Raw genomic sequence first — 144,179 nt, 5'->3', positions numbered from 1 at the left:
TCTCCGTCCCTTTTGACTTAAAGAATCTAAACGCCTTCCTCTTCTTGTCCATTTCATCCCCTACCTGTTTATTTAGCCACATTGGTTTTTACTTATTTCGTTTATACTTATTACCCAAGGGTATACATTGATAAGTGTGCTTTTCTAACAATGTATTAACGATTGCCCATTTATCTTCTACATTTTTCCCTGCAAAAAGATCATCCCATTGTATTACTACTAGATTAGACATCAGTTTATTAAAATCTGCCTTACTAAAGTTTAAGGTCTTTGTTGAACCCAAGAAATCTATTTTTTGATAATTTATTTTAAATGAGACCATGTTATGATCACTGTTACCCAAATGTTCCAGGACTTGAATATTTGTTATTACTTCTATATTGTTTGATATGACCAAATCCAGTATTGCCCCTCTCCTGGTTGGTTCCTCAATAATTTGGGTCATATAATTGTCTTTTAGCACCCCCAAAAACCTGTTTCCTTTTGTTGTAACGCTAATCTCATTGCCCCAGTCTATGTCTGGATAATTAAAATCCCCCATTATGCAAACATGACCCAGTTTTGATGCCTTTTCCATTTGCAAAAGTATTTTGGCTTCCTCAATCTCACAGATATTTGGTGGTTTATAGCATATTCCTTCAAACATTTTCTTAATACTTTTACCTCCACTGCTAATTTCTATCCACAAAGGCTCTACATTTTCATCATTCCCTTCTTAAACATCATCCCTTATAATAGGTTTTAGATCCGGTTTAACATATAAACATACAGTACTCCACCTCCCCTTCTATTTGTTTGATCCTTCCGAAAAAGGGAATAACCCTCTAAATTAACTGCCCAGTCATGAGTTTCATCCCACCATGTTTCAGTAATGCCTATGATATCATACTGCTCCCTTGCAGCTATTAATTCAAGCATGCATTTATGTTTTTTTTCCGCCTGTACTATTATCTTATCTGCTCCTTCCTTTCTGCGCCCACCTGGTTTAGTCTTTAGAAGTTTTCTAGTATTATCTGTATTTACTACTGCTGCGGCCAAGTTTATTCGAGCATTTGCCCGTTCTTGGCCGCAGCAGTAGCCTGGCGCGCGCCCGAGGGTGACGGGCGCGCGCCGAAGCAGCAGAAGAGCGCCCTCCGATCGGGGCGCTCTCCCTACCGCTGCCGGGTCCGCCGGGTCCCCCGGAACCCCCTGCCGCCGTCCCCCACATCGCGGGACACCAGGGCTCCCTAGGGCTCCGAGGGGTGGCCACTAGCAAGCCGGGAAATCTCCCGGCTTGCGGATCTGGCCGATGCGCAATAAAGCGTGTCGGTAGTGTATGGGTGTCTCACTGCTTGTCAAACTCGCACTTGCCCTCCTTCTACCTCCATACCATCATGTATCCTCCTCTATTCCATTTAGTTCATTATCTGTTTCATTCCCCTCCCCCCTCCATCCTAGTTTAAAATTGCCTCCATCCTTTTTAGCATTCTCCCCCCTAGCACAGAAGATCCCTCTTCATTGAGTGCAATCCGTCCCTAGAATATAGATGGCACCTCTCAGAAAAAGAGTCCCAGTGCTCTAAAAGCCCCAAACCCTCTTTCCTACACCACTTTCTTATCCATACATTAACCTCCCTGATCTCTGACTGTCTCCCTGCGGTAGTGCATGGCATTGGTAGTATTTCAGAAAATACTAACTTCGAGGTCCTTGCCTTAAGCTTTTGGCCTAGATCCCTGTAATCATTTTTTAGGACCCTCCATCTTTCTCTAACTTTGTCATTGGTGCCAACGTGTACCAGGAGGGCTGGGTCAATCCCACCCCCCCCCCCAACAATCTGTCTACCCGATCCGCTATGTGCTTCTACAGTATGAGACACTGAATCTTCCTACATGAATATGAAATTATATTTTAGAAGACGTGGCCCTGGATCAATAATTGAATAGAATATTTATATTTTGAAAAATGTTAGAATGGCTGCCACATTACCCTTTTAATGTGCAGACTATCTCTTTATATATAAAACTGAAATGTTTGTCTGTGGTGTTTGTCTGTGGGTTTGTGCGTTTTGTGATTGGTTGGCCCTCTCGCTGGCAAGCTCTCCCATTGGCTGAGGGGCGGGGTTTGCAGGGTGGGGTGATATCAAACACTGGGGCTCACAGGCATTCTTCAATACTCCTCATTCGGCTGCTTCTCCTGCAAGTAAGCTCCCCCGGCACTTTTCCTCCTCACCCCGCACCTAGCCACACTGTAACCTTCCCCTGGCGCTTCTCCTCCTCACCCCGGCGCTTCTCCTCCTCACCCCATGGCTAGCCACACTCAGCGAGGACCGGGAGGAGAGGGGGGGGGGAGGAGTGCCGGGAACCGGGGGGGGGGGGAATGAGCACCAGGGACAGGGGGAACAAGCGGTGGGGACAGGGGGGAATGATCGGCGGCAACAGGGGGGGGGTAACACGTCACCTCGCCCGGCACTTCTCCTCCTCACCACCCGCGCAGGCCCAGCACTATCTCCCCTCAGCGGGGGCCACCGGGAGTGCCTGGGAGGGGGGAGGGACTGGAAGGAGCGCCAGGGACAGGGTTAACCAGCGCCGGAGAGGGGGTGAAACAGGCATTGGGGACCAGGGGGGAAACAACCGCCAGGGACAGGGGAGGGGTGAGGGGAACAAGCGCCGGGGACAGGGGGAACGAGCACCGGGGACGGGGGAGGAGGGTGGGGGGAACGAGCGCTTGGGACAGGGGGGGGATGCAGGGGGGAGAGTGATGTGAGGTGCAGGGGGGGAGAGTCATGAGGGCTGCAGGGGGGGAGAGTGATGAGGGGTATAAGGGTGGGCAGAGTGATGTGGGGTGCAGGGGGGACACTGATGTGGGGTGCGGGGGGGACACTGATGTGGGATGCAGGGGGGAAGAGTGATGTGAGGTGTAGGGGGGAGAGTGATGTGAGGTACAGGGGGGGTAGAGTGATGTGAGGTGCAAGGGGGGGGACAGTGATGTGAGGTGCAGGGGGCGGAGAGTGATGTGTGGTGCTGTCAAGGGGGGGGAATGGAGCTGTGAACGGGGGAGGGGAGCAGAGACAGAGGGGGAGTGGAAAAATTAAATCCCGGGCAACCCCGGGTATATCAGCTAGTGAAACATATTTTTAAAAGGACTCAGCATAACAGGCAAAACATTTTTTACAAATTATTAATTTAATTGACTTCAGTAGAAAGATTCAATCAGGTTTAGTGGTAAATATGTATATCATCTGTTTTTAATATTTATTATACAGTAGTTATATTAAATATTTGCATCAGATAACTATTAAAACTCATGCTATTGTTTCAAACTGATCTCCTCACTTCAGCTTTACAGCAGACACTACACCTTTACCTGCTCCAGAAATGAGTCGGGAGCCTATTACCCTGTATCTAAAATATCCTCTGATAAAAGTAATAGTGCAAGAACACCAGATGTCCACTCATACCCTTCTCGAAAAAGAAGACCTCCACATATTTAGACCAACCCACATTACTGTATGTGACATTCTATCTTCATTCCCTAGTTCAGAAAATGTTTTGTTTAATCAACATTTCAAATAATAAGGCAGGAATATGTTTTGTATTGTATGTCCTTTGAATTTAGCTGTACTTTGCAAGTTACAATATCATGGGATGGCAGACTCCATTATGTGTCATTGTTATTATTGTCAGTAGCACTGTTGTTGACACAAATAGATGCTGTGAGGGTGGTTTTGAGGTTCTGGAGCTTTATGGGGTTATGCAGCTGTTGTTGCTTGGAGGTGTGGCCCTCCTCACCATGGTTTAAAGCGCGCCCCGCCCCACTTTCCAATTAGCAGTTTTTATCATGATCCTGTGAATCACAGACCCAGTATGGTCTTTCTCTATCCAGCAGAAAAGAGAGGTGCATGATAATTGTGCCAGGTAGTGTTAGGACCTGCAGATTGGTCATGCCGTGAAGTGGCTGCAGGCTTATAACCATTTGGCCAAAGGGTTTAATTAAATGACCCTTACTCATGATCAGATAAGAACTGAAGTATTGTACTATATGTTGTGTCATTTTGTATGTTGCATTGGCCTTTTTGTTTTTGATAGTTATTATTGTTGTTCACTGCTGCTGAATCAAGTAAAGAAGCTGCATGTTAACTTTTCTCTAAGCCTAATGTCTACTTATTTCTCTATACAAGCACTGTCTACGAAAATATAACAAATAGGGATAAAACATTTCAAAGCAAGTGAAACATCCATGTTGTCAAACTGATTGCTCTTCGTTGTAGGTACTGTACTTAACATAGAGCATGGCATAGAAAATTCTTATCCAAGAAGGGCTCCAACAACCCTCTATCCCACCACCATAAAATGGCTTACCAGATTTTTTTTTTCCCCACAAATGTCTTTATTATTGATACATTAATCTTGCATACATTAACTTTTTGGGTATAGTAGAAAAGCATTGTTCATACACTTACATTGTTGTACAATCTACATTTTCCATTTATCTTGGAGCAAGTGCGTGAGTGGAATTGTCCCATCTCCGTCTTTTATAGTTTCTGTGTTGGTATCTACTTATCGAATTGGGTTCAGGATTATTTTGTATATATGTGGTTTTAGTTATTCCCCTTTTCTGGGTTTAGTCTGGGGTCTTAAATTGGCTGGTTTTGCGGTCTGACGGAGCTGCGTCCTCCAGTTATAATATTTACTTTCTTCTCTTATTTTCTTTCTTAATCAAACTTAGTTACATATCCTTCTGTCTACAGTATGTGGTGTTCTCAATCATATTGCCGATAATATCTTATTTTCTTTGTACTTAATCTATCTTAACTATTAACTTCTGACATAACTAAACGTGTTGGTGCATTGTTAATCATCTGATTCAGACGTAGATGTCTTCCCAGACATAGGACTAAATTGTTTAGCCATATATGTCGAGCCTCCTGTACCGCCTCCTCTTCATGTTGTCATAGAGTTTCCCAATAATCTTGGTTTATTTTGTTGTTTCATCCATCGTTGTTTTCTATGTTTCTCATCCTATGGCTTCTTTCGTGTCCCTATTTATCCCTTCCAGTACAAGTCCCACCTCGTATGGAAGTCCCCCAGTGACCTATTTCTGTCAAGACCAGTCTCAAATCTGTCAATTGTCATTAGTTTGTACAGTGTGCTGTGTAGGTTTTCCAATGAGGGTTGGTGTGGATTGCCAATTTACCATAATTGTCTTTCTTGCTGCTAAGAGTATGACCTCTGTGGGTCTTGTCACTGTCTTGCTATTTGTCTGCTATGTATCCAATTCTCTATGTTAGCGAAGATCAGAGGAATTGGGTCTTTTACCCATGATATTTTTAATTTTGTGTTTATGTAACATACTGTAGCACCCGGTCCCAGTATCTGGATATCTATTTACATGTCCAAAGGCAGTGATTGAGGTCAGCATTTGGTTCCTTATACTTTGGGCATTTCGTGGTGTCTTCTGTTCTCGTTTAAATTTGTCTCATGAATGAGATGTATGCCATATGAGTGATTTTGAACTGCATTTCCCTCTAGACATGAGTCCTTTATTACTAAGGGTTCTTTTCAATGCGGAGCTTGCATCACTTGCAGATATATATGACCTTCTACATTCTTTCTCCCAAGTTTACATCAGATTGGTAATAACAATAATAATACAAAATATCAAATTAATAGTTTTATAAATTGTAATAGCCATTATGTAGTGTATTTGATAACTTGTGGATGTCATAAAAGGTATGTAGGGAGAACGACTAGGGCACTCAAGATTACAATTCAGGAGCACCTTAGACTTATCAGAAAAAAAGATTTAAATCACCCAGTGTCTAAACACGTCACAGAATGTGGCAAAGGTGGAGCTAGGAATTTTTCTTTCTTGTGAATTGAATTAGTACATCAACATGAAAGAGGAGGTGATCATGTGAATCTGCTGGACCGGAAGGAAGCGTATTGGATCTTTATGCTCCAAACGCGCTTACCTCTAGGTATTAATGTAGATTGGAGCTTGAGTCACTTTTTGAAATAGAAATATGTATATAGACATTGAATGAAATATCTTTCTTTCTCTTTTGTATTTTATATTTGATTCCCTTACAGATATTCCTATACAGTTTTTCATGATATTTTTCACAGCTTTTCATGATTTCCTTGAAGTCTCCTTTCATTATTGTTTTGGAGCTGAGGGAACTTTATACTGTATGTAATGGTGTTAGGTTCTGTTTGTCTTTAGTATTTTGATAGATCTGTAATGTTTCTGGATCTTCTGGTGAATTTACTCACCCAAGAGTCTTCTCAAGTTGCTTTTGAATGACATTGGTAATTTTTTTGTTTATGTATAATTATTATTATTTTTGTTTACTCATTTATATTTATAATTATCATGATTTTTATGTATTTTTATTATGAAAGTGAATCACCAATATCAGCATACGGTTTTCTTTTAACTACACATTTTCTATGATATTATTTCCTTCATTGTAATGTTTGTGCATATTTTGTTTTTAATCACATCTCATTCATTACCCTTATGGGTTAATGTGTTATTTGCGGATACACTCTTTTTGTCTCTTTATTACGATTGACTAATGTTTAGTCAGTTTTTTTATTTTTTATTTTTTACTTGGGAAAAGTTATTTTGAGCACTAGACTTGTTGATCACAGGTGATGCCTCATCCATTTCCTACAGTATGCATATTTTGCAGGTGGGGGTGTTTCAGTACATTATCGGGGACTATGCAAGGTGTGTGTCTCTTTTAACTTTTTGTCCCATATAGCGATCCGTAGCCGCTTCGCCCAGGGATCTTCAGTGACTCACAGTATACCTCTACATGATGCGCTTGCGCCAGGAGGTTGCGCGATGACTTCACGACATAATCTGGCGAGAAATGGAGGCGGATCAGCTTGGTATTTAAAGGAGTGTATCTGCATTAGTTTTTGACTCCTTGATAAAGAACAACACGTTTGAAACGAGTAGGAGGTTTTTCCCTGTGCTGTTTTACTCCGATAAAGATTTTTTTTGGTTACTTGGATCTCCCTCCTGACTCCAGTTTCTGACGGTGCTCTACTCTTCTCACATCTACTTTGGACTTACCAGCAGAAGCACGTGATCCATACAAGGAGTTGTCCGTGAGTCTATTGCTCCTATGCTTTATTATTGCCCCCAATGAAATTGATTGTGGTGAGTTTTCTCATACACTTTCGGTTTTCAAGGATCTATGGCTTTATTTTGCTTCATGGATTAACTCACATTTATGCTATACACCTACCTGTGTTTTGGGACTGATTATTCAATCTACAGCTGGGTTTTTGAGCATTCTGACAACTCTCTCTATTTCCCTCTAGGTCTCTGATGGTATTAGCCTGTGAATTCTCTGGTTATCTTTTACCAGCTGTTCCATTTTTTGTATCTGTGAAATCTCGTTTCCATGCTATATGTGTGTTAGCGTGTGTGCTCTCAATATCCTGGTCTCTTATAATGTTATACAGTTCTGATAGTATGGGTTTTTTGTGTGTATTGAGATTAAGGTAATTATTAATTTTGTTGTTTTGGAGTATGTGTTTTGTAGTTGGTTACCTTTTTACAGTAGCTGATTATCTGTGTGTGAGAAGGCGTGGAGCAGATTTTGGGGATGTCCCATTTTTCTGCGAAATCTTGGAATTTCATAACTTCCTGCTTGTTGATTAGGTGGTCTAGACATGTGATGCCTTCCTCTTTACATAATTGGAATGAGGTTTGAGTGGACCCAGGTTTGAATCTAGAATTAACTTGAATTGGTTTATACCTTGAGGTTGTGAAATATAGTTTATATTTTTTTCTGACAGTTTTCCAGGTGACTATTGTGTCCTTAAATAAAATGTTTCTCTGGATTAGTGGGATTTCTGCTCACCTTTTATGGATTAGTTCTCTCATGGTATGTTCAGGAGAGAATGCTTTTTCTAGCTCTGGGGTGGAATAATAACTTGTGTCTTGCAACCAGACCCCTACGTGTCTCATCATGCATGCTACTGTATATTATAGTTCCTAATGTTTGGTGTGATGGTTCAGGGGATTCCTTCCCCTTCTTTCTCTCCCTCTGTCCAATCTCCTTCCAATCCCTCTACCCTTTCCCACTCCTGTCCCGTTCCGTCTACCTCTCTCTCTATCCCACTGCCTCAGCGCATGCCCCGCAGGTCTCGCGCGCCCACGCGGTCCTGAGCCCCTGCAGTGACGCTCCCCACTCCCAGACACCCGCTATGCCTGCGGCCAGTGCCTCACCTTCCCTGGCGGCTCCGTCCACTCCTCTGCCATCCTCCATCGGGGTACCCGCAGCGCGGCGCGGCGCTACACGCGCCTTGTGGCGTGGCCTGTGTGCGCGCTCCCTCAGCTTGCGGAGGGCGCATGCACACGCTCCTCGTCTGGGTCCTGTCACCCTTCTGGTTCCTCCTCCCGGTGCTTGCATGCTATCTCCCTGTCGCAGTCTGTGGGTGCGCGCACACGCTCCTCTTATCAGGCCTGCCATGTTCCTGACTCCTCCTCCCAGTCCCTACAAGCCATTCCCCTGACTGCCCCTTCTGTCTCCTCCTCTTCTCTCCCTGACCTATCCCTGTTGTCTCCCACTTCTCTCTCTGCTCCTCCCCTCTCTCCTATTGGTCCCTGGACTCTCTCCCTTTATAATCCCTGTCTGTCCTCTCTATCGTCGCTCTGCATAGTTCCTGTTTCCCTGTGTGTGCTGACCTATGCTGTGCAGCCCCTCTGTGTCCCTGCTGTATCCTGCTCCTGTGTTTACTTTGGATTTCCCTGGCTTTGACCCCTGCTTGTCCTGGACTACCCTGCTCTCTGTACCCCTTGAACCTTGCTAAGAACTCTACCTTGCTGACCTCTGGAATCCTTGGACCTGGCTTTGTACCCTGACGACTCTACTCTCTGGACCCCTGGACATTGGCACACGGATATGACCATTCTTACACTTACACCAACAGACGTTGCAAGTATCGTTAACCACTCTCTCTACAGGCCCAGCAACACTATACCACACTCCGGGCTTGCTCCTACTGTTGTGGGTGTGTGGTGTAATACCATTGCCACCTCAGTACTGGGGTCTTGCCAGGTCTGCGGGCATACAGGCGTGACATTATTCAGAGCCCAGCAAACGTAGACCCCCCTGAGGTGGGTACAAGTATTTCCATAGAGGCCTTACAATTTGTCAGTAACCAGCTGTCTACGGTCTCCCAGCAATTGGCCAAGTGCTCCCTTCAGGAGAGTCCCATGGCTCCTACGCCACCGGTGGCTACAACCTACGCCAACCCTGGGCCACGGATTCCCTCTTCGAATCGCTACGATGGGGACCCCCTCGCCTGCCGCGGTTTCTTAAACCAATGTGAGGTGCAGTTTGAGATGTCCTCCTCCCTGTTTTCCACTGGTCGAGCTAAAGTAGCATATGTATATGCCTTGCTCACCGGAGACGCTCTCGCCTGGGCCTCCCTCCTATGGGAGCGCAAAGACGAAGTAACGCAAGATTACTCTCTCTTCAGACGCGAATTTCACTTGTATTTGATACTCCTGCATGGCGCGAAACAGCCGCCTTCTTTCTGTTTCACACTTCACAGGCCCGAAGATTGGCTGCCAAATACGCCATCGAATTCCGTAGGCTGGCCGCTGAAGTCCAATAGAATGATGAGGCACTCACCGCCGTGTACTGGCACAGACTCTCAGATACGTTGAAAGACGACCTAGCTACTCATTCCCGGCCTTCTTTCCTGGAGGAGTTGATCACCCTGAGCGTACGCATGGATCAGCGTACTCAGGAGCGACGGCACGAAAGGCACTGTTCTCGCTCTTCTTCTTCTGTTGTTTCTCACAGGTTGCCTACAACACCTCTCCTGTCACTGGAGTCGCCGGAACCGATGCAGGTCGGCTGTCAGCAACTTCGGGCAATGGAGAGAGCGCTGCGTCACAGGAATAGACTTTGCTTCTACTGTGCTTCTCCGGAACATCGTCTCCAGAATTGTCCCCTGAAGCCGGGAAACGGGCACACCCAGTAAAGGTAGAGGGGCTTCTACTGGGTACTGTCTCTCCTTGCCCTTCTCCTCCTGAAGCTCTCCCAAAGAAGTTTCTGCTTCCAGCCAAGTTGGAGGGTCCGAACTTTTTTCTGAAGGTTGAAGCTTTTGTCGATTCGGGATAGGGTGGTAATTTCCTGGACCAGAAGTTCGCGTCGGAGAATCAAATCCCCATGGTCAGAAGGAAGACCCCCATTTCTCTCGAGGCCATCGACGGCCGACCACTCCAGCTGGCATTTATCATTTGTGAGTCTTTTCCTCTTACATTGACCTTGGCTGATGGTCATAAGGAGGTAATCATCTTCGATATTTTTCAATCTCCCACAGTGCAAATTATTTTAGGATTGCCTTGGCTTCAACTCCACAATCCGCGCATTGACTGGTCCAGTACTCTGCCTCTCCAGTGGCCCTCGTCCGCAGATGCCGTTCCTGCGGAGTCTCCTGTTGCGGTGCTTGCCGGCCTGGATTCCGTTTCTTCCAATCGATTGACCCTGCCTACCGTGTATCATGAGTATCTGGATGTCTTCAACAAGGTACAAGCGGAGATTCTTCCTCCCCATTGTCCGTACGATTGTCCTATTGATCTCATTCCTGGGATCATCCTGCCGAAGTCTAAATCATATCCACCCTCCGTCCCGGAGACCGAGGCCATGACGTCCTACATTCAGGAAAATTTGGAGAAGGGATTCATCCGCAACTCTACCTCCCCTGCCGGGGCTGGCTTCTTCTTTGTGAAGAAGGATGGATCACTTAAGCCGTGCATTGACTTCCGCGGACTCAATAAGATCACAGTGAAGAACCAGTATCCTCTTTCGCTTATCTCATAACTGTTCGATAATCTCCTGGGGGCCTCTATCTTCTCAAAGCTCGATTTAAGAGGTGCCTATAATCTCATTCGCATAAGGGAGGGGGACGAGTGGAAAACAGCATTTAACACACGTTCTGGACATTATGAATATCTTGTTATGCCCTTTGGGTTATGTAACGCTCCTGCCGTTTTTCAAGAGTTCATGAACGACATCTTCAGCGTTGTATTGGGAACATTTGTCATAGTCTACCTAGACGACATTCTTATTTTTTCTAAAAATCTGGAGGAACACATTCAACATACCAAACTTGTGCTTTCCATACTCCGCTCTAATCGCCTTTATGCCAAGATGGAGAAGTGTTTGTTCCACCAGGCCTGTACTGCCTTCTTAGGCTATATCATCTCCAGCCAAGGCTTCTCCATGGATCCAGAGAAACTGAAAGCTGTTCTCGATTGGCCGCTGCCTAATTTACTCAAGGCTGTGCAGTGTTTTCTCAGCTTTGCCAACTATTACATGAAATTCATCAAAAAAAATTCTTCTATTGCTCTTCCCATCACCGCATTGACCAAGAAGGAAGTCGATATCTCTTCCTGGTCTCCAGAGTCTATTCTTGCTTTTGAGGTTCTCAAGAAGGCTTTCGTTTCTGCACGCCTTCATCATCCGGATATCTCCTTCCCCTTTACTTTGGAGGTCGACGCCTCGGACGTAGGAGCCAGCGCAGTCCTTTCCCAGAGGACTTCTCCCCAAGAGAAACTTCATCCCTGTGGTTTTTTTTCACGGAAATTTTCATCTGCCGAAAGGAATTATGATGTTGGTAATCGTGAACTTTAAGCCATCAAACTGGCTCTTCAAGAATGGAGACACCTTTTGGAGGGTTCCAAAGAACAGTTGCTATTCTCACTGACTACAAAAATGTGTTATATATTGAGGGGGCTCATCGTCTGGGATCCCGCCAAGCTCGCTGGTCACTCTTCTTTTCCCGCTTTAACTACACCATCTCATATATTCCTGGTACCAAAAATGTCAAAGCGGACGCTCTCTCTCATCAGTTCGCCACCGAAACCGAAGCTAATGAAACCACGAAGCCTATTCTTCCTGCCAAATGTATAATTTCTGCTAACAACTTCGATGTGTTGGACGAAATCAACAAAGCTCAAGCTCACATTCCCAGCAGGGTCAGGGTACCAGAAGGTCGCCAATACGCAGCTCCACGCTTTCGCCATAAAGTTTTACTTTAGGGTCATTCTTCTAGAGCAGTCGGTCATCCAGGCTTCAAAAGGATGGCAGATCTCATTAAACGGACATTTTGGTGGCCCAAGATGAACCAAGACATTCTTGACTTTACCACCACCTGTCCTGTATGTGCCCAGAGTAAGACACTCCATCAAAAACCTTCTGGACTTCTCTTGCCTCTCCCCATTCCGGAACAACCCTGGAAACATATTTCGATGGATATCATTGTTGAACTGCCCATTTCCAAAGGGATGAACACCATTCTGGTCGTAGTAGACAGGTTCTCTAAAAAAGCGCACTTTATCCCCTCAAGGGTCTCCCTAACTCTGCCACTTTGGCTGATGTCTTCTCCAACGAAATTTTCAGGTTATATGGCGTTCCCATTTCTATTGTCTCTGACCGTGGATCACAGTTCATCTCGAAATTCTGGCAGGCATTTTCCAAAATACTCGGTATCTCTCACTTGTTTTCCTCTGGATACCATCCTCAAACCAATGGCCAAACAGAAAGGATGAATCAAACTCTTGAACAATATTTAAAATGCTTCATATCGGACTCACAAGATAACTGGGTGGACCTTTGCCATGGGCCGAATTTGCTATAAATTCTCTTAAAACGAGTCTACTCTGGAGTCTCCCTTTTTTATTAACTTCGGTTTCCACCCCAGTAGCCTTCCGCTCTCGCCTTCTCGTTCGGGCATTCCTGCGGCCGACTCTCATGTTGCCAATCTACAAGAATCTTGGAAAAGGATCCTCAAGACTTTACAATCTGCGGTTGCCAAACAAAAGACCAAGGCAGATCGTCATCGTCAACCTGGGCCTTCTTTCAAACCTGGCGACTGGGTATGGTTATCCTCAAAAAATATAAGGCTTAAAACACCATCACCCAAACTGTCTCCTAGATTCCTAGGTCCATTCAAAATATTGGAGAAAATTAATCCTGTGGTTTACCGTCTCGACCTGCCTCCCACTATGAAGATTCCTTCCGTGTTCCACGCTTCCCTTCTTAAACCCTTTATACCTAGTCCTCATTTTCCTGTCCCCTCTCGGAAACCCAATCCGGTCTCCACCCTAGGACAACAGGAGTATGAAGTCCAATCACTCATCGATTCCCGCTGGTCCAAAACCAAACTCCAGTTCCTGGTCCACTGTAAGGGCTTTGGTCCGGAAGAACTTTCGTGGGTACCAGCACGTCACATCCATGCCCCGAGACTACTAATTCAATTCCACCAAAAGTTCCCGCTCAATCCTTGGTTGAATCGCTCGGAGATCGATCCTCAAAGGGGGGATACTGTGACAGTTCAGGGGATTCCTTCCCCTTCTTTCTCTCCCTCTGTCCCATCTCCTTCCAATCCCTCTACCCTTTCCCACTCCTGTCCTGTTCCGTCTACCTCTCTCTCTACCCCACTGCCTCAGCGCATGCCCCGCAGGTCTTGCGCGCCCACTCGGTCCCTGAGCCCCTGCAGTGACGCTCCCCACTCCCAGACACCCGCTATGCCCACGGCCAGTGCCTCACCTTCCCTGACGGCTCCGTCCGCTCCTCTGCCATCCTCCATCGGGGTACCCGCGGCGCTCCGTGCGCCTGGTGGCAAGGCCTGTGCGCGCGCTCCCTCAGCTTGCGGAGTGCGCGCGCACACGCTCCTCATCTGGGTCCTGTCGCCTTTCTGATTCCTCCTCCCGGTGCTTGCGTGCTATCTCCCTGTCGCAGCCTGTGCGCGCGCACCCTCAGCTTACAGAGGGCGCGCGCACACGCTCCTCTTATCAGGCCTGCCACGTTCCTGACTCCTCCTCCCAGTCCCTATGGGCCATTTCCCTGACTGCCCCTTCTGTCTCCTCCTCTTCTCTCTCTAACCTATCCCTGTTGTCTCCCACTTCTCTCTCTGCTCCTCCCCTCTCTCCTATTGGTTTATCCCCCTTTATAATCCCTGTCTGTACTCTCTATCGTCGCTCTGCATAGTTCCTGTTTCCCTGTGTATGCTGACCTATGCTGTGCTCCCTCTGTATCCTGCTCCTGTGTTTACTTTGGATTTCCATGGCTTTGACCCCTGCTTGTCCTGGACTACCCTGCTCTCTGTACCCCTTGAACCTTGCTACGAACTCTACCTTGCTGACCTCTGGAATCCTTGGACCTGGCTTTGCACCCTGACGACTCTAATCTCTGGACCCCTGGACATTGGCACACGGATACGACCATACTTACGCTTACACCAACAGACATTGCAAGTATCGTTAACCACTCTCTCGACAGGCCCAACAATGCTATACCACACTCCGGGCTTGCTCCCACTGCTGTGGGTGTGTGGTGTAATACCGTTCCCACCTCAGTACTGGGGTCTTGCCAGGTCTGCGGGCATACAGGCGTGACATTTGGTAGGTTAATACCTCCCATTTCTCTTGGAAGCTGTAATTTTTTGTAAGCTATTCTGCTTCTTTTGGATCCCCACAGAAATGTTGTCATTGCTCTGCGCATTTCATTAATATCTGTGTGTTTCAGTAGCAAGGGGAGTGTCTGCATGGGGTATAGGAGTCTAGCAAATGATATAATTTTGATCACATTTGCTCTACCGAATAGTGACAGTGATAGGGTCATCCGGCTCTTTAGTTTTTCTATTACTTTATTCACTATTATCTTGAAGTTATTGTTGTCTTGAAGTCTGGAGAGGTCTGTTTCCAGCATTATCCCTAGATATCTTATTGTTTTTTTTTGTGATTTTCACTGGTATAATATTTGTCTCTTTTGTGTAGGGTGGTTCCATTATGTATATCAATTCTGTCTTAGATACAGTATGTTGATTTTGAATCCCGTGAAGGATGCAAAAATTTCTATTTGTTGTAATATATGTTTTATTGATTCGTTGGGGTTGGTTAGTAACATTAGTATGTCGCCAGCGAACATTGATGTTTTTAATTCTATTTTCTTTTTCATAATCCCCTTAAATTTCTACATTTGCCTCAGATATATTGCTAGGGGTTCTATTGCTACGTTGAACAATAGGGCAATAGAGAGCACCCCCTGGTGATTTCCTCTATGCAGCTGGAATGGTCTGAGAGGTGTCCTCTGCTTTGATTCTGGCCATTGGTTTATTATACATAGCTTTTATCATATTATTGAAGTTTCCACTAAAGCTGAATTTGTTTAGGGTAAAGAATATGTGTTTCTACAATATGTTATCAAATGCCTTTTCAGCATCAATGGCTACTAAGGCTATGGGGGCTATACACTAAGCTGTAATAAGTCGTTTTAAGAGCGCAAAGTGCTCTTAGAACGTAATGTTCCGCCGAGCGCGATCCACAGAGCCGCAGTAACAGGCACTTTGTGCTCTAAAACTGACTTTACTAATACGATCAGCTGTTTGCGCTGAATCCTGCCCTTCTGCGGGATTCACTAAGCTACGCAAACTTATCGAACTTGAAAGTTGCGCTGAATACAGCTCACCAGTTAAAGGCAGATGTTAAAAAAAGCTGGACTTTGAGAAATGTCTTTGTTTACATTTTTGCAGGCGCAACACCCATACAACAAGCCGGCGGGTGTCCCCCATGGGGGTCCCCGGCTGATCCCGCGGGGGTTCGGGGTCCCGCGGATGTCCCCGGCTGACCAAGAGTCCGGGGGTCCCCGCGGTAGTCCCAGGGTCCCCACGGGCCTGCGGTACCAATTTTGTGCCTCCAAAAAAATAAACAATATTACTAACTAAATACACCCCCCTCCCCCGCCCCCTAACCCATACAATACAGTAATGGGCAAAATTACTATTATCCACATATGGATAATAATGCATTTGCCCATTTAAAATACATATAAATCACAATAAATACAGTAACTACATATTACACTTACCTTTTCAAGGCACCCACGATGAAGGCCATCCTCATCTTCATCCTGCCCATGTCCCTCCAGTGCTGCAAAACATACAAACAAATCAAAATAGCTTATGTAATGTCCCCTAACCCCTTAATCATTTTAGCGGTCATTAACTGCTATAGTCATTAAGGGTTAACCCACCCTCACCCACCACTCGGGAGGCATAAACACCCTCCCCCACTACCCACCCCATGAGGCCTAACCACCCACTACCCACATGGAGGCCTACCCAGCCTGGCTTGTGGACAATACCCACTTTCCCCTCCCCCGTTAACCACAATAAACATCACTATATTAAATAAACACTACATAACCCACCCCCTGTGCCCCCCATAAATATCTGATTTATTCTTTTACATACAGTGTTAATACCCCAGGCCCACAGGAGTCCCTGGTGGGCCTGATGGGTGTCCATAGACCTCACAGTGGCCCAGCAAAAGGTTTCAAACAGGGTCTGGAGGCCTACGGGTGGTCTCTGCCAGGCGTCATGGTCTCCGCGGATCACCATGGGCCACAATGGGGTCTCCATGGGTAGGCTCGCAGGTGTCTGGGGGGCCCCTAGTCAGACCCACAGGTGTCTAAGGGGCCTTGGGTGGTTCCCACGAAGGTCTGGTGGCCCTCGGGTGGTCCCTATGGGTCCGTGGTGCCCCCACAGATGTGGAGCCACCGTTTCTTTCCCGCAGGTGTCCCTTGTGAGTTCGGCAGCCTGGTACCCGTGGGCATCCGAGGAGACCTTAGGTGGTCTCCAGAGGTCCCTGCAGACCTAAGGAACCAATCCTGTATGTAAAATAAATAAGACAGAAAAAGGGGATGGGGGAGCACAGGTGGAGTGGTATATAATCTGAATTCAGGTGTGTAAGACTCTGAACTGCTGGTGTGGGTGATGTGAATCTATGAAAAGTCTATAAAAAGTCTCAAACACTCACACGGCCTTGTGCGAATGCGTGCGCATCAAGGTATCTTTACGTCCTATGTTCTTTTCTTTAAGGATCTCGTCTGTGCTTTTCTTTCTTCGTTGGTGTGGATTCGCCTGTTTTGTTCTGTAGTACTCCACCTCTCGTCCGGGCTGGTTCTTCTATTTCTTGTACTTGTTGTTACCCTCGGAATCAAAGAACACAGGTTGAGCAAAAATGAGACAACATGCAATGGGAACAGTCTAACCAGGGGTGATCTATAAGGTGGATGATAGATATTCAAACACTCACACGGACATGTGTGGGTGCACTCTAGGGCTATGGTATCTTTTGGCTTCCAGGGTTGATCCCACTGCTCCAAGTTTCAAAACCTGGCTCAGTGGCAAGTGGATGGTAATTATAAAGTATTGTTACTCACACGGCCAAGTGTGAGTGCACACTTGGAATGGTATCTTGAGTTGTTCCTGGTGTCCTGTGCTGGAGAGTTTCTAGCCGCTCCTGTCCTGGATTCCTTGCTCCCAGGTAGGTAAATGAGGATATAAGCCCAAGGTACCAGGCAGAAACTTTATTAAAGTGATGAACAAATAAACAAATAAAACAATAAAAACAGGGGTATGTAACAAACCCCCTCGCTTGCTCAACTCGTGAGCTGTGGTATGGGAAGGGGTGGGAGGCAAGTGGGGGGATTTTGAGCAACGCGTTTCACCCTATGGGCTTCCTCAGGCTCTGTAGTTAGGAAGGGTATGGTACGCCGCTCCACTTTTATATGCTGTGGCCATCCTAACTACTACGCCCCCCTCAGTCTAAAAACAGCTTGACTTCATTGAATAATTGAACATTATTCATGTGTGATGGGTAGATTAGCCTAATTGGAACTTGCTTAGCTCAGTTCTCATGTCGTATGGAGTTTGTTTTGAGAATACTTTTAAGCAGCCCCCTCATTAGAGTATAGTGATCTCTAGTTGCGTGCCTTCAATTTTACAGTACAGTGACATAAATCAATTTCAAGCGGATAGCATACATCATTATTCCTTAATTCAGCGAAAAGGGGAGTAATAGGGTTAAAAAATAAATGAAAGTTTAAAAACTAATGTCCAAGTCCAAATGTACATCCTGCATAATTGTATATATACGTATTAAAATACCTCCTATGTATTAATAGTTTATTATATATAAAAAGTGGTTTTTAGGAACATGAGAAGTAAGTCCTTAGCCTGTAAAATAGTTCGTTAGGTTATCCAGATCTGCAAGATGAATCAAAAACATAATTAGTGCCCTATAGTTAGGGGTGCATGACTCGTCTGAAATTAATATATATTTCCGATATAAGTTGAATGGGGGGGGGGAAGAGTGGGGGGAGGGAGGGATAGGGGGGATGGGGACGGGATAGCGTAGGACTGAGGGCAGGGGTCGGACATCCCTGCTGTGCATCTAAAATATGACTGGGGAATTTCCAAAGCAACATCGTGGGGTGGGGTGGAGAACTTTATAAATTGATAAAATCAATAAAATGCCCCTAGGTCTATGTCAATGTTGAGGCCTTTGGGTATCAGGGTCTGGAGTCTGTATATCCAGAAGGTCTCACGTTGTGCTAGTTTATTGAGCTGGTCTCCACCTCTCCAATGCGCCTCGACTTTCTCTATACCTTGATATACTAGCCCTTCTGGATTCCCTCCATGTGACAGACTGAAATGCCTGGAGACGCTATGGGTCATAACCTGCCTACGTATATTGCCCATGTGTTCCAACACGCGGACCCTCAGGGGCCTAGATGTCCGGCCCACGTATTGGAGCCCACATGGACATGCCAGCAGGTATACCACATACTCCGTCCGGCATGTAATTAAATTTTTAATATTAAATTTTTCTTTAGTGACGTTTGATACGAAACTGGTTTTGTCTTTTACTGCCTGTTTGCAGGCCTTGCAGCTGAAACAACTATGGAAACCCACTGGGGGGGGTAGCCAATGTTGTGTGGGTTTTTTTATGTCCCTCTTAAAGACACTCGGGGCTAACTTAGCTTTAATCGTGGGTGCCCGTCTAAAAATGACCCTTGGTAAAGGCGGAATGTGGTCTTTTAAAATGGGGTCTTTTTGCACTATGTGCCTGTGTTTCTTTAAAACTGCAGTTATTTTGCCAGAGTCAGTGCTAAAATCTGTAATAAATGGTAAAGGGAAACTTGTATCATTAGATTTAATGTGTGGTTTTAAAAGGTTTTCTCTTGGGATTAATTCCGTTCTTTGAAGTGCATCATCGAGTATTTTAGCTTCATAACCTCTTTCTAAGAATTTCTCTTTTAAAATTAAGGCCTGTTCCTGGTTAAAAGAACATAGGACGTAAAGATAACTTGATGCGCACGCATTCGCACAAGGCCGTGTGAGTGTTTGAGACTTTTTATAGACTTTTCATAGATTCACATCACCCACACCAGCAGTTCAGAGTCTAACACACCTGAATTCAGATTATATACCACTCCACCTGTGCTCCCCCATCCCCTTTTTCTGTCTCCTCTATCTTTGAAGGATCCTGGGTAGATCCTCCTTTGGGGTTTGAGTCGCAGGAGGAACAGCAACAGAGGGACACTTTGCCCACTCCCAAGGTGGTTAGTATACTCCAATCCAACTCCTATTTAGTTCCAGGTAGCGCCCGGGTTTCTCTGTTCTGTAAAATAAATAAACCTGTCCTATACATTTAAATACATAAATACCCCCCCCCCACCCCAACACATACAGTACAGTAATGTGCAAAATAACTATTATCCAGATATGGATAAAGATTATTTGCCCATTATTAAACACATAAATCAGCATAAATAAATTGAGTTCTACTTACCCCTTGGCAATGATGGGCATCCGGTCATCAAACGGCCTCCTTTGGAAAAAAAAAAACATTGCAAATATTTTCAAATGCCATTTAACCCCTTAATCACCTTAGCGGATAATAACCGTGACAGTAATTGAGGGGTTAACCCACCCTGCCCCCATTCATTTGTACAGTGTGATATATATATATATATATATATATATATATATATATATGTCATTTAGGTTATGATGGGTAAAAAAAGTGACAAAAACCCTCCACAGTAAAGCATAAAGCAACTGTAAATATTACTGTATGTTCATCCGCATGTCTTAGACAGGTCTGCAACCCTGTCTTTCCCTATTGTCACCCAGCTTACAGCGCTTCCACTGCAGCAAGGGATTCTGGGAAATTACATGCAAATGAGCACTCAGTGCCACCTTTTGTCTCAAGCTCGTATTAGACAAGCCAATCCTCAAGCCAATGCATGCTGTTTTAAACACAGCTTTTAGACAGAGGCTGGGATGAGATGCAAAGCCATTAGACCCACTCACATACATGTTTCAACCTTGATGGGCATCATCAGTGTGAGGCTGGTCTTAATGGCTAGCAGGTTTGAGACTAGACTAGGTAATCACCACTGTCATTTAGGTTATGGTGGGTAAAAAAAGTGACAAAAACCCTCCACAGTAAAGCATAAAGCAACTGTAAATATTACTGTATGTTCATCCGCATGTCTTAGACAGGTCTGCAACCCTGTCTTTCCCCATTGTCACCCAGCTTACAGCGCTTCCACTGCAGCAAGGGATTCTGGGAAATGACATGCAAATGAGCACTCAGTGCCACCTTTTGTCTCAAGCTCGTATTACACAAGCCAATCCTCAAGCCAATGCATGCTGTTTTAAACACAGCTTTTAGACAGAGGCTGGGATGAGATGCAAAGCCATTAGACCCACTCACATACATGTTTCAACCTTGATGGGCATCATCAGTGTGAGGCTGGTCTTAATGGCTAGCAGGTTTGAGACTAGACTAGGTAATCACCACTGTCATTTAGGTTATGGTGGGTAAAAAAAGTGACAAAAACCCTCCACAGTAAAGCATAAAGCAACTGTAAATATTACTGTATGTTCATCCGCATGTCTTAGACAGGTCTGCAACCCTGTCTTTCCCCATTGTCACCCAGCTTACAGCGCTTCCACTGCAGCAAGGGATTCTGGGAAATGACATGCAAATGAGCACTCAGTGCCACCTTTTGTCTCAAGCTCGTATTACACAAGCCAATCCTCAAGCCAATGCATGCTGTTTTAAACACAGCTTTTAGACAGAGGCTGGGATGAGATGCCAAGCCATTAGACCCACTCACATACATGTTTCAACCTTGATGGGCATCATCAGTGTGAGGCTGGTCTTAATGGCTAGCAGGTTTGAGACTGAGAGCTTGAGACAAAAGGTGGCACTGAGTGCTCATTTGCATGTCATTTCCCAGAATCCCTTGCTGCAGTGGCCAATGATGCCGTCCGACTCAGCAATGGTGTCCTCTCCTGTAAACTAACCGCATGGTCTCCTTCAAACCGGAAGTGACGTCCACCCGGTCGGGTGCCCCGCAAAAGGAAACCCCTCCGGGAACCAGGACCTTCAGCTGCCTGCTTCTGGTTGCTGCACCACCGGGGGAAACGGAGGATCCGGACTTCTGTTCTGCTTTGCCTCTCACAGCCTGCGTTTTTCTCAGCCCGTAGCGAAGGTCTCCGTGGGAAAAATGTCTCCTCTGCCTTAGCCACTTTAGAGGCGCTCCTTTGATTTTTTGTTTTGTTTTGTTATATAGTCTGCACTTCTATTGCATCTCAGTTGTTTCATTTCAAATCCATTGTGGTGGCATACAGAGCCAAATTTTTGCAGAATCTCCATGCAAATGTTACAGGCGGCTTATTTTTTCTATCAGCTATTGTACGGGAAGTTTCAGTGCGATAGTAGAGAGAAAAAACATTGCACGCACGATAAGCCAGTTTTTGGCATGTCCGATAGAAAATGGGCTCAGGGCCTTAGTGAAATTAGCTTCATTTTTTATCGGACGTGCAATTTTTTTTCAGGCCTGCGTGAAAGCTCGGAGCTTAGTGCATAGCCCCCTATGTCTTTTATTTTGTGCAACTGGAACATTCCATAGTGGCTAGCACTTTTCTAATATTTTTGACTGCTGACCTTCCCTTGACAAAGCCTGACTGATCCTAGTGTATCAGGGAGGGGAGAATATTTGCTAATCTGTCTGCCATAATTTTGGTGAACAATTTTGCGTCCTGGTTTATCAGGGAGATCTGTCTGTAAGATTCGGGTCGCAGAGGATCCTTGCCTTGTTTGTGTAGTATCGTTAGATGTGCCATCTTACTTGTTTTCATGAAGGTTCCCCCTTCTAGTTCCCTATTATATACTTGCTGTAAGGGGTCAGTTAGTGCCTCTTTCAATATTTTATAATATTCCCCTGATAGCCAGTCCGGACATGGGGCTTTAAAGTTTTTAAGATTTTGAGTTGTATTGTTTATCTCGTTTTCAGTAATTGGGGAGTTCAGGCAATCCATGTCTTTCTGACTGATTTTGAGTATCTGTAAGTTTTTGAAAAAGGTGTCTCTCGCCATTGTATCTGCATTTCCTATTTTATATAGTTCGCTATAGTAATCCTTGAATACATAATTTATTTTCTTTGAGTCAGTGGCTATTTCTGATTTATCGTATAATCTGTTTATGGGTTTTGATGTTTTAAAGTTTTTCATAAGATTCCCTAGTAGTCTTCCTGTTTTGTTTCCATATCTAAACAATTGGACCTCTCTCTGATCTTTTTCCTAGCTCTTTTTTTTCCAGCCATATCTCGCAGGCGACTTTTTTCTGGAGATATATTTCCGTATTATAGGGTGTTATGTTTTTTTTAACTCCTTGAATGACTTGCTTAGCCCTTTACTAGCTGAGCAAAATTCCTGCATAGCCTGATTTTTTTCCTTGAGATGTACGCCATGACATTTCCCCTCATCACTGCTTTTGATGTTTCACAGAAAAGTATGGGGTTTGATCTATGTTCCTTATTTGTCTCCTCATATTCCTTCCAGATAGTTTACAAACTCTTCACTGTTACTCATATCGTTTGGGAATCTCCAGATGTTGGGGCTCGATTTATCTAGTCCCATATCTAAGTCCAGTCGGACCATTGCAAGGTCAGAAATAATTATCTCCCCTATTTCTATGTTGGCTACCTTATTTAGTAGGTTTGGAGTGATTAGGAATGTGTCAATTCTAGAAAACGAGTGGTGTACACTGGAGTAATAGGAGAAGACCCTCTCCAGTGGGTTGAGTGTCCTCCAGTAGTCCACTACCCCCAATGCATCTTTGATCAATTTTATGTTTTTTATTTGGTAATTGGTTTTTGGTGTGTTACTGGTGGAGCTCGATCTGTCCAGGAACATGTCCTGTACAGCATTCCAGTCTAACCCCACTATAATATTCCTGATTGTATGTTTTAGTATCCTGTTCGTTATCTCTTGGAAACATTTTGTTTTGTGGTCATTTGGGCCATAGACGTTTCCCAAGAGTTAATCCAACCCTCCAATTTTTACTTTCAGCAGCTACATATCTACCCTCATCTACCCTCTCTGTTTTGGTTACGTTTATAGGGATTTTTTTATTTATGAGGATGGCTACCCTGGCTTTTTTCTCTAGGGCTGGTGAAAAGATACTGTGGCCCACCCAGTCTCTTTGTAGTTTATTACTTTCATTTGCATCTAAATGTGTTTCTTTTAGGTATGCTATATCTGCTTTTTGTTTTTTTTTAGGAAATTTAGTATCTTTCTGCGTTCGATGGGATTATTGAGCCCTTTGACATTCCATGTTATTATTCGTGTACGCATTTTATATGTTCATTGATTCTTTCCTGGCTTCTGTTCCTTTTCAACTGTTGATTTGGCCACTCCTAATGTTCCTGCTATCTCTCTGATGGATTTTCTTTTTTTCTGCAGCCTAAGGAGGCCCTGTTTCACTTGCATTGAGAGCTCCTTTGACCGCGTGTTGTGGGTTCCCAGCAACAGCTTCCAAATGTGAATGCCACACCTGGAATCAACTCCAGACCTTCTACCTACTTAATTGATGAAGAAATAACAAAGGAATAGCCCACACCTGTCCATGAAACAGCTTTTGAGTCAATTGTCCAATTACTTTTGGTCCCTTGAAAAAGGGGGGGCTACATAATAAAGAGATGTAATTCCTAAACCCTTCCTCCAATTTGGATGTGAAGACCCTCAAATTAAAGGTGATAGGCTGCACTTTAAGCCCATATTCATTATTTAACTGTAACTTGAATTTATTGTGGTGGCTTCTTTTCCTTTTCATTATCTGGGAATCCTGTCTTTTTTTGCTTGTTTCCAACACTCAGTTTTTTCCAACCAACTTTAACATAATTTAAACTGTTAACTTTAAACTATTAACTTCTAATTTCTGCAAAACTCTGCAAAACTCTTTCTCCCCCTCTCATTTTGCCACCCCGTTTTTTTCCCCCTCTTCCCTTTCCCTTTGGTGTGTCTAATGTATCCTGTTTGGTTTGTCTTATTTACCTGTGTGTCTTGAGCGTGTTGTTTGTGTATTTGTTTACCTTTGTACCTCTTGGCATAGGTTTGTGTTCTCGTCGGTGTCCCCCTTTGGGGCCTGTCCTGTTCTCGGTACTTTGTCAGTGCATGGTCATTCTTCTGGTCAAGGAGAAGCTTTATTTGGCTCAGCTCGTATTGCTAGCGCTGCTTCATTGTGGATCCCAGGAGAAGAGCACATAAAGATATATTAGTAAATGCAAGGCATCAACATGAAAATACATTTGTGCATTATCCCCTCAAGCCTCCACCTCCCTCCCTCGCACCATTTCCATCAAGCCCCTGGGGGCCTCTTTCAGGAAAGACCACAATTTATTGGGGGTACAGATAGGGAAAATAGTACACAAATTATCGTTATTTGCTGACGATATCTTGATGATCATATAAAATCCACTTACCACCCTACCCAAACTTTTCCGGGCATTAACACAATTTGGAGGTTTGTTTGGGTTAAAAATCAACCAAACAAAATCCCTTGCTCTAAGCATAAATTTACCACAACATAAGACCAAGCTTCTCTCTATACATTTTGATTTCACATGGTGTATAGAAACTATCCCATATTTAAGAATAAACCTTACTAAAACTATAGAAAGCCTTTATAAACACAACTACCCACAACAAATTGATAAATGTAAGAGGGATCTGGAAGAATGGGATAGGTACTGCATCTCTTGGGTGGGTAGGATAGCTGCAGTTAAAATGATGGTACTATATGTTATAACAAACAAGGAAAGACAATTCCTGGCATGTGAGTCTCCCATTGTACCTGTGTTTCACCATCTCCCAAAGATCCATAAATCACTGGAGAACCCCCCGGGGCGTCCAATTGTGGCCAGTATTGGATCTTTGGGAGATGGTGTGTCACGCTACGTGGACAAATTTCTCCAACCAATTGTTAAAAATTTACCATCATTCATTGAAGATACTTCAGCATTGTTACTTTCATTGGGGGACATTGTTTGGAAAACAGGCTATCGTTGGGTCACCATGGACGTCACATCATTGTATACTATTATCGAACACCAACACGGACTTCGTGCCATTTATTATTACCTTCAGCTTTCATCACTTTCCACTGCACAAATCACTTTTATTAATGACGCTATTCTCTTTTTATTGACTCACAATTATTTTTTATTTGACTCACAGTTTTTCTTACAAACACAAGGCACAGCTATGGGGACCTCTTTTGCACCCTCATATGCGAATCTTTTTATGGGTTTATGGGAGTCTCAGCACATTTATGGTAGCACTAATAAGTTTCGTTCAAATATCATTTATTATAAACGCTATATAGATGATTTAATTTTCATATGGGATGGTGATCTTGATAGTATTCACTCTTTTATTCACGATATTAATTGCAATGATCTTCATCTTCATCTCACTTTTGAAACACATACTGAAAAAATAAATTATCTTGATGTGACAATCCATGGTGATCCTACAACAGGTATACAGACAGATATTTTTACTAAGCCCCACGCTAGGAATTCATACTTGCATGCCAGTAGCAGTCACCCCAATGCATTGATCCAAGGTATACCTAAAGGACAATTTATGAGATATAAGCGCCTATGCTCTAACCAGGAAACATTTTTGGAACACTCCAAAACTTTGGGTTTAAAATTTCTCTCTAGAGGTTATAAACAAGAGGTTGTTGATAGGGCATTTTTGAATGCTGATCTGATGAAGCGAGAAGAACTGTTAATCCATAAAAAGAATAATAAAGGTAAACGAACAGTTACTATGGATAGTCCTCTATTCATCACAAAATACAGCAAACAAGCGTTCCAGATAAAACAAATCATTCAGAAGCATTGGAATGTACTTAAAATGGACACAGACCTTGAACAATATACGAATTCGGGTCCCAGATTTGCCTTTAAAAAAGCCAACACACTTGCTACATCTGTATCCAAAAGTATGTTTCAATCAAGAGATTCCAAACTTGGGAATATACCAAAAGGGTTTTTTAAATGTGGCTTTTGCAATTATTGCAAGTATGCTTCTCCCACTAAAAGAATCCGTACACTATTCCCTAATTGTAAATATCGGATAAATACATTCATTAATTGCCAAACCACACATGTAGTTTACGTCATTACTTGTGGTTGTAAACAAAGATATGTGGGAAGAACAATAAGATCTCTATATGTCAGGATCTCTGAACATGTTAGACTTATTCACAAACGTGATCTTTCACATCCAGTCTCTAAACACTTTACATTATGTCCACTTGGGGGACTAAAGAATTTTTCTTACTGTGGTGTTGAACATATCCCCATCCACCCAAGAGGTGGAGATAGACTTAACCGCTTAAATAAAAAAGAGATGTCATGGGTTTTCTCCCTCAACAGTTTGCAACCTTGTGGCCTTAATGTAGAATGGGAACTAAAACATTTTCTTTATGATTAACATTTTCTTTATGATTGATTTTTTATATACATACCTTTATTGTTAAATAATTTCCCCTTCTTGTTATATTATTTCCATTCCTATCCCCCTTTTTCCCTCCCCCCTCCCTCACCCCTTCCTACACCCCCCCCTCTTCCTTTCCCTGTTCCTTCCCCCCCCTCCCTTTCCCCCCCCCTCCCTTTCCTTCCCCAAAACCCCCTCCGCCCCCTCCTCCCTCCCCTCCTCCCCCCCCCCTTTTCCTTTTCCCTATTCCCTTACCTTTTGCTTATTACCTATATTATTTTAGGTATTTTAGATATTTTCAACATTACCTATATTACATAAGTGATTATTTTTGAGTTATTTATATATTCCAATCTACTTTTGGTTCAAATTGTATCTTTCATTAACTTCCACATTATTATGATAATATGAAAGTGTTGCAAATGTACATTAATGCTTAAAATGTCGATTATAACCTTTGATTCTCCTATCCTATATCTCTGGGTTTGTGATTAAATTTAAATTTAGATTCACATTATTTGTGCTTTATTTAAGCTCAAGGTGCATAGAATTCATATTTTATTGACCTGTCATTAACACATTGACCTGAGACATTTAGACTTATGTTTATGTCCTTAGTCATAATGATTGGTCTCTTTTTTATGTGTATATTTTTTGTTTTAACATGTTCTTCTGACATCTATGTTTATTATGCGGGCATTAAGTCTGACACTGAAGTTGCTAATGATTATAATGTTGGACACCTGAAATTCATTACATTGAACAACATGTACAGCTGTCCTAAGTTTACTGATGTATAACTAGATGTCTGATGATGCAAGCGAATCACTCTTTTGACAAAGGCCTGCCAGGCCGAAACGCGTCAAGAGGTTTCGCTTGCACCTTGTGCAAATAAAGCTCCTTTTATTTTCTCACATCAGCCTTCACCTTCCTTTTTTGTGCTGTGCGGCGCTTTTTCTCTTTTTGAGAGGTTTTCTATGCAGTTAAAATTATGCTATTACCGAGAATAATGTATCTCTTTAGAACTCTTCCTATCCCAGTACCAAATAAAAAACTGAAAGGGCTACAAATGTGCATTTCCAGATTTATATGGAAAGGCAAAAAGTCTTGAATTACATATACAGTGCAATAAAAATCCTCATAACTGGGAGGCTTGGCAGTACCTAATCTACAGAAGAACCTCCAAGAATCACAGTTAAGGCAGCTGCTCCTATGGAATTCGGCAGCAGACACAAGGGGCTAGGTCGTTATTGAAAATCATGCTTGTTTCCCAGTAAAATTTAACTCAATACCTTGGCTAACCAAAGACGATAGACCACTAGCAGCTTTTACCTATCCAACAAAAAACACTCCCTAGCCCTTTGGGATCACTTAACATTTAAACACAAATTATCCAGCAAACATTCTGACATGATCCCGATGTTTCACAACCCCCAGTTCAGTCCAGGGCTGGATGAGTTCAGCTTTGCAGCTTTGATTAGAATCAAAGCTATGGTGTCAGACAAATCTATTAAAAGCTTCTCAGTACTACAGGAAAATAAAGATCTGCAGCCAAAATAAATACATTAAAATATCTCCAATTAAAACACTTTACAATGTCAATCAACTCAGCGACTAGTTCGGCTACCACCACATATTTTGTGGAACTATTTGATTTTGAGATATCTTCATAAAGGACTATTTATATGCCTACCTTATCTATTGTCTATCAAGTGCTACAAAATATATACTATAGTCAAAAAACATATATATGTTGAAATGAGAGGCTGAGCAGGATATTGAGGAGTGGCCAGATATCGGTGAAGAGGTAGCAGCCAGCTCTATACTGTATGTACAAATATTTAAAAGAACTAATTCAAGCAGCTTTTCCGATGGTATCTCATGCAAGTGAGGTTTCATGCGATGAACCTTTCTCACTAAAACCTTTCTCACTCACTGCCCCACACCTCTGGAATGCCCTTTCCCTCAGCATTCTACCAGCACCCTGTCTATCCACCTTTAAGATCCATCTTAAAAGGCACCTTTCTAACGGACCATTTGGGTAGCTCTGTGGCTGATACTATACACCTCATACATCGACTCCACCCCCTTGGAAGATGCACTTACTAAAATATCCCCCTAATGTCACTGTACATTCTTCCTACATAAAATTTATAATGTGAGCTCTTCAGGGCAGGGACATTTTTTTTACTAATGTTACTTTTATGTCTGAAGCACTTATTCCCATTATGTGTTATATTATTATGTCATGTGTATTACTGCTGTGAAGTGCTACAGATGCAGCTACCAGTATTAGATCACTTGCCTTGGAAAATCTGAGGCAATCTCCCATTAAACTGCAACATTTCTGTGAGATTTCTGCAGCCAGACTAATGGCCCATTCGAGTCAAACTGAATGAGACTGCAGGGACCCCTGTTGTGTTAATCCAATGGGCCATTAGTCTGGCAGCAGAATCTCACAGAAATGTTGAGGCATGTTGAGGCATTTACTGTGAGATGCCTTCGTTTTTACCCAGGCAAGTGATCAGATTCTGGTGGCTGCATCTGTATGTACATAGATGACACTATATAAATAAAGATATACATACATACATGCCAATATCTTTCACTTGTGTTTCCGAGGCTGTGGAAATAGAGGGTCTCTTTCCCACATTTGGTGGTTTTCCCCTAGAGTAGCTCCCTTGTGCAACAAGTATTAAAACGGATTAAATATGAGGGGAAAAACTGGCCCTGAATCCATGATTAGCCTTACTGGGCAGGCCTACTCACATCACTCTTACAAATTAATGATACATATACTCCTACAGTAGCTACCAGATGCTGCATTGCTGTAAGCTGGAAAAAACAGACATGCCCAGAGCTATTACTGTAGTTATCAAATTCCGGGTCTGTCACATTCTAACATTGGAGAGGATCACTACATTATTAAAAACACACAAATTATCCTAGATATGGAACCCTGTCTGGAACAGGAAGGTGAAGTTGGTTTAAACCCAGAGTTAGCATTGTTTAAATGGGACTTGAGAAGTGCTGATGGGTGGACTAAGATTTAATAGTGAAAGAACTATACACCTAGAACAGATCCTGGGCAGCCCCAAAAGTGTAATGAGATAACTCACTGTCTACGGACCTCTCCTACCCTGCCCTCCCTCCACCCAGAATAAGATTCTCAATTGATACAGGCCACTTGAGCATCACTGTACCCTTCCTGGACATTCAATGACTTTCCTATTGTGCTGGCAATAGTGACAACACGCCCCTTCCCCCACTTCCCCCACTCCCCCCCTTCTTTTTGTATTATTTGGATTTGGATTTTGGGATTAAAGTTACTACATATGGCAGGTATATATGAGTGTGTTAAAGATACCATAACATCTGTTAACATTACTAATTAATGTAATCCCGACCTGTTCCTGTTTTTTATTTGTACCCCATTTTAAATTATCAGTAAAAAAATCTGTTGGAGAAAAAAAAGAAAACAGTGCACAGGTATCTCCAAATTAGAAGCGGGAACTTGGCCTTGTGTTCTGGTTTTGGTTGTACTGTAAATAATTTTGGGCTTTTGGCATTAAAAAGTTTGGGTTTTGTTTTGGGTTTGGAATGTAACATTCTGATATGTTCTCCCTTCACTCCATTTTTTTACTACAGTAATGTTGTTCTCTTAAGTGAAGCTAGCACATAACTACTGATTGAGAAACAAAAAGGGCTCTGGAAGCTTTCCCGTCTTTGGTGATGGTTATCATAATGTGAGTACAAAATAAAATGAGGATTTTTTTTGCACAGTGTTAAAGGAAGGACAAAGGTAGGATGTTTTAGAACAAACATACTGTAATCCACATTTTTGACTGAAACCTCTACATGGATCACTTGTATTTCAGATGTGTTTTGGTATCTAATTAGTTAAAGTCCAGGTTGAGCCAGCTGTAACAATAGTACACTACCAGCAAAGGTTTCAGAGATATTACAACAGATTCTATAGTTTGTGATCATACAATAGAACAATGTCCACTTTAGTTTTATACATACATGTCATATTAGACTCTGGGAAAGCAGACCTCAGTGAATTGACCATTTTATTTTTACTTTATATGAAAAATAATTATATACAGGTTGGTAAACTACAGGCAACAGCTACAGCAGGAGCAGTAATCTGAGTAAGTATAAATAGGAAGTTTGAAGATGGCATGTCTGGAGTTGCTTTGTAACCAATCGCTGTAGTTTCCATAATAAATCAAGACAATATGCTGATTCAATTTATCTTGCAGACTGCATGGTTAGTAAATTAGACTTATGCTAGCTATTTCTCTTGGGTGAATTCGGCTAAGGTGTTTGGTTGTAGCCCTAGCAGACCTGTGCTCTGGCTGCAGGCCAGTGTACTGTAAGTGTATCTTGGAGAAGACCTAGGAGATTTTATCCATGTGGGAAACCTCTGATGAAGGACATTGTTCGTTTAAAAATTGTATGCAATCATAACTTAACTCCTGCCTCTGCAATTAACATCTTCTGTGCTTTAAATATTAGCAATACCAACAGCTATCATAGGTACACGACAGTATGTATATAAACTGTTAGATTACAATAACATAACATCATACCCTCCAACTGCACCCATTTAGCAGATATTGTATATATTTTTGGCTCTTCTAAGACCAGCTGTCTGTACACAATAGAAATTTTTTGTGTGTGGTAAGCAGCACACTTTATGGAACTCCATAGGGATTGCTTGGAAGTACCTTGGTCTAGCACAAGTAGATGAACAACCCTGGTACCTATTATAATGTTGGAATGTCTGATAACATTTGTCTTCTGTGTCTGTCGTGTTAATTGACCTGTGAGGTGTAGATCCGGTGTGTGTGTGTGTGTATATGTGTATATGTAAATGTAAATCTATAACACTCAGACAAACACATCTCCTATAAGGAGCAATAATAATAATAAAGACCTCCTATAGTATTCCTATTACCTGTATATGTATATAGCAGGGAAAGTAGTGCCTAGTGTCTCCCGTAGGTAAAGCACACAAAGCCAAGGCTGGCACATCAATATTCCCCCCCTACTTAAAGCAGCATTTCAAGCAATATCCTACATACATGTGTGTTTTTATTTAATAAATCAGTGCTGTACTATGAGAAAATACTTGAAGCATTTAAATTTAATGTTTCTAATGTAGGAAGCATTTCCAAAGTGACAGCCCCTTCCCCTTCTGATAGACTCAGACTTCTGAAGAACTCTTCCAGGTCACTGCACAACTGAATCTTGTCCATAGGTTTGGTAGGGCAGAATGTGAGACCCCTTGATAATACCGAGGACTCTGCTTGATTTGCTGTAAAGTCTGAGATGTTAACAGTACAGTCCTCCTGTTGGTGATTGTCAATGTTTGTATTATTTGTGGTTGTGCTGGCTGCTGTAGAGAATCTAATTCTTAGTCTCAGTCTGTGGAGTTTCTTTTCCTTGTTGCTAATTAGGCCCTTCAGGAATTTTTCATGTAATGTTTGGAGTCCTCTTCATGTGTCTGTGTGTATTTATTGTGTGTCCAGGATGCTGTGTATTGTCGCCTTTATCTTTCTCCTGTTCTTGTAACATATGCTAATCAGATGGTTACACAATCTTTCAGAGGTCCTGGTGCACAGTTGTTGGGAGAATTTTGTTTTGTATGTGTTGTACACAAAGGTAATCTTAGAACACCAAAAGAGAGATGGTTGCATGAATACAAATGCATGCAACTGTTCGAGACACTTAGAGGTGGCTTAAACCGAGACCGAGGTTTCATGATTCACTACTGACATAAGAGAACTCTTTTCCCATGAATGCTAAAGGCCATTTCTATACATACTGCACTATATGAATGCACACACAGCTGTCTCTTACAAATACAAATACACAATGTAATTCCACACTTATAGTATTGCAACACCCTCTTACATTTCTACACCTACCCACACCATTGGTATACACCCCTACTCCACACACACCTTTTGTAAAGCGCTGTATACACTGTGGCCACTTTATACATTAACATTCACATATAGTTAGGTCCGGAAATTATTGGACACTGACACAATTTTCATAATTTTGGCTCTGTACGCCACCACAATGTATTTGAAATGAAACAACCGAGATGCAATAGAAGTGCAGACTTTCAGCTTTAATTCAAGGGGTTGAACAAAAATATTGTATGAAATGTTTAGGAATTGCAAATATTTTCATACACAGTCCCCTTATTTCAAGGGCTGAAATGTAATTGGACAAATCAACAATAAAATGTTTATTTTTAGTACTTTGTCAAGAATCCTGAGCTGAACCACATTAATTTCAGCCTCAAGGACCTTCTGCTTCCCAAGTTATATGCCCCGGTATGGGGTGCCAGTATTCCCGCAATGTTTAAATCTCCCGGTCTCGTGACAGATTTAAATGCACAGGAGATACCGGCACCCCATACTGGGGCCTTTAACTCGGGAAGCAAAGGGTCCCCTAGGCTGAAATGAATGCGGTTCAGTTCAAGAGACCCCCTGCTCCCATACACTACTAGTAAAAATCACAATAAAGCAGCTTCATTACCTTAGCGACTAGCTACTATGGTAATGATTTTTTTAATACTAGTGTGCGGGAGCAGTGAGTCTCCGGAGCTGAATCGCATTGTTTTTAGCCTCTGGGTCCCCCTGCTTCCTGAGTTACAGGCCCCGGTATGGGGTGACGTTATCTCCTGCAGTATTTAAATCCCCCAGTCCCTTGATGTGGAGGATTTAAAAATGTCCTGGGGATACCGGCACCCCATATCGGGCCTGTAACTAGGGAAGAAGGGGGTCCTCGAGGCTGAAATCAATATGGTTCAGCTCAGGAGACACCGTGCTCCCATACAAAAGTATTACAATTAATATTTAAACTGCATGATCGCCTGTAAGAGCTGTGCATGGAGACACAGCGTCTCTGTGCAGCTCTTCCAGGCTGCAGTTTAAACAAACACTTAGGGGCCTATTGTATGTTAGTAGCCTTCATTTAAAAAAAGTGCCCAGCCGTTAAATTCGCTAGTTTTGTCTTTAATTCCATTGGCTGTAATGCCGTATGATATAGCCATGTGGTATTAAGGATGTGACATACCTCCCTTGGAGATGATGTCACATCCTTAAAAAAAAAAATGAGACGTGCACATGATACAGCGTCTAATCGGTTTGGAGCTGTATCATCTGACCCAAAAAGTAATGTCATAGGCCCTATTTAAGGCCTGTATGTCTCATTTTAGCAGAAGTCGACATGGCAACATCCGTTTGGATTTACCATGGGGAAATTTGGATTGACAGATGAAGATAAAAGATAGAAAAAAGAATAATGACAGATGAAGATAGAAGAAGGTAAAAAAAGATTAAAGAAAGAAGATTTTTGTTACCTGTTCCTGGTCTTCAAGGTGGATTGCGTTGGATTGCCAGTAATGACGTCTACGTTTGAGAGCTTGCAGATTCGCCGGGTTTCGGAGGGTGAAGTCTTCTAAAGGTAAGAGAAATATTGAATGTATGTAGTTGTTTTTTTCAGGTTTTTTGATTGTATTTATTTATTTTTTATGTATTTGCTTGCCCATACACTGAAACTGTATTAAACTGTGCCGCTTTAGGGTACAGATAAAAACAGTGACAGCCAATGCATTTTTTGGCAAATGCATGCTTTCTATTGATTGTTATTTTTTCAATTTCTGTTTATTGTTTGGATTCAATTGTTGTGACTTTGGATGGCTTGTTTTTAGTACATTTTAGGATTGGTTAGAATTTTAAATGTATTATGTGTTTTGTTTGCTACTGGTTTTAACTAATTAATTAATTGATTTTATTGACTACTGGTTTTATTTTTTTAATTGATTGGTTAGCTACTGGTTTAAATGTATTAATTTTTGTGTTGCCTTGTGGTTTAAATTAATTAATTGTTTTGTTGGCTAGTGGTTTTATTTCTTTAATTTATTGGTTGGTTTGTTCTTTTATTTCTTGAATTGTGGTGTCTAGGTGCTTGTGTATTTATTTTATTATTATGTATTTTTATTATATGTATTTTTATTATATGTATTATGTATTTTTGACCTAAATGATTTTTTATTAGGTTTACCATTGACTGCTATAGTGGCTTATCCTGCCCATATTATATTGGTATGATATACCACTGTGCCTATCAATGGGTACAGGGTGGGTATAGTGGACCCGGGGTGGGTGGTTAGGCCGCCCGGGTGGGTAGCGGGGGAGGGTTGGTTAACCCCTAATTACTATAGTGGTTATTAAGCGCTATGGTGATTAAGGGGTTAGGGGCCATTAGATTGTATTTTTCTTGTATTCTTACTGGCATCGGAGTACATGGACCTGGAGTTACTTTATTTATGGTGGCTGGCTAATGTTTGAATTTATAATGGGTAAATACACTATTATCCATATGTAGATAATAGTAATTTTGCCCATTACTGTACTGTGTGTGTGTGGGGGGGAAGGAGGTTGTTGGGTGTAGAGGAGGTAGGTAGCCGGGTTGCTGCGTGTTTTTTTGTTTATTGTGAGTAGATGGATTGGGTGAAGCGGGCCTAAGGATGGATGTTTAGGCCTACAGGGTGGTAGTGGTAATGAAGTGCTTAACTCCACCAGCAACCCCCCTGCAAGGCCTAAACACCCTCGAAGGGCCAAATACCACCTTCACCCACCCCCGCAAACAGTGTGTGGCGCAGTGATTGTGAATATATATATGTAGCCGGGACCCCCTTTGCCCGGCATTTGTTGTTGTGGGGTGGGAGAGTGCCGCAGTAGGGAACGCTCCGATATCGGATGTTCCGCGATAGAGGGAGCTGCCATGTTGAAGGAGGTTGCGCATGCGCAGGCATAATGGCAAAGCCCATGAAGGAGGAGAGCTCTGATAGGAGGGAGGCCAGGGAACTACGGGTCCCAGCAGCCCCACGGACCCTCGTGATGCGAAAGGACCAATGAGATGCTAGGATGGGAGGAAAATGGTTGGTGGGGTGCGCACGTGAGTCAGAGCGAGCGGTAGGAGGAAGGAGATGGATCTCCGGTATAGGGAGGCATTCCAACCTTACCTAGGCCTCATACCACAGGCCCAGTTAGACCCTGAGCCCCAGTAGTGTGAAGCTGAGCTAGGGACCGGCCATAGATAGGTTCCGGTTCCCTTAGTGTGAGTGTGATCGCTACCAGGACATTTCCAAGTCAGCGGGAGGTCTGGGCTCAGACCCCACTGCCGTGTTGCTGCACGTCTGGGTGGGATCGCCCCTGACACTTACGGGCGACGTCATCTAGGCCCATGCCGATCCTTTGTGAAGACTGTTGCAGGACCGGGTACTGGAGTGCCCGACAGGTAAACGACAAGTGCACCAACGGTATCACCATTTATTCAGGACACAGTGGCTGCGCATTCCACACATATAGATTCACTGTCTCACTTGAGGGGGGGGTGGGGCTTATTGGACACTGGTACTGGACACGGGGTGGGATCACCCGGTGAAGGAGGGTAGTGAGCGTCCTGCGAGACGCAGAGTATAGTGTCTGCCTCAAAGAGGGACACCGGTTGATGATAAAGAAGGAGTAAGGTTATGCCATATTATTCATGCTAAGTAAAGTTAACTGATTGGTTATTGCTGTGTGTGTGTGTGTTGATGTACATAAGGTCCTGCGAAGAACCACTTCCACTCTGGCGGAAGCTATCGCAGGTGGAGGCGCTGCAACAAGTATCAAGTATTGAGCGTGCCCCAGGCTCTCCATGGCATAGGCTTAGGCCCTGTGAGCCTACAGGTTATACAGCATACAGTAGTGGTCTGTGTTCACTAGAAACCAGGGCTACATTTGGAGGTGCTGCTGAGAGCTTAGACCTGGGATGCCCCATGGAAAAAAAAAATACCGCCACTATGGCCCTTCCCTCGCATCAGAAAGTACGCGACTGGGCGCGGCAAATGCGAACGCCCGCCCACCGCGCCGTGGCTATGACCCAAGTACCCATGGCCCTACCTCTAGAGACATTGCAAACGGCCCTACGACAACTACCGGGTTTTTACAAAACCCGGCTTGTAGATGTCCTCATCGACCAAGATGCTAAGTGGAACACCTTGCTAGTAGATTGCCGGCGAGATCTAGTAGTCCTCGAACCTGCAGTTCCTCAATATCTGACGCTTCCCAACTCTCCACCCGGTGGCAGCCCCTTTGTCTATCCACTCCGGGACCCCCCTGTGGGGGAACTGGGTGACGACGACCCTACGCTCCACTTTGCTCACTACCCCACGAGCGAAGCGGGCAGCTGTCGGTCGGAATCTAGCTATCCCGGGTCTAGCGTATCTGAAGAAGCGGGGGTGCGTAGTGACATGCTGCAAAAACTAAATGATAAGATAGACCGGTTAACCACCCCAGCGAGTTTACCTCCGTTACTGGAAGCACTCACCCTGGCCACGCATTCCCAAAGCTACAGGAAATTGAAGGCCTTCTCTGGGACTCTACCTGTACCCACGGGGGAAGATGGGATAGACCCCTGGAAGGAGCACACGCGGGGGGTAATGGAAGAATGGTCCTGTACAGACGTCGTGAAAGACAACGGCTCATGGAGTGCCTGAGACCCCCGGCGTCCACCCTGATCAGCATTCACCGAGAACAATATCCCGACCTGACCTCTCGGATGATGATCGAGTTCCTCGTCGAGGCCTATAGCGCGACCGAGGATGATGGGGCCTTGTGGGCCAAATACTATGCCATCAACCAAAAAGATGGAGAAGATTTGTCCGCCTACATCCACCGGGTGCAAATTTCATTAGGGCCCCTGCTGCACCACAAGTGCGGGAAGAAGGGACATATCTCCTACGATTGCCGGATGGGGGAGTCCCGTTCCCAGAGCCCGTCACCCAAGAAGTTCTCGCCCCATGCCCCATTTAAAAACTTTAACCCACAACAGTTTCTGGATGACCTTACCAACTGCCCATGGCACAGAATCGATTTAATTCCCGACCCTGATTCTGCACTCGACTATTTCCAATCCGAGTTCTTAAAACTTTGCGATACCCATGCTCCACTACGCAAAATAAGGGGACAGGGGGCCCACTTTCCATGGGTTACACCTGACCTTATAACACTCTACCAGTTCAGGGATACCTTGTGGAAAAACGACAAAGTAACTGGCACTACCAAGGATCTCAATCACTACAGATGCATGCGGAACATGTGCACAAGGCAAACAAGGCATGCAAAAGCACAATATTACTCTGAAAATCTCCACCAAAATACAACAAACCCAGCTAACTTCTGGAAAGTTATCAACAATATATTCCAGCCTCCTAACCATCAACAACCAAGTAATATCACTAAGGGGGATATTACTCTGACAAACTCCACTGACATTGCAAATGCATTCAATGATTACTTTGTGGGGTGTGCCACTAACTTATTAGCGAAACGCAGCCCAAACCACAAACCTGAATCTCATCCTGGGAGTACCCCTATAGTCCCACCCCCTCCCTACACTGCCCACAATTTTCAATTTGGCCCAGTATCTGAAGACGAGATTATACAAGTGCTCCTCAAACTAAAACTAAGCAGCCAATGTGGACCTGACTTACTACAATCTAGGTTCCTACGACTTGGTGCCCCAGCCATTGCCAAACCAATTGCGTCCATTGTCAACTCTATTCTGTCTGCAGGCCATATCCCTAAGACCTGGAAAACTGCCAGAGTTGTCCCAATCTTCAAAAGTGGAGACAAAAACACTGTCTCAAACTACAGGCCAATCTCACTTCTCCCAATTCTATCCAAAGTCATGGAAAAATGTGTCCACTCCCAATTAAGCGATTTCTATACCAAGACAAATTTCCCTAGCCAATTCCAATCTGGGTTTCGTCCCAAACACCCCACCGTAACTACCCTGCTAAAAGTTTGCAATGAAATCCAGTGTGGAATGGAATGGGGACAACTCACTGGTGCAGTATTCCTAGATTTTGCAAAGGCTTTTAACACAGTTGATCATGCATCCTGCTTAACGAACTCCAGAGCTCTGGAATAGGGAAGCATGCTTTAAACTGGTTTCAGTCCTACCTATCAGGAAGATCCCAACATGTGTCCATCTCAGGCTCTAACTCCAACCCCCTGGATATCACTTGTGGTGACCCGCAAGGCTCTGTTCTGGGGCCCCTACTCTTCTCAGTGTTCATTAATGATCTTCCCACAACTTGTAAGGAAGTCTCAATACACATGTATGCAGACGACACAATCCTATATGCACACAGCCATAGCCTCTCTGACCTTCAACACATACTTCAGTCTGACTTTTTGAGACTCGAAAACTGGATTTCCCAAAACAAACTGTTTTTAAACACTGACAAGACTGTAACAATGATATTTAGGACCAAGACTAAATTTTTTTTTTTTTTAAACTTTGTCTTTATTAGTTTTATTGTGCATACATACAGGTGATAAAATAATGTCGACAACTGTTCCAAGTATACAACAAACTGACTGGGACTTACCACATATAACAGACACTTGATGGGGAGACGACAGGACAAGACAACCACATAACCGAGACAACACCGGGGAGTGGGGAAGGGGAAAAAGAAAGGGGGGGAGGGGGGATGGGGAAGGTCAGGTGATGAGTTTCCATCTTAGTACTCTTGAACTTTGTCTATCGAACGCAATGCACTTCCTCAAAACTGTTAATCGGTATCTGCACGAGCGACACTGCACCCATTCTCTTAACTGTACCTATGGAGTTCCTCCCTAACGTCAACCTGTCCCGTCTGGCACCCATTCACCCATCAGAGGAGAACTCATTTACCTCAATCATAGCCATATTGTGGTATCGTTCACCCCTTGAATATCAGTCTGGGCCAACCAAGGCAACCAGACCTTTTGGAATTTATCGCCCGAATCGTTAACTAAGCTTCTTAACTTTTCCATTCGGCATTTAAACCAGATTCGGTTCCTGATCTTTGCTAATGATGGAATTGCGTTCTGATTCCACAATGCTGCGGTCTCTCACCTCATAGCTGTTGCAAAGTGTGCAATTAATTTGTTCCCAGAGCGCGAAACCTCATTTGTGGGTTTGACTAACAGGAATAGCCACGGGTCAAGCTGAATTCGGAGGCCCAAAAAGATCCTCTGTAGCCAATCTCGGATCTGGACCCACAAGGGTACTCTTTTCGGGCACGACCACAGCATGTGTATCAAGTCCCCCCGTTCCCCGCACCACCTAGGGCAGAACGGGGAAGAGCCCAGGACAAATTTCGCTAATCTGATTGGGGTGAGATACCATCGTAACATTACTTTATATGAGTTCTCCTTTAATGTCGTACATATGGAGCTGCTGGCTGCGACCTTAAAAATTGCTGACCAGTCCTCGTCCTCTAGTGTGCTCTGTAAGTCTTCTTCCCACTGAACCATGAATCTGGGTTTGACAGTCTCGTTTTTATCGGCACTGACCACCTCCTTATATAAAGCAGAAGTCAGTCCCCGCGTGTCTGTACCTCTCACGCAGAGCTTCTCAAACTTTGTTAGTGGTGGTCTTACCGGATATGCGTTATAAAATGCCCGAACCTGGAGGTACCTAATAAATTCCGTGTTGGGTATGTCCGTTTCTGACTTTAATTGTTCAAATGATTTAATCGTGTTACTACCCTCCAGGTCCTTCAGCCGTCGAATCCCCAATTTGTGCCACAACGGGAAACTCTTGCCTGCTAGGCCCGGAGCAAAATCTGGGTTGCTGTATAAGGGAGCCATCAGTGTATGTTTGGAGGTTAGCGAGCGACTACTTTTAGACGCCTCCCAAACCGAGAGCGAGTTGAGCACAGAGGATAGTGATCTGTGTACATCCTTTACCCGTGTCCTCGGGTACCAGATTAGGTCCCTGAGCTCAAGCGGGGCGCACACCTCCTTCTCCAAAGCCACCCACCGCCTGAGCTCCTGGTCCCCATGCCATTTTGAGATTTGGCACAATTGCGCCGCCTTATAGTAGGATATAATGTTCGGGACAGCTAGACCGCCCGCCTCCTTAGGTTTCTGCATCATTTTGGCTCTAATCCGTGTTTTTTTACCGTTCCAAATAAACTTCGAGATTGATTTTTGAAGCCCTGCAATGTCCGCGCGTACCACGGTATCGGGAGAGTTTGGAACAGGTATAGAATCCGGGGAAGGATGTTCATCTTGACTCTACAAATCCTACCCATCCAAGAGATACCATATGGCGCCCAGTCTTGTAATTCTTTTTTTAGGGTCTTCAATAGACTGGGGTAATTTGCTTGGTATAAGGAGCCTATCTTTTTTGTGATATGCACCCCTAGGTACCTAATGGATGTTGGACGCCGCTTAAACTCAAAGTTGAGTTCAATCAGCTTCTCCGTTTCTCGTGGGATGTTAAGGCTTAGTGCCTCTGATTTTGTCTGGTTTATTTTAAACCCAGAGATCCGGGCAAAACTCTCTAGAAGCTCGAACAGGTTGGGTAGCGAGATGAGCGGCTTAGTAAGGGTCAGAATAATGTCATCTGCGTACAGAGCCACTTTGTGTTCTTGTGAGTGGATCTGTACTCCAGAGACATCAGCGTTGCGTCGGATTTGTGCTGCCAGTGGTTCGATGCATAAGGCGAACAGCAAGGGCGAAAGTGGGCATCCCTGCCTCGTACCACTTTTAATTTGAAACAGCTCTGAGGGGAACCCCTGGTGAACTACCCTCGCTGTCGGCGCATTGTATAATGCCTTTGTTGCCATTAGAAATTTGCTTCCAAACCCAAATGACCCAAGCGTGGACTCCAAGTATGGCCAGTCAATTCTGTCAAAGGCTTTTTCAGCATCTAAGCTTAAAACTACGCTCGGGACCCCGTTGGCTTCTACAAAATCTATTATATCTACAATCCGTCTGGTATTGTCGGCCGCTTGTCTATTTCTAATAAAGCCAACTTGATCCGGATGAATTAGCCTCGGCAGAATGACACTTAAACGATTAGCCAGCAATTTAGAATAGATTTTAACATCTGTATTAATCAATGAGATCGGCCTATAACTTTGGCAATTCATGGGATCTTTGTCCCCTTTATGAATCACGGATATCGATGCCTGGAGCATCTTCTCAGCGAATGGTTCTCCTGCGAGTACTCCATTGAACATCCGGAGTATATGTGGTGCTAACACCCCTATGAATTTTTTATAGTATAAATTAGAGAACCCATCCGGGCCTGGGGCCTTAGATGGCTTTAAATTATTGACCACTGCTGCCAGTTCTTCCCCCGAGAAGTCGCATTGAATTGCCTCTCGCTCCAAGCTGTTCAGTTGTGGCAAACCCGCGTCTGCTAAGAATTTCCGCAGATTACTGCTTGTCTTAGTGTTATGTGTCACCTTCTCCCCATTGTATAACTGTGCATAAAACTTCTCAAACTCTCTCACTATAACTTTGGGGTTAGAGGAGACTCGCTCCTCTGCTGTCCTGATGGAATGTATATTAAAATTTGGCTTCCTATTGCGGAGTCTGGTGGCTAGCATCGTGTCCGGCTTATTAGCCTTCTGAAAGAACTTCCTCTGTGTCCAACTCAGGTCCTTCTCAGCCCTGGAGGTGAGGAGGAGGTTAAGTCAATCCTGACATCCTTCAACTCTTGGAATGTGTCCTCTTTACCTGAACGGCTATGTAGTGTAGAGAGCTCGTGCAACCTCTGGTAAAGCTGAGTCAATTTGGCCTCCCTTTGCTTTTTCCTACCGGCTGCAATACCTATCAGCACTCCTCTCATCGTGGCCTTGTGAGCCTCCCACAGCGTAATGTGGGATTCCACACTGCCTAGGTTAGCCTGAAAATATCTTGAGATTTCCTCTTTAACTTGCTTCCCAATATCTGGTATTTTAATCAGTGATTCATTTATCTTCCAATTTGCTCCTGTCCTAACAGACCCAATTTGCGTGCATCGTAACTCCACCGATGCATGATCCGACCATGTAATGTCATGTATGTTGGTGTCGGAAATCTGTGGGACCATTCTGCTAGAGATAAAGATGTGGTCAATCCTACTGTAACTGTCGTGGGGATGAGAATAGAAAGTGTAACCCCGGTCTCCCTGGTGTTGTTCTCTCCATATATCTATGAGACCCATTTGCCTCAGGCCTTTCAACAAGGGGCCGTTCCCTTCCCTTCTTGGGGTCTGCTGGCATGTGGAGCGATCCACCCTAGGGTCCATTACTTTATTTAAGTCTCCAGCTAAGATTACCTGTCCGTCCGCCCAACGCTGGAGCGTCTGAAAAAATGTGTCAAAGAACTGGGGTTCTCCCTTGCTGGGTGTGTATACCGAAGCCAGTGTCATTTTACTTTGCTTGAGGAGGCCTACTAAAATAAGAAATCTCCCCTTTGGATCTCTCTTCACCTTCTCGACTTGAAAGGGGGATTTGTTATGGAATAATATGGCTACCCCTTTTTTTTTCCCCCTGCCGAGGATAGGTATATTTGTCTAAAGTGCTTGTCTAGAAATGTTGGGCTCTTACGGGAGCTGAATTGGGTCTCTTGTAGGAAGACCACGTCTGCCTTCCTGCGTTTAAACTCCGAAAAGGCAACTTTCCTCTTGTTTGGGCTATTGAACCCCTTGACATTCTGGGATAAAAAAGTTACTGCCATTTCTTAGTGTATACTGGGTGTGCGTGTCTGTAGTAGAGCTCGTGCTCACCTGCAGGTAGAACAGACCGGGGGTCTCTGAGGCTGTGATGATGGTTCCTGACGGTCTTCTCTCTCTCGCCCTGGGTGGCTGGGAATGGGTAAGGGCAGAACATAAGGGAAAAACACATATAAAGAAAACATACATGAACAATTAGAACCGTGGTGGTCCCTCCGGACCTCGGGTTCAACGCCCGGGCATAACTCTCCCTAGATGGACCCCCCTCCCTCTCTGTCCAGCTCCATGACCCACGTTTCCGATCATGGGTACCCGGGGTTTTGGTGGGAATGTGGGCTAAGCCCCCCTCCCTGCCTCTGAAGCGCATGCCTACGGGTCGAGTGGTGACACTTCTCCCCCCCCCCCCCGCTGGCATCTACATATCCTGTAAACCAAACAACTCATAACTGTTTAAATGTATAAATGTTTATAACTACCCCCTCCCTCCCCTCCCCCCTTTTATAACTACTACTACTGGACTATAGCACTAATCCCCCTAACCCCACAAACACCCTTCTAACAGGCAAATAACCCATCAACATCAAACCAGCTTCTCTTCTGGTCCCAACTCCCTGGACCCCTGTTTGCCCTATGACTACTACTGTTATTATTTAGCCTGGCCCTTTTCCATTGTATCTTGAGCCTCTGCCATCTATCTCTCTCCCTCCCCCGCCGCCGCCTCTATCTGTGGCTTCCACCAGGGTTCCGGTGAAATTAGTCCCGCAGCGATGGTCCAGCTCTGCTCCGGTAAATGTCCCCCCCCTCCCCATCCCCCTCCCTCTCCCTATCCTCCTCACGCGTCTCCCCAGCGGCGGAGCTCGCGTACCCCCACCAGGGAGTACCGCGTCACTTCCGGTGCGCCTCTTCTTGCGTGCCTTCCTCCTGGATCCCGATGTGCCTCTCGTCCTCGCGAGGTCTGGTCCGGTGATGTCTTCCTGCTGGGCGGATGCAGTTGAAGGCAGACCCTCAGAAGGAGAGGGTAGGTCCACAGGTTGTGCTGAGGGCGGACCGAGGCTTGGGATCATTCCCTCCCACCGAAAACAAAGCCTCCATGAAGTTATACGCGCCTTTCCTGGTTCTTCTTCCCGAGGTGAGTCCGTGGCGGCCATTTTAGGGGCCAGTGTTGATTGTTAATGGTTAATGGGAAATTGGTCGAGGGGAGCCCATAATTCCAAATTACCTGCTTGTGCCACCATATCACATGGGTATCCCTCGCAGGAGGGTATGAGTGATGGGTAACAGGGGCCAAGCTGGAAAGAAGCTTTGATAAACATCATTGATAAACAACTTTGACAGCATCATGCCATAACTTCAGCATCCTGGAGGCTTAGGGGCTCTTGTCACTCTCTCTCAACTTCTCTCTTCCTTTGTCCTTCGTGGAAGGGGGTCCGGATCCCCTCGGTGGTGAACCCGATGGGCTTGTCTCCTGGTTTGTCGGGTGGGCTGCATCCGTGGTCCCCTTTACCCCCAACTTTTTTAGGAAGGCCGCCCCTTTGGAGGGCTGCTTCAGCACGTGTGAGCGACCATTTTAATTACTAGCAGGGCAAATGGGAAGGCCCACCGGTATCGAATTTTCCGGTCTCTTAGTTCTTTAGTAATAGGCAGCACTGCTCTCCTGCGTGCCAAAGTGAGGGGGGAAATGTCCTGGAACACTGTGAGGGTGATCCCCTCAAAGGTGACGTGGGGGGTAGCTCTCGCGATCCTGCTCACCTCCTCTTTAGTTTTGAAGTGATGCAGCCGGAGGATGATGTCTCTGGGGGGGTTCTTAGGCAGGGGACGCGATCGTAGTGCTCTGTGGCAACGGTCCATCCGCAATTCCGATTCTGTCTTGCCTGGAAGGATAGATGACATCCAACGACTCTGGATCGAGAATCTCCTCAGGGATCCCCCGAACGCGTAAGTTGTTGCGCCGGTCCCTGTTCTCGCAGTCTTCCTGCCAGGACTCCAGTTCAGCAACCCTCGCTTCCAGAGCTCCCATCCAGTGACTTGTCCCTTGGTGGCATTTGGAGCTCTCCTCCATTCGCTCCTCCAGCTCTCTTGTACGGGTGCCTACTTGGAGGATATCCCTCCTGAGCCCCTCCACCTCCCCTCTGAAAAAGGTTTTTAAATCCACTAGAAGCTGTGCGATTTCTTGCTTTATTATTCGTGAGTGTCCCCCTGTAGCCCCCTCCGGTTCTTGGGCTGAGTCTGAGTCAGAGACCGCCGATAGCTCCGCTGTCCCGGCCTTGTCTGGGCCCGTGAAATATGAGCGCACATCAGATTTGCGCCGGGCCTTCTGCCGCGTTGCTGCCATGACTCCTCCGGTATGATTATGTGTTCCGGTGCTTATCGGGAGCATCTGGGTAGTATTTGTGAGCTTATTGGTTTGTATTAATATCGATTTATTTGCATTAAACTGCCGACGGTTGGCGGAGCTGTGAGGTTACACTACCATATCCAACTCGTCGCGCATGCGCACCAAGACTAAATTTTTAAAGCTTCCAGTGACTGAGCTCATGATTAGAACCAACGCTAACACCACCCTAACCCCTGTCACAAGTTTTAAATACCTGGGCTTATGGTTTGACTCCCACTTAACATTCGGGATGCACATTGATACCCTGACAACCAAGACCTATGCCAAACTAGGGGTACTTTACAGGAACAAATCCTCCTTAAGTCTCCTGGTCAGAAAGCGTATCGCACAGCAGATGCTAATGCCAATTATTGACTATGGAGACATAGTATATGGCTCGGCACCTCAAACCCACCTTAGCAAACTTGACACCCTCTACAATTAAATTTGTCGTTTTGTTCACCAATGCAACTACAACACACATCACTGCGATATGCTCAAAGAACTAGATTGATCATCACTAGAGTCTAGGCGCAAAGTTCACCTTTCCTGTCTTGCCTTTAAATTCTTCATGGGCAAGCTACCCAGCTATCTGAACAAGCTCCTCACCCCTACCACTTGCAGCACTTATCACCTGAGATCAGACTCCAAAAGACTGTTCATGGTCCCAAGGCTCAACAAAGTATCCGGACGTTCCTCCTTCTCCTACCGTGCATCCCAAAACTGGAACAACCTACCAGAGACTCTCACATCCACCACCAGTTTAAGTTCGTTCAAATCTAAGGCTGTCTCACATTTTAATCTGGTCTGTAACTGTTTCATATGCAAATAATATATATTTTCTTTAACTGTGCACGCAATGTCTTGTATATAATGTATACCCTGTTCATTTATGTAACTGTATTTGTAACCATGTATTATTTGTTTTACTCTGTGCCCAGGACATACTTGAAAACGAGAGGTAACTCTCAATGTATTACTTCCTGGTAAAATATTTTATAAATAAATAAATAAATGATATGCGGTGTTTACGCGGCCGGCGTAGAAAGCCCTGTTTCCACCCAAACTGGTGACAGGCCCGAGGACGTGAGTAACCGCGTGGGACCGGTAGCACTGATCCGGGTGCTAGTAGACGGTATCTACTCCTCCGCGCTACTGGACACAGGATCTCAAGTGACCATCATATATCGAGGATTTTATGATCGACACCTCCAGAAGCGGCCTCTGAAATCGGCCGGGCATATCAAAGTAAGAGGAATAAGCAATGACGACTACCCCATCGACGGCATAGTAACTGTGGGCCTGGAAATACAACAGCTCAATACTGGAAAGTCCCACCCCATGAATGTGGACGCCTTGGTGTGCCCCGAACCCAAAGACCCACCTAAGTATCCTATCATCCTAGGCACGAATACGGACATTGTACAAGCCATTATCCGGGCCTACCTACAAGAAACTAATGAATTGCCCATGTCCAGCCTACAGCTGCAGCTTGTCCAGGTGAATCTGGACTCCCCTCTGACACCCTCAGAGGACTATGGACTGTTGTTCTGCGGCCGCAGGGGGCTGACCAGACTTTTACCAGGAGAGACGCAGAGGGTACCCGCCTGGTGTGCATACGCCGAACGAATAGACGGGGAGCAGCTCTTTTCCCTAGAAAGCACGCCAGAAGAAGATGTCCGCCGAGGATATCGGCTGGTACCGGAATTCCGGGATTGGCCGACCGCCATCCCCCGTCGGATTAATGTGATGGTTCAGAATCTTTCGCCATTTCCCATGGCCATCGACGCAGGACAGAAAATAGGGCGGATTTACCCCGTCAGCTCGGTAGATGAAGCAGTACAAGTAAAGGCTACCCAAGTGGAAGATCCCGGTTCACACCTAGACTTTGACTTTGGCTCGTCCAGACAGTCCGACGCCTGGAAGGAATGCTACGAGTGCAGCTGGAAGAGAGACGATCAGTATTCTCTACCGGGGAGATGGATGTGGGGTGCAGCCGCAGTGCTCAACACACTATTCGGATGAATGATACAAAGCCCTTCAGGGAACGTTCCCGTCGGCTCGCTCCTAGAGACGTAGATGATGTACGGGCGGTCCTCCACGAGATGGAAGAAGCTGGAATCGTCATGGAGTCACAAAGCCCTTACGCTTCACCCATAGTGGTAGTGAGAAAGAAGAATGGGACCGTGAGGTTATGCGTAGATTACCGGACACTGAACAATCAGACGGTACCGGACCAGTATAATCTTCCCCGCATAGAAGAAATCCTGGACACCCTACATGGAAGAAAATGGTTCAGTGTACTGGACCTCAGGTCTGCCTACTACCAGGTACCCATGAGTCCCACGGACCAAGAGAAAACGGCGTTAATTTGTCCACTGGGGTTCTACCAATTCACCCGTTTGCCCCAAGGTATATGTGGGGCCCCCGCCACATTCCAGCAGCTAATGGAGAAGACTTTAGGTGACTTGAATCCCCGAGACTGTCTCGTGTATTTGGATGACATCATAGTCTTCGGGAAAACTCTGGAGGAACACGAGGCTCGGCTCCTGAAAGTACTTGACCGATTAGCTCAAGAAGGGCTCAAGCTCTCCCTGGATAAATGCCGCTTCTGCAGGACATTGGTGACTTACGTGGGACACATAGTGTCCGCCGAGGGTATTGCCACTGATCCCGCCAAAATAGAAGCCGTCATCAATTGACCCCGACCTGACAATGTGGGGGAGTTGCGGTCATTCCTGGGATTCTGCGGATACTATTGCAGGTTTGTGGAGGGATATTCCCTATGGGCCAAAGCCCTTAACAGTCTTCTCAAAATATATCCGGAAGAAACCGGCCAGAAGGCCACGCCAGCCCGACAGCCCTTCGGGGACAAATGGATGACAGAGTGCGAGCAAGCCTTCAAGGACCTGAAACAGAGTTTGACTGCGGCCCCCGTGTTGGCCTATGCAGACCCGAGCAACCGTATATATTACATGTGGATGCTAGCCTAGGCGGGTTAGGGGTGGTGTTACACCAAAAATATCCCGAGGGACTGCGACCCATAGCTTATATCAGCCGCAGTCTTACCACCAGTGAACAGAACTACCCCGTGCACAAGCTCGAGTTCTTGGCCCTCAAGTGGGCCATCGTAGACAAACTTCGTGATTACCTGTACGGGGTGTCGTTTGAGGTGCGGACCGACAACAATCCGCTCACCTATATCATGACCTAAGCCAAACTCGACGCGGCCGGCCACCGCTGGCTTGCCGCCCTCTTCAACTACAACTTCACCCTGAAATATAAACCGGGCCCCTTGAACATTGGGGCTGACGCCCTGTCTAGACGACCGGGGCTGGCCGCCACCCCAGAGGAACGACCAATGGGAAGAAATCCCGGGGCCTGGGATAAGGGCTCTGTGTTGTACCGCTGCCATAGTTAATGATCAAGTGGCGTTCTCTGAATTAAGGGATGCGCATCCACCGTTATCCCGGAAGCCTATCGAGACCCGAGTGGTTGCACATCACTCTGGACAAGATCATAGCCTGGAAAGATATGGTGCGCTACCAAGAACAAGACCCGGTCACAGGGGCCATTCGCTATGCTATCCGGAAAAATCGCCCGGCCCTCCTCAGACAGGCTCCGGGTGATGTAGGAGGTATACTGATGCGAGAAGCCGACAAATTCGAAATACGGGACAATTTGCTATACCGAGTTGTAGAGTACCATAATCACCCGAACAGGAGGCAATTAGTACTACCAAAAATATTACAGTACTTGGTACTGAGGGCACTACACGATGAACACGGTCATCTGGGGGTCGACAAGACTTTTGGATTGGTGAGAGATCGTTTTTTCTGGCCAAATATGAGAGAAGAAGTAGAGCATCACTGTCGACGGTGTGTGCGGTGCATTCAGCGGAAAACATTGCCCACCAGGGCCACCCCAATGGGCCACTTAAAAAGCACCGGGCCTATGGACTTAGTATGCATGGATTTCCTATGTATTGAACCCGATAGCCGAGGCATCGGCAACTCAAGCAGTGATGCTGGTGATCACTGATCACTACACTAGATATGCCCAGGCCTTCCCGACGAAAGACCAAAAAGCCATTACGGTTGCCAAGGTGCTCTGGGAAAAGTACTTCATGCATTACGGGCTCCCCCAACGACTACACTCCGATCAAGGTCGAGACTTTGAAAGTAACTTGATAAGAGAACTACTAAAAATCTTACATATCACTAAATCCCGAACTACCCCATTTCACTCAGAAGGGGACGCCCTGCCGGAGCGATTCAACCGCACGTTATTGGACATGTTAGGCACGTTAACGGGAGTAGAAAAAACTGAATGGAGTCGCCATGTGGAAACATTAGTACACGCTTTCAATTGCAATCGACACGATTCCTTGGGGTTCTCTCTGTACTTTCTAATGTTTGGTCATGGAGCCCGACTGCCGGTGGATATACAGTTAAGAGTCTCCACGGACAGGGTGCATAATACTACTCATTTACGATATGTACAGAGGCTGCAAGAGAATCTACAACGGGCCTACCTGCAGGCCGAGAAATCTACCGAAAAGCTGAACGCTGGGAATAAATGGCGGTATGATCATAAAGTCAAACACAGAGACATTAAACCAGGAGACGCCGTGCTCCTCCGTAATCTGGGAGTACGGGGAAACATAAATTGGCTGACCAATGGAGGGAGGGAGTGTACGAGGTAGCATCACAGATGCCCGGCCTTCCGGTTTATCGTATTAAGGACTCAGAGGGTCGGGTGAAGACCTGGCACTGAAATCATTTGCTACCTATTCCAAGAGTCGAAGAGGGGGATTTGGAGTGCACTGCATCATCATTGGATGGGGAGATGACATTGAGGGAAGACGAGCCGGGGCCAGGGAGCTCAATCTCTCAGGAAGACCCACAAGAGGGAACCTCTCAAAGGGGCCCTCAACAGAAAGCACCTCCCAGTGGAGCTACGGGTAAAGGGCTCACGGAGCACACGCCCCATGGGGTGGCTCCGGAAAGTTAATCACTGGACCCGCTGAGTCCATGTTTTGTACCAAGTCATGATAATATAGAGACTGTAATCCCCACAAGGGAAGAACCTTAGCATCAAGACCAAGATAGTCATTCTCCCGAGGGAGTGACCGAGCAACAGTTAAGGCGAAGTCAAAGGAATTGGCAGCCTCCAATGAGGATGTCCTATGATCAGTTTGGGGCACCCCACTATGAGGCTCAGCAGTGGGCTCGCAATCGAGTAAAATCAGTGATTGTGATGTTTAGCGAAATGTACAATCTGATGTAGGATGGGGAGAATGTCGTATGTTATGTATTTTCATTATATAACGTTGTACCAGTTTAAAGGTATTGTCCAAGCGGGGTCGTTGGAATCCACAGGGGGGAGGATGTCGCCAGGACCCCCTTTGCCCGACATTTGTTGTTTTGGTGTGGGAGAGTGCCGCAGTAGGGAACGCTCCGATATCGGAGGTTCCGCGATAGAGGGAGCTACCATGTTGAAGGAGGTTGTGCATGCGCGGGCATAATGGCAAAGCCCTCGAAGGAGGAGAGCTCTGATAGGAGGGAGGCCAGGGAACAACGGGTCCCAGCAGCCCCACGGACCCTCGTGATGCGAAAGGACCAATGAGATGCTAGGATGGGAGGAAAATGGTTGGTGGGGCGCGCACGTGAGTCAGAGCGAGCGGTAGGAGGAAGGAGACGGAGCTCCGGTGTAGGGAGGCATTCCACACCTACATAGGCCTCATACCCCAGGCCAAGTTAGACCCTGAGTCCCAGTAGTGTGAAGCTGAGCTAGGGACCAGCCATAGATAGGTTCTGGTTCCCTTAGTGTGAGTGTGATCGCTACCAGGACATTTCAAGTCAGCGGGAGGTCTGGGCTCAGACCCCGCTGCCGTGTTCCTGCACGTCTGGGTGGGATCGCCCCGGACACCTACGGGCGACGTCATCTAGGCCCACGCTGATCCTTTGTGAAGACTGTTGCAGGACCGGGTACTGGAGTGCCCGGCAGGTAAACTACAAGTGCACCAACGATATCACCATTTATCCAGGACACATTGGCTGCGCAGTCCACACATACAGTGGCGACCAACTTTATTCGAAGTTGGCTAGCTCCGCGAATTTCGGAATATCCCGGTGATGTGCGGTTTAGTGTCGTTTTCTCCCGGGGTGTATTGCGTTATATAGCGCCCGTGATTTAAGCATTTTATTCCCACTGGCTGCAATACTGCAATGCCATGTAAAAACGCATGGGGGCGTTTGCGAGCTGTTGTCTTTGAAGCCGAGAAATTCATGAATTGTAATGCAGTATATACTGTATATATACACAGTATATACTGTATAACAACAACCCTAACATACACATACAGTACTGTATATGCACATCAATGATACTATAGGCCGTCCCCTGGCGAGATGTGTTTGCAGCAGAGAGAGAACCGCTGCTTTCTCTGCGCAAACATCGGCACATTAAAAATTATTTAAAATACATTTTTATTCATAGTGTAGATGTGCAGGGGGTCTCCGGAGCTGAACCGCGTTGGTTTCAGGTCCGGGGACCCCTGCTCCCTTAGATACAGCCCCCTTTATGAGGTGCCGGTATCCCTCTGCATTTAAGGTCCCGATCACGTGACCGCGGCCTGTAAACCAAGCAGAGGGATACCGGCACCCCCTAAAGGGGCCTGTATCTCGGGGAGCAGGGGGTCCCCGGACCTAAAACAAAAACGTTCCTGCTCCGGAGACCCTCTGCACATCTACAGTATGAATAAAACACATATATAAATAAACATTTTCCATACCTTAGCGGCTATGTGCTATGGTAATGAAGCAGCATTTCTGTATTTTTAATAATATTGTACAGTGAGCAGGGGGTTCCCTGAGCCAGAAATTAATGCTCAGGGGACCCCCTGCTCCTGCACAATATTATTAAAATACAGAAATGCTGCTTCATTACCATAGCTGATAGCCGCTAAGGCAATGAAGAGGTTAACCCACCGTGCCCGCTTTATTGTTGGTAGCGGGGGTGGGTGAAGGGGGTATTTGGCCCTTGGTGTGAGTTTAGGACTTGCGGGGGGGTTGCGGGTGCACTTAACCCCTTCACGGCCGTAGTAGTTAATACCGCTACGGTCATGAAGGGGTTAAGGCCTCCGCTACCCCCCCTCAAGCCCTAAACAACCATCGTTGGGGCTAATACCCCCTTCACCCACCCCCGCTACCCACAATAAAAAAAACTCACACACAGCAGCCGCCCAAAAAATAAATAAATAAATCTAAATAAATAAATGAATATAAATAAATACATTTAAAATACATTTTTATTCATAGTGTAGATGTGCAGGGGGTCTCCGGAGCTGAACCGCGTTGGTTTCAGGTCCGGGGCCCCCATGCTCCCCAAGATACAGCCCCCTTTATGAGGTGCCGGTATCCCTCTGCATTTAAAGGTCCTGATCACGTGACCGTGGCCTGTAAACCAAGCAGAGGAATACCTGCACCCCCTAAAGGGGCCTGTATCTCGGGGAGCAGGGGGTCCCCGGACCTAAAACAAAAATGTTTCTGCTCCGGAGACCCTCTGCACATCTACAGTATGAATAAAAGACACACATCAATAAAGAATCGTTCTTTACCTTTGCGGCTATGTGCTATGGTAATGAAGCAGCATTTCTGTATTTTTAATAATATTGTACAGTGAGTAGGGGGTTCCCTGATCCAGAAATTAATGCTCAGGGGACCCCCTGCTCCTGCACAATATTATTAAAAATACAGAAATGCTGCTTCATTACCATAGCTGATAGCCGCTAAGGCAATGAAGTGGTTAACCCACCGTGCCCGCTTTATTGTGGGTAGCGGGGGTGGGTGAAGGGGTATTTGGCCCTTGGTGTGAGTTTAGGACTTGCGGGGGGGGGTTGCGGGTGCACTTAACCCCTTCACGGCCATAGTAGTTATCACCGCTACGGTCATGAAGGGGTTAAGGCCTCCGCTACCCCCCCGCAAGCCCTAAATAACCATCGTTGGGGCTAATACCCCCTTCACCCACCCCCGCTACCCACAATAAAAAAAACTCACACACATCAGCCGCCCAAAAAATAAATAAATAAATCTAAATAAATAATTTATTATTTATGTATGTATAAATAAATACATTTAAAATACATTTTTATTCATAGTGTAGATGTGCAGGGGGTCTCCGGAGCTGAACCGCGTTGGTTTCAGGTCCGTGGCCCCCATGCTCCCCGAGATACAGCCCCCTTTATGAGGTGCCGGTATCCCTCTGCATTTAAAGGTCCTGATCACGTGACCGTGGCCTGTAAACCAAGCAGAGGAATACCTGCACCCCCTAAAGGGGCCTGTATCTCGGGGAGCAGGGGGTCCCCGGACCTAAAACAAAAATGTTTCTGCTCCGGAGACCCTCTGCACAACTACAGTATGAATAAAACACACACATCAATAAAGAATCGTTCTTTACCTTTGCGGCTATGTGCTATGGTAATGAAGCAGCATTTCTGTATTTTTAATAATATTGTACAGTGAGTAGGGGGTTCCCTGATCCAGAAATTAATGCTCAGGGGACCCCCTGCTCCTGCACAATATTATTAAAAATACAGAAATGCTGCTTCATTACCATAGCTGATAGCCGCTAAGGCAATGAAGGGTTAAGGAAAAATAAACAATAAATACATTAAATACATATTTTTAATGTGTGTGTTAAATGTCCCTGCCTTGACTGTAACCTGTGTAAGACCCCTCCTCCTATTGTGTCAGTTAAATCTCCCTGCCTGTGTTTCTGAGTGCAGTGTACTGTATGTAAATGTGGGGAGGGGGATCCCGTGTAAATAACCACACCAACACCCACTACCCACTACCCACTACAAAAAAAATTCACACACAGCAGCAGCACAATAAATAAATAAATCTAAATAAATACATGAAGATAAACAAATATATATATATATATATATCAACAATCCCTATACATATATTTGCGGTTATTATCCGATAAGGTGTTTAAGGGGTTAATTGATATCTGAATGTAATTGCAATGTATTGGCTTTGTTTTGGCAATGTATTTTGTGGACAAGACAAGGATGTTGCTGGCGACGGACACTTCGTATTGATGAGGTCAGTAGCACTTTATTATTTATTTGAATATGCTAGTTAATGTTTTTAATGATGGGCAATTAATCTATTATCCATATCTGGATAATAGTTATTTTGCACATTATTGTACTGTAGGTGTTGGGAGGGGGGGGTGTGTGTGTGTATTGAATGTATAGGCCAGGTTTATTTTTTTTTACATTCAGGGTTTGTTCCGTGGTTCCGTGTGGGACCTCTGGAGACCACCTGTGGTTTCCTCGGGTATCTCACGGGTACCAGGCTGGTGGTTCCACGGGTGACACATGCGGGGATGAAGCTGTGTGGTCCCACTTCTGTGGGGGCACCGCCGACCCGTAGTCTGCAGGGATGAAGTTGTGTGGTCCCACTTCTGTGGGGGCACCGCCGACCCGTAGGTGCGGGGATGATGATGTGTGATCCCACTTCTGTGGGGGCACCGCGGACCCGTAGTGAGCACCCGTGAGTTCCCCAGACCCCCGTGGGAACCACCCGAGGCCCCACAGACACCTGTGGGTCTGACCCGGGGCTCCCAGACATCCTTGGGCCTACCGTGGGGACCCAATTGTGGCCCACGGTGTCCCAAGGAGACCACCTGGGGGCCATGGTGCTGGCGGGATCCACCAGCAGGCCTCCAGAACCTGTTTGAAAAGGGCTGCTGGTACCCTGTAGGGCTGCTGGTACCCTGTAGATACAGGGGATGTACTGTACTGTATGTTGTTTATTGCAATGCTTCAATGTGTGTACAGTATAATGTTTTTTACAATTAGATAGATGTAATCCCTGGTATTGTAAGGGTTAGCTTTGGTTTTAAATTGTGTTTTCTGGTTGGTACTTATATATTGATTTTTGTTTACTTGATTGGTTAAAATAGTTGACTTGTTTGGAGTTATCTGTATTTTGCTTGCAATGATATTGCTCACATTCATTTGCAGAATGTATATGGTGCATAGATTGTATGCATCATAAATACAATGTAAATGCAATGTATGGATTGGAATGTGAGGGTTTTCTTTGTCATTTGATGATTTAGATTGTAAGATCAGTTAGGATTATTAAAGGAAATTCATTGTAATTTAGTCTGTCTGTATGGAGAAGTGTTATTTGTAGTACAGTATGATTTTGATAACCCTTCTACATTTATTTGTATATTGGTTCATCATCATGTGTGTGTATATACTGTATATATATATATATATATATATATATATATATATATATATATATATATATATATATATTTATATATATATATATATATACAGTATAAATATATATATATAAAGGGGGCTGTATCTCGGGAGCAGGGGGTCCCCAGACCTGAAACCAACGCGGTTCAGCTCCGGAGACCCCCTGCACATCTACACTATGAATAAAAAGTATTTTAAATGTATTTATTTATATTCATGTATTTATTTATTTATTTATTTTTTGGGCGGCTGCTTTGTGTGAATTTTTTTTATTGTGGGTAGCGGGGGGTGGGTTAAGGGGTTATTAGCCCCAACGATGGTTGTTTAGGGCTTGCGGGGGGGGTAGCGGGAGGGGTTAACCCCTTCATGACCGTAGCGGTATTAACTGCTACGGCTGTGAAGGGGTTAAGTGCACCCGCAACCCCCCCGCAAGTCCTAAACTCACACCAAGGGCCAAATACCCCCTTCACCCACCCCTGCTACCAACAATAAAGCGGGCACGGTGGGTTAACCCCTTCATTGCCTTAGCGGCTATCAGCTATGGTAATGAAGCAGCATTTCTGTATTTTAATAATATTGTGCAGGAGCAGGGGGTCCCCTGAGCATTAATTTCTGGCTCAGGGAACCCCCTGCTCACTGTACAATATTATTAAAAATACAGTCATGCTGCTTCGTTACCATAGCACATAGCCGCTAAGGTAAGGAACGAGTGTTTATTTATATATGTGTTTTATTCATACTGTACATGTGCAGAGGGTCTCCGGAGCAGAAACGTTTTTGTTTTAAGTCCGGGGACCCCCAGCTCCCCAAGATACAGGCCCCTTTAGGGGGTGCCGGTATCCCTCTGCTTGGTTTACAGGCCGCGGTCACGTGATCGGGACCTTAAATGCAGAGGGATACCGGCAGCTCATAAAGGGGGCCGTATCTCGGGGAGCAGGGGGTCCCCGGACCTGAAACCAACGCGGTTCAGCTCCGGAGACCCCGTGCACCTGTACACTATGAATAAAAATGTAGTTTAAATAATTTTTAATGTGCCGATGTTTGCGCAGATAGAGCAGCGGTTCTCTCTCTGCTGCAAACACATCTCGCCAGGGGACGGCCTATAATATCATTGATGTGCATATACAGTACTGTATGTGTACAGTACTGTAAGTTAGGGGTTATAGGGGTTGTTGTTATACAGTATATATATATATATACAGTATACTGTATATATATATATATATATATATTTATATATATATATATATATATACTGCATTACAATTCATGAATTTATGCCATCTGGCGGACACGCGAAGCATTGCAGCCTAGTAAATCCTGAACCATTATCAATTAACACATCAGCCGCGCGTCAGCCGGGCATGCGCCTGGCTGGGAGCCCGGCATGCTCTGGGTGAACAGTGTGGCATTCCAGGAACATGCCAGGTACAAGCCGGTGATTACTTCGAATAAAAGCTGCCGCTGCTGTATAGATTCACTGTCTCACTTGAGGGTGGGGGGGGGGCATATTGGACACTGGTACTGGACACGGGGTGGGATCACCCGTTGAAGGAGGGTAGTGAGCGTCCTGCGAGATGCAGAGTATAGTGTCTGCCTCAAAGAGGGACATCGGTTGATGATAAAGAAGTAGTAATGTTATGCCATATTATTCATGCTAAGTATAGTTAACTGATTGGTTATTGCTGTGTGTGTGTGTTGATGTACATAAGGTCCTGCGAAGAACCACTTCCCCTCTGGCGGAAGTTATCGCAGGTGGAGGCGCTGCACCAAGTATCAAGTATTGAGCGTGCCCCAGGCTCTTCGTGGCAGAGGCTTAGGCCCTGTGAGCCTACAGGTTATACAGCATACGTTAGTGGTCTGTGTTCGCTAGGAACCAGGGCTACATATATATATATATATATATATATATATATATATATATATATATATATATATATATATATATATATATATATAGTGAAAAAAAACACAAATAAGTGATAAGTGAAAAAGGATGCAGCTCAAAAAAAACCTTTAGTGGATGATCTGTGATTTCCCCTTCTTGTTGCAGCACGTCTTGGAAAAGCAGGGGAGCGCAGATTTCAATATGCAATAAATGAAAAAGCAAACATAGCGCAAATAAAGTTGATTCAAACGATGTGGTGTGATTATATCTATTGAATGGAGACTCACATGGTGTCACATATGACTGATTATATATGACACCATGTGAGTCTCGATTCAATAGATATAATCACACCACATCATTTGAATCAACTTTATTTGCACTATGTTTGCTTTTTCATTTATTGCATATTGAAATCTGTACTCCCCTGCTTATCCAAGATGTACTGGTAGTTAACCCCTTCATTGCTTTAGCGGTTAGCCGCTAAAGTAATGAAGTTGCCTGTAAAGGCATTTTTATTGCATCGGATTAATGCCTGGGGTCTCCTGTGCTGATAGTAATGTGTATTAGCTCCGGGGACTCCCGGCATGAATCTGATGCAGAAAAAAATGCATTTTATTTTCTAAGTCCTCTCTCGCCGCCTTATCAATAGGTTCTCACAACCTTCACACCAACTTTTCCTGGTGGGAGGATTTTTAGAGGAAATCGCCATTCTAGAGCCTTTGATTAGCCCCTATAACCTACTCGAGGCTACTAGGATTGCCCAAATGTGAAAAACTGCCTTTAAGTGGCTTATCGCAGCTCGACTGGTGTTTAAAAAAAAATGCAGATAAAAGCTTTTATCAGCGACTTATCGAGGCTTACTGAATAGCAGTAGGCCTTTTTGGTGAAAAGGCCTCGATAAGTGGCTTATCGAGGCTTATTGCATTGGCCCCTTATAGTGCGATAACACTTAGAAAAAGAAAAAATAACAAGTAGTATGATCTTGCATTTTTTTTACAAAACTTTAAAAAAATGGGGTTCTTCTTAGTGAATACCGTTTTGACACGTGTTTTATAGCACAATAAAATAATGCAAAGTTGATCGGCAATGCACTGATTTTATCGAAGTTTAGTGAAAAGGCCCCTATGGCCGCTTATGTGTTTCATACAAGTTGCATAGAGCATGTATGCACAAAAACTCTATGACCCACATATGCGTTCCATACAGAACACTCATGCGCAGTTTATCAGTAGAACATAATCTATTTCATCATTAATATTATTATTATTATTATTATTATTATTATTATTATTATTTAAGTAATAATCCCTGAAGAACAGGACATTACTGGCCAATAATACTGCCCGATTTATATTTATTATATGTGTTTATCACGATTGTCACTGAATTAAGATATTATCACATAGTACAGTCCCTCTCATCACCACCGTTTTGGAGCGCCTTTTTTCTTTCTTTATCACTGCATTAATGCCCTGTCTGGAAGAGTTGAAGGCCCGAGGCGAAGCCGAGGGACTTTAACTCAGCCAGGGCATTATTGGCAAGAAATACCCTGTCCTGAGAGGATTATCACTATTATAGGCTAAATGTAGGCTTATTTTAATTTATTTATTTCATAAAAAAGATAGACACTTTTGTAGTCATTGATTTTTATCAGCATGATCGTCTACATTCTTATGCTTTTACTACACATATTTATTAAATTGAAATTGTACATACACACAGCCCCCCTCTAAATACACACTCCGCACAGCCCCCTCTATACACACAAACACACACAGTGCAACCCCTCTATTGTAACGGGTATTCCACCCCACCCAATCGCAGATATAGTGTGGGTGCGGGGAACTTAGTGTTACCAGGTGTGCTGCTTTACCTGTTAGGCTCACAGGAGGGCTGAGCTTCTGCCACGGGGAACCTGGGGCAATTATATTAGGAGTAACCCTGTACTCGGTGCAGCGCCTCCACCTGCGATGGTTCCTAGCAGAGCAGGAATTGTATATATATATCACAATTATATCACATATATATCACTCCACACAACGTATGTAAACAATCAATGACTTTACTTTGCATAAAATAACCATAAGCAGATGCACGTATATCAACAGGTGTCCCTCCCTAGAGGAGACACTGACTACTGCGTCTCGCAGGGCGCTAGCCCCCTATCACCGGGTGATCCCACCCGTGTCCAGTAACCCCACACAATGTCCTGCACTCTTCAGAGAAAGGATATGTGTGACTGCGCAGTCACTGTTAAAGCTAATAGGATGTTGGTGCACTTGTGGTTACGGATTACCTGCCGAGCACTCCAGTGCTCGGGCCTGCAACTGGCTTCACAAAGGATCAGACGAGCTCCTACACGACATCCAGGATCCACCCGCGTGGTGATCCGTCAGGGGCGATCCCACCCTGAAGATAGTCCAGCTCTCTTTAATGGCAGAGACTTGAGCCCAAGTCTCTCAGCAGGAAACGCAGCGTGTCCCTAACTAGCAAATGGCTAATGGGGCAGGGTCCCTAACCTAGGGCCTGTCCCTATGGCACTTAACTACTGTTGATTCAGGGTTTATCTGGGGCCTAGGGGCTGCTGGCCTAGTGCAGGGAGTCACTGACTCCTGCACCCTACCTCCTTCCCCTAGCTGCTCCGGTCACCAACTCCAAAACGTGCTGCAAGCCCGCGAAATGTATCTCTTTGCTTAGCAGGGAGATACTGTAGCCCTATTGGCTCCCTGGGGTCATGCGACTCTGCCCCTGTGCACCCTGGGGGCTGACTGCCCTTCACTGCGCATGCGCGACCTGTCTGTGGACCTCCCGGCACTCCTAGCCCCTGTGCATGCGCAACGCACCTGGCAATGGCGGCGCCCTGCACCGCGAGCCGCCGGGACCGCAGCAACGCGACCGCGGCCCTAGCAACAGGCCGCGCGCATCCCCAGCAACCGGCCTGCATGCAACCCGATGCTCCGCTGCAGTGAGTGGCAGAAGGGGGGGTCCGCTGTGCCGAGAGGACTTGGCTACATCCTCCCTCTGGTAAAAACCCCAACGTCCTCGCTTGGGACACAACTCAACCATGTACAGAAATGATATAATAAAAATGCATTTCAAAATATAACTATATATATACAGGACTTTATACGAGGTTGCATAATTCTGTGAGCATCACAATCACAGATTGGATCTTGCTCCGAGACCACTGCTGAGCCTCATAATGGGGTGCCCCAATTTGATCATAGGTTACCCGAGTTGGAGGGTACCTGACTCTTTGGCTCCTTCGGAGCTGTTCTTCGGCAACTCCCTCGGGGGAGTAATAAACACAGTCCTGAGGCTCAGCCTCTTCCCTTGAGGGGAGAAATGTCTCTGAACAGTCACTATTAGGCGCAAAGCACAGACTCTGTGGGTCCAAAGGCTAGCCTGTTGGTGCCACCTTAGTAGGTGTTGGCCTACGGGGCCCTTTACCCGTAGCTCCTCCGGGAGATGCCCCTTCTGTGGAGTAGTCCCTTTGAGAGGGTCCTTCCATAGTATCTTCAGGAGTTTCAGAGTGGGTCTAGTTATTGACAGTCTCTTGACCCATCTCTGATAAATCGGACTCACCGTTGAGCGGTGTGGCCAGTATCTCTGCTTCCTCATCTCCCACTTGTGGAATGGGGAGAAGATGATTACGGTGCCATACCTTTACCCGGCCTTCAGTATCTTTGATGTGATAGACCTGGAGGCCAGGCATCTGAGATTCTATTTCATATACCCCGTCTCTCCATCGGTCGGCCAGTTTGTGTTTTCCCGGGACTCCCAGATTTCGAAGCAGCACAGCGTCCCCAGGACAAAGTTCCCGATATTTGACCTAATGGTCGTATCGCCTTTTATTTCCAGCGTTCAGCTTAGCTGTAGACTTCTCAGCCTGTTGATAGGCCTACTGTAAACTGTCTTTAAGTCTTTGCACGTATTTGAAATGGGTAGCATTGTGTATCCCATCCGTCGAGACTCTAAGACGTACATCCACTGGCAGTCTCGCCTCTCGCCCAAACATGAGGAAGTATGGGGAGAATCCAGTTGACTCGTGTCGGGTACAATTGTACGCATGCACCAGGGCCTCCACGTGTCGACTCCATTCAGTTTTCTGAGCACTCTGCAGAGTTCCGAGCATGTCCAGTAAGGTTCGATTAAATCGTTCTGGCAGGGCATCTCCTTAGGGGTGTTATGGGGTCGTTCGTGATTTGGCGATGTTCAGCATTTTGAGCAGTTCTCGGATCAACGTGCTCTCGAAGTCCCGACCTTGGTCTGAGTGAAGGCGATTGGGAAGACCATAGTGCACAAAGTACTTTTCCCATAATATTTTTGCCACTGTGATGGCTTTCTGATCTTTCGTAGGGAAGGCCTGGGCATACCGTGTGTAATGGTCCGTGATGACCAGCATGTTGCATATTCCCCGGCTATCGGGCTCAATGCACAGAAAGTCCATACACACAAGGTCCATTGGGCCAGAACAATTCAGATGGCCCATGGGAGCTGCTCTGGTAGGCAGGGTCTTGCGCTGTATACACCTAGTAAAACGGCGACAGTGGCGTTCTACGGTCTCTCGTATCTTGGGCCAGAAAAAGCGGTCTCTGACCAACCCAAAGGTCTTCTCTATACCGAGATGTCCATGCTCATCATGTAGGGACTTCAACACCATGTATTGCAAGTTCTTAGGAAGGACTAGTTTTCGCCTATCCAGGTGGTTGTGGTGTTGCATCACCCGATAGAGTAAGCAGTTGTCTATTTCGAATTTATCCACTTCCCGCATGAGCAAGGCCACCAATTCATTGGGAGCACGCTTCAGAAGGGCTGGGTTCTTCCTTTCAACGGCTTGCCTAATGATACTAATGACAGGATCTCGTATTTGGTAGTCCATCAGATCTTTCCATCGCAACACTTTGTCATGCGTTATGTTCATCCCTTTTGGATCGCAGTAGGCGGCTGGGACAGCCTGCGACTGGCATCCCAAGGAATCTGCAACCCTTAATTCTGAGAAGGCCACTTGATCGTTGACGATGGCGGCAGTGCTACATATAGCTCGCACCCCGGGTCCTGGGAGTTCTTCCCATTCCTCATCATCTTGAGTAGCACTTAGCCCTGGCCATCGGGAGAGGACGTCAGCCCCAACATTCAAGGGTCCCGGCTTGTACTTCAGGGAGAAGCGGTAAGTGTTCAGAGCTACCAGCCATCGGTGTCCTGCTGCATCCAATTTGGCCGAGGTATTGATGTACGTGAGGGGATTGTTATCCGTCCTTACCTCAAACATAACCCCGTAAAGGTAATCGTGGAGCTTCTCCGTGATCGTACACTTGAGAGCCAGGAACTCCAACTTGTGGACGGGGTATCTCTGTTCACTGGGTGTCAGACTCCGGCTGATGTAGGCTACAGGCCGAAGGCCCTCGGGGTACTTCTGGTGCAGGACGGCACCCAGTCCATTGAGACTGGCATCTACATGCAGAACGTACGGTTGCTCAGGATCAGCATACGCCAGCACCGGCGCTTCGGTCAAACATTTCTTCAATTTCAGGAAGGCCTGTTCACACTCAGACGTCCATTTATCGCCAAACGGTTGGCGGGCCGATACGGCCTTCCTTCCGGTCCCTTCAGGGTATATCTTCAACAGGTTGTTCAGGGGTTTAGCTCTACTAGAGTACCCTTCCACAAAGCGATGGTAATACCCACAAAACCCCAGGAAGGATCGTAGTTCTGTGACATTCTCGGGACGCGGCCAGTTCACGACCGCTTCTACTTTGGCTGGGTCGGTGGCGATCCCTTGAGCAGACACGATGTGCCCCACATAGGTCACCGAGGTTTGACAAAACCGGCATTTGTCTAGGGACAATTTCAACCCCTCCTTCCCAAGACGGTCTATCACTTTAAGCAGTCTTTCTTCATGCTCTTCCAGAGTTCTTCCGAAGACAATGATGTCGTCCAGGTAGACGAGACACTCCTGCGGGTTCATGTCCCTGATAGTCTTCTCTATCAGTCGTTGGAAGGTAGCAGGGGCCCCACATATACCGTGGGGCATACGTGTAAATTGGTAGAACCCCAGGGGACAGACGAAGGCTGTTTTCTCCTGATCCTCTGCATTCATAGGTACCTGATAGTACCCGGATCGTAGATCAAGCACGCTGAACCATTGGCTTCCATTTAGAGCATTCAGGATATATTCAATGCGAGGAAGGTTGTACTGATCCGGTATCGTACGATTGTTCAGGGTTCGATAGTCAACACACAGTCGTAAGGATCCGTTCTTTTTCCTCACCACTACTATGGGTGACGCGTAGGGGCCCCGAGACTCAAAATCCCCGCGGTCTCCATTTCCTGTATGACGTTCCTCACATCATCCACATCCCTCGGGGCGATACGACGAGAGCGTTCCCGGAATGGGGTGGCATCACTCAGTCGAATGGCATGTTGAGCGCTGCGACTGCACCCCACATCCATCTCACTCGTGGTGAACACAGTCCGTCGTTTATTCAACTGAGTTGTCAGCCTCTCTTTCCACTCAAGGGGCAATGTCGACTCGCCGAAGTTGAAGTTCAGATCGACTAACCGCTCATTCACTGCCACCGCATTCACCTGGGGCGTTGTTTCCACAAGGCTGACCGGATATATGCAACCCAGACTCTGGTCGGCATCAAGTTCCATCAGGAAGGGGGAGATGTTCTGCACATACACGTAGGTGCATAGAGAGATTTTTTTTTTTTTTTTAACTTTATTTTTATTGGTTTTTAGTGCATACAATCAATAGGTTACATGACGATGGTAATTATTCCAAGTATACACGTCCCTTGCGAGGACAAACTACATATGACGGACGTACGTTGGGGAGACCCACAGGACAAGACCTTGACAGACAAACCACAGATTATGGGAAAGTAGGGTGGGAGGGGAGGGGAAGGGGGGGGAGGGTAGGGGACGGCGTAGACGAAACACAGCCTACTTGTCGAGCCGACGACCTGCGCCGGTTCTATTGTCAGCTCGCTCTAGAACTCCTCGTTTGGATCTCTGTGCTCTAACTGCTTTCTCCACTCAACCTTGTTCTGAATGGGGTAGAACCATCGCCCTGGGGGCGCCCTACTGTCCTTCCGTCCTGTGTAGCTCCCTGTCCATCATCCATGGAGAACCCATTTCCGTCTATCAAAGCCATATGGTGGCCTCACTCATACCCTGAATATCGGTCTGTGCCAACCACAATGACCAAACTTTTTCGAATTTATCGGCCGAGTCGTTAACTAAGCTCGTTAACTTCTCCATTCGGCAAATGAACCAAATTCTGTTCCTAATTTTGTCTATAGAGGGAATCACGTTCTGATTCCACAGTGCTGCGGTCTCGCACCGCATAGCGGTAGCAAAGTGTGCTATTAGCTTGTTGCCCGACCGAGAAACCTCGTTTGTAGGTTTACCTAATAGAAACAGCCACGGGTCCAGCCGGATTTTGAGCCCTAAAAAGATCCTCTGTAGCCAATCTCGGATCTGGGTCCAGATCGGCACTATTTTCGGGCAAGACCACAGCATGTGTACCAGATCTCCTAGTTCCCCGCACCGCCTGGGGCAGAGCGGGGACGATCCCTGTTTGAATTTGGCCAGTCTAACTGGTGTGAGGTACCACCGAAGTAATACCTTATACGAGTTCTCCTTCAATGTTGTACAGATGGAGCTAGCGGCCGCGGCTTTGAATACCTCGGCCCAGTCCTCGTCCTCTAAAATACCCTGGAGATCCTCTTCCCATTGCGTCATGAACCGGGGTTTAACTGTCCTGTCTCCGTCCGTATTCACCACCTCTCTGTATAGGGCAGAGATCAGTCCCCGTGTGCTTGTCCCTCTCGCACAGAGCTTCTCAAAATTCGTTAGCGGTGGTCTCACCGGGTGTGCGTTGTAGTATGCCCTGACCTGGAGGTATTTCATAAAATCCATGTTAGGAATGTCTGTTTCTGACTGTAATTCTGCGAATGATTTGATCTTACCTTTAACCTCCAGGTCCTTCAGCCGTCTAACCCCCGCTCTACCCCAGCGCCGGAAGCCCCTGTCTGTCAGCCCCGGAGCAAAGTCTGGATTGCCATGTAAAGGTGCCATCAGAGTATGTTTGGAGGTTAATGAGCTGTTAACTTTGGCGGCCTCCCAGACCGAGAGTGAGTTGAGCACAGAGGTCAATGGAATGAGAACCTCCTTCACCCGTTTCCTCGGGTACCAGATCAGGTCCGTGAGTTCCAGCGGGGTGCACACCTCCCTCTCCAGTGCCACCCACCGCCGCAACTCAGGGTCCCCGTGCCATTGTGTAATTTGGCACAATTGTGCCGCTTTGTAGTAGGAAATAACACTCGGCACCGCTAGGCCACCAGCTTCCTTACCCTTCTGCATCGTCTTTACTCTAATCCGTGGTTTTCTACCGTTCCAAATAAATTGAGATATAGATTTTTGGAGCCCTGTAATATCCGCTCTTACCACGGGAATTGGGAGAGTTTGAAACAAGTATAGAATGCGGGGAAGGACGTTCATCTTGACGCTATAGATCCTCCCTAGCCAGGAAACACCATATGCCTTCCAGTCCTGCAGCTCTTTCTTTAGAGTCCTCAGCAGTTTGGGATAGTTAGCCGAATATAAGGAGCTTGTCTGTTTTGTGATCTGCACTCCTAGGTATTTCATGGAGGAAGGGCACCATCTGAACCCAAAATTGAGTTCTATTAGCTTCTCCATCTCTCTCGGCATGTTGAGGCTTAGGGCCTCTGATTTGGACTGATTTATTTTGAAGCCTGAGATCTGGGCGAACCGCTCTAGAAGCTCAAACAGGTTAGGTAGTGAGACGAGCGGTTTAGACAGGGTTAGGATGATGTCATCTGCATACAAAGCCACTTTATGCTCCTGGGAGTGGATTTGTATCCCAGAGATATCGGCGTTGTTCCGAATTTGCGCTGCTAGCGGCTCGATGCATAGGGCGAAGAGCAGGGGCGAAAGCAGGCACCCCTGTCTCGTGCCGCTTTTAATCGGGAAAAGATCAGACGGGTATCCTTGGTGGACCACCCTAGCTGTTGGGGCCCTGTACAAAGCCTTGACTGCTTGTTGGAATATGTCTCCGAACCCAAATGCTCCAAGCGTGGACTCCAGATATGGCCAGTCAATCCTGTCGAAAGCTTTTTCCGCATCTAGGCTTAGGGCCACACTTCGGATCCCCTTGGCTCCTATAAATTCTATGATATCAATGATCCTTCTGGTGTTATCGGCCGCTTGTCTATTTCTAATGAAGCCAACTTGATCCGGGTGAATAAGCCTCGGCAGGATGACATTTAATCTGTTGGCCAGCAATTTAGAGTAGATTTTAACATCTGTATTTATTAATGATATCGGCCTATAACTCTGGCAACTATTGGGATCTTTGTCCTCTTTGTGGATTACTGAGATTGACGCCTGGAGCATCTGTCCCGGAAAGGGCTCTCCTGCTAGCACTCCATTGAATAACTGGAGCATATGCGGGGCCAAAACTCCGATAAATTTTTTGTAGTACAGGTTGGAGAACCCGTCCGGGCCCGGGGCTTTTGACGCTTTTAAGTTTTTTACTACCGCCTCTAATTCCTCCCTCGTAAAGTCGCTCTGTAGTGCCTCACTCTCTGCCCTGGTTAATTGTGGTAGGGCCGCGTCTGCCAGGAATTTCCGTAGCTTACTACTTGTTCTGGCATTGTGAACTACCTTCTCCCCATTGTACAGTTGTGTGTAGAATTTCGCAAACTCTCCCACTATCACTTTAGGGTTTGAGGAACACTGGCCCCCGTTTGTTTTGATAGATTGAATATTAAAATTTGGTTTCCGGTTTCGGAGTCTGGTAGCCAGCATAGTGTCCGGTTTGTTAGCTTTCTCATAAAATTTCCTCTGCGTCCAACTCATGTCCTTCTTGGCCCTGGAGGTGAGGAGGAGGTTCAGTTCAATCCTGACATCCTTCAGCTCCTTAAGGGTGTCCTCTCTACCTGACCGGTTATGTAGTGTAGAGAGCTCATGTAACCTTTTGTAAAGCTGCGTTAATTTGGCCTCTTTTTTCTTTTTTCTACTTGCAGCGATGCTAATTAAAACCCCCCGTATTGTGGCTTTATGAGCCTCCCATAATATAGCTTGGGAAGCCACACTACCACTGTTTGTCCTAAAATAGGCTGAGATCTCAGTTTTGACTTTTTTTTGTATTTCCGGAATTTTAATGATTGACTCGTTTAGCTTCCAATTTGCTCCTGGTCTGACAAACCCAATTTGAGTGCATCTGAGCTCAATTGATGCATGGTCCGACCAAGTGATATCATGTATACCTGTGTCGGATATTTGTGGAACCATTCTGCCCGACACAAAGAAGTGGTCAATCCTACTGTAGCTGTCATGGGGATGGGAATAGAAGGTGTAGCTACGTTCACTCTGATGTTGCTCTCTCCAAATATCAACTAAGCCAGTTTGTCGGAGTCCCTTCAGGAGTGCGGTATTACTTACTTTCCTTATGGATTGTTTGGATGTCGTACGGTCGACCTTAGGGTTGAGTACTGTGTTAAAGTCCCCTCCTAGTACAATATGGCCCTCGGCCCACTGTTGCAGCTTTTGGAAAAAAGCGTTAAAGAACTCCGTCTGACCCTCACTCGGCGCATATATGCATGCCAAAGTGATTCTGGTCTGTTTGAGTAGCCCGACCAACACGATATATCTACCCCCGGGGTCCCTTTTGATCTTTTCTACCTGGAATTGATTGTGGTTGTGAAATAAAATAGCTACCCCTCTTTTTTTTTCCTCCCCTGAAGCCAAGAAAAACTGTCGGAAGTGTGAATCCATAAATTTAGGGCTATGTCTGGAGCTGAAGTGTGTCTCCTGAAGAAAGACCACCTCAGCCCCTCGCCTCTTGAGCTCCGCAAAGGCGATCCTCCGCTTGTGCGGACTGTTGAGACCTTTAGCGTTCTGTGATACGAAAGTTACCGCCATATGGAGGCCAGTTGTGTGAGCAGATAGAGTGTAAAGGTGCAATTACTCTTACCCCAGTCCTGATGGGCTTGCGAACCGTTGTGTTTGTGCTTTCCGGTTGGGATCCGTCTAACGCCTGATGGGGCTGGGGAGGGGGCAGGAGGAAACATGAGGGAAAGATACAGATAAACAACACACATACGGATACAGATAACAGGAACCGTATTGGTCCTAACAGACCTCGGGTTCAGTGCCCGGCTGTGAACTTTTTTTTCTGGACCTCCCTCCCTCTTGGTCCCCCACCGTGGCTCTAGTGACCAGCCACGGGCAGCCGGGTCTTTGCCAGGAAGGTGGGTCTTACCCCATCTCCTAGAGTGGATGCACATACCTGCAGGCGGAGCGGTGGACACCCCCCCTCCCGCCGGCAGTTATGCTTAACTAAAACCTAGCCTCCAATCTCTAAACATTCAACTTGAGCTCCCTCTCCGTTCGCTAATCTACTTTCCCTCAGCTCTCAGCTACTTTGACTCTTAAGTCTTAACCCCCTTCCGCGTTCACTCTGCCCCCCTCTGTACTTTTGGACAGCCTCACTTGGCCCCCAGACTCCTTTCCTCGCGGTGGCCGATTACCCCTCTAGAGACCTGGTATCTATGAGGCTTCTCGCCCCTCTGTCCGTGTGCTTGCCCCGACCCTAGCCAGGGTCCCTTTTTGCTCAGTCCTGAGTTGGGGCTGCTCCCCGGCGGCGGATCTCGCGTGCCTCCGCCGAGGAGCTCTGCCTCGCATCCGGGTCGTCGCCGTCCTCCTGACGTCACAGCGCCTCTCCTCTGGCGCACCGATGCCTTCCGTGCTGCCGCTCTCGCGAGATCCTCTGCCCTGACGTCACAGCTTACGGGCATGTCCTCCTCATTCGGAGGCGGGCTGCTGAGGGGCGAGGGCTGGTCCCCGGGCAGCTCCCTGGGCGGGTCCCACCGCCGGAGCATTCCTTCCCGCCAAGAGCTGCACCGCCATGGAGGGTTTCGCGCGTCTTCTCTGCCTTCCCGCTCAGCCAGGTAAGGGAACGCCATCTTGGGTCCTACCGAACAATGTGTGCCCGCTGAACATGACGGCCGCCATTTGGGGCCTCCTGACTCTGGGCATCCCCTCCTGTGGTAGATTTCTCCCGGGAGGCGTCTGGGCAGCCTTGGGGAGCGCAAACTTAGTGGGAGGTAAAACAAAGGCGCAACAAGCGCAACCAGAACAGTTCATTCTGTAGTCCCTTCTGTGTGTTAAGGGCTTTTCCCGCCCCCATCTTTTCTGCTGGAGCCCTTTTCCTTCGGTGAAGAGGAACCCTGCCTTCTTGACTGGGAATCTGCGTTAGTGCCTTGCTGGACCCCCTCCGAGGGGGCAGCCGTAATTCCCTGCACCCCCAGCTTTTTCAGGAAGGCTGTTCCCTCCGACGGGTGTTTGAGGACATGGGGTCTGCCATTTTTTGTGGCCACTAGTGCAAAGGGGAAAGCCCAGCGGTACCTGATTTCATTGTCCCTTAGAGCCCGCGTGATGTGGCCTACCGCTCTTCGCCGATCCAGCGTAAGGGGGGACAGGTCTTGGTATACCGTAAGGGTGATCCCTTCAAAGGTGATGTGGGGGGTTGCCCGAGCTATCTTACCCACCTCCTCCTTTATGGAGAAGTAGTGGAGGCGGAGAATCACATCCCTGGGGGGATTTGAAGCCAGTGGTCTGGAACGCAGGGCTCTATGACACCTGTCCATCCTGAAGTCAGCTTCTGTCTTATCCGGCAGGATGGAGGCCATCCAGCGTGTCAGCAGAGCCTCCGGATCCAGGATCTCCTCCGGGATCCCCCTTATACGTAAGTTGTTCCTCCTGTCCCTATTTTCCCCATCCTCCTGGCGGGCCTCCAGTTCTGCCACCCGCTGTTCTAGGGACCGTACCCGGGAATTTGTCTCCTCCTGATTCTGCCCGCTCACCTCCATGCGTTCCTCTAGGTCATTAGTTCTGGCCCCAATTTGCATTAGGTCATGCCGGAGCCCCTCCATTTCCCCCCTAAAAAACGACTTCAAGTCCACTAGGAGTCTGGAGATTTCTTTTTTAATGATCTTGGACTGTACAGCTGTTGCTCTTGACCCCTCGGCATCCTGGGCAGAGTCGGAGTCCGAGACCGCTGACATCTCCGCGGCCCCCACCTTGCTTTGTCCGGGGAAGTAGGCCCTGACATCCGACTTGCGTCGGACTTTCTGCCTCGTCGTAGCCATCTGGGATTTGGGTTGATGTGCCTCACCGGGGTGTATTTATGTGTCTGTACTGTCCGATTTTATTATTCTGCGGACGGTTTTAGTCTCTGATATTTTCGTTAATATGCCGGCGGTTGGTGGAGCTGAGCGACTAAGCGTCCATCACCAGCCAGCCGCGCATGCGCATCTCCCGCATAGAGAGATTTTAGTCATCCACTCCCTCACTTCGGGTAGTACTCTATACCCTCTCTGAACTTCTTCCTCAGGGGTACTCTCCAGAGAGAAAAGCTGATCACTCTCGTCTCGTTCGGGATAACAGCACCAGACGGCCATTCGTTGTACTCCCCCTGGTAAAATGGTCGTCAGTCCGCATTGACAATTGTAGATATCCCCATGGCGCTCCAAGGCATATACCCAGTTACACTCCTCTCGTAGGACGGGGTCTAAGAGCAAATGGGCCAGCGGCAACTCGTTGGTCTCTTTCAGGTAGGATCTGATCACAGCTTGCACTATATCAGTATTGGTCCCCAAGATGATCGGATACTTGCACTGGTCTTGAGGCTCCGGGCATACCATGGCCGCTACGTGCATGGGGTGTCTCTTGCATGGGGTGCATGGGGTGTCTCATGGGGTGTTCAGTTGGAGTATTTCTAGTTCAACCCTTGCAATCCCGTCGATGGGGTAGTCTTCATTACTTAACCCCCTGAACTTCATATGTTCGGCCGACTTCAGGGGGCAGTGTAGACACTGCTGGTCATAGAACTTGCGATATATAATAGTCACTTGGGACCCTGTGTCCAGTAAGGCAGAGGCATAAATTCCCTCCAGTACAACAGGCACTATGGCTGGGGGGCCTACTTGATGGTACGCATCCCCGGGTAAGGTGTCAGACGAAGCCTCTTCGGGTCCAGTAGGGGTTTCTGGATCAGACTCTGCCAGTCACCCGCTGCAGACCATTGCCCGGGCTGAATTCCCTCTATTTGGAGGTTTTTCCTCCGGGGGGTCCTCCCTTTCTGGACAATCACTGGAGAAGTGGCCCTTCTTACCGCAGTTATAGCAAACGATTTCTCTGCGTTCGGGACGACTCCTGTACGGGGAAGATGATTTCCCGGGGGGTTTAGATTTGGAGACCAAGACCTTGGTTTCGGCCTCTTCTTCCTGAATTGGGTTTTTCTTGGCCTTTGCCGCAGCAGCCCCCGGAGGTTCACTCGTTGGAGACTCCTTAGTCTTCTTGGGAGTATGCAACTGGGCGTAGGCTTCATGTTCTTTTATCTCATCTATTAGCTTCTCCCAGGAAGGGGGATCACCTCGCATCAAAGAGCGCCTCATCATGAGTATAATATGATGTTTCCCCTCAGAAATTGCTCGCGGCGATACTCATCCACCTCTGCGGCCGTAATACGTTTCCTTTTACGCAGCTCCCATAAGACTGCTTGAATCCTCTGTAGGAAATCAGATAGCTCCTCTCCCTCTTTTTGGCAAAGGTTGTAGTACCTCTTCATCAATTGTCCTATGTCTTCGGTTCACCCGTAAGCCCGCACAAGAGTCTCTAGCATTTGATGTGCGGTGACGTCCGCATGCTGATCTTTAGACATCTGTATTGTGGTGGACGCGGGAGGACGCAGGCATTCCATTATGCGTTGCCGCTTCACCAACTCAGAGCACGTTCACTCTTCTAGAACCTGAGAAGTGTATTCCCTCCAGACTTCAAACGCTTCTTCGCCCGTCGGGGTCGGCTTGGTCCCCGAAAAGATCTTTAGCTTGCGATACTGCTGTTGGGTCGGAGCTTCGGATTTGGATGCCCCCATGTCTAGGATGGCCTGAGCTAGCATTCGGATTTCATCCCCAGGTTTAGAGGACGGGTTGGCAATACTTAACGGTGGACTGTAATCGGTGATCGCAACCCGGTCGGCCCCGCAATAACTCTCAGGAGGGGAAGGTGATGTATGCATAGCAACCTCTTCTAAGTTCGTGTGAGAGCTGCGGGGTTCAGATTTTATGGGCAGTTCAGGGTAAACTACAATACAGCAGGAACCGGTTGGCCTTCCGAGCCACAAGCTGGACGGACCCTTGTCTTCAGTTATATCTTGCCCTATACTCACTAACACGGAGCAATACTCCTAGTCCCATCCTTACGTCGCTCTAACACTTTTATTTTGGCAGCATCCCGGATATTTGGGTGCTGCCTCAGGGCCATTTGTATGGACGAAGACGGAGTATCAACAGGGACCCGGCTCACCGCGAGTTTGTGGGGCGGCGGCACTTGCAGCTCTACGGCCCAATCATATACTCCTGAGCGCGACGGGGATGGTAATGGTGGTGACATTTTGACAAAACAAAAAAATGGAACAGGGCACTCCAGGTCTTTCTCTCAGCAGCGCCTCCAAATGTAACGGGTATTCCACCCCACCCAATCGCAGATATAGTGTGGGTGCGGGGAACTTAGTGTTACCAGGTGTGGTGCTTTACCTGTTAGGCTCACAGGAGGGCTGAGCTTCCGCCACGGGGAACCTGGGGCAATTATATTAGGAGTAACCCTGTACTCGGTGCAGCGCCTCCACCTGCGATGGTTCCTAGCAGAGCAGGAATTGTTCCTCGCAGGACACATATATATCACTCCACACAACGTATGTAAACAATCAATGACTTTACTTTGCATATTAACCATAAGCAGATGCACGTATATCAACAGGTGTCCCTCCCTAGAGGAGACACTGACTACTGCGTCTCGCAGGACGCTAGCCCCCTATCACCGGGTGATCCCACCCGTGTCCAGTAACCCCACACAATGTCCCGCACTCTTCAGAGAAAGGATATGTGTGACTGCGCAGTCACTGTTAAAGCTAATAGGATGTTGGTGCACTTGTGGTTACGGATTACCTGCCGAGCACTCCAGTGCTCGGGCCTGCAACTGGCTTCACAAAGGATCAGACGAGCTCCTACACGACATCCAGGATCCACCCGCATGGTGATCCGTCAGGGGCGATCCCACCCTGAAGATAGTCCAGCTCTCTTTAATGGCAGAGACTTGAGCCCAAGTCTCTCAGCAGGAAACGCAGCGTGTCCCTAACTAGCATTTGGCTAATGGGGCAGGGTCCCTAACCTATGGCCTGTCCCTATGGCACTTAACTACTGTTGACTCAGGGTTTATCTGGGGCCTAGGGGCTGCTGGCCTAGTGCAGTGAGTCACTGACTCCTGCACCCTACCTCCTTCCCCTAGCTGCTCCGGTCACCAACTCCAAAACGTGCTGCAAGCCCATGAAATGTATCTCTTTGCTGAGCAGGGAGATACTGTAGCCCTATTGGCTCCCTGGGGTCATGTGACTCTGCCCCTGTGCACCCTGGGGGCTGACTGCCCTTCATTGCGCATGCGCCACCTGTCTGTGGGCCTCCCGGCGCTCCTAGCCCCTGCGCATGCGCAATGCACCTGGCAATGGCGGCGCCCTGCACCGCGAGCTGCCGGGACCGCAGCAACGCGACCGCGGCCCTAGCAACAGGCCGCGTGCGTCCCCAGCAACCGGCCTGCACACAACCTGATGCTCCGCTGCAGTGAGTGGCAGAAGGGGGGGTCCGCTGTGCCGAGAGGACCTGGCTACACTATATACACAAACAAACTCTGCAGCTCCCTACACACACTCTGCAGCACCCCTCCTCTTCACCCACAAAACACACTATGCAGCCCTCCTCCACCCTCTACATTCACAAAACACACACAAAGCAGCCCCATCTACACCCACAAAAACACACTGCAGCTCCCCTGTAAACCCACACACTGCACACACACACACACACCAACAAAACACAATCTGCAGCCCTCCTCTACCCTGTACACCCACAAAACGCATACTGAAGACACACACACACACTGCAGCACCCCCTCTACACCCACAAAACAGACACTGTAGCCCTCCTCCACCCTCTACACCAAACAGACACACACCAACCAACAAAACAGACAGCTGCCACCTTTACACCCACAAAACACACACCATCAGAACACACACACACCAATAAAACACTCTGCTGTCCCCCTCAAGACCCACAAATCACATAGCTGACAGACACACACACACACACACACACACACACCAACAAAACAAACTACTGCTCCCTCTACACCCACAAAACACACACCATCAGAAGAGATACAAAGCACCAATAAAACACTCTGCTGTCCCCCTCTAGACCCACAAAACACACAGCAGACAGACACAGACACACTCTCCTCACTCTCCTCTGCGGAGCTCTCTGCAGGCAGGGTGGGGGAGGAGTCAGAGCCTTGCTTGTGCCTCCTGTCCAATCACCTTCCTTGTCTGAGAGCTGCTGCATGAGAACTCAAGGCTGATTGGCTAAAAAACTTTGCAGGGTGCCAACAATTCTTGGCCATTATTGAATTTCACTAATGCCCGGAATTTAACAGCTTTAGCCTATAATAATAAATAACATTCTAACAATCATTTTTCATAACAATCATCAGCATGCCACGAGTGACAGATGCGCAATGAAACCAGGGGGGCGGAGCCAAGCTCCGTGGCAAAGTGTGAAGAGCTTCGGATGCGCACGAGCTCTGTAAACAGAGTGGGGAGGCGCGCTGCAACAGGTAAGGAGGGAACACGCCACAGAGGACGTATTCCCCGATTCCTTACAGATGTAAGCAAAAAGAATTAAAGCCCACTCAACCTAAGTTGACCGAAGTTCAAAAAACAGATCGGTGCATAAGGGTAAGTATATGGGCAAAAAGAAAAAGAAACACCGGGTGGAGCAAAGGCACTACCACCCGGATATGTCTCCTTATGCTGAACTCAAGGTCTGTGGAGGGAGAGTGCTCTGTCTAATTAGAGATATGCAGTCAGAGACAATAATCTGGTCCTACTGTATATGTAGTGAAGAATGGGTAACTCAATAAATTTGTTTTTAAGTATATATTAAAATAAATCGGAACCAGATTGGTACAAAGTAAGTGCTATAAATGCCTAAAAATAAGTTGTGCTATATCCATCAAGTGAAAATGTATCTCTAATGATGATAGCCGAGTGGTCAGCACAACCGGTAAGGTGTCCTGTAGAAGCACAGGTAAGTAGGTGCAGACAAATCTAATAACAACTTGCTGACAAGTGCTTCTAATGAACGTCACATAGAGTGCCAACAACGAACCATGTAAATAAAATCAATTATGATTGTTGGGTAATTCATGCCTTGAACAACTAATAAGAACCTGCATGTGTAAATACTCAGACATCCAATAATGATGGCAAGTAACCACTGCTCACCCTACACATTAGCTGTGGCATCCTATATAAAGGAACAAAGACAGTAGATGGTGAATAATTGAGTACACATAACCCACTGACTGTCTTGCGTAGACAGCCCACTGATCACGCAAGACCCAGTGTAGTGGATACAGGTGGAACGTTAACATAGGGCTGTAAGTTCCTATAGGCTCCGCAAGAAAAACCACAGCGGTATACACACATTAGCCATATAAGCATATATCACAGATAATATCTCATTATACATCCCAGCATAGTGCTGCTGATCTGAGTACAAACATTAATGTGAGTGCTAGGAGGCAGACATAAGCTGTAAGCAATAATGACAGAGCAGCCTTCGTAGTGCTGACCCTGGCTGATGTAACTGCACACAGGGAAGGGAGAGAAAGTGTGGAAGTCCCTACACACCAACATATACTATCCCTGCAGGGTTAAATGGCAGTATACTGAGATCTACCAAGCGGATATTCAGCTCTTGACTTCTGTCCCTCAATAACATACCCCTACTTCACTATGGGGGGAGAGAGGTGGGGGAGAGGAAAGAACAGAGTGAAAGAAGACCCTCGGCATTTACCTGAGCTGTCCCTATGGGAGCGTAATCCGCGATGTCTCTGAGCCTGATGGCTGTGTGCATGCCGCTCTGCACTCTGCGCTGCTCGTCGGGAGGAAAAACAAGCCTGACTCGATCAGCATGATGTAAGCCTTGATTACAGGGCTTCTTTTTCTGTGATAAATATATTTTTTATTAGTACCATCTGCACTATCCTGGTCTTTCTTATTTCCCTGGGTGCTACTGAACTGTGTGCACATCCACCCACATTTGCCACAGTTTTGGAAATGCCTTTATATTTCTTACGTTTGTGAGTATAATCATTGGAGGTTCCACACATGAGCCTAAATTGTCCTACAGTACTGTTCTATGTCAGTTCTCTTCTCTCCTTTTTTGTTACATCCCTCGCTCCCCTAATTTTCGTGAATACCTACAACTGCCAAACTCTCTCCACTAAAGCAGCACTGCACGAACTGAAAGACCAGACTATTCAGATTTAAACCACCCAAACTCATCCATCTCTCCTATATACCTGATCTTTTACTGCAACTGTTTCCTTTAAGATAGCATATGGACTAAACACATTTACACTGTGATGGTCATACAGTGGTTTAGGACAGCACCTTCAGTACCTTCAGTACCTTCAGCAATTGCTACATTACAGATGTAGCAGGATTAATTGTTCCCTTTTGGTGGATATGGTGAGATATGTTGTAATATTCTGCACCAAGACTTCTTTTGAATTCTTTAAAACTCAGGGATACAATATGTTGTGTTTTCTTGGAGAACAATAAAGCCTGCAACATTTGCACATGCATACTGTATTTTTGAAACAACTCCACTCTGTATGTTCATAAATACCACACATATAATCTAGTAGAGTAATGTTTAATTCATGCTTTCTTTGAATATCAGCTGAAAAATGATATCATAGCATATTTTCATAATGTGCAAAGCAGTTAACACAAAGTAGAGTCACGTTAGACCAAAGTAACAAGAACTATGGGAAATATAAACCTCAAAGGCATATTTAGCACATTTGAAAATCACATATTTAATTCATGATTAAAGTATCCTATGCCAAAGGTTATTTTCCCATTGAAGTGTTACACTTAAATTATGTTTAAACATGCTGATGAGCTGTTCTCTCTCCACTTTTTTCCATTTTAAGCACGAAAATCAATGCACTGGGTGCCGCTACATAATTTTAACATTTAATTCTAGTTGCTGTCAGTAATTGCTTGATCTTTTTTTATATGAATTAGTGTAGCTGAAAAAAGCTATGTAACTCATGAACATGACTTTATGAATACAAAGTATGGATATTGTAGTTAGAATATTTAAAACAAATGTAAATTGGCACTGTATGGTCTGAAAATTATAGATACATTATTTGTCATACATTATAAAACTAAAACCAAGAGTTCTTATAAAAGGATTCGTTATTTTATTATTTTACTATGAGGAAAATTGTACAACTATTAGTATTAAATGCATGTATTTAGATTTGTAAGTTTTGATAAAATAGCTATGCTTCAAAATATAAAGTACAATTAAAGAATGCTAAAATATCAAGTGTAGTATTTACTGTAGCAGAATTATAAAGTGAGGGATAATTCTATGGCCGCGGACATGGTGCAGGGAAGAGCGCTGAGCAGCGCTGACGCTCATGCTCTCCTGCTCAAGCAGGAGCTTTTTCGTGTCCCTGCATGAGCGTCAGCGAGCGCGCTTGTGTGCCGGGTGGGAGGCGGGCAGGAGGCGGGCCTGGAGGCGGAGCGGGAGGCGGTGCTAGTGCGCCACGTCACGGTGCCGACATCATGGACTGCCATTGGCTTCTGGCAGTCACGTGACCGGCCCTGCGCTTCCCTCAGTGGGAAAACTAAAATTGGGTTGTCGGCTGAAATTCCACACACCTCCGCACGCCTGCGGAAGCGCCGTCTAAAGCCGTGCTGATAGGGATAATGTTTCCCCTCAGCGCAGCTCAGCACGGTCTTTTTGACCAAGTCCGAGGCCTTACAGCAATGGAATTTACTAATGCATGTAAGAAAAAGAAAAATGCCCACTTTTTTTTTACAGTACCTGTATGTTGAAATGACCAATTTTCTAATTGTAATTAATTCACAAAAATCTGAATCTAATGCAGATTTGCATGTTCCTTTCAGCTGAAGATTTCTGCAGATCTGTTTTAAAAATGTAGATTCCTTTTTTTTTTCTGTGAATGTAATCCAAATCCGCAAACTGATTCATTATGGCAGGGGGAGTACATAAATAGAATACACAAGTGTCCCAGCACTCACTGTCTATAAAGAAAAGCTCTACTACAAGAGTATGCCTGAAATATGCAATGTTTTAATGAGAACACAAGTAAAAAATGACTTGGAGTTGCACATCACATTGGAAAGGGGAAGGGGAGTGGGAAAGGGAGTCAAGGTGACAACACACTACAAAAACAAGGGGGGAAAGCACACTAAAAGGATGAGGGTATGTACAGTAAGAGGGGCAACAACCGTTTTGAGGTGCTAACCTCTTTCTCAAGCCCGTTCCCTCTGATCCAAAGTGACCCAGAGGTACTTCCCTATATCCTCACTCCCCTATATACAATGCACCCTGTCCTACAATAAGGAACAACTGAATATCTGATCAGGTAAGGCTATTGGTAATACAGATACAGCAATACAGCAAACGAAGACAGCAATAAAGCAATCAAGATCCAGTAAACACCCCCTGTATACCCTTAAATGTCCTACAATAAGAATCAACAGTATATGAGCTCAGGCAAGGTTATTAGCAACACAGAAGTAGCAATCCAGCAATAATGGAGAAACAGCAAAAGGAGTCCAAGATAAAGCAATATGTGCAAGTCAAGAAAGCAACCCGTACTTTCCTGAGTCACTGCTCCTCTGTGTCTCTGCTACTGACAAGCGCTGGTTTAAGCTATTGCATTGTAGGCAGTGTTTGGCTGGGGGTTGGTAAGGCCTTCTGCTGCTGTGTCAGGGTTGTCCCTAGTGGGCATTGAAAAGCCAACCAACAGTTCTCCCTCTCTGCCACCGGGACTGCTGCAACCTGCTGCGGTTTCTGATAAGGCATTATCTGAAACCTGGTAATGATTTAATCACCTGCTCCTGTCCCTTTCTTGCAGACAGCCCTATTTAAGACGTGTCCTGTATATTGTGGCTTATTCCAGAATGAATGGAAATAACACAGCGGCCACTTGTGGGGACCGTCAGAGACTGCCAGAGACGGAGGAGACGCACACCGGACAGCAATGGCTGTAAAGATACCCTTATGTGCCCTGAGTGGCAGTACAGAGTGTGAGTACGCCCTCAGGGGGGCTTTTTTATGTGTCATTTATTAAAGGTGTTTTATATTACTACACCATCAGCCCCTTCTTTGTCTCCTTCCCCCCCCCCTTCCCGTTTTTCTTCCCCACCAGCTCTAGCTTGGCTACCAGGCAGTTCATCATCTGAAGCTGCTGCAGAACACCATTGGTCAAATCTAGGACACACTCCCTCATCTCTTGCGTTTTTATTCCAGTACTACCTTGTTGCTTTTATGTTCTATTGCTGTTACAGACCTCTGCCTGTTGCTGACCATTGTTTGTCGGCCATCAGCCCTGACCCCTGCTTGTTCCTGACCATCCATAAACTGCCACCAGCCCTGACCTCTGCATGTTCCTGATCATCCTTTGCCTGCCACCAGCCCTGACTCTGCTTCAATACTGACCATTTCTACACCCCTGCTAGCCTGTCTTAGTAACTGAACTCCAGATCTGCAGCTGATCTCCATGACATGCTATACTATACAGTAGGTCAAACATTTATACATTATTTACTTAATAAAACTGGTATCATAACCCAGGGGGGCACAAACTTTTTTCCCTGCGCCCCCCTTGCGGTCGTTCCCTTTTCTCCATGCCCCCACCTCCCCCAGCCCCGCTTACCTCGGCTCTGGCGGCATGACATCATGTTGCCATAGCAACGGGACGTCACATGACCTCGCAGCGTCATTTGACGCTGTGTTGCCATGGCGACGCGTCTAAGAAGTCGCCGGAGCCAAGGTAAGTCAGGTTTACAGAGGTCTTCTCCACTTCCCCGGCACTTAATTTAAAGTGCCTTCGGGAAGCGCGCAGGGCCTCTATAAATCCTGCAACCCGCCGCAGTCAGTCTTGTGCCTCCCCTGGGGGTCGCGCCCCCCACTTTGCGCACCGCTATCTTTACCATTAACCTTGCTCCTTCTGTGCCCAGGGAGAGGACTCCTTGGGCTGATGCCTGGCCTCACAGGCTTGGGCTCTTCTTCTGTACTGTCTCTGTGTTTATTATATAAAAGATATACCAGTTTATTAATATTTACTACTACTACTATTACTACTAATACTACAACAACTACTACTAATACTACTATGAATAACAATAACAGTTGGAGAGTTCTCCACGGTGCACTGAGCATGGGAGAGTACTTGGCCCACTTCACGGACTGCCCCGCCACCTTCCCCTTCTGTGGCGAGCGGGAGTCTATGTACTATATTTATTTTAGCTGCGCCAGAGTGCAGCCCCTCTTATCCACCTTGAGGGGCCTTCTACTGCAGTTCTTGATACACTTTTCCCCTCACCTTCTTTTTGTTTTTGGGTGCCCAGTGTACCGGGACAATAAGCCTAGGGATTTCCTCGTCAACCTGCTCCTGGCATTGTCTAAGCTAGCCATTTATAAGACCAGGAAGCAGTGTTTGACAGGGTGGTCCCAACAAACATCGTAGCCATGTTCCAGGCGCTGGTGCACTCCCGTATCTGGCAGAGTACACGTACGCCGAGTCCACTGGGACGGTTTCTGAGATTGCCTCCCAGTGGTCGTTAGGCGGGGTGCTCTGCTCGGTATCCCCTACTCTGGATTATTTTGTATTGACCCTTCATTTTTAGTGCACTTTATTTTATTTACAGTGCACTTGTTGTTGGTTTAATTTTTATATTTGTTTGGCTGGTTTATCTTTGTTCTACTTGGCAACAAGTAGAATTGCTGTTCAACTGATTGGCCGGCGAATCAGTAAAACCAGATCAAAATAAACTACTACTACTACTAATAATAATAATTACAATTATTATTATTTCTTTTTTTAACCCCAGGTTGTCAGAGCACTTTAAAATGTTACAATATGCACCATGTTTATTTAGTCCTTCATAGAAATGCTGATGGAGCGGCCGTTATTCGAACACATCTCGGCGCCGATTTTGAGTTATCGGCAGTTCCCCACGCAGCATGAACATAGCCAATCGCCCTAGGCACCCGCGCTTATCGCGGATGTTTTGTTTGAATTTCATGGATTCTGTTTGTTCGTTTGCAATAAAATGGATGAATTGTAATGTGTACAGTACTGTGCTATTGTGCTAATTTCATGTTTTTAACAGCCAGAACAGTAAAATTCATTTTTCTGCATTCGCCACGCTCGCATCTTAGAGCGGGGAGGCTGGAATTCATCCCGCGGTTTCAAATCGGGGTTCCGATGTACATGATGCGTGAAGTGTACGAATAACGGCCGCTCCATCAGTAATCAAGCAGTAGAAAACCAGAAAAAAAGCATTCATTTTTACCATCAGTGCTTCCTCAAAACAGAAAATGATGGGAGGATTTCTCAGTGATGTTTTTAATCAATATGAAAAAGAGGAATAATATTATAATATTAAAAACTAAAATACTGTGTCAATTAGTTCCAAGGACGGTTAAACATACAAAGAGAAACATGGAGATCCCTTAGCTATGCACTCAACCTCATTGATTCATATAATATGTAAACTGTGTTGTTGTCACGGTTGTGCTCGCCACAAACCTGGGTCGGACCGCGTGGCTGAGGTGGGGTTATATAAGCACCGACCTTAGACCGCGCAGGCTGATCCAGATTGCGCAGTTCGTAGTCGTACGTAGCAGGGTCAGAAATGGAGAAGTTTGTGGAGGTACCCGGGCGCTATCTCTGTATGGCTTATTTGATGTGCGGAAGTAAAAAAAAAAGGTGTGGTGTAATACTGCCTGTGAGTAGTTTTCAAGTGGTATCCTCTTGTGACTCGGAACCCCAGCAGTATCTATCCGGGACCCTTGTAGGACCATCCCCTCCCCCACATTGACGTATATATGTATATGTGTTAACCCTATCCTCCTTTCTGTTTATACGAGAGGAAATCCTCCTGGAGCGGCACTCTGAACCAACGAAGCAAGCAGCCTATACATCAAGAAGTATTTTTTACTGCAGTGCTCCAACATCTCCCCCCTCCTCTTCATATACATCAAGAAGAAGAACCCACACCACAAGAAGAAAAGCCTCACCAGAAGCACACGGGATTCCAAAAGAAACCTTGATGCGATTGGGCTTACACAAGGCCGTGTAAGTTATATATACTTTTATTCTACCCTTTCACCAATACATACGAACCCATGTGTGTCTATCATTCAAATTAGACATTAGACACCTGAGCTACCACACTCGCTCAGGATATAAATTACTTCATTTTAAAACCAATTACTAGTTCTACAACACTGCCTGTTTCCAACTATTGTGCTCCCCCATCCTTTTTGTATTCAGAAATGGAGAAGGCAGCATCGTCAGTGGACAAGCCATGGTCAGGACTGGAGAAGGCAGCATCGTCAGTGGACAAGCCATGGTCAGGACTGGAGACATCAGGATAAACCTTGTTCAAGCAGGAGTTCGGCAACAGGTAGTCAGGAGTTCCCCGCTTCAGCTTAGGAGCGCGTGCAGCGACCATGGCCCATGGTGTTGGTCCCAGGAAGTGATAGGTAGACCGGAGTGGGCACACCATCAGGCAGCAGTGGTAGATCAGTGCTTCAGCACAAGAGTCCTGAGCGGGCTGGAGAATCCTCCGCTTCAGCGCAGGAACCAGGACACGGCCTCTGCAGTAGAGAATGAGCAGCAGGCCCCAGGAACAAGGGAGCTGAAGGCAACACTGGGGAAACCTCTGCTTCAGCACAGGAGACAGGAACAGACCGCTGTATGACACTAGCAGCCGGTCTCAGGAAACAAGGAGCTGAACTCAACAAGGAGAGTACTCCGCTTCAGCACAGGAGACAGGAGCAGACCGCTGCATGACACTAGCAGCCGGGCTCAGGATACACAGGATAATCAGGAAATACAGGCCCCTGCATGAAGACTAGCAGCAGGCCTCAGTAACTAGGGAATAACAACTAGAGAGGTTAATACATACACAGACAAGCCAAGGGTTTATGGCAGAACACTAGTGACATCCAGGAAGGACTATGCTCGGCAGGGAGCATTGTGGGAAGGCTGTCTTTAAAGGTCAGTGAATCAATAGCAGAAGGGGCGTGTGACAGCATAGCTTTAATGAGTGAACCCAGGGTGGAGCTGCAGTGAATATCAGGAACAGTTTTCCAGGACTGCACAGGTCTTAGAGGCAAGGTAAGCAGTAAACTGAGGTGTGGATTCCTTACATTACCCCCCCCCCCCTTCACGTGAGACCTCTGGGCGAACATGACCACTCAGAGTTGGGGGACCTGGAATTATCCCTGAACTGTCTAGGATTAGGGGTAAAGTCGTGGTCCAGAGACTCGTGGGCACTCCTTTGTGTATCCCCACTCCCCAGTAAGAACTGCGGCCAGACAGGGCCATCCATGGGTCTCGGAGACATCGAGTTGTTCCTAAAGTTTTTTAGGCGGAAAGGAGATCCGTAAACGAGCAGTTCCTTGGTGAGTACAGTTCTAGGATATGAGAGTGGTGGTAGAGACAACATTGGTACATGGCTCGCCACGCGAAATGTCTTGGGAATCCAGGACTGCGAAGAACCAGGGGTTTCCAGAGCAGAAACGGCAGAAGACCCCCCACTGGGAGCCCAGTCTTTAGTAATGGGACCAGAGTTCAGGATAAGCAGCATCGATAGTTGATCGAATATACCAGGGCGACCTTCGGAACAGACAAAGTCTTGGCTGACCTCTGCATGTAGAATTTTGAGAGGGACTTCTCCTCCAGAGGTCTCCCAGGTAGAGGTCAGCGAGGGTACAGGGTGGGTGGGAGCATTTCCAGGTATTGGTATGGAAGGTGACAAGGCAAGCAGTAAACCAGGCATAGAGACTGAAATCTTGGGATACTTACAGAGTATTTCCAACACAGAGGAAATAACAAGGGCAACAGAAGGTTCCGAGGGGAAACACCATGGTTTAGCAGAGACAGAGAAGCAATCAGAAGTGGAGCTCCCAACTACTGTAGAACCCTCAGTGGGAGATGGTATTGTCTGGGGAGTAGGAATAGGCTTTGGGGATTTAATATCAGAAACTTGAGAATCAGGCAGAGCAAGGGTAGCGGAGGGAGGGGAGCTAACATCAGAAGCTGAAGTCTGTACTTCAGTGACAGGGACCTGAGTGACTACAAAAACATCAGCGAGTAAAGGAATTGACTCCGGTGCTGGAGGCTCTGAATCCATAACAGAAACATCTCGCAAAGCAGGGGTACCGATAGGAGAACTAGCATCAGGAGCTGGTGCCTGGGAATCAGTGATGGGTAATGGGAGAGTAATGATGGGAGTTAAAGAGACAATAAGCGGTAAGTTGGAACCGTGGAAACTCTCAATAGCAGAAACCTTTGAAGTAAAATGAGTCTTATCCAAAACTGCAAAGGCCCTAACAACAGGGGTGCTTGTCATGACAGAAACAGAATTAGGCGTGCTTACTAGTGCAAAAATTCTGATAACGGGACTCCTAGCCAGTGGTGAGGGTGTCAGGGTTTGACTAGTGAGAAAATCAGATATAGTGATAATTGACTTAGAATCAATCACTGAGGTTCTAGGTTTGCTGGACATGTGTGAGAAAGTACCCTTTAAGACAGGAATTTAAATTTTTACCCCGAGAAACCCAACAGTTGCTGGAGCACGTTTAGATGCAGTGCTGAGGGACTGAGGTTTAGCAAGGGCAGTAAAACTAAATAGCTCAGATTTAAACACCAGGAGTCGCCTGCACATCCTCCCTGACATTGTCGGGACCTGCCCCCCTGCCTCCGCTACCTAGCGAGCTCAGAGGTAAGAGGCTTATGGGGGACCAGGGAGACCTATGCAGTGTACAGTTGCCTATCAGATTAATAGCGGGGGTCCCTGGCAGTCCCATTCAAACTGAATTGGACTGCCAGGGATCCCTGCTGTGTTAATCCTATGGGTCGTTAGTCAATGCAGAAATGCCTTAAACGTGCCTCAAACTAGCCCAGAACATACCCAGCACATACCCAGCACATACCCAGAATGTAACCCGGCTAGTTTAGAGCAAATGTTAGAATAAACGTTGCCTCTACTGTATATATAGCTCAACCCCATTATAGCATGATCCGCTATAATGCGGATCCGCGTATAATGCGGTTTGAAGATGGACCCCAAATTAAAAAAAATAAAAATGAAATTGTTAAAAAAAAAAAATTGCACACTGCATACACTGCATACACTGCATACACTGCATGCACACACAGCACACTGCATACAAACACTGCATACACTCACAGCACACTGCACACACTCACTGCATATACTCACAGCACACCGCACACTGCATACACTCACTGCACACTGCATACACTCACAGCACACTGCACACACTCACAGCACACTGCACACTGCACACTGCACACAGCCCACTGCATACACTCACAGCACACTGCACACACTCACAGCATACTGCACACACTCACAGCACACTGCACACACTCACAGCACACTGCATACACACACAGCACACTGCATACATGTGACGGTTCAGGGGATTCCTTCCCCTTCTTTCTCTCCCTCTGTCCCTTCCCTTGCCAATCTCCCTGCTCTTACCCAGTCCTGTACCACTCTGTCTACCTCTCTGACTGCCCCATTGCCTCAGCGCATGCCCCACAAGTCTCGCACACCCGCGTGGTCCCCGAGCCCCTGCGGCAATGCTCCCCGCTCCCAGACACTCGCTATGCACACTGCCAGTCCCTCACCTTCGGTGGCGATCCCGTCCGGCCCTCTTCTTCCCTCCGCTGAGGTGCCTGCGGCGTGGCGCTCCACACGTCTTGTGACGCAGCCTGTGCGCACGCACTCTCAGTTTACAGAGGGCGTGCGCACACGCACCTCTTCTAAGGCCCGTCACTCTTCTGACTCCTCCTCCCATTCCCTGCAAGCTATCTCTCTCTCTGATCCCTCTGTCTCCTCCTCTTCTCTCCGACTCACTACGACTACTCTGCTCTTTGTACCCCTGGACATTGGCACACGGACACGACCATTCTTACGTTTAACCCTACAAGACGTTGCAAGTATCCTAACCGCTTTTCCAACAGGCCCAGCAACGCTATACCACACTCCGGGCTTGCTCCCACTGCTGTGGGTGTGTGGTGTAATACCATTCCCACCTCAGTATTGGGGTCTTACCAGGTCTGCGGGCATACAGGCGTGACATTATGCAGAGCCCAACAAACGCAGACCCCCTGAGGTGGGTACAGGTATTTCCATAGAGGCCTTACAATTTGTAAGTAAACAGTTGTCTACAGTCTCCCAGCAATTGGCCAAGTTCTCCCCTCAGGAGACCCCCATGGCTCCAACGCCACCGGTTGCCACAACCTATGCCAGCTCTGGATCCCGTATTCCTTCACCGAATCGCTATGATGGGGTCCCCCTCGCCTGCCGCGGTTTCTTAAACCAATGCGAGGTGCAATTCGAGATGTCCCCCTCCCTGTTTCCCACTGGCCATGCTAAGGTAGCGTATATCTACGCCTTGCTCACCGGAGACGCTCTCGTCTGGGCCTCCCCCCTATGGGAGCGCAAAAGCGAATTAACGCAAGATTACTCTCTCTTCAGACGCCAGTTTCAACTTGTATTCGATACTCCTGCACGGTGCGAGACAGCCGCTTTCTCTCTTTCTCATATATCACAGGCCCGAAGATCTGCTGCCAAATACGCCATTGAGTTTCATACGCTAGCCGCTGAAACCCAATGGAATGAGGAGGCATTCGCCGATGCGTACTGGCACGGACTCTCAGATACCTTGAAGGACGACCTAGCTACTCATGCCCAGCCTTCATCCCTGGAGGAGTTGATTACCCTGAGCGTACGCATGAATCAGCGTACTCAGGAGCGACGGCACGAGAGGCACTGTTCTCGCTCTCCTTCTTCTGTTGTCTCTCACAGGTCGCCTACAACTCCCCTCCTGGCACTGGAGTCTCCGGAGCTGTTGCAGGTCGGCAGTCAGCAACTTCGGGCCACGGAGAGAGTGCAACGTCGTCTGAATAGACTTTGCTTCTACTGTGCTTCTCCGGAACATCGTCTCCAGAATTGTCCCCTGAAGCCTGGAAACGGGCACACCCAGTAAAGGTAGAGGGGCTTCTACTGGGTACTGTCTCTCCTTGCCCCTCTCTCCCCGAATCTTTCACAAAGAAGTTTCTGCTTCCTGCTACGTTGGAGGGTCCGAACCTTTTCCTGCAGGTAGAAGCTTTCATCGATTCGGGATCTGGTGGTAACTTCCTGGACCAGAAGTTCGCTTCGGAGAATCGTATTCCCATGGTCAGAAGGAAAACTCCCATTGGACTCGAGGCCATCGACGGCCGACCACTCCAGCCTGCGTTTATCATTTGGGAGTCTATTCCTCTCACACTGACAATCCCTTACAGTGCAAATTATTTTATGATTGCCTTGGCTTCAACTCCACAATCCGCACATTGACTGGACCGGTAATCTGCCTCTCCAGTGGCCTTCGTCTGCAGATGATGTTCCTGCAGAGTCTCCTGTTGCAGTGCTTGCGGCCTGGATTCCGTTCCTTCTAATCTATCGATCCTGCCTACTGTGTATCATGAGTACTTGGATGTGTTCAACAAGGTGCAAGTGGAGGTTCTGCCACTCCATCGCCCGTACGATTGTCCAATTGATCTGATTCCTGGGACCATCCTGCCTAAGTCTAAGTCATATCCCCTCTCCGTCCCGGAGACCGACGCCATGATGTCCTACATTAAAGAAAATTTGGAGAAAGGATTCATCCGCAACTCTACCTCCCCTGCCGGGGCTGGCTTCTTCTTTGTAATGAAAAAGGATGGATCACTTAGGCCGTGCATTGACTTCCGCGGACTCAATAAGATCACGGTGAAGAACCGGTATCCCCTTCCGCTTATCTCTGAACTATTCAATCGTCTCAAGGGGGCCTCTATCTTCTCAAAGCTTGACTTAAGAGGTGCCTATAATCTCATTCGCATAAGGGAGGGGGACGAGTGGAAAACAGCATTTAACACAAGATCAGGACATTATGAATATCTTGTTATGCCCTTTGGTTTATGCAACGCTCCTGCCGTTTTTCAAGAGTTCATGAACGACATCTTCCGCGATGTATTGGGAACATTTGTCATAGTCTATCTGGATGATATTCTTATTTTCTCTAAAAGCCTGGAGGAACACATTTCACATACCAAACTGGTGCTTTCTAGACTCTGTTCTCATCACCTATATGCCAAGATGGAGAAGTGTTTGTTCCACCAGACCTCTACTGCCTTCTTAGGCTATACAATCTCCAGCCAAGGCTTCTCCATGGATCCAGAAAAACTGAAAGCTGTTCTCGATTGGCGGCTGCCTAATTCACTCAAGGCTGTGCAGCGTTTTCTCGGCTTTGCCAACTATTACAGGAAATTCATCAAAAAAAATTCTTCTATTGCTCTTCCCATCACCGCATTGACCAAGAAGGGCGCCGATACCACTTCCTGGTCCCCGGAGGCTATTCGTGCTTTTGAGGTACTCAAGAAGGCTTTTTTTTCCGCACCCATCCTACGCCATCCGGACAACCCCCTCCCCTTCACTTTGGAGGTCAATGCCTCGGACGTAGGAGCAGGCGCAGTTCTTTCCCAGAGGACTTCTCCCCAAGAGAAACTCCACCTCTGTGGTTTTTTTTCGCAGAATTTTCATCTGCCGAAAAGAATTATGATGTTGGTAATCATGAACTTTTGGCCATAAGACTGGCTCTTCAAGTATGGAGGCACCTGTTGGAGGGTTCCAAGGAACCAGTTGCTATCCTCACTGACCACAAAAATTTGTTGTATATCGAGGGGGCTCGTCGCCTGGGATCCCGCCAAGCTCGTGATCGCTCTTCTTCTCCCGCTTTAACTATATTATTTCATATATTCCTGGTACCAAAAATGTCAAAGCAGACGCTCTCTCTCGTCAGTTTGCCACAGAAACCGAAACTAATGAAACCACGGAGCCTATTCTTCCTGCCAAATGTATAATTTCCGCTAACAACTTCGATGTGTTGGACGAAATCAACAAAGTTCAAGCTCACATTCCCAGCAGGTTCAGGGTACCAGAAGGACGCCTATATGCAGCCCCACGCTTTCACCATAAAATTTTACTTTGGGGTCATTCTTCTAGAGCAGTCGGTCATCCAGGCTTCAAAAGGACAGCAGATCTCATTAAACGGACATTTTGGTGGCCGAAGATGAACAAAGATATTCTCGACTTTACTTCTGCCTGTCCTGTATGTGCCCAGAGTAAAACACTCCATTACAAACCTTCGGGACTTCTCTTACCTCTTCCCATTCCGGAACAACCCTGGAAGCATATATCGATGGATTTCATTGTCGAATTGCCCAATTCCAAAGGAATGAACACCATTCTGGTCGTAGTGGACAGGTTCTCTAAACAAGCACACTTTATTCCCCTCAAGGGTCTCCCTAATTCTGCCACTTTGGCTGATGTCTTTTCCAAAGAAATTTTCAGGTTGCATGGCGTTCCCATTTCTATCGTCTCTGACCGTGGATCTCAGTTCATCTCTAAATTCTGGCGGGCATTTTCCAAGAGACTCGGAATCTCTCTCTTATTTTCCTCAGGATACCATCCTCAAACCAATGGTCAAACCGAAAGGATGAATCAAACTCTAGAACAATATCTAAGATGCTTCATATCTGACTCACAGGACAACTGGGTGGACCTTTTGCCATGGGCCGAATTCGCTATCAATTCTCTCAAAAACGAGTCTACTCAAGAGTCTCCCTTTTTTATTAACTTCGGTTTCCACCCAGTAGCCTTCCTCTCTCGCCTTCTCCTTCGGGCGTTCCTGCGGCCAACTCTCATGTTTCGAATCTACAGGAATCTTGGAAAAAAATCCTCAAAACTCTACAGTCTGCGGTTGCCAAACAAAAGACCAAAGCGGATCGTCATCGTCAACCTGGGCCTTCTTTCAAACCTGGTGACAGGGTGTGGTTATCCTCAAAAAATATCAGGCTTAAAATGCCATCACCTAAATTATCTCTGAGATTCCTGGGCCCATTCAAAATCTTAGTGAAGATTAACCCAGTAGCTTACCGTCTTGACCTGCCTCCCACCATGAGGATTCCTTCCGTGTTTCACGTTTCCCTCCTTAAACACTTTGTGCAAAGTTCTCATTTTCCTGTTCCCTCTCAGAAAACCAACCCAGTCTCCACCCTAGGACAACAGGAGTACGAGGTCCAATCCCTCATTGACTCCCGCTGGTCTAAAAACAAACTCCAGTTCCTGGTCCACTGGAAGGGCTATGGTCCAGAAGAACGTTTGTGGGTACCAGCACGTCATATCCATGCCCCAAGATTACTCTGGAAATTCCACCAAAAATTTCTACTGAAGCCTTGGTTGGATCGCTCGGAGATCGATCCTCAAGGGGGGGATACTGTGACGGTTCAGGGGATTCCTTCCCCTTCTTTCTCTCCCTCTGTCCCTTCCCTTGCCAATCTCCCTGCTCTTACCCAGTCCTGTCCCGCTCCGTCTACCTATCTGACTGCCCCATTGCCTCAGCGCACGCCCCGCAAGTCTCGTGCACCCCCGCGGTCCCCAAGCCCCTGCGGCAACGCTCCCCGCTAGCAGACACTCGCTATGCCCGCTGCCAGTCCCTCACCTTTGGTGGTGATCCCGTCCGGCCCTCTGCTTCCCTCTGCTGGGGTGTCCGTGGCACGGCGCTCCGCGCGTCTTGTGACGCAGCCTGTGCGCGCGCACTCTCAGCTTACAGAGGGCTCGCGCACACGCTCCTCTTCTAAGGCCCGTCACTCTCCTGACTCCTCCTCCCATTCCATGCAAGCTATCTCTCTCTCTGATCCCTTTGTCTCCTCCTCTTCTCCCCCTGACCTATCGCTAGCTTCTCACTCAGAAGCATGTGTGAAGAGCTCCCAGGCATTTGGTAAGGAATCAGCTTTATTCTTTCTTTATTTGTTATATTTTGCTGTGGATCTGTGGGGGAGTATACTGTGAGTATACAGTGAGTTTTTAGAGGGTTTTGGGTGCTTTTTCAGGTTTAAAAACCGTTTTTGTTTTTCACCCAGAGTCTTCAGTGATTCAACCCAGCAAAGCTACACTGTGGTTGGCTGGAAACTGTAGTCTCAGACCCTCTCTCCTCCCCTACTCCTGGCTGTTTATTTTACTTCTAGTTTCACTTTAATTTAAGCCTGATTTCCTTTTGTCATTTGCAATTTTTGGGAGCTCTGTGTCTTACTTTAAGACCTTCAATATTGTGGTGTGGTTTCTTGTAAGAGAGAGAGTTAATAAGGGGAGAAAGAGAAGATTACAGCAGTTTTTTTTTAAAAAAAAGCTGTTTTTCTTCCCCTCCCTGTGCAGAGTAGTTAATTGGTTCTTAAAGGGACAGTTTCCTCTCTGCATCTCTCTCCCTAAGCACTATTTCCTCCCCTTACTTAGAGGCTTATATTATCATGCCTGGGGGGAATAGGACTAGTGCAGAAACGGGGACCACACCTGGACATCGGACTCCAAAAACTGGGGCCCCTAGGATCAATAACCACAGCCCTAGGCCTGGTACATCCAGTGCCCTGGCCACACCTCCCCCGGCTCCTGTTGTCAGTTTAACCCGTGCAGTCCCAGTTCCAACATGGGCACAGGTGGCAGCTGCAGGCGTTGACCCCAGCAACAACAACGCTGGGGCCACACCCGGTGTGAGCAGGAAGCTTGGGGTGAGGTGCCCAATGTCACCTGGCCTTAACATAGAGATTTATGTGAGGGCTGTGGCAGATGTTGTGGGTCCCTCTGCTGTGGTGGCGGCCAGCAAGATGTATGGGAGGGGAATTTTCTTCCTCCGTACGCTGGCTGCCACCCACACCTTGGTGCAGAAAGGCATCAATGTAGGGAGGATCTACATCCCCACCCCATAGAACCCATGGAGGGGTTAGGCACAAAAATTATCCTGTCCAATGTGCCCCCCTTCATCCCAGACAGCCTCATGCGCCCACGCCTGCAAGCCCTGGGAGATATTAAATCTCCCATAACAAAAAATCCGCTGGGCTGCAGGGATAGAGCGCTGAGGCACGTGCTATCATTTAGGCAGCAGGTACAAGTGCTGCTGCCAGGGAGCACAGAATCTGTGGAGGGTTCTTTTGGGGTGCCCTACGAGGGCATAACATACACCGTGTACTATGGCACGGAGGGGGTAAGGTGCTATTTGTGCAAGGAGCTGGGGCACACTCGTAGGAGTTGCCCCAAAGGGAATAGAAATCCCAATTCAGCTCCTGCACCCACCCCTCCCTCTGCAAAGACACCCGGTTCCGCTGTGCCCACCACAGCGGGGCCCTCGGGGGCCCAGGTCCCTTCTGGGACCGCAAGAGATGTCGCTGTCCCATCCCGAACAGTGACGTCTGTACCTCTCCCCAAAGAACAGAGGGAGAAGGAAAAACCCTCGAGGGCCCAGGTCCCCTCTGGGACCACAGGAGATGTCGCTGTCCCATCTCGAACAGTGATGTCTGCGCCCACCACAGCGGGGCCCTCGGGGGCCCAGGCCCCCTCTGGGACCACAGGAGATGTCGCTGTCCCATCTCGAACAGTGACATCTGCACCTTTCCCCGGGGAGCGGAGAGAGCGTGAGGGGGTCGCCCTGGAGCGGCCTCCCTCTGTTGTCACTGTCCCTCCCTGGGAGGAGACACTCTGTACCGCTGTGCCCACCGGGGCGGGGCCCTCAGGGGCCCAGGTCCCCCCTGGGACCGCAGGAGATGTCGCTGCCCCATCTCAGGCGGTAACGTCTGCACTTCTCCCCAGGAAAAAGAGGGAGAAGAAAAGAGTCACCCTGAAGAAGTCACCCTCTGTTGTCGCTGTCTCCCCCCAGGAGCACCCTACCCCCAATGTAAGCATCGTACAGGGTGCGGGGAAGCGGTGGGAGGCTCCCGCTGAGGAGGTAGCGGTACCCTTTTTTGGAGAATCAATCCCCAGGAAGAGGAAAGAAAAAACTAAGAACAAGAGGGTGATTGAGGAGGGCGAGGAGGGTGAACCGTATTACTTTCACCATCAGAAGTCTCCAAAGCGGAATGCAACATCAATTCCGCACAAGGTGGCCTTGTCCGGCCCACAGGTTAGGATTAGCCAGTGTAAGCCGGACCCCATAAATATGCAGTCCCCCCCCCTCGAAGATCTGGAGGGAATGCAGGAGGAGGTACCCGGCGTCCCTGGGGTGGAAGATCAAAGTGATCAACAACATAAGGCTTTGCTCCTAGAAATGGACGTTGGGGAGCCTTCCAACACCCCTCCCAGTTGGAGAACATCCCCCGGGGACTTGTGTTTCGGTGAATCTGCCGCGCCGGATGCAGTTGTCTTCGGGAACTCGGAGGTCCGCCAGGATCCCCCTCCGGCTGTGCCGCCTTCGGGTGGCACACCTGAGACTGAGCCCCGGTGTGTGTCAACGGAAGAAGGGGATGGGCTAAGGCTGACCCCCGTGGTTGGGGGTTTGGAGGATGGAGCGGGGGAGGCGGGTGTGGGTGAGGGTGTTTTAGCGAGCACTTCATTTTGCATCTGGGAGATGCCAGATGTGAGCTCTCCTGGTGAGGAGTTTTGGTCGGGCACTTTGTTGGAGGCGACTGCTGGGCTGGACCCTCCCTATGAGGTGCTTGCTGAAAAGTGCCCTCCCGCGATTAATGCGAACGCCCGTGGCATCCCGTTTCTTCGCATGGTGGTAGAGGAGACCAGGAGGGCACTGTGTGCCTCGTTGGCACCCGAGGACACTAGAGAGACTGCTACCTCCGCCATATCGCCACCAGCTACCCCTGAACATCCCACCCCGGGGTTGGATGTGGAGGATATAGTGGACCCCTCGTGGAAACACTGAGGAGGGGACCTACTTTAAGGCTGAGAAAGGCCCCCGCAGGGAACGGCAGGGATCCTCAGTTTTTCAGTCAAGAGGAGCTCGGGGAGTTGGGGCTCAGTGAGGAGTCCTCTGGCACCGCGGAGGCGGTGGACTCTTTGACCCCCATTATCCCTGCCTAGGAGCTAGATGGTTTCCTGGAGGATACCCTCTGCAATCACGGAACCACAAAGGTGCAGTTGGCCCTTGGAAGGTGGAAGGATGCCTCGGTCATTCTCCACTCTCTCTTAGTATACATCAGGGCTAACCACAAGGCCAAAATCTCTGGGCCTATCCATCTTCGTGTCCTGAAATTTCATAAATTGATGCGAGACCACATAAAGGCTTCTCGGGGTGTAGCTCCGTGAGCGCCTGTGGAAAGCAAAACTCCTGATTACCAATGGCTTTGAGCATCGGTACACTTAACGTGAATGGCTGTAAGGACGGGTTTCGCAGGTTCCAGGTACTCTCATTTTACAGAAGGGAAAGTATTCTGTGAGTTTCCTGCAGGAAACTCATGCCACTCCAGAGGCTGAAGCCAGCTGGCATTTGGAATGGCGAGGCAGTGTCTTCTTTAGCCACCTCACTTCGTCATCTAGAGGGGTGGTGACCCTGTTCTCTGAGTCCTTTCAACCAGAGCTACTGCTTGCCAAAACTGTTGTTCCAGGTCGCCTGTTGCATCTCAGGGTCCGGCACGAGGACTACATGTTTAATTTCCTGAACGTGTATGCTCCTGCCACCGGACTCCTGAGAAGGCAGTTCTTCGTCAGAATGTCTGAATACCTGGAGACAGTCGACGCGGAGGAACACGTGGTGCTCGGGGGTGATTTTAACTGTACCCTCGAGGCTCGGAAAGACCGGAATGGTCCGGAGCCACACCCGTGTTCTGCGTCGGCCTTGCGGGAGGTCATCACCCGCTACTCCTTGGTAGACGTCTGGCGAGAACAACATCCTGAGGCATCCACTGAGTTCACCCATGTTAGGGTGTTTAGGGGTGAACGGATGTCCTGGTCCAGGATCGACAGGCTGTATATTTCCAGCCAAAGCCTGTCAAGAGCCCAGTCCAGTGCCATTAGGCTGGCGCCGTTTTCGGACCACAATTGTGCGTCCGTGACGGTGACGCTGCTACCTGCAGCACACTCGGCCGCATAATGGCACTTCAACAATACGTTGTTGGAGGACAAGGGGTTTGCGACGTCGGTCCGAGTATTTTGGATGGCCTGGAGAGGTTGCAGGTCAGACTTTGACACGTTAGAGCAGTGGTGGGATGTGGGCAAGGTTCACCTGCGCCTCGTGTGTCAGGAGTACACCAAAGGTGCCAGCGGACGGCGCAATGCTGAGATCGAGGCCCTCAGGGAGGAGGCGCTCGATCTCGAGAAGCGGCTGTCTGTGGCAGGAGACCAATACCTACAGAGTATGTACGTGGAGAGGAAGTGCGCTCTCCGGGACTTGGAAGATCGGAGAGCTCGGGGGGCGTATGTGCGATCCCGCATCCACTTCCTTCGGGAGATGGATCACGGGTCGCGCCTCTGCTATGCGCTGGAGAAAAAGAGGGGAAACCGTAGACATATCACCTGCTTGTTGGCAGAGGACGGTACCCCTCTGACTGACCCGGAGAGCATCCGGGACAGAACCCGGAGATTCTATATAAATCTTTTCTCTCCGGAGTCCATCCAGCCAGATAAATGCAGGGTCTTATGGGAGGGGCTTCCCACGGTCGGTGAGGATGGAAGGGAGCGGCTTGAGTTACCATTGACTCTGGCCGAGCTCTCTGAAGCCCTCAATCTCATGTCCCGCGGAAAAACGCCGGGGCTAGACGGGCTGACTGTGGAGTTCTTCCGGTTTTTCAGGGAGATGCTGGGACCTGATTTCACCGAGGTCCTAGCCGAAGCCCTGGAGACTGGTGAGATGCCCCTTTCGTGTCGGCGGGCAATACTGTCTCTGCTGCCGAAGAAGGGAGATCTCCGCCAGATCTCTAACTGGTGACCGGTCACACTGCTCAGCACGGACTATAAGATCTTAGCCAAAGCGCTTTCGCTGAGGCTCAAGTCCGTGCTGGCAGAGGTGATTCACCCCGACCAGTCCTATACTGTCCCGGGCAGGAGTATTCATGACAACATCTTTTTGGTCCGGGACCTGGTGCACTACGCACAGAGGACTGGTCTATCACTCGCCTTCCTGTCCCTAGATAAAGAGAAGGCGTTTAACAGAGTGGATCACCGTTACCTTATGCAGACCCTGCGGGCGTTTGGCTACGGCCCACAATTTGTGGGCTTTCTCCAGATGCTGTACGCCTCTGCAGAGTGTCTGGTGAAGATCAATTGGTCCCTGACGGCACCTTTTGTGTTTGGTCGGGGAGTACGTCAAGGGTGCCCCCTGTCTGGGCAACTGTACGCACTGGCCATTGAGCCCTTCCTCTGCCTACTGAGGAGGAGGCTCACCGGGCTGGTGCTGCGGGAGCCCGACATGCGGGTAGTCCTGTCGGCTTATGCCGATGACGTGCTCCTCGTGGCCCAGGACCTAGATGATCTAGGTGATCTAGATGATCAGCGTGCCAAGAGGTCTACACCGTGGCCTCTTCTGCTCGGATCAACTGGTCCAAGTGCTCTGGCATTTTGGTGGGTCCCTTACAGGTGAACTCCTTGCCCCCCGCATTTCGGAATGTCTTGTGGGAGAGCGATACTCTCAAGTATCTGGGAGTCTACCTGTCTGCTGCGGAGGACCCGGCCCCAGAAAACTTCAGTGATCTTGAAGAACGGGTCATTGCTCGTCTGGGGTCATGGGTGTTTCTGTCGCGAATGCTTTCCCTTAGGGGAAGAACCCTGGTGATTAATCAGCTGGTGGCCAGTCAGTTATGGCACCGGCTGATAGCCATGGGTCCAACCCCCGAATTTATCAACAAGATCCAGAGGAAGTTGATGGATTTCCTCTGGATGGGGAAGCATTGGGTCTCTGCGGGAGTTGTGTGTCTCCCTTTGGAGGAAGGTGGACAGGGAGTGGTGTGTGTCCGCTCCCAGTTACACACTTTCCGCCTCCAATACCTGCAGAAATACCTATTCGCTGATCCGTCTCCGCAGTGGTGCCAGCTGGCGACCAGTTTCTTTCGCCAGCTGCACAATATGAGGTATGACCGGCAACTGTTTATCATCAGGCCCGAGGGTTTAGGTAGAGACCTCTCGGTGCTGCCGGCATACTACCGGGACTTACTTAAGGCCTGGAAACTGGTCTCCGCGACCAGGAAGGAACAGGTGGGGGGGGGGTTGATTTCCTCGCCGAGCCCCTGCTGTATAATCCGGCAGTGGGGGCTCGGATGTTGGATTCACCCTCTATTTGCCGCCGGCTAATCCTGGCGCAGGTGACCAGAGTCGGGGATATCCTGGACTTTGGGTGGCGAGACTGGGTTAGGGCAGAGGTGCTCGCGCCCCGTATGGGTCTGCGTACTGCCCGCGTCCCTCATCGTTTGATCCGGGAGATTAAAGATGCCATCCACCCAGACTCACGCACCTTCATTGAGGGGGTATTGCAGAACGGAGAGCCTTGTCAACCTATTAACTTCAGCTCTCCGGATCTTTGCGTGGAACCAAAGCCACGGCAACCCCCTCGGGCTCTTCTCTCCCCCAACCTCAGTATGTTGGGGGATATGTCCCCGGCATGTTTCCGCGGCATGCCGAGGATAGTCCTGTATTCTCTAGTGCTCCATATAGTGCACTACCTCGTCCTTGTCACCCGCCCAGATACTATCTGGAGGCGGGTTTCCTGCGAACGAGGGCGAGGGACCCCGGTGGAGGGAAATCTATTCATCCTTGGTTCCCCGTCCTGCTGGGGATTTGAGTTGGAGGGTCCTCCACAGTGCACTGAGCACAGGAGAGTATTTGGCACATTTCACGGACTCCCCCGCCGCCCGTCCCTTTTGTGGCGAGCGGGAGTCCGTATATCACATTTATTCGAGTTGCGCCAGACTGCAGCCCCTCTTTTCCTTCTTGAGGAGCCTTCTCCTGCAGTTCTGGCTACACTGCTCCCCTCATCTTTTTATTTTTGGGTGCCCAGTGTCCCGGAACAATAAGCCTAGGGATCTCCTGGTCAACCTGCTCCTGGCATTGGCTAAGGTAGCCATTTGTAAAACCAGGAGGCAGTGTTTGGAGGGGGGGTCCCAACAAACATCGTGGTCATGTTCCGGGCGCTGGTGCACTCCCGTATTCGGGCAGAGTACTCGTACGCCGAGTCTACTGGGACGGTTTCAGAATTTTCCTCCCAGTGGGCATTAGGCGGGGTGCTCTGCTCGGTATCCCCCATCAAGGGTTCTTTAGAGTTAACCCTTCTGCTTTAAGTGCACTTCAACAGTGCACTTGTTGGTCTTCTTTTGAATATTGGTTTGACTGGTTTTTCTTTGTTCTACTTGGCAACAAGTAGAATTGCTGTTCAACTGAGTTGGCCGGCTTCGCCGGCCAATCAGTTTTAAACCAGATCAAAATAGACCCACTTCTCTCTCTGCTCCTCCCCTCTCTCTCATTGGTGTGTCTTCCTTTATAATCACTGTATGTCCTCTCTATCATCGCTCTGCATAGTTCCTGTTTCCCTGTGTGTGCTGACCTATGCTGTGCTCCCTCTGTGTTCTTGCTTGTACCTGCTCCTGTGTTACTTTGGATTTCCCTGGCTTTGACCCCTGCTTGTCCTGGACTACCCTGCTCTCCGTAACCCTTGAACCTTGCTACGAACTCTACTTTGCTGACCTCTGGAATCCTTGGACCTGGCTTTGAACTACGACTACTCTGCTCTCTGTGCCCCTGGACATTGGCACACGGACACGACCATTCTTACGTTTAACCCTACAAGACGTTGCAAGTATCCTAACCGCTTTTCCAACAGGCCCAGCAACGCTATACCACACTCCGGGCTTGCTCCCACTGCTGTGGGTGTGTGGTGTAATACCGTTCCCTCCTCAGTATTGGGGTCTTGCCAGGTCTGTAGGCATACAAGCATGACACTACACGCACAGCACACTGCATACACTCACAGCACACTGCATACACTCAAAGCACACTGCATACACTCACAGCACACTGAACACTGCACACACTCACAGCACACTACATACACTCACAGCACACTGCATATACTCACAGCACACTGCACACACTCGCAGCACACAGCACACACTGCATACACTCACATCACACTGCACACTCCACACACTCCACACACACACACACACTCCAAGCACACTGCACACACTCACAGCACACACTCCAAGTACACAGCAAATTGCACACACCACATTCACAAAACACGTTCAGAGCCACCCCCCCCTCCCTCTCCCTACCTTTGGTGTCGGCTGCTGAGATGATCGGAGCAGGCTGACGGGGGCAGGGGGGTTGGGTCGGAGTGGGGCTGGCATCGGAGCGGGGCTGGCAGGGGGGTGATTGGAGCGGGGCTGGCGGAGGGGTGATTGGAGCGGGGCTAGCGGGGCTGTGATCGGAGCAGAGCTGTGATAGGAGCGGGGCTGTGGTCGGAGCGGGGCTGACTGGAGGGGATCGGAGCGGTGCTGGGGGGATTGGAAAGGGGCTGGGGGGATCGGAACGGGGCTTGGGGGGATCGAAGCGGGGCTGGGGTGGGAGAAGTGAGGCTGCTTATTTAAGTGCAGGGGAGTTACTGTGGCTGCTGAGGGGAGTTACGGTGGCTGCTTGGGGACATGTAGGGCTGCCGGCGCCTCACTCCACCTATTCCTCCCTCCTCTCTACTCCCCCTCCCCCCTAAAGGGCACGCAGCGGCCATTTTTTTTTAAATTAGCGCAACCCCGGTAATAGCGAGGTCAGATCGGGTGGCCCCCGAGGACCGCACTATAACGGAGTTGGCCTGTATATATAAGTGTGTGTATATGTGTGTGTCCTACAATCTCGCGATCCTACAATCTTGGAGAGAAACAGCTAATCTCTCTCTAGTGATCCTCTCTATAGCGATATCCACCCCTGACGAAGACACTATTGTTGAAACACGTAGGGTGGATATTGCTATAGAGAGGATCACTAGAGAGAGAGATTAGCTGTTTCTCTCCAAGATTGTAGGATCGCCAGAGCTGAGAGTCAAACAGTCAAAGAGTGGTAGAAGCCGTACTTTAGATGGTATACGGGACAGAGAAATTTCTAAATTGAAATCTCGCGGGACTAGAGTCCGACACCCCCACGTAATGCGGAAGTGGTGAGCGAGGTCTGGCAAGCAGGAGTAAAGCCGCGCGTCTGGAGACGCTGAAGAAAACTTACCTTGGAAATCTTTTCCGGACGGATACAGTGAAGAGGGGTGAGTTAAACGGATAGAAGGAGAGGCAAAATAAACCCCTTCGCATCTCTCCCCCTCCTACGCAATTGCGTTTTGTCATACTACACTGCCAGCAAGCAGTTTTGCACCAGACCAGCCACCCAGAAAATCATCATAGTGGGTAAGGTGAACAACTACTATTCATACCGTCTATACATCTTATGTGTGAAGGATATGTGAAGGATATGTGTCCATATGAATTGTTAGTCTTTATAAAGACTCATACACATTGAGTAGTATCCATTCATATATCTCAGCTACAGTGTTCCTCTCTATTATTGCATTTTAATTGAAGCTGTACAACCAATTTTGGTAACACAAGTTTTTAAATAAATTCTTTAATATTATTGTCTCAACCCTACATTGATTGCCAAATCGGGACAACTCTAACATCAGTTATATGCTTGGTGATAATTCATGCTGGTCATAGGTTGATCAAATTCAATGGAGATAAGTCCTCTTTGACCACTAAGTCTCTCCGTTAAATATCTTTTGGTGTGGGATACAAAATTAAAAAAATTTCCTCCTACCTATCCAGTGTATTTTGCGCCTAGGTCATCTGTGCCAATCTTTTTATCTCAGCTTTGGTGGAGTCGTGGACCTAATTTGCTGCATTATATATAGGGAGAGGTAGTTACTGGTAGCACCTCCTCCAGTTTTTTATATTGATAAATTGTTGTCATTATATTGTTTTGATAATACAATTTTGTTTGCGCTTATTGTTCTTTTTCAATATATATAACATACATACATACAGTTAGGTCCAGATATAATTGGACACTGAAACAAGTTTTGTTATTTCGGCTGTGTACCAAAATAAATTCAAGTTACAGTTAAATTATGAAAATTGGCTTAAAGTGCAGTCTATCAGCTTTAATTTGAGGGTATTCACATCCAATATGTAGCCTTCTCTTTTTCTAAGGACCAAAAGTAATTGGACAATTGACTCAAAAGCTGTTTCATGGACAGGTGTGGGCTATTCTTTGTTATTTCATCATCAATTAAGCAGGTAAATGGTCTGGAGTTGATTCCAGGTGTGGCATTCACATTTGGAAGCTGTTACTGTGAACCCACAACATGTGGTCAAAGGAGCTATCAATGCAAGTGAAACAGGGCATCCTTAGGCTGCAAAACAAAAAGAAAATCTATCACAGAGATAGCAGGAACATGAGGAGTGGCCAAATCAACAGTTTGGTACATTCTGAAAAAAAAGAACGCACTGGTAAGCTCTGCAACACAAAAAGGCCTGGACATCCATGGAAGACAACAGTGGTGGATGATCGTAAGATCCTTTCCATGGTAAAGAAAAACCCCTTCACAACATCCAGCCAAGTGACGAACACTCTCCATGCATAGGTAGGCATATCATTATCCATGTCTACCATAAAGAGAATACTTCACGAGAGCAAATACAGAGGGTTCACTACAAGGTGCAAACCATTCATAAGCCTCAAGAATAGAAAGGCCTGATAAGACTTTGCCAAACATTATCTAAAAAAAGCCAGCCCAGTTCTGGAACAGCATTCTTTGGACAGATGAAACTAAGATCAACCTGTACCAGAATGATGGGAAGAAAAAAGTATGGAGAAGGCTTGGAACAGCTCATGATCCGAAGCATACCACATCATCTGTAAAACACGGTGGAGGCATGAGCATGCATGGCTTACAATGGCACTGGGTCACTAGTGTTTATTGATGATGTGACAGAAGACAGAAGCAGCCGGATGAATTCTGAAGTGTATAGGGATATATTGTCTGCTCAGATTCAGCCAAATTCAGCCAAATTGATTGGACGGCGCTTCACTTTATAGATGGACAATGACCCAAAACATACTGCGAAAGCAACCCAGGAGTTTTTTAAAGCAAAAAAGTGGAATATTCTGCAATGGCCGAGTCAATCACCTGATCTCAACCCGATCGAGCATGCATTTCACTTGCTGAAGACAAAATGTAAGGCAGAAAAACCCACGAACAAACAACAGCTGAAAACAGCTACAGTAAAGGCCTGGCAAAGCATCACAATGATAGAAAAAGAGAAAAGTTGCGCCAAAAGTGGGTTATCCTACTGTTCAATATGTAGCTTCAGTCTTTACATAATACAGTTCCGCAGCCTGAGTCTCTCAGAGGTGATTCACCAACCTCTGTATAGATACTGGTAGAAAGAAGGGGTCCTCTGGCGCGTTATTCTGATTGTGGCTCCACGACGTTTAAAGCATATAAAATAAAGGGGAGAAGAGAGGGGACCACAGTGAGGGAACAGCACAGTGGTTATACACAGCTCTTCGTTTAAATAAGGGGGGTGGTGGGAAGATCAATGGGGGATGAAGGATAATAAAAATATGTTGTATGAGAGGAGACACACTCACATCAAATGTCTGATATCTTGAGCTGTTGTACTCTCCTCTTTATATGACTGGGTTGGTTGAGGGTGAGGAAAAGCCTCCTGGTATCCTCCTTAGCAAAAAATAAAAGGGAAAAATAGTGCAATAAAATTTATTAACAGATGAAAAAAAGAGATTTAACACTTACAAGCGGCCGATAATTTCAAGCATAGAGAGGAGATGCCGCCAGACTCCACAGCACGTCCCTTCCTGGGTTGGGGTGTTTTGTCCTGGCTGGTTCCCTGTTGGCAGATGATTCCTGTGTTTGTCTTCAGTGTAGGTGGCTGTGCTGAGAATGTCCAAAAGCCCGTGCACAGGCTATGTCCTCCTCCGGCCGCCTATCCCTCTGCATACACAGTTTACAGCTCCCTGCTCCGTTGCGCGTGCGCATGCGCAGACGGCGAGACGCTGAGCCAGAAGAACAGGGAAATCAACTCCTCACTACGGTGGCTTGCAGTGGCCAAAAAACGTCAAACGCGTTTCGCCAATGCTTCCTCAGTGACGTATGCAAGCGCAGGGTAACAGCAGTCTTATATATCCTGTAGATTCGTCAAGTTAACTCTTAGGATGCTGGTTTCTCTCATGTCACGTATATAAGTTATTAAACTCAATTTAACATGCTTTATACACTTATTAAAGGTAACACAGAATATAAACAGTAAGTATATATGAAAAGCAACACAAAATTCAACATATTTAAAAACAAATGGCATGCCTAAAAAATTTATTGATTGCAAGCCCTTGTTTATATAATGGATCAATACTTTAAATAATCAAGAAATGATGGGCAATTGAGGGAGGGAGATAATTTACTCATGAAAAGAATTTTAAATTGTCATTAAAAAATATAAATTAGTGTTTTTTAAAAAAATGGTTTGGTAGACCTTAAATCATGAATCTTAAAAGAGGTAATTCTAAGGTGTGGGTATTTAAAATGAGGAATAGATATTAGTTAAAAAGTATACCATGGCTCATAGGAGGTATATGTCACACATTACATCACATTAAATCACACATTACATGCGATAGTAAAGGTGTGATCTATGTACTACAATGTAGTTGCAACCTGCAGTATGTAGGTAGGACAATTAGAAAACTTAAAACAAGAGTGGGAGAGCACATAAGAAATATATGCAATGGTTTAGAGACCCACAGTGTCTCAAACCACTATAAAAATAAACATAACCAGAATCCTTCCTGTCTAAAATTCTTTGGCATTGAACTACAGTAGTAAAACCCGATTGGAGGGGAGGAGACTACATAAAGAAAATTAATAAAAGAGAATCCTTTTGGATTTTCACCCTTCAAACATTGGCACCCAAGGGGTTAAATCTAGACATGGAGGTTACTGCTTTTCTCCCATAACATCAATTGACCTATTTAAAATTGTTACCGATTATATTTAGTAGACAAGCTAGTGCATACTCCATTAGGAAAGAATTAACTTGGCATAGGATTTAAAGTATTCTTATCTCAGGACATAGGGTATATGATATATATATTGCTGGATGGTTTAGATGCAATAACTTTATGTTGAATAGATGGCATCCCTAAGTTTTCTTTATACCTCCTATGAGCCATGGTATTCTTTTTAACTAATATCTATTCCTCATTTTAAATACCCACACCTTAGAATTACCTCTTTTAAGATTCATGATTTAAGGTCTACCAAACCATTTTAAAAAAACACTAATTTATATTTTTTAACGACAATTTAAAATTCTTTTCATGAGTAAATTATCTCCCCCCCTCAATTGCCCATCATTTCTTGATTATTTAAAGTATTGATCCATTATATAAACAAGGGCTTGCAATCAATAAAGTTTTTAGGCATGCCATTTGTTTTTAAATATGTTGAATTTTGTGTTGCTTTTCATATATACTTACTGTTTATATTCTGTGTTACCTTTAATAAGTGTATAAAGCATGTTAAATTGAGTTTAATAACTTATATACGTGACATGAGAGAAACCAGCATCCTAAGAGTTAACTTGACGAATCTACAGGATATATAAGACTGCTGTTACCCTGCGCTTGCATACGTCACTGAGGAAGCATTGGCGAAACGCGTTTGACGTTTTTTGGCCACTGCAAGCCACCGTAGTGAGGAGTTGATTTCCCTGTTCTTCTGGCTCAGCATCTCGCCGTCTGCGCATGCGCACGCGCAACGGAGCAGGGAGCTGTAAACTGTGTATGCAGAGGGATAGGCGGCCGGAGGAGGACATAGCCTGTGCACGGGCTTTTGGACATTCTCAGCACAGCCACCTACACTGAAGACAAACACAGGAATCATCTGCCAACAGGGAACCAGCCAGGACAAAACACCCCAACCCAGGAAGGGACGCGCTGTGGAGTCTGGCGGCATCTCCTCTCTATGCTTGAAATTATCGGCCGCTTGTAAGTGTTAAATCTCTTTTTTTCATCTGTTAATAAATTTTATTGCACTATTTTTCCCTTTTATTTTTTGCTAAGGAGGATACCAGGAGGCTTTTCCTCACCCTCAACCAACCCAGTCATATAAAGAGGAGAGTACAACAGCTCAAGATATCAGACATTTGATGTGAGTGTGTCTCCTCTCATACAGCATATTTTTATTATCCTTCATCCCCCATTGATCTTCCCACCACCCCCCTTATTTAAACGAAGAGCTGTGTATAACCACTGTGCTGTTCCCTCACTGTGGTCCCCTCTCTTCTCTCCTTTATTTTATATGCTTTAAACGTCGTGGAGCCACAATAAGAATAACGCGCCAGAGGACCCCTTCTTTCTACTGGCAAAGCATCACAAAGGAGGAAACCCAGCGTTTGGTGATGTCCATGCGTTCCAGACTTCAAGCACTCATTGCCTGCAAAGGAATCTCGACAAAGTATTAAAAATGAACATTTTATTTATGATTGTGTTAATTTGTCCAATTACATTTGAGCCCCTGAAATAAGGGGACTGTGTATGAAAATGGTTTCAATTCCTAAACGTTTCATACGATATTTTTGCTCAACCCCTTGAATTAAAGCTGAAGGTCTGCACTTCTATTGCATATTGGTTGTTTCATTTCAAATCCATTGTGGTGGCGTACAGAGACAAAATTATGAAAATTGTGTCAGTGTCCAATTATTTCCGGACCTAACTGTATTACCCACTGTCCTCATTATCAACTGGGAGCTCCCCACAGAGCTTATTCACTGTTTTTCTCTTTTGTATAAATGCACGGTTGTATAGTTTTGTCACTGACTGTAATATCTATATCTATATATCTATATCTAGAAAAAGATGAACAGCCAGCACTCCAATATAGCTCATTTTGGTAGGTGCATGTCCCATAATAAGTAGATAAAAATACGATACCGTTCACATAGCAATCAGCAGACAGCACTCAGGTTTGGGAAAAATAGACATATATTGTAGAAAAAATGACACAAATCACCAACGTTTCCGACCCACAAACGGGCCATTCCTCAGGTGCACAACCCTGAGGAAGGGCCCGTTTGTGTTTCGGAAACATTGGTGATTTGTGTCATTTTTTCTACAATATATGTTTATTTTTCACAAACCTGAGTGCTGTCTACTGATTTTAGTGCGAACGGTATTGTATGTTTATATCTATATCTATATCTATCTATTTTATCTATCTATCTATCTATCTATCTATCTATCTATATATATATATATATATATATATATATATATAGACAGCATACGAACCAATCCAAGGACCAGTGAAGAGACAGCAAACTGCACGGGGTTAATCCAAAAAACCTGTATTCAAAACATAGACACACGTAAGCCAACTTTTCGGTCCCACATGGAGACCTTCCTCAGGGCCGTGCAACCAACAAGTGATAGTGACCATACATATATACCCCCACCCATGATGCACCACAACAGAAAGAACCAATCACCAACATGTAATCAAGAACGGCATTCAACATAGCTGTGCTCTGAGCCACCTCCCCCAATACCTGTAAGGTGATTGGTCATCTGTAGCCACGAACAGGGAGCAGGCAATCCTGTAATCAAAATAGCCCACAATGATACTCATGCCCCACACACCAGTGTCAGTCTGACAGCGCGTCGCATGTCAGGCATGCGCAGTAAAACTACAAACGCTGGAGGCCGGAGCGCCAATCAGGATCAGGCTCTGCGCACCACATTATAAGGGAATTTAAGACCACTGGAATAGAACTGATTTAAATGTATCACTTCAGAAAAGGGACCAATTCAATTAATTCATTAAGACCCCGGGTGCTTTACTTCCAAGGGTATAGATCCAGAATTGTTCCCTTTGGAGAAGGAGATTTTCTCCTTGAATCACTCGGGACAACTTCAATTCCTCTGAAGTGTAATTCATCAGCTTTACTTTGATGGATTAAAAAATGCTGTGTCAGGTTGTGAATCTTTTTGCCCCTATCCAGATTTCGTAGGGCATTTTTAATCCCATTGATGTGTTCACATATCATGACCTTCAGTGGTCTAATAGTTTTCCCTATATACATAAGTTTACAGGGACATTCAATAATGTATAAAACAAAAGTAGTAAGACAATGAATAAACTGTCCAATCTTATGCATTTTACCAGTTCTCACATTGCATACATTTTTATCCTCTTCATGTACTTGCAAACTACACATCTGCCACATGTGTAGTTCCCACTGGTTTTACAAGAAATTTACCATTAGTCAGTTTCAAAGCACTAGGAGCCAAACGATTTTTGATGCTTTTGGCCTTTCTAAATGCTACCTTTGGATTTAATGTAATTATATCCCGTAACATGGGGTCCATCTGAAGAATACCCCAATGTATTTTGAGGATTTTTCTTACAGTATCTTGTTTTCTTGCTTACAAAATCCTGTAATGAATATGCAGTAAGTGTATCATTAAACTTATTCTCTTTCACAGGGATTTTGTTATTCTTGGGAATCAACAATTTCTTACAGGGACAATCTACCTCTTGTAATAGATTTAGTAACAAGTTGTTTGACATATCTCTTGTCAGTGAATCTCTTGGCTAGACTTTCTGTTTGCGCTTCAAAGTGTGCTTCAAAGTCTGTTATTTTTGAGCAGTTTCTACGGACACGCAACATCTGACTGTAGGGAATTTTATCAAGCCATAGGTCTTAATGATTACTTCTACGGTCTAGATAGGAATTAACATTAACCGTTTTTTAAAAAGTTTTTGTGATGATGTTGTTATTTTTAATAGTTACTTTGAGATCCAGGAAACATCTCCTTATTACTACTTTCACCACTCAGTGTAAGGTTCCTATCATTATCGTTTAGGTACCTTATAAAACTACCAATATCATCCAATGTCCCTGCCAAAATAATCAGGATATCACCAATATACCTTCGGTAGTATTTAAGATGTTTATTAAATTCATTATTATTCCAAATAGAATCCAGTTCCTATTTCCCCATAAACAGTTCCGCATAATTGGGAGCGAAAGTCTCCCCATGGTCAACTTGAAGAAGTCTACAGTACTTAGACGAAATGCGTAGGGTGACACCTACCAAGCAGGAACCAAGTTGACTGAGCAGAGGAAGCTGTGGAGGATTACCAAGGACAACTGAACCCCTGTATAGTGACTTTTTGTGGTCGGCCACCACGAGGGCTTGCTGTAAAAGGGGTTCTGCAGGACTTTATCCCCCACTCTGTGACTCAGGGGGTCTCACTGCTCACGGTCACTTATCCACTTGTAAGTGTTTACTGTTTTTATTATACCTTGCTTACAATGTTTTCTACATTATCCTCTTGTCCTCTGCCTTGTCTGTCTGGGAGTATCCTGCCCTTTCAGCGGATGATCTACTACACCATATAAGTTGGTTACTCGGAACAATCCAAACGCCTGTGTTTCTCACTTAAAATGTGAGTAGTATTACTATATATCTTCATTCATTTTTTGTGGAAATCTGACAGTACTACACTATTTTTCCTTTTTATGTTTTTGTTTCTTTTTCATACCTACCTGGATGAGAGTACGCATCTGACTCTCTTACTGCTACCCCATTTAATGTAACCATCAACCACAGAATTTGTATTTGTGCACATTGTATATATGCACATATTGATAATTATAACATACTGCACCGACACACTTTATTCGAGCAAATACCCAGTATGTACCTGGCAGATACCTGGAATGCGCCGCTCCTCACCTCTGACAAGCCCCGCTGCGTTTGCCTTCCCAGCCTGGGTTCATGCCTGGCTGACGGGCGGCTGATCTGTTAAATGATAATGATTAGGATTTAATAGGCTGCAATGCTTCGCGTGTCTACCAGATGGCATAAATTCATGAATTGTAATGCAGTATATATATATATACTGTGCAGTATTGCAGCCAGCGGGAATAAAATGCTTCAATCCCTGCCTGGAAAATACCTCAATGCACTCGGGCAGAAAACAGTCACAAACCTCAATACACCCAGGTATACCCGAATTCGTGGGACTAGCCGAGCTCGAATAAAGTGTGTCGCCAGTGTATCTACTTGTAACAAATATGCAGAATTTTATGCAGCTTTCAACATACATATGTGTGCAATTTTTAAATTGAAGGCATTATCGTGTTTGTCGTTTAGCGCATGGATAATGTTCATTAAGCAGAAGATGTTTTAATGTATAATTAAGTCCTTGTAAATAAGGTCATTAAACTTAGATTACATTATATTTACATGTATTTCATATTTCAAAAATGTCCTTGCTGGTATCCATTGTTCCAGACAGGCATATCCCGTATAGTCATTGAAGAATCAATCATGGGATTCTGATGCATAAAGTTTCAGTTAGCACCATTGGTTTGTTCGACCTCCTCGTTTTCGGCATGGTACAGTGTCTGATCCATGTTCAGAGTTTCTGTAATGTATTCACCTGCACACTGGTATTGCACCTGGAAGTTTTGCATGTTCACATATAAGTTTGCTCCTGGATCACAATGATACTGTGTGGGGCACTGTGCTTGAGTCTGAGACAAGATAGAACTCTGTGAACGTTTGCTCTTCCTGGGATAGCTAAAGAATAATATATTTCTCATCAGATAGATGTAATGATCAAAGATATGCTTAGACGATGACTTTATTCCCAGCAAGAGTACCTCTGTCCATTCCTTGGTATTAATCGAATAAAGCAATCCTGCTTGGATAAGTTGTGTTGATTGCCTATTTTCCATTTGTAAAGGTATGTTTGTTCTCTGTAGTACTGGTAGGTCTCGAAGATATATTCATATATTTCATGGACAGTAGCTTTTTTTATCCGTCTGAAATTTGATTGCTTTAAAGATCATATAGATATATGTATCTTGTGTGCGCTTTACCAGAGTAGATGGAGATGGCAAGTCTAATACCATTAAGAACTTTGTTGAAAATGAATAGCACAAAGCATGTTGCATTAACCAAGAAATTGTTACTTTTTATCTATATAATTTAATTTTGAAGGTCAAGACAAATTGTAAGGATTTGAGGCGCCCACAAGCAGGTGTTGGAATTAACTGTATTACACCATTGTTGAACAGAGAAAAATATTTTAATTGCGAAACATTGATGATCAACCTATCAATTAAAATAATCAAGTTACACAAATACTTTTAACATTGTCAATTGTATTTTGTGCATCTCTCTCTCTCTCTCATAAATCGGCTGGAAATAGAACATTTTTTAAATTTAAAATATCAACATTTAATCGATTAAATTGTAATGTTATTTTTATATGTACATACTGTACTTAGTTTATGTTAAAAAAAAAAGTCCATGATGTCTCCTTAAACTGTATTTTATTGGCATATAACATAATTATATTATGTAGATGTATTATTATTTATCACTATAATAAATGTTGATATATCTAAATTGTTCATACTTGGGCAATACATAATGTGTGTTGGTACTGGTCTGGCATGACTGTTTCCAAGGGTAGTATGGCAGGGCTGTCTGGCATGCCTGTTTCCAAAGGCAATATGGCAGGGTTGTCTGGCATGGCTTTTTCCAAGGCCAGTATGGCAGTGTTGTCTGGCATGGATGGTCATTCAAATGCAAATATAGCAGGTTGTTGTTGCAAGGCTACTGTAGAATTTTTGCCTGTTAGCTTCATACAGGGTGTTAGTCTGATTTTTTTCTATGTTGATGAATGTGGGCACGAATATTTACTAAGTATTTTTCTCATGTCCTGTTTGTTTGTTTACAAAGATGTACTGTATCTGGTATTACAGTTTTTGTAGAAGCTTCACTGAGTTTTTGATCACATAATTCCATTCCTTTTGGCGGTGACAATTGCATTGCTTTGGGTGTAGATACTTCAATTATTCTTTGTGGAGAATGTGGAATAGATGTCTCTAGAGAAAACACACAAGCATCTAATGAACCTACATACTGTATGTGGAGACCGTAACGCGTACTGGTCCGGACTATTTTTTAGCAATATTTTTTTGATATTTCAATTCAATGATCATTTGCTCATAAACCCCCATCAATTCTTGATGATGTGATATGTGGCTTTGCAACAAATGCTCTTCCGATTGCTCAATAGAAGCCAACTGTTCCTGGTGGACACGATCACAATGGTCACGAGGAGGTTGGTGATGGCTTAATATCAGACTGTCAGTATCCATTAATAATGATAACGACGGAGAATCAGGCATTCCTGATCTTATTCCAGGAGATGTGAAATCTGTAAAAAAAAATAATAATAATAATATTAATGAATTGATTGTCATAGAACTACTGTACTAATGTTCTCATATTGTGTTAAATAATGGGTGAGGATTACATTTAAATAACACATTCAATTATGACTTAGAACAAATATGAAATTACATTGCTGCTGGACAATTGTGTCTCACTAATTAGAGCATGGAAACATAAACTATTGAGTATGCCATGCAGCATGACATTGAATATTTTTGGATGTAATGTAATGCTGTTCATTTGATACACCAACACAATTTATGCAACATCAGATGTGTAATTTTTCTACATAACAACTCTGTTGTCATTCACACATGCAATTGGCACATGTTCAATTAAATCTATTGAAGTGGCATACAAGGTGCAAAACAATAATCATATTATTTGATGTGCTCACCTTCAAATAATTGCGATGACATATGTGTTGCTGGGGATGCCACATGTGAGACAACAAGGGATTCAGTTGCTGCCACCTGTGATCCGACATGGGATGCAGGGGCCACTATGTAGAATTAAGAGAATATTGTTGTTAATTAGTTTACGTATTTGTAAATTCAATAATCTGTTAGATTACAACATAACAGTATTTAATGACTTTGAGTTTTTGTATATGGGACAGTTTAACTCTGATCATCATCAGCTGCTTATGCTACATGTCATTAATTGAAATATTTAAAATGTATTAAAATGAAATATGTACCAATACAATATTAATACTACCACATAGTATGTGAATACATCTATGTATGAATGTGTGTGTATTAGTGTTAATGTTGACTCAAATAATAAAATTGACATTCACTATTCCACTGGCATCGACTATTAAATAATGACATCCTAATATAATAGTAATTCTTAAGTAGTACAGTAAGTGTCATTTTCTAACGTAAATAATTAACCAACTAAAATTACACTAGGGTAAAAGTACTGACACCGCACACCGCTGGCTACTCGCAATTTTTGCAAATGTTGCTATCACTGGTATTTGGGCCTTTCTGCATACCGTGATAGCAATGATGTCAAAAATAGCGATTTAAATTTGCTGGTGATTTATTTTATGACTGCTTAAAGCATAGGCCCCTAAGTCTCTTAGTATCCTGAGTCACCTCTGTGCTGGAGGGACTATTCCTGCCCATGTGCCTCAATGTTTATTGTTGGCTCTTCAAACAGACAATCTCCTCCGACTTCAAAGAGACCAACTGCTCCTATTTCCCATAGAGGTATTCACTGAAATTGGTGCTCCAAATCTGTGTACATGTTTCAAGATATACCTCTATTTAGCATTATCTGCTCTCCCCTCATTACGCTGCTTACAAACTCTGCAATAGGGAATATACACATACTGTATAACATGTGTTAACTAACAAATGTGTTCTATAATCTAACTACTGCACCTTATTTCAATCATTCTTTGTTTAAAGCCTTCTGGTTTTATCTTCACACTTTATCTAACTGCACTTTCTCCAAACTGTACCCGAGTCAAAAGCTCAGCTCAAAGAGTGCTCACAACCTCCTGTGATGGGAAAGTACAGTATGTTGGAATCTTTCTGTGCATAAGATTTCTGATGAATGCTAGTTCCTTTCATGAAGTTCTGTGTTTATCTTCATTTAAATAGGTCCATGCACAGCGGGCAAAGTTTTTTGTTTATAAGTCATCTCCACTTACAGTAGTTTATGACACTGTACTTGTAGGCTACCTCACTCATTAATGACGTGACACGTTTAAAATATATTTTGACATTTTTATGTGGGAATTTGTTGCTCACTGAGTAAAATATGGAAAATCTTGGAGACAATATGCATGCTGTCAAGACACTGTAGCAGCTGCAAATACTCTGTCCATTGCTATGCAAACATATAAAATGTGCAAATTAAGGTTACCATAACGATAACTAAACTGAACCCAGTGTAAAGTTTATTCTGCATTGATTTTCACTGCGTCTATTTTTACTGTCTCAGAACATAACTGTATATTTAAACAGAGTTCCTTTAATTCCATGCTCTTTTTTTGCTCTATATTGCAATGAATAAGATTTTTTTTTGTTCTTATAAAGTATTGTACACTATGTATGTTTTATTTCTCTGATACTGTAGATGTAATGTTAGGAGCAACTTTAATACTTTAGCCAGACATGAGTTGCTTGAATCTTAGATCACATTTTCCTAGTTCAGATAAATTACCTCAAGTCCTTTGGTGACTTGGAATTATATCAAAGTTTATTACAGCATGTGAAAATCTTGCTTCAAATCAAGATTGGCTGTTTCAAAGGGATAGCACAATGACACATTCTCACTATAGCTAATGAAAATCTGAGTTACAGTATTTCCAACCCATGTGTAATACAATGGTAGTCTTATTTTTTACTGCAATGATAGGTAAATTATAATCAGGTAAATTAACTAATTGTGGATACTTACCAAATATTTCCCTTTTGTTGTTACAACTGCCTAGAGAACATTATTTAAATGTACAATTTGTCACAATATCATAATAGGTCAGTCCCCTATAAACAAGTGTAATATTGACCTTCTGGTGTATTACAAATTAGCACTGCTTAGTATGTATGGGCCTAAATCTCCAAATGACATTTAGCAAAAGCAAACAAACAGCAGAACTACCTGTAACTTCAAAACTATGGTAGCCAATTGAAGTCTGAGGACAACCCCAGACATTGCCTCCAGATTTCACTAGGTTTAGCATAAGAGATCAAACAAACAGATTCTATTTAAAAATACATACAGTATTTACTTTATTCCAAAAGGTAAAAACTCATACTGTATCTAGTCTTGCCCACAAATAATTATATGAAGGGGTGTGCATACAGGGTTGCCACCTTCTGATGAATAGGAACCTTGAGACTTTTTTTTTTACGGGTTTTTATTTATATACTTAACTGTCTTACCTTTTCCGACAGCGACATCATCCGGCAGCATTTCCCCCTGCACGGTCAAGTCAAAATGGCTCAGCGACATCAAATGGTGTTGCGTTGCCAAGCCAATATGATCTCGCATGGTGCTGCAACATCACACGACGTCCCATTATCATGGCAATGCAACACCATTTGATGTCGTGGAGCCATCATGACGGGACCATGCAGGAACAGATGCCGCCGGATGATTCCACGGCTGGAGAAGGTAAGAGCCAGAGCCCTGCACCAAACATCCCAGCCGGCCATGCAGTAACCCGGGAGATTTCATATCTCAACCCATAGCTCAAAAATACATAGCAGAAACCCATAGTCTCCGGGACAAACCCGGTGGTGGCAACCCTTTGTGCATAACAGCTGACAAAATGGCCGCCTAAAGCTACAGCTCTGTGCTTTCATGGGGAACCATTAAAGAATTCAATAAATAAACGACAGTACATATATCCAGAAATACAAGAAAGCCTCAGAATCACCCAAGATGCCTCCCAAAAAGGATAAAAAGGAATGTACTCATTTTATTCTGGAGATCTGAGGTGAGACTGAATCGGACAGACGGGCTCGGCTCTGCGGCTCAATTTAGTCTCTCACAAGGTTCCTTTGTCTTACAAGGTTCCTCTGATGGGGAAAGAGAAGGCAAAATGGCGGATGAGCAGGCAGAGTACATCACAAAGGGTGACCTGACCAACTTATTGGTGAAAGATGACATTTAAAGCTTATTCACTAATATCAAGCAATTTGAAAAGAATGAAGTAGCAAAAATCAAAAGAGATATCGCATAGATTGACTTACAGTAGAAAAGCAGCACAACAGAAGTGGAAGCAGTTTCAGAGGCCCAAGAGCGGCTAGCATGAAAAACACCGGCGCCAAAGGGGAAATACAGAATATGCTTCTGCAAATAGAAGATCTGTATAACAGAGGGTGGAGTTCAAACCTACGAATTAGAGGGATACTAGAGGTGGTCAACCCAGAAAAACTGGAGATCATCCTACAGATGTTATTCATCTACCTAATAGGTAGACCCCCTCATTTTTCCTTGAAAATGGACAGAGTGCATAAGGACCTTAGAGCAATACTTTTACCCACAGAACGAGTAAGAGTAGTAATAACAAACCTGTATCATTATAAAGACAAGCATCTGATAATGCAAAAGATCAGAAACACTAGGTCAGTGGAATATGAAGGTGCAGAGATTCTATTGTATAATGATCTCACATCACTCACACAAAAGTGGCTTAGGGAGCACAGAGAAGTCACAGTCTGCCTACAAAAAGAAAGCATCAGATAAAGTGGGGATTCCCTACTAAGCTGATCGTACTGCATTACGGCAAAGTCTTCATTCTCAATTCCTCAGTAAACTTTACAAACTTTTGAAAAACTGAACATGCAAGCGCCAATGTGATTGAGTGATCTGACGTCCCATAAAAGCCCACCTGAACATTTACATCCCTTACCAAGACAGCAGTGCTGGATAAAAGTGGGAAGGAAAAAGAAGACTAAAAACAATGGAATGGTGAAGCAAGAAGCCACAAGAGGATGTAAAGTGGGAGAGCACTAAGGAGCATTAACTATAACCAGACTCACACATAAATATAAATGACTTAGGAGCCTATTCAGGTAGCTTCCATGACTTTGCTGCTATCTTGAACGGTTTGGCATGACCCCCAAAAATGCATTGCCTGTCACTGTTTTTATCTATACCCTGAAATGGGCAAAGATAAACACATTGGCAGTCAATGGTCAACCTAAAAAAAACAAGCATAAAAATACAGATTTAGAAAAACAAGCATAAAAACACAATCATAAAAAGCAAGCATAAAAATACAGATTTAGAAAAAGCCAGCATAAAAAACAGAATAAAGAAAAACAAGAATCCAAAAAATAGAATTAAGAAAAAACAAGAATCAAAAAAACAAAATGACTAAAAATACAATCAATGTTTTTCTTACTTTTGACGTCTTCACCATCTGATTCCGAGTCCATCAGCAAAGCAGGAACCTCTTGACACTCTACACAATGATCCTCAACAGACGGTAAATTCAAGTTCTTCTTTCTTTCTTTCTTTCTCTGTATCTTAATCTGTCCTTTGTAATCCACTGTAATCAAATAAGGCGGATGTTGTCCCATCGGATTACAGTGGATTACAGTTCTTTGCCTTGGGAGCCTTCAGAACCTTTTCTTTAGGCACCTTTAGCTTTGGCTTGGAAACAGCTTCCGACTTTCGCTTTCTCGTGGTCTGAACAGTAGAAGAAAGCAGGCTCCTGCATCCGCAGAATCGGGGTTGATCAATGGACGCAGATAGAAGAAAGCACAATACAGTATCTGGACATAAGCTCGTTCTGATAGAGATCAGCTTGTGGGAGGCTATGCAATTTGTGTCACCTTTTATGCACTGTGTCCCTATTTGATTTTTTTGGCAGCTATGGAAATGAGCTGCAGGTGTTAAAAGTGGTCGTATACTTAACCTGTCGAGCGAGGTCCATTATATTATAAATATACCATCATTTCTGTTGATTCAATGCACATTGTATATTCATCGAATACACATCGAATATACATTCCTCTGTGCTTGATTTATTTTCTAAAGCACTGATGCCGAGGAAAGTTATTTCAAAGGATCTCAGCGTGAGAATACAGGATATGTACAAGAGAGGACACGGAATTGTACAGATCAAACGCTGGTTACTTACTTCGCGCCTCGATTTAGCAGAAAGCACTGTCAGCTATCATGTCCATGGTCAGACAAAAAATGTAAAGCAGAGTCCCCCAGTCACAACAGAGTAAGTATTTTTGTTTTCTTTCTGCAATTACTAAAATACTCTAAATTACTCTAAACGTTTCTTGCATATTAAAATGCATTTTTTGTTTACTTGTTTTCTTTGAAATTCATTATTGTACTAATTTTTGATGAAAATAGGAAACAAAAATTATCTTGCTGCTTTTATTACTCTAAAAGCTTCTTGCATATAAAAATGCATTTGTTAATTTACTTGTTTTCTTTGTAACTCTTTTTGAGCCAAAAAATTACTGTACTAATTTTAGAAGTATAATTTTAAATATATGTCATGTATTTGTTTTGAATTATTTTTGGGGCTAACAAATTCTTTTCTTTTCCTTTAAACGTTAGGACGGCAAAGCGTCTGGTGGATGAAATCAGCGAGGCTAATGCTGAGCGCTGTGCAGCAAGAGACAAGACTGTTCTAGAGAACAGTCACATATCACAGCATCTGAGACCAACATCCGGGTGATGAGACACCAATTGGGATGGACATATGGATGTGTCAAGTAAGTGTCTTACTGTAATAAAGTACAGTAAAAGGCCATGCAGGTACTGCACCGACACACTTTATTCGAGCAAATACCCGGTATGTACCTGGCAGATACCTGGAATGCGCCGCTCCTCACCTCTGACAAGCCCCGTTGCATTTGCCTTCCCAGCCTGGGTTCATGCCTGGCTGATGGGCGGCTGATCTGTTAAATGATAATGATTAGGATTTAATAGGCTGCAATGCTTCGCGTGTCTACCAGATGGCATAAATTCATGAATTGTAATGCAGTATATATATATATACTGTGCAGTATTGCAGCCAGCGGAAATAAAATGCTTCAATCCCTGCTTGGAAAATACCTCAATGCACTCGGGCAGAAAACAGTCACAAACCTCAATACACCCGGGTATACCCGAATTCGTGGGACTAGCCAAGCTCGAATAAAGTGTGTCGCCAGTGTATGCAGAATGCCAGAACATGATTGATACTGTAATTACTGTGACGTAGTTACTGTAGGACAGTACAGGTAAAGTGTTGTACACTACTGTACTTAAGGTAAAAGTGTGGTTTTACTGTACCTGTAAAATTCTTCCTTGTCATTGCAGAGCATATCCTATGATAAGGGAGGTCAACATATTGCAGTATTTGTATTAATTTAACAAACAATTGCTACAGCTAACAACAAGCTGTATTTTTACAGCTGTCAACAAGAATACAATTCATGTTCAAAGGGGCCTATAATTCCATGGGGTTTAGCTGAGTCACGGGGTGTTAAAGACTGTGGATGTAAAGTGCTGCCTGCATGTTCTAAGGGTTTTTTAATTCCATGGGGTTTAGCTGAGTCATCCGGTGTAAAACTACCGTGATTTTCTTTTTTCATTGAAAGGTATGGGGGGGGAGGGGGGGGCCAAACTATTGACTGTTATTACTTTATGCACATAGGAAAATAAGCTTGGACATCCCATCTCCTCTTTCCATAGTGCTGCCTCTCCTTTGAAAGAAAAATAAAAGGCTGCAGGATTAGTGCATTGAAGGATTTGACGGTTTAACACAATTGAAACTGTTTCACACTTTTGACAGCCAAACAACACGAATAACATCTAACTAACCGTACCTGTAAACTCTAATTATTTTTTAAAAATAATAAGTAATACACACGTCTAATACTAAACAACAAAAAGGCAGCGCTAATAGAAAGCTACTATAGAATGGCCAGCAGCCTATGATATAACTCTGACACCCTGGGTCAGATAAAGAGCAAACAAGAAAGGTTAATTATATGGCGCTTGGCCCTGTAGCAAAGTATAAAAAAGGGGTATACAACCAGATAGAAGATGGTGTCCACTGGGCTCTCCTCATGAAGACGATCTATCATGTAAAGAATAATATAAAAACAAACATAGTGTAATACAGTAACTGAAAACATGCAATAACACTAACACATACAGGACAACGAATGCTGAGACAATCAACTGACTGCTGAAATAAAAAACATTTAATATACCAATATAAAGTTAAAACACTAAAAAGAATAGGTCACATGTGCAATCCAACACTGATAATGCTGGCTGCTTACCAGACATAGATAGGTAGAAGGCAGTGGATAAGTCTGAGAGTATCCCCTCTCATGGTGTCAGGTATCCGCTCCCAGGCATCTCGCACGATCACCTAGGGCTTCAGAGGGGGATCCTCTTCTCCTTCCACAACACAGACCTCTGCTAGGCAGACGAACCGGACAGCGTGTCGCAGGAACCAGCGAGCGGTGACGTCACATTCCGGAAGTGGCAAGAAGACTGCACGAGAAGAGCCATGCTGTAGCAGAGACTCTATTTCCAATGCTGTTTTTCCTCGTAAAGCCGTAAGCCTCCATTTGTCTTTCATATTTATAAATTGTATTTTCAATCTACACTATGGATGTTTTCTGCTTTCTTAAGAATTGCTGATCCATATACCAAACCTCCGGAACGGGCTACAATCACAGCTTCCATTTGGATCACATGCTCATTTTCCTGCTACTTTTGTGAGTAGGAATTTGTCAAGTTCTATATACTTTATACACTGGTCTTATAGTATTACACTATCCACTGTTTTTTCTTTTTTTGGGCACTCGGCGACGCTCCCGTGGAACTTCATCCATACTATTAGATTTTTAAGACAACAACTCGTGATCACTCACTTGAGTTTCTCGACGGTATTGCAGACCGCGCTAAAATGCAAATTTCTGAACCCAATAAAAACCCGAGTCAACACACGTCTTAAGGCGGTACGGTTGGAAGAAATCGCGCGCCATTGTCACGGTAGACCAGGTCTCATCAACCCATTAATACCGGGATTCTGGATTGAGCAATACAAGGCAGGCAAAATAAATTGTAATTTATTTCCTTTTAAGACAAACACACAATTCTTCACAATTACACTAAATAATCACTTACTGGGATGGGGAAACGAAATCAAATGTCCACGGAATGAATGACTTGAAAACAAAGTCTCTGGGCACCCCTGCATGCATGCAAGTGAGTGCGCGGTTTGAGCTGGGCAACAGTCCTCGGCTAGGGGCACAAGTTGCCACTCCTGTATCTCCGCCGGAGGAAAGATGTTCGTTTAGTCCTTACAGGATTCATTCGGGAATCCCTAGCTCAAACGAATTCTGGAAGAGGGGTGCGAATCTTCGTTACGATGTAGTTAACCCCTCACACTACGGAACCGCTGATGCTGTAACCTGGATGGATCTTAGCTGAATCCGATGAATCTTAGATGGAACTGACTAGGACTGGGCTGCAGGCATTTTTATAGGGTTCAGGGTTCTATCTCTAACATACCTAGCCAATCCTCCCGTGGGAACAAATTTTCCCACGTATCCCAGACTTTCCAGTAGGTCACGAAAAGGGCAGAAGTTGATTCCCTGTCTGCTAAGAGCATGCGCTAAGGTGACACCTAAGCTGCTTAGCATACCGGGCCCAACCGCTTACCTGGCGACAGTATGCCTGGGGTTTGGCTAATTAAGTGTTAATAGCCCATACTTTGCACCGGCATCTGGTACTTGACAATATCCCGGCCACCCTAACACCTAGGATCTCTGAGGCTTTTCAACTCTGGACTTCTCTAGACACTGGGGCACCAATTTAGTAGGGTGCCCTTTGAAGTACGAGATGAACAATCCCTCAGCTAATCCGCCATAAACTCATTGACATGTTAATGTCTTCATTGCGGGTCTGGCAGGAAAAGGTTCCTGCCTATACATTTTAAAACATACTGAAATGCATTTGATTTTTATATGTACCTTCTGTATATGTAAAAACCATATGTATGTGCATGTTATATCCTCTACTAACTGTATATCAAAAAATAGAGTGCTAGCTCCTTCCTAACCAAAGTTAGTTGCTTAATTAACTAAGCTCTGTGATGTGGTTTGCGGTCTGACTCTTGGCATACAATGTATCACTGTTTGCCGCTCTCGGTTACCGCAAAAGGATTCCAGCACTTGACCTTAATTGATCAATGAGACCGCAGGATACAGAGTTGCATTCTGGGCACTTCATCTAGACCGCAGACCACTTATCCACTTAACTTTATGGTAAAGACTTTCTCTGAAGGGTCTGCGGTTTAGGAAGTACTTCAGAACTTCAATGGAGCTGCTGACCACAGGCACACTTATTCAATTGACGCTTGGTTCAGCGTTAAAAGCTCCCCCTTGTGTTGTGAATACAATTTGCACATTCTACATTCATTCATAGGACTGCAGCTAGCTTTTGAGCTGCAAAATGGGGACAATACAGTTAATGTATAGGGGAAACATGGCATTGTGGTGACCAACAATTAACCCCTTCATCCCCAACCAGGTTTAGAGGTAACCAGCCGGGCCTGAGATCTTTATTATTGGCCTGGTTAGCCCCTTCACCGCCACCACCATCACATGGGTATTCTGAGGTATAAACCGCACGATTTTCTAAAATTATTGCCTCTGCATCTGTACAGAATAAGATATTTAAATTTATCTGGCAAGGAAAGAGAGCCAGGGTGGCGAGTTTGGTATTTCTGGCCTCTAGGGATATGGGAGGATTGGGTGTCTCGGATCTGATATGATACTACCAGGCGGCCCAGCTAAGGCAAGTGGTGATGTGGAATGTCAGCCCGAATCAAATCTGCTGGGTAAATAGAGTTTCAGTACTCAAATGACTCCCCCCTGCCACTCTCACTATGGAAGGAGGAGAAAAGGGGTCTAATAACAAAACACTAATTCTGGGCCCAATGAAGCTAACGTTATAAATGTGGAACAATGCTAAAATAAAATATAAGATCTCATCGGAAATATCCCAGCTCACTCCTATACAGGCATACCCTGTTTAAGGACACTCACTTTAAGTACACTCGCGCGTAAGGACATATCGCCCAATAGTCAAATAGCAGCTCGCGCATGCGCCTGGCAGCACGTCCTGAACAGCAACATCAGCTCCCTACCTTTACCGAAGCTGTGCGCAAGTGGGGAGACTATAGAGCCTGTTACAAATGCCTTATTTATATCAGTTATGCGTGTATATGACGATTGCAGTACAGTACATGCATCAATAAGTGGAAAAAAGGTAGTGCTTTACTTTAAGTACATTTTCGCTTTACATACATGCTCTGGACCCATTGCGTACGTTAATGCAGGGTATGCCTGTATTTGATAACCCAGATTTCCGTCCAGGCAGCAACACAAATTGTTTCAATATATTTAAAAATAATGCAACAAAAGACAGGGGTGCCCAATACTACATCCAATTGACAAAACATATATGGTAATATGTATAAAGTGCAAATACTTCAATAATAATATTTTCTTGGTTAGTTAGTTAAACCCTTTGGCCAAAGCGTCATAAGCTTGCATACCAACGGCAAGGTATAACCAAATTTGCAGGTCCTTACACTAAACCTTTCCTTTTACCTCTGTATGAGGGGAAACAATCTCAGTGGGTCTTGTCCATACAGCAAAATGAGAGAACCTCCCAAGTTAAAAATAATAACCTAACAAAGAGAGGAGATTTTTTCCATAAGGGCAAGCTACTCAGCTACCAGGAACTCACTACTAAATTTAACTCCTCAGATATGTCTCCTTTCAAATATCTTCAAATTAGACACTTCCTGCATAAACTCCTATCAAGGAACCTAGACTTCCCGGAACTGTCTAATTTCGAGTCTATGTGCAAAAAGGCACCTATCAGAAGGGCTTAATAACAAAAATATGCGTAGTAATTGAAGCAGCAGGTAACACTTCAGATCACAGATATATGATCAAATCGGCCAATGACCTGGGTCTAGAAATTGATAGGGAGGATTGGAGCGATATCTGGGAGAACACGTATAAAACATCCATATGTACCGTAACTAAAGAGAACATCTATAAAATTATCTACCAGTGGTACCTTACCCAAAGAGGCTCAGACAGATATATCCCGACCTCTGATCAATGCTGGAGAGGATGCAGCCTCCCTGGAGAGATGGTCCACATTTGATTCAATTGCCCAATTATGCAAGAATTCTGGATTTATATCCAAGAATGATCAAATCCACAATTGGTCTCAAAATTGAACTAGACCCATTGACCTATCTACAATACTATCTAAACCAATTGAAGATTTGAACCACACAATGAGACACCTAATAAATTTAACTGCCGCCAGATGCTCGGTAGCTGCTTCCTGAAAAGCCTCCCCCACCAGACTAGCAGTGGAAAGAAGGATTGATGATATAATGTTAATGGAGAGGTTGTTGGCATTCCTTAAACACTCCACTGATATGGCCCACCCAACCATTAAGTTCACATGTGCACATGACCCTGTATGCATTAATTTTTTGGACACAACCATTAGTGTGCATGATGGCAAACTGGAGTCCAATATGTTCTCCAAACCCACAGATAGAAACAACCTGTTACACTTCACAAGTTTTCACCCTCCTGGCACTACCGCGGGATTACCATATAGTCAATTTTTACGCGCTAAACTTATCATTAGCACTCTATCTAAGATCACTGAGGGCATGGATAAAATTCAGTGTAAATTTCATTCTGGGGGTTACTCTGCTAAAGTATTGTCTGATCAACGTGTAAAGGCTGAGAATTGGACACCCACTGGGCAAGAGGTCCATGAGAAAAAGACATTTTCAATTCCATTTGTCTCCACGTACAACACTAATAGTGGACCTATTAAGAACATTAAACGATGGCATTGGTCTCTTCTTAGTACTGATACTTTATTAGCTCCACCTCTTAATGATCCTCCATTATTCTCATATAAGAGAGATAAAAATTAGCGAAATCGTCTGGTTAGGGCTTACCTTGGGGGGACCACTACCAAGCAAACCTTTATGGGCACTCCCAGTTTGGGATGCTACAGATGTTGTAGTTGTAATCATTGTAACAATATTGTGGAGGGTTCTACGTTTCAGCATCCTTTATCTGGTAAGAAATACAAGATTTCTGATTTCTACGCATGCCTCTCTAAAGATGTCATATATTTAATTAAATGTCCATGTGGCAAGGGCTATGTGGGAGAGACAACCCAGAGGTTATAGCATAAGGCTGCTATACATAGGTGTGACCCTGAAGCGCCAGTATCACATCACTTCACACAAGCTGGGCATACAGTGAGTCAACTACGGTACCAGATAATAGATGGCATAAAGATGGGATGACGTGGAGGACACATACAGAAAATGCTGTTCCAAAAAGAGTCAAAATGGACTAGGACCCTGGGAACCATGGTCCCAGCAGGCATGAACAAAGATCTGAATATGAGTTGCTTTTTTTAGGCAGCTATGCCCGTATGCCATATAGTCAATGTCAATAAGTATGTGCTCACTGTGACCGTGTCCTATTGTGGCATCATGATGCCTGGTACATATATATATATATATATATATATATATATATATATATATATATATATATATATATGTATTGTATTGCATTGTATGTCTTTATTTATATAGCGCCATTAATGTACATAGCGCTTCACAGTAGTAATACATATATATGTAAATACAACTGTATTCTCATCTGCATATCTTAGGCAGGTCTGCAACCCCGCCTTTCCCCATTATCACCCAGCACACAGCACTTCCACTGCAGCAAGGGATTCTGGGAAATGACATGCAAATGAGCACACAGTGTCACTTTTTTGCTTCAAAAACCATTTTTAACTTGGTTCCCTATAGGTTTAAGCTTGCTGCATGGTCACAGCTTTGAGCAGAGCCAGGGATAAGGTGCATACCCAGAAAACCACCCACAGACAGCTGTTTCGACCTTAATGGGTCTCATCAGTGTGGGGTTGATTAACTGGGTATGCAAAGAAGCTAAAGGACGGGCCAACCATAATACTGAGTTAAGTTATGGTGAGTAAAAAAAGTGACAAAAACCCTCCACAGCAAAGCAAATATGCAAATGTAAATACAACTGTATGCTCATCTGCATGTCTTAGGCAGGTCTGCAACCCCATCTTTCCCCATTATCACCCAGCACACAGCACTTCCACTGCAGCAAGGGATTCTGGGAAATGACATGCAAATGAGCACACAGTGCCACTTTTTGCTTCAAAAACCATTTTTCACATGGTTCCCTATAGGCTTAAGCTTGCTGCATGGTCACAGCTTTGAGCACAGCCAGGGTTAAGGTGCATCTATGTTTCTAGTGCCCCTTTATTGGGGTATGTGAATATGGTGATGGGTCCCTGCGTGCAGTTGTCTGTGCGGGTTGATCCGTTCTTCGCCATTGGTAGGCCCCCCCCACCACTAGCTTGGCCCCCTGTATTATAGAGTTCGTTGGGTCCTCTTCACCCACTTGGTGGAACAGTTATCTATTACGAAGATCACTATTGATACTTACTTTATTGTACACCCAACCTCCCCCCCTTTTTTTAACCATCAAAAACATTTTTTTAACCATCTCTGTAAATACACTTTCTTTATTTCTTTTTTATAAATCCTTTTATTTTCACTTATATTCTTTATTCAATTACACGTATGGATTACAGTACTCTGAATTTACTGTGGTATGTTTTTTTTATTTACCATTTATAGGTAGCCCCTATGAGGATATTCTTGTTCTGTGTAGGCTTGATACTACAATGATGAGTCTCTGACACCTGATTTGCATATATATCCACCTTCTGGACATATCCTACATTCCTATGTCAGTGCTGGTAACCTGCTGCATTCTGCTGTACACCTATATCCACCTTCTGGACGAATCCTGGGTCCCAGTGTGATTGCTGGTGATCTGCTGCCTGCTGCTGTGCATTGACACACAAGTACACCATGGAGTACCACTGAGCATGAGGCTTACACTGATCTCCACACATCACGGGGACTCTCCATGGCAACTGTTCCTGTTTAAACTTATGCAGAGGACGTCTGTTGTCAATGATCGTGCTCTGGGTGTCAGCTGGATGTAATTACCTTATCTCAGAGCCCGCCTACTGAGGATGACGTCATCAGAGATTTAAAACACTTCCTGACTGTGCAGATGATTGCAGGCACCCTTTGAGCATTCTGATTATTGTGCAGAGAACCTTGTGGCTTGATTTATTCTACCTACCTCTTATGACTTTTGAACGCCTAGTGCTGCATCCTGTTTATAATCTTTATGTTTAGATTTTGCATTTACAGTATCTCACTATGTTTATCTCTGTCTAGTATTGTCTAGTATTGAACACTTAGAGTAGTGGAGGATATATTTGTTATTACTTATTCATTTAGACTTACCAATTGTTGCTATCAGAATTAGTGGAGGGTTTATTCTTTCTCGTTTTGGGTCTATTTGTGGTTTTGTGGGTTCTGGGATCAGGGAAGTACCCTTTTGTCCCTTTTGGGACTGAGGGGAACGGGCCTGACGAAGGGTTGAGCCCTGAAACGTTGCCGCCCTGTACTCCCCTGTATACCCACCTTTTTGTTGTTGCGCCCCCCCCTTTTTTGCCCCCCCCCTTGTTTTGTTCCACTTTTTTCCTCCACACACCCCATATATGGTACTACCTTTATGTTATTGTAGTTTTCCATGTGTGGTATTGTATGCTTTTTTTGATTCGTTTGCATATATTAAAACTTACCTTTTTGGTTCTATACCAGTGATCTGATTTCTTTATATAGGGAGTGCTGGACTATTCAGTATTTGATATAGATTACAGTTTACTGCATGCATATGAAAAAGGAATAACAATATAACACCCACACCAAATAGGCCACGAACGGCCATAACCCCACAGTGCCCTCCAACACAGTGTCCACACTTGGATAGGATATTCCCCCAAAGTACTAGGTGCCCCTGGGCACCCAACCACCCTGGTGTCCACAGAGTCAACCCACCCAATGTGTGCGACAGTGTTTCCCACAACTAAATTGTGATCTGTTGGTGCACTTGAAGATACCTGCCGGGTGCTCCAGTACCCGGTAGTGCCGACTGAAAACAAGGGGGCTGTCCGGTCCCACGCCGTCGTCATCAGTGATGAGTCCGCCGCCCCGTGGGGTGGTGTCCAGCTAGTGGGTCCCACCATAATAGTCTCTCTCTGTGTATGGTGGTCTGGTCCCATACCACCAGTGGCCAAGTAGCTGCCGCATCCTGGCTGTGTCCCTCACGCTTGTGCTACAGGGCAGTGTCCCTATCTACTGGGAGGGTCCCTGCAGCAGCCACAAGCTCAAAGTGGGAGTTGGGTCATACCTGGGGCCTAAGGGGTCTCTGGCTTAGTGCAGGGGTCACAGACACCCTGCACCCACACGCTACCCTCTTCTTGTCCCAGCTCTGACTGGCGTGCTCCTCAGCACTCAAAATGTATCTATCTGTGGCAGGGGACTTCCTTACAGCCCTATTGGCTGTGCTCCAGCACCCGACTAGCTGCCCCTATGCAATGTGGGGTTTGTAGTCCCCGTGGAGCCCCTTTGCCTATAATTGCCGCCAGGCTGTCAGTACCTTTTTGCGCATGCGCAAGCATAAACAACATGGCAACTTTGCAGGGCATCGCCTGGAGCCTCCGGCGAACCGCTCGCCATCCTGAATACTGGCACTGCCTCAGCCTCCTCCCCGTACTCACCAGAGGCGCACACATTCTGCCACCAGCACCCGCGCGCCCCTGCAACACTCACAGAGGTAAAGGGACAGGGGAGCCCAGATGGAGAACCTGGCCACATACTGTAAATATAATTTAATTTTCCTTGGTTTAATATGTGATTAATTTTGAACATCAGATACTGTATATCACTTGTTAGTTAAATGCTTTGCATATAGGAAATTATGACAAGATGAATTTTGGTTGCAAAAACACTGATATATACAGTATGCACATGTAGGTAGATCAGATTACAATGTAAATATTTTTAATACGATATCTCCGGAAACTAGACAAATACTTAACTACTCAGCACAAATAATATGTATTCAAGACTTTTCTATCAGAAATAATTATTCATCATTATTGAAATTGTTACTAGTTTCAGGTTTAACTGCACTCTCAAATGCCTTTCAACTATATTTGACCCTATGCTTTCACAAAGACTGCTGTAAATGTGTCTTATTTTATTACATACATATATACTCCAACTAATAGAAGCAACGAGTAATATTGTTTTACTAGTATGTTATATGAAAGATAATGTTTGCACAGCCATTCAAAATAGAAAGCAATTACTGTTTAATTGAGAGACGGTGTTAGATTAAATAATGTTTGTAAACATTACTGACTGCAGTCCAGGAGACTTAACCGGAGGGCAGAGGTAGGGAGTATAGTAACCAACCTTTGGCCTGGGATTTGGTGCCTGGACAGGCAAGAATTGTTATGTCCAGTTCTGGGATCGTGGGCTGCATGCGGCAGAGAAGTCGGGATCACCGTGCAAAAGGTCAAGACACAGGAAACAGGACTGGAAAACAGGATCAGGACTGGAAATCAGAAACAGGACTGGAAAACAGAAACAGGACTGGAAAACAGAAACAGGACAGGAACAGGTTAAGCAAGTGAAACAAACGGTGTCTGGGAACACAAGGCAAGAGATACTGTGCTCAGGCAAAGGTTGGGAGTAACTGGCTGCTAGTTAAGTCCCTGGAGCTAATTACCACTTCCAGGAGGAGGCTACTTCCTGATTCAGCAGCAATTTAATGCACCCAGCAATGTCATACAGTAAGAGCATCCCTGTTGGTGCCCCTAGCGAATCCTCAAACATAAATTGTCTATAAATTAGAACTGAAATGTTCTGGAAAAATAGACTTATTTTTTACTCTGCTTAAACGTTCCTAAATTTAACCATCTATAAGACTGGATACATAATTTAACAGAATTTGCAGTTTTGAGAATTTTAATTTAGCAGTGCAAATTCTGTATAACTTAGAAAAAGCAAATGGTTTAACAATGAGCACTAACAAATATTTTATTGAAATCTACAATTTAGTATTAAAAATGATTTTGTGTAGAGCAAGTGAGAAATAAGTTGTGGGACAATTTAATAGACACTAGTGGGTCATGAAAATAAATCACTGGATTAATATTTCACACATTATCAGGTCTATTCTGGTAACTGCAAGTTTGACAAGGTCATAAATCACAGATTAAAATAGTTTTCCTTATTCTCTAATACTAGTAGCATCTATTACTGTACATTGCGCCTATTACAAAGTGATATTCCGTGTGTTTACGCAGCCAATCCAAGCGAGTTATACTTTGTTTTGATTAGAAGCGGAATGTTTTCAAAGTGATATTGTGCTTGTATAATATTCTTTGATGTATAAAAATAGTACAAAATATAGTAAAGCAAAAATAATGTAGGCACATAAAATGTAAATTATAAATGATTAATTCCCCCCGACAAAATACAAATTGACATAACATTAAATTAAATTAAACGACTTCCCTCAGCAATAACAATAGAAATTCCCATACCATAAAATGAGGCAATCTGCCATTTAATTAGGCCACCTGTCATTTAATGAGACAATCAGGCATCTAATCACCACAGGTAGTTCCTTTGAATTTTATAATGTTTTTTCATATAATGATCTTTATATTGGGGAAAATATGTTTGCAGTAATGTACATCATGAGTAAGACAGAAGTGGGGAAGGGCACAAATGATAATGCACTAATTAATTAAGCAGATAATGTAAAGGAGTCCATTCCCAGCAGAGCTTAATCAGCCTGTTAATTATTTATTTATAAAATGTTTTAACAGGAAATAATACATACTTTGAAAGTTACCTCATTTTCAATTATGTCCTGGGCACAGTTATGATGACAATACATGGTTAAATTAAATGAGTTAAATAAGCATAGGTTACATGCGATCTGCGGGTAAAATGGGGGGACAACCGTCGCTTTCAGCTGATGAGAAGGAAACACCTAATTTCAACCACAAAAGGATTATAAAGAAATCACCCCAAAATCCCTGTTCGCTGCACTCTGTCTAGTCTTATATATTAGCATACGACTAAATAGTCCAATATATGTAAGTAATTTAGAGTGAGTAGCTATAGGTAACTTGTAGTAATTGCTCTGCACGTATGGAACAGCATATACTAATAAAAGTCTACTAATGGCCAAAAAATAAAAAAGTTTTATTTCAATATTAACAACGACGAAACGCAGTGAAATATATACAGTGCTCTAACATAAAATGTCCCAATAAAAAATATAAGAATAATATAGAATATCACTTGTGAGCACATTCACATGTTTTAGATAGGTCTGCAACCCTGCTAGGGCTGGAGGAACCACCAGCATCGGTTCTTAACACTCCCAGCGATCCCACCCCTGAGTCATTACTTAGCGAACGGCGAATCCCGCACTGGAGAGTGGGACTCCCCAGGGGCTGGAGCATGGCTCATGATCCCCATGATCCCCTCCCTTAATTGTGAGGCTACTTTCCGGACTCGGGAACGATGAATAGGAGGTCATGGGGCTGAACAGAATACGTCCCGAACTCCAAAGTTCAAAGTCTCGGGGGAAACAGAGCGTCTGTCCCCAGCAGGAGTGGCAGCCGGGCAGACTGTCCGTAAGAAGGCCAATTCCTGGCCACACCCCAGAGTATTGCTACTGGAAGCCTTGGTAACATCCTCTCAGGCCTTTGTTTCTAAAGTATGGCATCTTTGCTCCGCTCCCCTGCTCCCGGACTCGACAGTGCCGCAAGAATAGGGCCCCCAGAGGGTTACTCACCACCATGGAAGCAGGGATGGGTGTAGAGACAGGAAAATAAGCATCAACGGTTGTCTCTACCGCAGGGTCCTCTTCACTAATCACGGCATCCGGGCACTCGTTGTAGGTACTTGCCACATAAACCATGGCTTGATCATGGGCCTCGCAAATAGCCTGGCACTGAACTTGGAGCTGGGACATCCGTCCGGGAACATCAATCGAGCGACGGACGACATTGTGCATCGGGACATCCTGGTAGGAGCCAGGACTCGTGACGGACGATAGGGTCGTAGATTCAGGATCGGTGGAGATCACGTCCGTCATCTCCTCAACGGTTGCACCCTCGTTGTCTAGCGGATACCGTGCCATACTGGTCTCCCATGACAGGCAAAATTACTATTATCCAGATATGGGTAATAGTGCATTTGCACATTTAAAATAAAACATTAACCAGCAGCATAAAGTAAAAAAAACTTGCAGTTACCACTGCTAGCCTGCCAGGATGAAGGCCATCCTCACCCTCATCGCCGTCCTTTTCCTCCGTTGGCAGCAACAACACAATCAAAAATACAATCTTGCTTGCTTTTATTTATTTAAAATGTATTTTGCTTGTTTGCTTTTAATTATTTCTGGTATTTCTTATATGTTTTGATTTTTAATCATGGGATTTTTTTGTGTTTTCTATTGTTATTTCTGTTATATTTTTGGTTTTTGCTTTTCAATTGTGGTTTATTTTTGGTGTTTTGCTTTTTAATAATGGTGTTTATTTGGTGTTTCCCTTTATTTATTTACAGTATGTTTTTTTTTGTGTTTTGATTTTAAATTCTGGTGTTTCTTTGATATTTCCTTTATTGATTTCTGTTATTTTTTTTGTGCTTTCTTTTTTATTGTTGTTTATTTGGTGATTGTTTCGATTGAATTTGATATTGTTGGTGGTTGTTTATTTTTTTGGTTGACCATTGACTGTCATAGTGCTAAATCATGCACATATTATATGTGCATGATGTACCACTGTGTCAATCAATTGGTTTATTGCCATTTGTAATGTGTATATTTGTTTGTAATGTGTTTTATTTTGGGCCTGATTTTTTAGCTTCCACATTTATTGCTATGGTGGCAAATATTATATGGGCATGCTTTAACACTGTGCAAATCAATGGGTAGTGGGGTGGAGGGTGGGGGTATTGTCCCCTCGTAGGGTGGTTAGGGCTCCCGAGTGGGTAGCAGGGGAGGGTGGGTTAACCCCTTAATTACTATAGTGGTTACTAACCGCTTGTGGCCCGCCTGGACTCCCTGTGCAGCTCGCGATGCCCTCCTCCCCCCCCCCAGCCCGCTCTGCAGACACAGGAGGGAAGGAGCGCTAGCATTTTGACACGCTCCCCATCCCCTCCAGAGCCCGCTCTGCTGAGCGCTAGCATTGTGATGCCCCCCCCACCCCCCCTCCCAACCCCCTCTGCCTATTAGGGAAGGATCAGCAGCAGTTTGATGCGATCCACTGCAGGCAGAGAGGAGAGCAGGAGGAGAGCAGAGGCCGGTCTGACTGCAGAGGGTGGGGGCGGGGTCTGAGTGCAGAGGGTGGGGGCGGGGTTAGTGACAGTGGAGCCTGTTAGTGAGAGCAGGAAGTGAGGTGCCAGCTGCCAGGAACCAAGATGGCTTCCCCCCTTCAGCCATGCTCCACAGGGAAAGGTAGGACATCCCCCCTACAGCTGCTCCTCAGAGCTAGCTAGTGTCAGTGTGTCAATGTGGCAGTGTAGCAGTGTGGCAGTGTGTCAGTGGCAGTGGCAGTGTGGCAGTGTCAGTGTGGCAGTGGCAGTGGCAGTGGCAGTGTGGCAGTGGCAGTGTGGCAGTGTGGCAGTGGCAGTGTGGCAGTGGCAGTGTGGCAGTGGCAGTGGCTGTGTGGCAGTGTGGCAGTGCTGTGTGGCAGTGCTTTGTGGCAGTGTGTCAGTGTCAGTGAGTCAGTGTGTCAGTGTCAGTGTGGCAGTGGCAGTGTGGCAGTGGCAGGGTGGCAGTGTCTCAGTGGCAGTGTGTCATTGTGTCAGTGGCAGTGTGTCATTGTGTCAGTGGCAGTGTGTCAGTGGCAGTGTGGCAATGGCAGTGTGGAAGTGGCAGTGTAACGTTGCGGCAGTGCCTGTGCAGGTCAGTCTCTGTGCCTGTGCAGGTCAGTGTCTGTGCCTGTGCAGGTCAGTGTCTGTGTCTGTGCAGGTCAGTGTCTGTGCCTGTGCAGGTCAGTGTCTCTGCCTGTGCAGGTCAGTGTCTGTGCAGGTCAGTGCCTGTGCCTGTGCAGGTCAGTGTCTGTGTCTCTGCAGATCATTGTCTGTGTCTCTGCAGATCATTGTCTGTGTCTCTGCAGGTCAGTGTCTGTGTCTCTGCAGGTCAGTGTCTGTGCATGTCAGTGTCTGTGTCTGTGCAGGTCAGTGTCTGTGCCTGTGCAGGTCAGTGTCTGTGTCTGTGCAGGTCAGTGTCTGTGCCTGTGCAGGTCAGTGTCTGTGCAGGTCAATGCCTGTGCCTGTGCAGGTCAGTGTCTGTGCAGGTCTGTGCCTGTGCAGGTCTGTGCCTGTGAAGGTCAGTGTCTGTGCCTGTGCAGATCGGTGCCTGTGCAGGTCAGTGCCTGTGCAGGTCAGTGCCTGTGCAGGTCAGTGTCTGTGCAGGACAGTGCCTGTGCAGATCAGTGCCTGTGCCTGTGCAGGTCAGTGTCTGTGGCTGTGCAGGTCAGTGTCTGTGCAGGTCTGTGCCTGTGCAGGTCAGTGCCTGTGCAGGTCAGTGCCTGTGCAGGTCAGTGCCTGTGCAGGTCAGTGTCTGTGCTTGTGCAGGTCTGTGCCTGTGCAGGTCTGTGCCTGTGCAGGTCAGTGTCTGTGCCTGTGCAGGTCAGTGCCTGTGCAGGTCAGTGCCTGTGCAGGTCAGTGTCTGTGCCTGTGCAGGTCAGTGTCTGTGCAGGTCAGTGCCTGTGCAGGTCAGTGCCTGTGCAGGTCAGTGCCTGTGCCTGTGCAGGTCAGTGTCAGTGGGTTGGGGTTGGGTGGGGGGGTGATATGATGATGATCTGGGGGAGGGGGGGAGAGAAGCATGGCAATATATATTTAAAACCAGAGACATAACATAAAACACAGACAGAGCTCAGTGCACATCCAGTGAAACTTATACACGGTACAGTGCCTAAATATATTTGTATAGATATCTAAATTGCCATGCTCAGTAGCACTCCTCTGTGACACTTATATGCTTATATATATGTTGTGGTTATTTTGGGGGTTCAATATGAGCTTGCAGGTATCCTGTACTGCTGCGGCACAGTTTATTCGAGCATTTGCCCGTTCTGTGCCGCAGCAGTAGCCTGGCGCGCGCCCGAGTGTGACGGGCGCGCGCCGAAGCAGCGGAAGAGCGCCCTCCGATCGGGGCGCTCTCCCTACCGCTGCCGGGTCCGCCGGGTCCCCCGGAACCCCCTGCCGCTGTCCCGCGATCGCGGGACACCAGGGCTCCCTCGGGGAGCCCTGGACGCGCGTGCAGGGGGCGCAGGCTCCCGAAGACGCGTGACCGCGCGTCTATGATGCGCGGCACGCCGAGGGGCGGCCACTAGCAAGCCGGGAAATCTCCCGGCTTGCGGATCTGGCCGCACTGCGATAAAGTGTGTCGCCAGTGTATGTTTTACAATTCTTGTTCAGCTGGTCTTAGCTGATTGTAAGGTGGCTCTTTCTATCTTGTTGAAGCTCACCCCCTCCCACATTTAAGTGGTTAAAAGATCACTCCATAGCATCTCCCACTCTCAGGGGAACTTGCTTGCTTGCAGTATGATTGTGACAAATCTAATACAGAGTGCTTTTCCTGGTAATGTACAGGTTAATAAAAGCTTCAATCCGACTTAGAACTATGCAACTAATTTTGACAGATTTATTATAAATCATTCTTCCTGGTAATGCACAGGTTATTAAGAATTTATATTAGTGTTAGGGACCCTTGAGATGTGGTCTGCCGTGTAGTGGCTCAGGGGCTTACAACATATTGGCCAAAATGTTAAACTAAAAGACCACTTTATTTAATAGATATCTATACATATATATTTAGGCACTGTACCGTGCATAAGTTTCACTGGATGTGCACTGAGCTCTGTCTGTGTTTTATGTTCTGTCTCTGGTTTTAAATATATTTTGCCATATACTGATGATCTCTTTTCTTTACGCCCCCATCCCTTTTTGTTTATATGTTATGTGATATTCGTGGCAGTCAGCGCGCACTTAACATTGTATTTATTTGAATGTATTGCACTTTTTTTCTGCACAGGATTGATACCGCAGGCCAGCGGGACCCACACCATTCGCGGGGGACTACAGGGGACCCCCAGACACCCTTGGGGACCATCCGAGGACCCCCGGACACATGTGGGACCCTCGAACACCCATGGGGACCCCCAAGGACACCTGCAGGGACAACCCAAGGATGCCTGGATACCCACGGGGTCAGTTTGGAGACCCCTGCGGGCCTCTGGTATCAATCCTGTGCAGAAAAAAAAATTTTTATATATGTTTTAGGGTGGGTGGGGTAATGTTTTTATGGGGGGGTACTGGGGGTGGGTGGGTTGTGTATTGGTGGGTAGCAGACATTGTAATGTTTATTGGGGTCAGAGGAGGTGAGGGAAGGGCCAAGTACCCCCCGCCCCCAATAAATCTGGTATTGTGCCTTAACCCCTTCATTGCCTTAACGGCTTGCCGCTAATGTAATGAAACTGCTTTAGTGTAATTTTGTACTAATAGCGTGCGGGAGCAGGGATTCTCCTGAGCTGAAACGCTTTGATTTTTGCCTCAGGGACCCCTTGCTTTCCGAGTTCCAGACCCTGGTATGTGGCATCGGGTGCACGCGTCACATGACTGGGGATTTAAATAATGGAGGAGATACCGGCACCTCATACCAGGGCCTGCAACTCAGGAAGCAGGGAGTTCCCGTGACTGAAATCAATGCAGTTCAAATAGGAGACCCCCTGCTCCCGCACAGTATTAAAACAAATTAAATTAAAGCAGCTTCATCCTGGGTAAATTTGGGGGTATAGCTCTTTCTCCTCCTGTGCAATAATCCCTGGTAAGGTCAGGTTTGCCAGGAGTAATCATGGGGTTTCCCTCACACACTTGTGCTGTGCAGTAATTCAGTGGAGATAGTGTCATCAAGCTCTGTGTCCAATTACAGTGACACAGGAGTGGTGCCTATTGGAACTATTTATTGCATAGCACTTCCTGAATTTAGGAGTGCCTCTCCCACCTTGAGAGGCTAATCTGTCCCAGAAAACTGCCAGGGCTCTGGCAGGTTTGTGGCCCTCCCTCTGGGGAGTGGTGAGGGAAGACTATACCTCTTACTCCACCAGGGGGTAAGGGAAGAGCAAGGACAGCTTCTAGGGCCTGACTAGGAGTGGTGTCCAGGGACTTCCTTGTGGTGGCAACCTGACCTGTGATGAGCGGCTGAGAGACCGGCTGCATGATGGGCAGTCTGCCGTGTGTTGGAGAAATAAAGTATGCCATTGATAAAGAACTCATCTTGCCTGAGCCTGGAGTCATTCAGGAAGAAGCTGCACCAAGAGGTTCTCTTTCAGAGACTCCTCCCTACATATCTGGGGGTCTGGAAGAGATGGAGTGCTGTACCAATAGTGAGTATGACTCAGCCATACCTCGGAAGCCAGTCCTGATGATATTCCCCATACCATTGCGGGAGACTCAGGAGTCCTGTAAGCTAGCAGGTGCACCACACTATACTACATGTAACCAGGGTCAGTTTCCCCATGATATGGCCAATATGAGATTGGGGGGGGGGGGAATTCCGTTACATTTGGAGGCGTTGCTGAGAGGCATGTAACATCAACAGGACAGGCTTTCACCAAGGCAAAGCTGACAGACACATGTAAGCTTCCAGGGCAAGTGCTGAGGAAGGAAGGGAGCCTAGGGGTAGTCAGGAGTCTGTACACTCGCAAAGCACACCCTAGATGCCCCTTAAGGGTTGTGAGATAGATCTGGAGACAAGGGCTACTGTATAGCTGTTCTAGAGTCACCTTGAGTCGGATAGCTGTTTGATACATAAGGGGGTTGCCTGGGTAACTTGGGTCACGAACTTCTGGTGGGTCAGCACTATGTGTAGCCAACAGTAGGTGACGTTTTAAGTACTTCAGGGCAGATCCTAAGTGATTCTAGCCAGTAACCAGACTATACACCACAGAGCACTTGTATTGGACTGCAATAGTTTGCAGTATGCAGCAGAAGAGAGGGTTTTGCCTAGCCTGAGGTACATTGTAGTTACACCATAGCAGAGGCACATACACTGTAGATACATAAGAAAGTGTGCACGCTGGAATACTTTATTTCACCAAGATGGCGACTGCCCAGCAAGGGAGCACCATGCGTGAAAGAAACGGAATTAAGATGGCGGCTATGTTTGATGTTGCACCGCGCGGTGCGGAGAGTCCAATTTGGCAGTTCGCGCCAAGCCTGGGAAGTGCACGTGCTGTGTGTTCAGCGGAGGTACCAGATGCAGAATTGCCGCTTGTCAGTAGGCTATGGAGTGGCGGGAAAGCCATAGCCACGCCCTTTTTGTCCTGCATGGACCCTCAGGGTTCACCAGAGGGAGCAGCCAGTGAGGACTTTCTGTTTGCCTATGAGATTGCAAGTGAGGTGCCTGATCATCAGACGGTGATAACGATGCAAGTCAAACCTGTAGTGAGTATGGGCTGCAGTGTGATCCAAATTGGCTGCTTCTGCCACCCTGGGAGATCGCGTGGACTGTTTACAAGAAAAGTATTTGCAGGGACTTGGCCGGGACTGGCGCAAAAGTCAGAACCCCGCTCTTGCATGGGAAGTGGCGTGAAAGCTGTGGCCACACCCCCCTGTATTGCGATTGGCTCAGAGCCGATTCTGAGGCCTGACATGCAGCCGAGTGACCCTCCTCTAATCTCCACCAGAGGGAGGGGTCACTGTGCGAACCAATCAGAACACACTACCCTGAGTGAAGGAGGAGCCGGATGTGAGCTTCCCCACCTTCAGTTGCACAAAGCTGGCGAGCGAGAAAGACTGCTTTGTCGAGTCCCCCTGTTTACCAGTTCAACTATTGAGAGAATTATGGCCAACTTCAATATACATCCCTACCAGCTTCCTGGAGGCTTCCTGGTCATGGAAATGGGGAGAAGAGAAGTTCTCCGGTGCCTGTGTCTGCAATGCAGGTTACCGGGAGGCGAGGTCAGCACGACGGCCAGATGCCCGCAGTGCAGAATCCACTATCTGTGGCCTGTGGAGCCGTTTCTACCGGACATCGCCCATGCCGGAAGGTGCTACAGCCATGCTGACTGTGGTAGACCTGCCTAAGATCAAAATGGAGAAGGTGACTGAACCCGGAGACTGGGGGTCACTGTTAATGGTTGTACCGGAGAAGGACAGAGTCGCGGTCTCTGCCTCTGGCGAGAACCTGGAGCCTCGTGGTAGCTCTCCTGAGGAGATACCCCTGCCATCTTCGTCTTTGTCGGATGATGAAAATGGGAGCAGCTCATCGGTGGTGGTGCGCCTACCGGCGGACCACTACAGCGGTGCTGCAACCACAGAAGATTCACTTACCTTTGACCTGAGTCTGTTGAGCATCGAGATTCCACGACAGCAAGCGCTTGTGCGGCCTGAACCGCGGAAGAGTCCCACGGCCATGGCGAGTCCCAGTGTGTCAGAGGAGCAACCCGAGACGTGGAAGGAAGGAGAGAAGGCCATCGCCAGCCAGCGGAGTGTTGAGACACCTCCTTACTCCCAACAGGCTACGATGGAGGAAGTCGTAGAGGAGGCCCAGACTGAGGCCTATGCCCAGCAACAAGATGCCATCTAATTTCTGGTGCCACGCGCAGAGAAGGAGGAACTTCCGGTGCGTGACCTGTACCGGGATGATGCGACCTCGCGAAAGGATGACATCAATTTCGGTTCCAACAATGGAGCAGACTGGAAGTCACAGTCGTTTGTCCGGACGAATACCCGTCCGTCTAAAGAAGACAGGGAGAGGTACAGTGCCTGCAGGCCTTAGTAGGTCGAGGCCAAAGAAGAAAGGGTGAATCCAATACACCCAAACTCCAACCATTCGCAGCATAGTCCGACTTCGAGACTCTTATCAGGACATTGACACTTCCCCGCTCCCACTGCCCAGTGCCAAGGCCCCTGCCCCTGTCTCTGCCCATGTCACATCTCCCTCGGAGTACTGATCGAGCCAAGGGTGGTCTGGGGAGTCACGGGGTATGGCAGAGGAAAGGCCTGTTTCAGCACAGGACTGGGGTGATTATGTGACCTCCGATGAGGGATCGGGGAGGGAATTGGTGCCATACGTAAAACCTCCAAAAATGAATCTGACTGTGTTCACACATGTGGTGAGAGGAAGAGCCAAACGTTATTGTGTACACACACATTCTAGTGCCACCTCAAGGGGTTCTTCCGGTGGAGACACCGAGGTGTCTATGTCTGCATTGGTCATAAAAGAGCATAGTACCAAATGGTGGGCCCCGTTGTTTAAGGGCTATTCAGCATTCCTGGACTGCACAAGTTTCATATTGATGCGGGGCGATACAGTAGATCACTGATGGGACCTGGGTACCTACTCTACTGAGGAAGCGAAAGACGAGCTCGTTAGGAGGTGGGACGAGATTCAGAAGGGGTTAGTAATTCCCAAGGGATCCTCTATTCTCTACGATGAAAATGCTCCAGAGGAACCCTTGTCCTGGGTACTGCCAGGCAAGGCTGGGAATAGGCAGTTGACAAGAGTGAGTAGGGCAGAGAGAGCCATAGTAGCTCGCTATAAACAATCTCATGGATTTGATTATCCATACGTTCCTGAGCCCATAATGCAGGAAATAGAGGATAATAGGCAGACCTGGCTAAGGGAAGCTGTAGAAGACTACATGAGCTCCAAGACTATCCATTCTGCCTTCAGATCCGAGGAGAAGGTTTGCTACCTAATGAGGATTTGGAGTTTAGGTAGAAACACTTTCATGCATAAGGTGGTGTACTGTCCAGAGAAAGGGCCTCCTAAATCATATTTTGTCACTATAATTGAATATAATGGGCGAGAGGTACAGTAAAGAAACCTGACCCCAGACATTATTATTTAGGTGGATTCTCCATTAGGGAGTAATCCTAGTCATTGGGATTGTCTTATTATGAAAAATGTCTGTTGTACAGTAATGCACTTGTTATTGTTGCATAAAATTGTATTGTGTTGTTTTATAGGTTGTTCATCAGAAGAAGGCCCAGCAAATTTAGGACCAAGTGGGGACCATTGGTTTCCACCTGAGGGAGAGTGTAGCCCTGGGTAAATTTGGGGCTATAGTTCTTTCTCCTCCTGTGCAATAATCCCTGGTAAAGGCAGGTGTAACGCCTGTATGCCTGCAGACCTGGCCAGTCCCCAGTACTGAGGTGGGTAAGGGTATAACATGCACTCACAGCAGTGAGGACGTGCCCGGAGTGTGGTAATTGCATTGCCGGGCCTGGTGAGTAAGGGTTAACGTTATACCTGCTGCGTCCGGGGCGCCAGAGGTCGGAAGGTATTGTCCAAGAGCCAGAGTCCAGGGATTGGAGAGAACAGCATGGTGATGTCCGAAAACCAGAGATCAAGGGCAGGAGAAAGCGGCGTAGTCAAAGTCCAAAGCAGAGTTCAAGGGCAGGAGAAGGCAGCGTAGTCAAAGTCCAAAGCAGAGTTAAAGTTCAACCAAGGGAATCCAAACAGGGGCAGGGACAGGAACCAGAGCTGAAACAGATAAGGGAGCTGGGCATTGACACTGCACACACAGGAGCTACAGGAAAGCTATGCAGAGCAAGGAAAGAGTGGACAGACTGGGGTTATAAAGGAGGGAGGACAAATAGCAGGAAGGGGTGGAGCAGGGGTTTGACTGGGAGCTTGCAGGGATAGGCGTGAGAGAGCAGGGGAGGAGACAGGAAGGTAATCAAGGGTAATAGCCTGCAAGCTGCGGGGGGCGGAGCCAGTACCTGGGGAGGGTTGGTAAGTAGATCGGGTGCGCGCGCCCTCTGTAACACAGTCGCGCGCGTACCAGAGCATGGAGGAAGGATCGCTATGGAGGTGCTCGGCTGGAGAGTATGAGAGGGGGAAGGAGCGGAGGAACCAGGTAAAGAGATGGAGGTACGCCGAGGGGCGCGAGTTCCCTGACGGGAAAACAGGGACTGGGAACGCGCGCGCACAGTGCGTGTGCACGCAGGCCGCGAAATGGAGTGTGACCGCGCCGCGAGGGAACGAGGCAGAGATCGGGAAGGCAAGGAAAGGGGAGGGTTAGCCGGAGGAACCAAGGTGACAGGGACACGCTGGCAGAGCGAGTCCCCCGATCCGTTACAGCAGGTTTGCCAGGAGTAATCATGGGGTTTCCATCACACACTTGTGCTGTGCAGTAATTCAGTGAAGATAGTGTCATCAGGCTCTGTGTCCAATTGCAGTGACATGGGGGTGGTGCCATTGGAACTATTTATTACATAGCACTTCCTGAATTTAGAAGTGCCTCTCCAACCTTGAGAGAGGCTAGTCTGTCCCAGAAAACTGCCAGGGCTGTGGCAGGTTTGTGGCCCTCCCTCTGGGGAGTGGTGAGGGAAGACTATACCTCTTACTCCACCAGGGAGTAAGGGAAGAGCAAGGACAGTGTCTTGGGCCCTGACTAGGAGTGGTGTCCAGGGACTTCCTTGTGGTGGCAACCTGACCTGTGATGAGCGGCTGAGAGACCGGCTGCATGATGGGCAGTCTGCCGTGTGTTGGAGAAATAAAGTATGCCATTGATAAAGAACTCTTCTTGCCTGAGCCTGGAGTAATTTAGGCAGAAGCTGCACCAAGAGGTTCTCTTTCAGAGACTCCTCCTTACAACCCTGGGGGTCTGGAAGAGATGGAGACGCTGTACCAATAGTGAGTATGACTCAGCCATACCTCGGAAGCCAGTCCTGATGATATTCACCATACCATCGCGGGAGACTCAGGAGTCCTGTAAGCCAGCACGTGCACCCCACTGTACTACATGTAACCAGGGTCAGTTTCCCCATGATAGGGCCAATATGAGATTACATTTGGAGGCGCTGCTGAGAGGCATGAAACATCAACAGGACAGGCTTTCAGCAAGGCAAAGCTGACAGACACATGTAAGCTTCCAGGGCAAGTGCTGAGGAAGGAAGGGAGCCTAGGGGTAGTCAGGAGTCTGCACACTCACAAAGCACACCCTAGATGCCCCTTAAGGGTGTGAGGTAGATCTGGAGACAAGGGCTATAGCTGTTATAGTTATAAATTTTTTTTAACTTTATTTATGTTTTGATACTAGTGTGCGAGAGGAATGGGTCTTCTGAGGTGAACCGCGTTGATTTCAGACTCGGAGACCCACTACTTCCCTAGATATACAGTAGGCCCCATTATGGGGTGCCAGTATCCTAGTGCAGGATTTAAATCCCACAGTCACGTGACACAGGAGATTTAAAAGCACAGGGTTCACCTCAGAAGACCTCTTGCTCCTGCACACTAGTATCAAAAACAAATAAAGTTTAATTAAAATCATAACCATAGCAGCTATCCGCTATAATAATGAAGCTGATTTAATTACATTTTTATTAAAAGTGTGCGGGAGACGGGGGTCTCCTGGTTTGAACTGCAAGGATTTCAGGCTGAAATCAATGTGGTTAGTTCAGGAGACCCCCTTCTCCCACACACTATTGTATTGTATTGTATGTCTTTATTTATATAGCGCTATTAATGTACATAGCGCTTCACAGTAGTAATACATGTGGTAATAAAATAAATAACAGATAATATAAATAACAGATCATGGGAATAAGTGCTTTAGACATACACTGGCGACACACTTTATTCGAGCTTGGCTAGTCCCACGAATTCGGGTATACCCGGGTGTATTGAGGTTTGTGACTGTTTTCTGCCCGAGTACATTGAGTTATTTTCCAAGCAGGGATTGAAGCATTTTATTCCCGCTGGCTGCAATACTGCACAGTATATATATATAAACTGCATTACAATTCATGAATTTATGCCATCTGGTAGACACGTGAAGCATTGCAGCCTATTAAATCCTAATCATTATCATTTAACAGATCAGCCGCCCATCAGCCAGGCATGAACCCAGGCTGGGAAGGCAAATGCAACGGGGCTTGTCAGAGGTTAGGAGTGGCGCATTCCAGGTATCTGCCAGGTACATACCGGGTATTTGCTCGAATAAAGTGTGTCGGTGCAGTAAAAGTAACATTAAGGAAGAGGAGTCCCTGCCCCGAGGAGCTTACAGTCTAATATCAAAATCAATAATTTTACTGCACGATCGCCTGTAAGAGCTGTGCATGAAGACGTTGCGTCTCCATGTAGCTCTTCCAGGCTGCAATTTTTCTATCAGTTGCCGCGCTATAGGATTTATATCGCGATAGCACTGATACAAAAAAACTGGTTGTACAATAATGCATTTTTTTATCGTCCTTTAAAAAAATGGCATTCATTCTTAGTGAATACCATTTTTGGCCTCATGTTTTAGTGCGCGATAAATAAATGCAAAGTCGGGCGTCAATGCACTGATTTTATCACCGCTTTGTGAATAGGCCCCATAGTCTCTTTTTCCAAATGTAAAATTTTCTTTTATTTTTCTGCGAACTGGCTGGCTCTTGGACGTCT

Source organism: Ascaphus truei, chromosome 5 (assembly GCF_040206685.1).
Source record: "Ascaphus truei isolate aAscTru1 chromosome 5, aAscTru1.hap1, whole genome shotgun sequence".
In the NCBI taxonomy this organism is placed as follows: Eukaryota; Metazoa; Chordata; class Amphibia; order Anura; family Ascaphidae; genus Ascaphus; species Ascaphus truei.
Note: the sequence above shows the minus strand (reverse complement) of the source record.